Source organism: Hydra viridissima, unplaced genomic scaffold (assembly GCF_058129835.1).
Source record: "Hydra viridissima isolate aposymbiotic clone 2 unplaced genomic scaffold, HvirCarnegie_v1 scaffold_7, whole genome shotgun sequence".
Classification (NCBI taxonomy): domain Eukaryota; kingdom Metazoa; phylum Cnidaria; class Hydrozoa; order Anthoathecata; family Hydridae; genus Hydra; species Hydra viridissima.
The window spans coordinates 7,983,760-8,127,394 of NW_028324306.1; the positions used below are offsets into that span (position 1 = coordinate 7,983,760).

At 29.6% G+C, this 143,635-nt stretch overlaps 12 protein-coding genes, 1 long non-coding RNA gene and 6 pseudogenes across 34 annotated transcripts in view; 14 read left to right on the plus strand and 5 right to left on the minus strand.

Annotated features, from left to right (window-relative positions):
- The first annotated feature begins 4,771 nt into the window (after positions 1-4,771).
- Positions 4,772-9,835, plus strand: LOC145184218 (cerebellar degeneration-related protein 2-like). 3 transcript variants are annotated; one of them, XM_090092544.1, is made up of 4 exons: positions 4,772-5,515; positions 7,038-7,462; positions 8,254-8,389; positions 8,507-9,835. In XM_090092544.1, the coding sequence occupies exons 2-4, from the start codon at positions 7,289-7,291 to the stop codon at positions 9,478-9,480; spliced, it is 1,284 nt and encodes a 427-aa protein (XP_089948670.1). In that variant the 5' UTR covers positions 4,772-5,515; positions 7,038-7,288; the 3' UTR covers positions 9,481-9,835. The 3 variants fall into 3 exon arrangements, with proteins under 3 accessions (XP_089948670.1, XP_089948669.1, XP_089948671.1); XM_090092543.1 differs by having other exon boundaries at positions 4,778-5,515; positions 7,350-7,462; XM_090092545.1 differs by lacking the exons at positions 4,772-5,515; positions 7,038-7,462 and adding an exon at positions 7,796-8,089.
- A 1,284-nt stretch (positions 9,836-11,119) lies between these two features.
- Positions 11,120-17,394, plus strand: LOC149885967 (uncharacterized). The gene is made up of 3 exons (XM_090092553.1): positions 11,120-13,564; positions 16,381-16,596; positions 16,802-17,394. The coding sequence occupies exons 1-3, from the start codon at positions 13,411-13,413 to the stop codon at positions 16,825-16,827; spliced, it is 396 nt and encodes a 131-aa protein (XP_089948679.1). The 5' UTR covers positions 11,120-13,410; the 3' UTR covers positions 16,828-17,394.
- A 762-nt stretch (positions 17,395-18,156) lies between these two features.
- Positions 18,157-19,956, plus strand: LOC149885968 (uncharacterized). The gene is made up of 2 exons (XM_090092552.1): positions 18,157-18,987; positions 19,099-19,956. Exons 1-2 carry the CDS (start codon positions 18,375-18,377, stop codon positions 19,245-19,247), a joined length of 762 nt encoding a protein of 253 aa, XP_089948678.1. The 5' UTR covers positions 18,157-18,374; the 3' UTR covers positions 19,248-19,956.
- Positions 19,957-20,215: 259 nt separating this feature from the next.
- LOC145185787 (uncharacterized) lies at positions 20,216-23,038 on the plus strand. Of its 5 annotated transcripts, none has more exons than XM_090092547.1 (7): positions 20,216-21,208; positions 21,458-21,555; positions 21,719-21,890; positions 21,986-22,143; positions 22,305-22,369; positions 22,489-22,586; positions 22,814-23,038. In XM_090092547.1, exons 1-7 carry the CDS (start codon positions 20,995-20,997, stop codon positions 22,963-22,965), a joined length of 957 nt encoding a protein of 318 aa, XP_089948673.1. In that variant the 5' UTR covers positions 20,216-20,994; the 3' UTR covers positions 22,966-23,038. The 5 variants fall into 5 exon arrangements, with proteins under 5 accessions (XP_089948673.1, XP_089948677.1, XP_089948674.1 ...); XM_090092548.1 differs by having other exon boundaries at positions 20,831-21,208; positions 21,458-21,504; XM_090092549.1 differs by having other exon boundaries at positions 21,089-21,208; positions 21,462-21,555.
- Positions 23,039-23,589: 551 nt separating this feature from the next.
- LOC149885969 (uncharacterized) lies at positions 23,590-24,731 on the plus strand (annotated as a pseudogene).
- Positions 24,732-28,368: 3,637 nt separating this feature from the next.
- Positions 28,369-29,323, minus strand: LOC149885970 (uncharacterized; annotated as a pseudogene).
- A 7,851-nt stretch (positions 29,324-37,174) lies between these two features.
- LOC149885971 (uncharacterized) lies at positions 37,175-41,421 on the plus strand. Its single transcript, XM_090094301.1, has 5 exons — positions 37,175-37,753; positions 38,079-38,313; positions 38,560-38,688; positions 38,947-39,266; positions 40,621-41,421. The coding sequence occupies exons 1-5, from the start codon at positions 37,562-37,564 to the stop codon at positions 41,419-41,421; spliced, it is 1,677 nt and encodes a 558-aa protein (XP_089950427.1). The 5' UTR covers positions 37,175-37,561.
- A 2,781-nt stretch (positions 41,422-44,202) lies between these two features.
- Positions 44,203-63,624, plus strand: LOC145184219 (chromosome transmission fidelity protein 18 homolog). 4 transcript variants are annotated; one of them, XM_090092269.1, is made up of 19 exons: positions 44,203-44,850; positions 46,783-46,992; positions 47,185-47,504; positions 52,213-52,296; positions 56,085-56,131; positions 56,302-56,386; positions 56,520-56,815; positions 56,977-57,100; positions 57,369-57,414; positions 57,568-57,643; positions 60,257-60,350; positions 60,784-60,882; positions 61,006-61,240; positions 61,419-61,642; positions 61,856-62,005; positions 62,244-62,374; positions 62,642-62,788; positions 62,865-62,989; positions 63,286-63,624. In XM_090092269.1, the coding sequence occupies exons 1-19, from the start codon at positions 44,559-44,561 to the stop codon at positions 63,414-63,416; spliced, it is 2,916 nt and encodes a 971-aa protein (XP_089948395.1). In that variant the 5' UTR covers positions 44,203-44,558; the 3' UTR covers positions 63,417-63,624. The 4 variants fall into 4 exon arrangements, with proteins under 4 accessions (XP_089948395.1, XP_089948396.1, XP_089948398.1 ...); XM_090092270.1 differs by lacking the exon at positions 63,286-63,624 and adding an exon at positions 63,096-63,244; XM_090092271.1 differs by lacking the exons at positions 44,203-44,850; positions 46,783-46,992; positions 47,185-47,504; positions 52,213-52,296; positions 63,286-63,624 and adding an exon at positions 63,096-63,230 and having other exon boundaries at positions 56,302-56,414.
- LOC149885972 (uncharacterized) lies at positions 53,005-55,958 on the minus strand (annotated as a pseudogene). The gene is made up of 2 exons (XR_016453922.1): positions 53,573-55,958; positions 53,005-53,465 (listed from the first exon to the last, which is right to left on the minus strand). The product of XR_016453922.1 is annotated as an uncharacterized LOC149885972 (transcript).
- Positions 63,625-69,139: 5,515 nt separating the features above from the next.
- LOC145184294 (large ribosomal subunit protein bL12m-like) lies at positions 69,140-80,508 on the plus strand. Its single transcript, XM_090092465.1, has 5 exons — positions 69,140-69,272; positions 71,469-71,643; positions 78,076-78,147; positions 79,528-79,653; positions 80,106-80,508. The coding sequence occupies exons 1-5, from the start codon at positions 69,229-69,231 to the stop codon at positions 80,220-80,222; spliced, it is 534 nt and encodes a 177-aa protein (XP_089948591.1). The 5' UTR covers positions 69,140-69,228; the 3' UTR covers positions 80,223-80,508.
- A 130-nt stretch (positions 80,509-80,638) lies between these two features.
- On the plus strand, positions 80,639-81,606 carry LOC145184774 (uncharacterized). The gene has a single exon (XM_080060536.2). It carries the CDS (start codon positions 80,853-80,855, stop codon positions 81,348-81,350), a length of 498 nt encoding a protein of 165 aa, XP_079916662.2. The 5' UTR covers positions 80,639-80,852; the 3' UTR covers positions 81,351-81,606.
- A 362-nt stretch (positions 81,607-81,968) lies between these two features.
- Positions 81,969-86,535, plus strand: LOC145196257 (structure-specific endonuclease subunit EME1-like). 9 transcript variants are annotated; one of them, XM_090092462.1, is made up of 12 exons: positions 81,969-82,086; positions 82,332-82,856; positions 83,046-83,153; positions 83,228-83,275; positions 83,386-83,553; positions 83,685-83,771; positions 83,845-83,948; positions 84,127-84,363; positions 84,502-84,568; positions 84,687-84,812; positions 85,742-85,795; positions 86,307-86,535. In XM_090092462.1, exons 2-12 carry the CDS (start codon positions 82,422-82,424, stop codon positions 86,418-86,420), a joined length of 1,548 nt encoding a protein of 515 aa, XP_089948588.1. In that variant the 5' UTR covers positions 81,969-82,086; positions 82,332-82,421; the 3' UTR covers positions 86,421-86,535. The 9 variants fall into 9 exon arrangements, 5 of the variants coding, with proteins under 5 accessions (XP_089948588.1, XP_089948590.1, XP_089948587.1 ...); XM_090092464.1 differs by having other exon boundaries at positions 86,312-86,535; XR_016453964.1 differs by lacking the exon at positions 84,502-84,568.
- Positions 86,536-86,639: 104 nt separating this feature from the next.
- On the plus strand, positions 86,640-87,600 carry LOC149885973 (uncharacterized; annotated as a pseudogene).
- Positions 87,601-87,838: 238 nt separating this feature from the next.
- On the plus strand, positions 87,839-89,058 carry LOC149885974 (uncharacterized). The gene is made up of 3 exons (XR_016454212.1): positions 87,839-87,975; positions 88,180-88,259; positions 88,789-89,058. It is a non-coding gene; the product is annotated as an uncharacterized LOC149885974 (long non-coding RNA).
- Positions 89,059-91,298: 2,240 nt separating this feature from the next.
- Positions 91,299-94,381, minus strand: LOC145183941 (guanine nucleotide-binding protein subunit alpha-13-like). The gene is made up of 3 exons (XM_080059441.2): positions 93,868-94,381; positions 93,039-93,089; positions 91,299-92,708 (listed from the first exon to the last, which is right to left on the minus strand). The coding sequence occupies exons 1-3, from the start codon at positions 94,324-94,326 to the stop codon at positions 92,133-92,135; spliced, it is 1,086 nt and encodes a 361-aa protein (XP_079915567.2). The 5' UTR covers positions 94,327-94,381; the 3' UTR covers positions 91,299-92,132.
- Positions 94,382-94,667: 286 nt separating this feature from the next.
- Positions 94,668-117,172, plus strand: LOC145184060 (ADP-ribosylation factor-binding protein GGA1-like). Of its 4 annotated transcripts, none has more exons than XM_090092570.1 (17): positions 94,668-94,742; positions 96,393-96,477; positions 105,277-105,352; positions 108,193-108,291; positions 109,195-109,356; positions 111,677-111,736; positions 112,235-112,315; positions 113,165-113,299; positions 114,131-114,215; positions 114,339-114,452; positions 114,736-114,864; positions 114,963-114,997; positions 115,131-115,836; positions 116,171-116,235; positions 116,313-116,420; positions 116,654-116,764; positions 116,850-117,172. In XM_090092570.1, exons 1-17 carry the CDS (start codon positions 94,706-94,708, stop codon positions 116,940-116,942), a joined length of 2,181 nt encoding a protein of 726 aa, XP_089948696.1. In that variant the 5' UTR covers positions 94,668-94,705; the 3' UTR covers positions 116,943-117,172. The 4 variants fall into 4 exon arrangements, with proteins under 4 accessions (XP_089948696.1, XP_089948697.1, XP_089948698.1 ...); XM_090092571.1 differs by having other exon boundaries at positions 114,742-114,864; XM_090092572.1 differs by lacking the exons at positions 94,668-94,742; positions 96,393-96,477; positions 105,277-105,352 and adding an exon at positions 105,874-105,942.
- Positions 99,140-100,251, plus strand: LOC149885975 (uncharacterized; annotated as a pseudogene).
- A 1,075-nt stretch (positions 117,173-118,247) lies between the features above and the next one.
- On the minus strand, positions 118,248-119,973 carry LOC149885976 (uncharacterized; annotated as a pseudogene).
- A 23,369-nt stretch (positions 119,974-143,342) lies between these two features.
- Positions 143,343-143,635, minus strand: part of LOC149885977 (uncharacterized) — a 2,500-nt gene continuing 2,207 nt past the window's right edge. Inside the window, exon 1 of the mRNA XM_090093484.1 lies at positions 143,343-143,635. This exon is cut by the window's right edge and continues 2,207 nt beyond it. The gene's annotated coding sequence lies outside the window, so the exon portion shown is untranslated.

Genomic DNA, 143,635 nt, shown 5'->3' on the forward strand with positions numbered 1-143,635 from the left:
GGTTTCTCGAATGATACGAGTGAGATATCTTTCATTTGTGAACCGTTCTTTCAGTGTTCGAAGCATTAAAAATCGGTCTTCCATGACATTGGTAGCTCGTTGTCTATCTTGGTCAAGTCATCTAGCGTGATCATTGGTCTCTACAAACCTATGTAGAACCCTACCGACTGTATTATGAGGCACTCCAAATCTTCTACCAAGTTGGCGAATTGTTAATCCGTCATTGGACAAAGTGACAATTGCAACACATTCATCACAATTTAAATTTCGTCTAGAATGCTGCATTGCGAACAGATGTGTTGCTCAAATAACAGTTCTCTTTCCTACTGTTAAAACAATTTAAAACTACGGACATGTAAGAAATGGACGTGCAGCTTATTGTTTTACATCAAAGAGACCGCGGAAATCAGCGAGCCATGCGAGTTTCCGACTAACTCTAAATTTTCCCCCGCCAACAAAATATCTATTAAAATGGCTGCCGATAGATTTAAAACAGAAACTTTTATAGAATTTGTTTAACAAGACTGTTCAGGATAAAGTAAGTACTTTACGTGTTGACAAATTACTTCACAAATTACACCAAGGTAAGTGAAATTAGTTGTCGACAAGAACAGATTTTATCATTTTTCCGAGATAAACATTTGTAGATTTGGGAACTTTTTTCGTGTAAATAAAGTCTGTCAATGATAAAATAGACCTGTAAAGATAACTTTATAATGACTAAAAATGTATAGCAAAATATGAAAAAGCTGAAATAAAATTTTTTGTCAAGATCTAGTTTCATTCAATTCCTTGGTCACCAGCTTTAACTTCGTATTTTTTCCAATATGTCGCCATTTTTTGCCTCGACTACTCTATAAGCTCCATAATATATATTCCACTATGAATTGTTTTTTACTAGGTGTATTTTTTAATGGGCTTTATTACAGTAAAAAAAAAAATTTCTGGTCTTTATGGTTAGATTATAATTGATATTTTACATTTCAATATCGTACTAAACGTTTGTTCATAGGAGGTTTAGTATTTTACTTTTTAAAAACTACATTCCGGCAAATAGAAAGCTACTTTAAAAGTGCTTGTAATTGTAAGCAACAACCGCGTTTTTTAGCGCCTCTATATAGATTGGGCTGTGCTCTCCAACTTTTCTCATTAGCCAAAACTGATTGAAATCCGGATGAATGGATGCGAGAGCTTGTTCGGTCCAGTAACCTAAGCCTATAGAATACAAGAAGTACAAAAGAAATGCAAGTTTATTTAATAAATATTCATTGTAGTTTATGCAAATTTTACAATTCAAATGTTGAAAGAGAGCATTTAATTACTAATATTATAATTTATTTTTTATCAAAGACTCCACCTTTCATGTAGATGAATGTACCTTCAAAGGAATTGTAGCCCTTAAATTTCTATAGATCGTAAAGAACTTCTCTAAATGTTTTCCTAAACAACCATGGACTATACTTTCAAAATCTCTAAGTACTTTAATGTATTTGGCAGCGGAAACTCCAAGACTAGACTCCTGAAAAAACAGTTCAAAGTTGTATAAGTTTCTAAGCAACTTATTGCAAGCATAACCTTCCAAACGATGCTGGGCTTGGTAGGACACTCTGCAGATGTTTATCTTAGACAGATATTGGTTAAAAAACTGTAACTCACACTCCTTGTTTTCAAATAAATTTTTTTCAATCTCTTTTAAAATTTTGTCTACAACACCTGGCAGCATATGTGGACCAGGAATATTTACTAGTTTTACTATTTTTTTGTTTTTGTTGTCGTGTACTTTTTTGCTTTTTTTTTAAATTTCACTACCAGCTATCCATTGGTTGTACAATCTACAAAAAGATTCTAGAATATAGTGATCAGCTTTTTGAAAGTCAATGAGATGACGTCATCTAATTAGGACAAGGATGCTTTGATGTTGCAGTTTGTTTTCCAACCGTTTGAAGCAAAACCTTCCCAGTAAGCACACGACGTTGAAACAACGTTGAAATAACGTTGATCAACGTTGTTTAAACGTTGTTTCAAAGTCGTGTGCTTGCTGGGTTTAGATCTTCAGATACTGTGTAATCTAAGGATGAAATGTTCAACTTATCCAAAGTAAACTACAAATTATGGTACTTTTCGTTCAATGAAGGAAAATGGCCAATATAATAGTTTTGTAGACACTTGAATCTTTAAAATCCTTCACACTTGCTCAGTTTCTCTGGAATGTTATTATCTTTTAACTCTGGTTTTAGGGTGATTGACAGTGTAACTTTAGGAAATTCCTGTCCTCCATCTACACCTAATTTGATATTAACATCATTTGTTCCTTGACTTCTGTGATGGAGTACCATTGCTACAAACTCTTCAATGTCATCTCAATACACAATTGGAGTATCTTTTTTACCAACTATACATCCATAAAAGATCAAAATGATACGGATTGCAATCTAGTTATCAAAAATATTTTTTTGTTAATAGTTTACTAACCTCTTTGCTTTCATTTAACTCTAATAGCAATGAGAGTTTATCATCATCAAATAATTTTCCAATAATCTCGTTGTTCTCAATATTGAAACCAGATTCCACACTTTTCCGTCCTGGCTCACTTCTCAGGAATTGTGCATAGCAATTTTGACAAAGTAGTCTTTCTGCAGGTTTATTTGAAACATCTTCAGCGCCTTGATAAACAAGTTTTCCCGACACACATTCAACATAGAGGTCAATTTTTTTTCCATTTTTGATTTGCACCCATTTTCACAATTAAAGCATTCACATTTTCTCCCTCTGATAACTCTGGTATTCAGGTCTAAACTTTATAGCATATGTATTGCAACTATAATAACTAAAACAACAACGTTTTTTCTACATTTCGAGCAAAGCATGGTGGAAAGGTCAGGATTATCCGCTGAATAACCTTTCCAGAATATAGTTTTGATAAGATTTGAGTAGTCATTTTTCTTTTTATTTAGATTTAAATAACTTGTTTTAGCATTATTTATTGGTCTTAAATCCTTTCCTATCCTGAAGCAGCAAATGCAAAACTTTTTAACAAAATCACCAATGTTCTTTTGCATGTTTAGGCATTTTAAATGAATGCTTCAAATAAAAACTTCTGATATGAATTGATAATATTGGCATGATATATCGGTCATATCAATCAAATGTCAATATAATGGCCACAAACATGCTTTCAGTTCGTACATCGACGCGTGTGAGGAGTTATTATGCAACTGTTAACAATTAGCAACTGCTAGCTTTTACCAATTGTTAGTAATTAAAGGTTGCTTTACTTTGTTTTTATTTCAATAAAGATATAAAGAGAAAGTAATTAAAATTATATATCTGCCTGTAAATTTCAATTTTAAACAAACATTTTAAAATACTTTAAAAGAAAAATTGATAAACCTATCACAAACATTTCTGAAAATATAAATACAGGGGCATGGGTATGATTTTGTGGTATTCGAAACAATCTCCCGAATCCCCCCTAGGCAGTGGCGTACCTAGGGTAAATAGCGCCTGGGGCAAACATCGATCTCGCGCCCCTCTTCCCCCAGATAAAGTACTTAATTACAATTTTTTAATAAATGATGACACAAACTTTATTTTATATAATATATTCATTTTATATGATATATTATTTCTTAATTTATTTTATATAATTCTCGCTTTTTGTATCGCAACCAAGCCTCTTTTGCGCCCCTTTCAGGCTGGCGCCCATGGCACGTGCCCTGCCTGCCCTACCCTAGATACGCCACTGCCCCTAGGATATGGTTCCTAAAAAGCCCTTTCAATTTTTTGCTCGTTTTGTATTAAATTAGATCAAAATTCATCAACAGATTTCAAATTACATCAAAAAAAAATTTTCGTGTAAAAATTAAGACCATTTAAAGTTATTTCATGGGTAATTGGAGGTAATTTTAAGCTTTGCATGGTTATAAATCTTAAACGAAAAGAGATTTTTTGATGAAATTTGAAATCTGTCGATAAATTTAGATCTAGTTTATGATAGAACAAAAAAAAAAGTTATGATTAAAGGAGACGTTGTTCTAGGAAGGGGGCAGTTAGGGGTCGGGGTGGGGTTGGTTTAGCTCCAATTACCCTAATTTTTTGCAAGTCATCCTCATTCGGCATCAGTATCAGCATACTAGGCGTTTGAGTATGCCCCATGCCTCTTAGTTACCTATCTTGAACAGCCAAAATTCCTAGACACTCCCCTAAAATATATGATTTCTGCCCAGGCCTCCACTAAAAAAAGTTTTCGTTTACATTTTTTGAATGCGGAAATGTTTTCTGATGATAATCAAAAAAAAAGTTTCTGGGGATGTGTTACAAGGTCTTAAAGCATGTTCCTATGCACCATGAGCAAGTCTGTACTTTGTTGTTTTTTAGCTTACTGATTAGGCATAGTTTATCCTTTCATTGAAACTACTTTTGAAACTAATTTTTCAATCTTTCAATTTGAAAAAGAAAAAAATTACATTATTATACACAATCGATAAAATAACTTTAAAAAATTGCTCAAGATAATCTAAGTTTTGCTGTCCCACCTTGTAATATATACTGTAGATGTAATATATACTGAAAATAGTCTTTGAAAGAATTCATTCTGTGTTTTCTTCTTCCTGATGTCAAGTTCTGTTTTTTCATTCACTTTTTGTTTTTCAATGTGAGTATGTAAATATGCGAAAAGTATTCAAAAAAACACCTAATCCCAGGGTGCGGTGTTAAAAGTTTATACGAGAAGTTGTTTGTATTAACATCATTCATTTTAGCTGCTTTAAAAATGAATGTTCGAGAAGATGTCTAAGCGATTGCACTACAAACTTTACCATTTATCATAAGTGATTGCGCTACAAACTTCACCATCTATCATAGTTAAAGTTGATGGAACACCAAAAGTTGTCGCCCGTCTTCTATATCAACTGTTGAGGGTTGTATATAATCAGAAAGATAAGGGAAATTCGAAAATTATCTGCATCGTTCATAATACAAATCGCAACCATAGAAAAAAAGATGATGCTATCGTTGTACTTATTTGTCGGTTGGTCACAGTCATATGCCTGTTGTATTCACTATTTATAGTTCAGTTTGAATATCATGGTACTTTACTTTTTAGTAACAGAAAATTAAAGATTTTTCATGGGGTTCTGTGTTTCTCAGTAATTGTAATTTTGTTAGGGAAAAACCATTAAAAGTGTTTATTTCAGGCCATCGTTGGTCATTTTCTTGTTCTGTTGACTTAATTTCCTACTTTCGTACCTAAAAAGAAGGAAATATCACAAACTTGGTAAATAAACCAGCTGCATCACATTCGGTATTCCGATGACGTGATTAAAAAACAAAAGACTTTTTTCAAGGAGATTTTAATCGACTTCGAACGCAGCACGGTTATGTTTCAATATATTTTCAAATGGATATAAGTGGAATATAAACACTTACAACTGAAATCCTTTAGATTCGAACATGGGAACAATATTTAAAACTAATATTGATTTGAAAGAATCAGATGTATCGGCATCAGACCAAGGTATTTATGCTAATTAAATACTTCATTTTATTACTTTTATGAACTTAGTAATATTAATCTCAAAGTTTTGTAATTAGGTTAGGTTATAATTTTTAATCGTAGATGTAAGTTTTGGACAATACACTGTTATTGCACTGAAAAAACTAACTAACTCAATTTATTACTGAGATAAATTTTAAAAGAACTTAAGCGTTATGTATGTATGTATGTATGTATGTATGTATGTATGTATGTATGTATGTATGTATGTATGTATGTATGTATGTATGTATGTATGTATGTATGTATGTATGTATGTATGTATGTATGTATGTATGTATGTATGTTTGTATGTATGTATGTATGTATGTATGTATGTATGTATGTATGTATGTATGTATGTATGTATGTATGTATGTATGTATGTATGTATGTATGTATGTATGTATCCATACATTACATTACATTACATACATACATTTTTTATAGAAAATTATTTTTTTAACAACTGAATCTCTTTTAAACTTATAAAACCCTCTAAAATAAATTGCATTTAAATGAAGGATTATCAAAAAATCAAGTACAGACATAAAAGGTTTATTCTTTGAAATATTCAGTGATGAAGAGATAATTGTTTGCAATACCAAATCCAAAAAAAGAAGTTAAAAAACATGCTGCTGAAGTCAGAGAAATATTTGTATTGACTTTGATGGAAGCAAAAAATAATTTCACTTCAAGTATTTGGAATCAGTAGAAAAGAAGAGTACAGTGATTTCTTTCAGCATGTATTTTTCTGTGATTGGTTGTGGACCATCACCAGGTAAAACTAGTACTGCATTAAAGTTGGTTTGAAAAGCTTTAACTATTGTGAACTTGAAACATATTTCTCAAAAAGTTGTTGATATAAGTGATGGTGTGATGAAAGATTTAAGCAGCCATCAAATTAACGAGGCTAATCTGATTGGTGATTGTTTAAAAGTTCAACAGGGCAACACTGGTTTACACATATTGTTATTTGCCAATAAATTTTAATCTGTAGCTAAGAAAACTTAAACAAATTTCAAAACTTATGTCAAGATCATCCTCTTAAACCACTATTTAGATAGGTTCATTTTAAATGTGGTCTTTCTTGGCTCATCATAAAGTATCATACTTTGTATTTTGATGAAGTTAGAATTTTTTTCTTCATAAACTAATGCTATGAACTTGAATAGCATTACTTACTATTTAATGAACTAGTGTTCAAGCTAAAAACTATTGTAAAAACTCATCCAGAAAATATTTTGTTGCAGGAGTAATTGATAAAGGTCTATTGTCAGCTTTACTGTGAGAAAATAATCAATGCTCATACTTACTCAGTTCCAAAACACAATTGTGATTGATGAATCTACCATCAAGCTTGACTCTGCAACTGTGTTTTATATCAACAGATTGCTTGGTCCATTAAAGTTGTAGTACCAACAACATTACTGTCAAGTAATTTGAATGATGTTCCTGAATAATTAGAGGCTGATATTTTCAAGGAATTTTATATCATTTTTAGGCAGTTAAAGCTAAAGTTTTTGAACAGAGTTTACAACACGGTTTACAGTCCAAAAAGGCTGAATTAACTAAAGATAAGTATAAATTGGACAAACTGAAATATTAGTAGTTCTTTTATCTTAAGTATACTTTTTGTTTCCATATTGTAAAATCAATTTTGACAGCTAGATTCATTTATAGCAGAATTTGTTAAGTATTTCCATTATAGGCTTACAAACAAAATGTTAAGTTCAGAGTTGCAGATAAAGATATATGCTTTATTTCACGCTAAAAGAGCGTTTTGTATTAAAAAAATATATATATATTATTATAGACTTGCTTCTTGCTGCTGAGATCGGTCAAGCTTTGTTAGAAAAAAATAAGGAACTGGAGTTAGCATTGAAAAGCACTCAAGAATATGCAGAGGAACAAGCAGAGCAAGTTAAAGTAAAAATTGTGTTGTAGAGTAGTAGTCTCCAACTTTTTAAACCTATTGCCGAGAGCTAAGAATGAAAGTGACAGACAAGCCAAAATTAATATTTATAGTCAAAATTTGGTATAAATGTATAATACATGTATGCCTTAAATTATTTTAAAATTTATAAACTTTTCAAGTAAACAGTTATGAAAGATCAGTTTCTAAAAAGAAGAAATATTCATTTTCAATTTTGACTAACACAATTTTTTTTTCACCTTTCAAATATTTTTATATTTTTTATATTCAGATTGCAGCTTTAAGTGTTCCTTTTGTAGAGTCAAAAGTATTCCTTTTTTTGTTTCAAATGTAAAAAACAATTTTTGTAATAAAATTGCAAAAGTCAATTTGACAACAAATATTTTGTTTTAATGTAAAAATCAACTCTAAAAAGTTTAGATGCTAATTTTTTTTTATGTAAAAGTTGAATTAAAAATTGAGACTGAATTCTTTTGATGTAAAATATCCTTTAGTTTTTTTAAAAGCTGTACACTGGTATAATAATTTTCCTTAGGCAGATTTATGTAAAATATACACCAATGTGACAAAACATATCAAATAAAAAGCTTTGACTGGCAAGAATTTTGAAAGATACAGAGGTTTGGGACCTACTATTGTAAATTTTGGGCAAAAAGTTTTAGAAATATTTTTTGTCCAAAATCCTCATTTTTTAAAAAATCTGTTATTCATTGATATTTATCTATTCATTGTTTATTCATTTATATTTGTTAATTGATATTTATTGATATTTTCTATTATTTAGTTTTATTGTAACCAAGTTGAGATCCTAAGAGAAGAAAAGGAGCTTTGCAATCAATCTTATGATCAACTCGAAGCAGCAAATCAACAACTTACAGACAAATGTGAACAATACAAGATTGAGTGTAAATTGTTGATAGGTAACTATGTATATAAGGAAAAATTATTCCTCAACCAATTTCAATTACTTAAGGTCTTTTTTTTTTTTTTTTTTTTTTTTCTTCACTTTTTTAAAATTCATATCTTCGTCTCTTAAGGTAAGAATGCTCGTCTTTGGGAGCATATACATACACTAGAGAAAAAGCAAGAGGAGTTGAGTGTAGAATTGAATAATTTAAACATTGAAATTCATATAAATGACAATGTTGGAGAAGTAACTAAAGAGATCAATCATACAGCAGAACCTCAAACAGCTAAGATCAATAATATTCTGCAACAAGATGATGAAAAGTTATCAAATTTTGAAAAACAAATAGATCAGTTACACATGTATATTTCAGAGCTAAAGGTTCAGTTAAATATTGCAAAACTTCAAAAGGAGGAAGTTGAACTACATATGGAGGATATCTTGCATGAAAATGACATTCTTCAGAAAAAGATATCTTCACTACATCAAGAAATTTGTGAGTGGGAAATGTTTGCTCAGAGGGAAGAGAATTATAGGCGTCTTGCAAAAGCATTTTCCCTAAAGCATTCTATTGAGTTTGATGATTGCATTGGAGTTTGCAAAAAAAAAGGTTGTGTTATGGTTAAAGCAAAATCCTGTGAATTTCTTAACAATATTAATAAACAGTGCACTAATGTTTTAAGAGCTCCTAACTTAATTACCAATGTGTTATCTTCTGAAAATAGCAGTTCTTTTTTGAGTGAGCTTGATACAGATTATGCTGACTTAGTAAAGCGTTATGAGGAGTTGCTAGAAAAGTTTCAAAACAAAGAGAAGCTGAGTGAGAACCCAGAAAAAGTGAGGAAAGTTCAGCATGCAATACAGACGCTATCTTTTGATTTCACATCAAAAATTTCTCCTTTGTCACCGATAAAGAAAAATGGTTTGTTAAATACTCTTAATGAAACTCCAAATGTTGATCTATTTGTCAACAATGAAGAGATGAATCACCCAGAAACATTAAAAGGATCGGCGAATAATTTTAAAAATGTTGATTTGGATTATAAGAGGATGTTTTCTGATATCTTTAATAAAATAAAAGAATCAAAAGAATTTCATTTATAAAAATTTTATTTTATTTTATGGAGGTAATCTTGAAAACGAAAATATATTTTAGTCTTTTATAATTTCAATTGTAAAAATCTTAAAGGTTTTCTACTGGATTTTATTTATTTTAATACTTTTCTATTTCATACTTTTTATTTCAAAGTATTGATAAAATATGGAGTACTTTTTAAAATTTTAATTATTTTAGAAGTATATTTTTTGTATAATAGATTTTGAAAGAAGTATTTATTTGCTGCTGTTTGGTCATTTTTCACTTTTTATACTTTAAATTTAAAAAAGAAAATTTGTATTATTTTAGTGCTGTTGGAGTTTTTTTAAAGTCATAGAAAAGAAAGTTTTTGACAATCAGCTACACAAGAAGGATTGTACCCGTTTCCCCTGTGGAAATCCTTAACAAAAATCCTGATTAAAAGTGATCTTTAAGAGTAAATTGCAAAAACCCGTAATAAATTTGCTTTGGTAAGAAAAAGTATCCTTGCTTTTTGTACGCATTAAAGAGTTTTATTTCGTGTAATTGAATTTGTAACTTACTGCTCTGATATTACCTTTATTTAAGCAGCACAACTTCGTTCCCAGTTTTATAAGATGTTGCATAAGTAATGTACTGATTAATAAGCATCTGCGTCTCGTTATTTTTTTTATTCGAGACGAGATGAGACGATTACATCCGGGACACAATTTTTAAATTCCGAAAGAAAATTTATTGTCCCGGTTTATAACTTTATTCCAGGACAGTTTATTCGTCAATTTATTCCGGGACATTCCTCGTCTCGTTATGCTTGTTCCGGTTCATTTCGAGAAAACGATTTCGAGACGCAGACCCTTACTAATTAAAGGTCTGCGTATCGTTATTATTATGAAACGATAACGATATGAAACGATAACGAAATCAAATGATATGAGTTTGACTATGAAACGATAATATCGGTTTAGTTATCGTTTGAAACGATATATCGGCTTTTTTTTTATCGGTTTATCGGAATACATAAAAATAACGAGAATAACGATATTTATCGGTATAATAACGATATTTTTTACAATATACCAATTTTTTTTTTTTTTTTAATGCCAAATTTTAGTTCAAATATATTATAAATCTTCAAGTCGAGTCAAGATGTCATTTTGTCTATCTTTACCGGTTTTAAAAGTTAATCCTTCCCAATTGTATATATTATCTAGATGTGCTAAATATGATTACTTCCAAAAGTAAAACGCATAATTCTTGGCTTTTTTTCTTCCAAAGGTTTAATAAAGTCAGCCATTATGGTAGTAAAAATAACCCATTAATATATATATACATTAAAGTACCTTTAATATACTCTCTAGCCAGTGTGCGTGTGTATGAGTGTGTCATACACACGCACACTGGCAATTAAGCATATATTAATTAGATTTAATTTATTAAATTTAGAAAGGTACGCAGTACATTCCAACAAAGCATAAAAAGGGACACAAAAAACAAGAGGAATTCGACGCTTACAATGACACATGCAGACAAGTCATCTAATTTGTACAGATTAAAGAAAGATGAGTACAAAAAGCTGATAACTAACTCCATTACAACAAGTTATAAAAGGTTAATAATAATATTGAGAACAGAATAAATGCCGAAGGTAAGGAAATCATGGCAGGCACAACTGAATTAGATAAGATGCATATAAATGGTGAAACTAGCGCTTTTATAACACTTAAAGATCACAAAGAGAATTTTGTAAATAACCCTAGCGTACGGTTAATAAATCCTGCAAAAAACGAGTTGGGAAAAATAAGCAAATCTATTTTAGACGAAATAAGCAATAATATAAGGGGCACGTTGAATCTAAATCAATGGAAAAACACGCAGAACGTAATAGATTGGTTTAAAAGCATTCCGAATAAGAAGCTGTAGAAATTCGTCGTTTTTGATATTAACGATTTTTATCCAACAATCAGTGAAGAACTGTTGAGAATAGTGATTTCCTTTGCTTAGAAATTCGTTTCTATTACAGCTGAAGAAAAAAGAATAGTATACCACTCTAGAAAATCTCTTCTGTTTCATAGAAATGAGACATGGATGAAAAAAGGATGCGGTTTATTTGATGTAACAATGGGGGCGTTTGACGGGGCTAAAGTTTGCGAATTAGTGCGGCTATTTCTGTTAGATAAGCTATCATCCGTTTTATAATAAAAATTTTATAGGTATTTACAGAGACGATGGTTTGGCGGTTTTTGAAAATCTAAGTGGCCCAGAATTGGAAAAAGTCAAGAAAACAATCACAAAAATGCTTAAAGAATATGGATTAAACATTACAATTAAATGCAATCTTAAAATCGTTAACTACCTAGATATTACTTTGAACTTAAACGATTCTACTTACCAACCCTATAGCAAGCCAGGGAATCAAATAAACTATATTCATAAGGAATCAAACCATCCTCCGAATATTGTTTAGCAAATACCCATTTCATTGGAACGCAGATTATCAAGACTTTCATCCAGTGAGAAAATATTCGGCAAAGCGATTAAGTGTTATGAGGAGGCATTAAATAAAGCAGGATGTAGTCATAAATTAAAATATAACAATACTCCTAATAATACTAGAAAGAAGTATAATCGAAAGCGTAACATTATATGGTTCAACCCACCATTTAGCAAAAATGTGATCACAAAAGTTGGCAAATCATTTCTTGATTTGGTAGACAAACATTTTCCATCTAAGCATATTTTGAACAAAATATTCAATAGAAACACTTTGAAAATCAGCTACAGCTGCATGCCGAATTTAAAATCTATAATAAACTGGCATAACCAAAAAATCATCGAAGATATTGAAGATCAAAATAAGAAATCCTGCAATTGTATCAACAGGTTGCATTGTCCCCTAAATCAAATTTGCCTAACAGAAAACATACTTTACAAAGCTGTTATTTCTTCAGACCTTCCGAACTATTTAGATAAAATATATATTGGCATAAGTGAACCACCTTTTAAATTACGTTATGCAAACCACATTAAGTCGTTAAATACTATAAAATACAAAAACGACACCGAACTATCCAAGGAAGTGTGGCGCATAAAAGAAAAAAACGGAAAACCTTTTATTAAATGGAGTATAATCAGGAAATGCCAACCTTATCAACCAAGCACAAGAAGATGCGCTCTATGTTTAAATGAAAAAACTGAAATTGCCATCTGTAGAGGCGCAAATTTATTAAATAAAAAGCAAGAGCTGGTAAATAAGTGTAGGCATATGAATAAATACATGCTTGCGTCATTTGACAGTAAAGACTAATTTGAAGCCATTAATAAGAACAATTCTTTTTTAACTACATTTTTAACGGTTTTTTCGTTTTTCTTTAATGTTCTCTTTTTGTAACGTTTTTTTCATTATGTATTTTGGCTGATGATTACCGGCACGCCGGTACAGGTAGACGGGCCCCAAAAAACACATGATTTTTTCTTTTGTCTTATCTTTTGTACAAAACAAATAATTTAACTTTATTTTGCTTTCTTATATGCTTTTACATGGTAAAAGTTCTTCCCAGGGGTTTAGAAGTATTTTGGTATTTTTATCTTACTTTTTTTTTTCAGTAAAGTTTCGCTATATTTTAGAAGGGGACCTCAAAAACCGCATGGCTTAAATTGTTTATAACTTTTTTGAAATTACCCAGCCGGCAAAAAACGTTATCAAAACGTTGCGTATAGGTTGCGCGCGCTAACGTTACAATTCAACGTTTTAAAAACGTTGATACATCGTTAGTTAACTATTCATAGTTAGTTTTTATTTAAATTACAGCAGTTCAAGAGTAGGTACAAACGGCGGGGCGGGGCGGATCAGCGGAGCGGATCATTCAAGTGACACGGCACTTTTAATAGTTTAATATCTGCTAACGAATTCAACCTGAACAAACATACTGCTAAATTTTTTTATGATGACTTTTTAGTAAATGGCTGTGCCTGTTTTGATAGGTAGCATAAAGCACCTTAAAATAGAGGTTATTGCAAATCTTATCGCCAAGAGCAATAATGAAGATAGAACAACTACACTCAACAATCCTAAGGCAGGCGAAGTTTATGTCATACAAGTGAATCATGAAAAAGGTTAGGCAGCAATATTTCAGTGCACTTGTATAGTATTTGTATTTTTAAAATATATTTGTATACTAAAATAGTATAATGTAGTAAATAGCATAGTTTTTGGATTATACTAGTAAAAATCAATTACGATGCCTAAAGTAAAGTTAGACTTTAAAGAAGTTATACCTGTAATCTACAATGTAGACTGTAGCCTACATGTAGTCTACAAGACTGTATATAGCTTTGTTTCTTTTAATATGTTTAAAGTAAAATCTAACATTACTTAGGCATAGTTTATCCTTTACTTAAGGCTATGCTATAGTAAAGCAAGATATCTTATTAATAAATATGTAAGGACTTCTAAATGTCATTTAATATTATATTGAATATTTTCAAGATGTCATTTAATATGCAACATTTTTTTGAAGCTAAAAATTGTCTTTCCTATTATAATTTATTTGAAGATTTATTTATTATTGTAAAATGGCTCCATAACAAACTTACATGCTTGTGTCTATTTTATATTATGTCAGTGTAAGACATGCTATAGAAAATAATCTGTAGGTTTTTAAATGACCTTTTTTATACATGCTGTTTAAAAGTATCTGTGTTATGATTTTAAAATGTGAGCACCAATGTGCTTTCATTGTACTTGCCTGAAAACAATCATAAATTATAACAATATAGTAACTGCTATATTATTAAAAATATTATTATAATTTAGTAGTAGTATATAAAATGTGTATCATTATTATAATTATAATTTATTAGTAGTATATATAATTTAGTAGTAGTATATAAAATATGATTTAGTAGTAGTATATAAAGTGAGTTTCTAATTCACTCGCTGTTAACACATATCTATGTGTTAACAGCGAGTGAATTAGAAACTCACTTTGACAACTCACTTTTGATAATATAGGTATATATTAATAAAAAGAATAAAAAATTTAAACAAAAACTACTTAGAAGACTTAAGACCAAAAGTAATTTTTGTTTAAATTTTTTATACTTTTTTTTAGTATTAAAAATTTTTATTACTATTAAAACTCATTAAGTTAATTTTTTTAATGCTAAATATTTGTCTAATTTGTTCTTGAAACTGTTTACATTTGTTGGCAATGTTGGGGTGTTAGCCAGGAATATATTTTATGATAAACAGAAATATATCTATAATCCCGGTTCGAAGCCCTCATGTAACCCAAACTTCTAGCCCTAAAATGGGTGAGACATATTTTCAAAGTTATAACTTTTCAAAACTTTTTTATAAAATTAAACTTATAATTTTGCAATGAAAATGAAATTATAATATTTTTTCTTTTTTTGATAGAGAATTATCTCTAACTCAGATAAGACTAAATTTTTTTCTGGGAAACCTTATCGCAAAAATCTAGATCTTCCTATATTTATGAACAGTAATGTACTGAATGAGTCATCTACCCTTTGACTTCTAGGATCAAATCTTACTTCTGATCTTAACCATCTGCTAAGGTTGTATCTCTTTACCATGCTTGCTACTTTATTACTCCTGATTCTATTCTTTATCTCTGTAAATCTCTATTAGTTATAGTACCAAAAAAACATGGAACTTACATCAATGAGGACCTCAAAGGTATTATTAATTAGTATGATTAGTCAACAAAAAGTTCAATAACATTGTTGGTTTATCAATAAACGCAGATTAATTACTACCTAGGTAGCAATAAATTTATGTTTATTGCTGATAATAAAGTTAGATTAAGGTATTAGTTAACTTTATTATCAATCTTAATTAATATATTGTCAATATCATTATTCAATTTATTTTAGATATTATATATATGTTCAACATAAATATTATTTATTAATATGTTATCGTTCTAACTATATTATCAATATTATAAAAATTTATTACTATATCAATCTTAATCATTCCACTAATACATCAAACTTTGCCATGTTTAAATTGACTATTTGCTTGCTTAATCGTTTATCTTAAAATAAATAACTTTTATGACAAATGCCCTGATGTTACTATGTAGCTTAACATGAGTGCAGTTTTTGCCCTCATGCTATGCACATTTTGTGACATAAGGGCAGATTCGTAAGATGAGAACATTCTGTGTAACTTAATATTGTTACGCAGGCAAAATATTGTAACATGAGGGCAAAATTTGTAGCGCCAGAGCTAGGCAAATCGTAAAATGAGGCCAACTAAGATTACTACTACTACTATACTACTACTACTACCACTACCACTACCACTACCACTACCACTACTACTACTAAAAAAAAAAAAGAGGTATTGAATTTTGGAAACTTTAAACCCATTGGGAATTCTACAGTATACTCGGTGCCATTTGGCTAATGATTAGGCTAGCTAACACCCTGAATATGTTCCATAAATTTTCTGTTTTGTTTATAAGGAATTTGTACCTTGGTATAAACTTGGTTTGTTCTCAGCTGTATTTTTTATTATTACCTCTGCATGTTTTGAACTTTGTTTGTTTGCTTATATTTTTGCTCTTTTTACTCAACAATTTTGGTTGTCCTGATTACTGTCACTTAATTTATATGATGTGAAGTTGTTCTCCATGTATAAAGCAATTTAAATAATTCCAGCAATTTCCACCTTTTTGCCTGCCATATCTATTTTTATTTTATACTGTGGAACCTACTAACTATACAATTGATGAGTTGTTAAATCATGCTCTTTTTAGTTCACACAAAAGTTTAAATTCTCCTTATTTGTTACCAAGTGATGTTGCATGTAAATATTGTGGTTGTTTATTGTATATGCAATGTATATGTGTGTGTATATATAAATATATATTATTATTATTATTATTATTATTTTTTAGACGATTGGTGGGCAGATGGGTATAGGTGGAAGCAAAATGGTTCCAGTAAAATTCCTCGGGCTCTGCCACTTTACACAAAGATCCATTTTGCCACAGTTATACCAACAGGAATTTCAAATGATTTCCAGAAGTTTGTGTACTGTGACCTGAGTCGGAAAGATCTTGTTGTTATCCATTACATCGGTAACCACAACCTTGCAGTTTTAGTTCCTCATGGTAAATATATCTTGCATTTTGATAATGGTTTTTGTTTTTCTTTTAAAAGTTTTACGTAAGTTTACTACTAAATAAAACCTACTTTAAATAAAATCTTTTAATAATATATTTAATTAAAATTCATGTTGTGTAGCCCCCTCTCTTTTTCATTCCAAACTTTGCTTTGAGTTTTTTTTACACTGTCAAGTAACATTTTGTTTTTAAGCAATAAACATTCACTCTGGCCGATGACAACAGTAGGCGGATTACCTGATATAAATCGGCGGATCACGTTTTTTTTTTGTAGAACAGTCATTAAACTTTACAGAGTTTCACCAACTCTTCACATAAATAAGTGATAAAGCGTTAGAAGAAAAGTTAAATACAACTGAGAAAAGATGTAAACGCGAAGACTCGTAAATGATAAAGCGATAATAAGAAAAGTTAAAAACAACGATCAGAAAAGATACCCACAAGATGACTCGTCCACTCTTCACATCAATAAATGATAAAGCAAAAAGAATTAAGTTAAAAACAATAACCGAGAAAAGACGTAAACATGAAGACTCATCAACCTGCCATATAAATAAATGAAAAGATATCGCAACAGGAAAACAAGCAAAAACTATAAAAGCTCAAAAAAAAGAAAGAATCTAGGAAGTTGGAGTTTTTGTTAGAAGAAGAGATTTAAAGAGGATTTTAAGAGAAAAGAATTTTTAAGAGATTTAAAGAGGATTTTTAAAAAGAAAAAGAATTTTGTGATAAGAAGAGTATTTTGATGAATAAGCAGTTTAATAAGCAGTTGAAAAAAAGAATTTCAAGTAAGATTTTGTTTTTAAGCAATAAACATTCACTCTGGCCGATGACAACAATAGGCGGATCACCTGATATAAATCGGCAGATCACGTTTTTTTTTTGTAGAACAATCATTTAACTTTACAGAATTTCATTTAAACAATAAAAATATTAGGCGAATCACTTGATATAAATTGGCGGATCACCTTGTTTTTTTGTAAAACAATCATTAAAATTAAAGGAGTTTGATTCAAATAATCAAAATATTAGGCGGATCACTTGATATAAATTGGCGGATCACCTTGTTTTTTTGTAAAACAATCATTAAAATTAAAGGAGTTTGATTCAAATAATCAAAATATTAGGCGGATCACTTGATATAAGTTGGCGGATCACCTTGTTTTTTTGCAAAACAATCATTAAAATTAAAGGAGTTCGATTCAAACAATTATAATATTAGGCGGATCACTTGATACAAATTGAAGGATCACGTTGTTTTTTGAGTTCATAAAATTTATAAAATATTATAAACTTATATACTTTTTTTTGTCGTTTAATAAAATTGTAATATGCAAATTCCTTCTAAGTATTATATCGTTAGTGAATTTAAACTATATCTGAATCGTTTTTTTAAATGAAATATAACTCGCTTTAGTACCGTTTAAATGATCCGCCCCGCCGTTTGTACCGTTTAAATGATCCGCGCCGCCCCGCCGTTTGTACCTACTCCAGTTCAATTGAAAAAAAAATTGCATTTTTTATTTTTTAGCTTTTTACTTTTCTATATTATAAATATTATAAATTAGATTATAAGTTTATAAATGGGTTATGAAATTATAAATGGAAGTTTTTTTGCCATAAGTTTACATAAATGTAAACAAGTCTGTATACAAGTTTACGAAAATCAACTATTTGATACTATTTTTTTAATGTTGTTCTCAGAAGCCCCACTTATTGCAAGTACCCCCTGTTGGCGGTATATGTATATTATCTTTTTGCATTAGATGTCTCGACGAAATTATTTAAAGACTTATCGTAGAATAAGCAAACAAGTGAAAAGGCTTATAAATGAAACAGAAAGTGATCATGATCACAATAAAGTGTTAATTAAAGACCACTCACCTACATTAAGCCTCAGTGATGTAACTGATTTAAGTTCAGAGTTTGATATTGACACAGACATCAGTACAGAAAATGAGCTTGAGCTTGAAAACAATATTGATGCCCTAAAAAGAAATGAAAACCTGCAGACTGAGTTAGCTAGTTGGCTTGTAGATAGTCAATGTAGCAGAGAGCATGCAGATAGTTTGCTCAGTATTTTAAGAAAGCATGGTTTAAATTTGCCAAAAGATAGTCGCACTCTTCGTCAAGTGACTCCTTCAACTATACCATGTTTAAACAAATGTGGAGGAAGTTACTATTACTTTGGTCTAAAAAATACAATAGTGCAGTTTTTAAAGGAAAATCCAGCATTTGTTAATGACCAACATGTAGTTGAACTAAAGGTTAATGTTGATGGGTTACCATTAAAAAAATCATCAGCTGATAATTTCTGGCCAATTTTGTGCTGTGTTAAAAACTATAGGCCTTTTGTGGTATGTTTATTTTATGGAAAAGGTAAACCATATTCTGTTCAAGAATTTTTATCAGATTTTATTTCTGAATATAAAAAGTTGAAGTCTGATAACATTTGCTATATTAATAAGGTATTTTCTGTGTCCATACTAGCATTTATTTGTGATGCACCAGCTCGGTCTTATTTAAAATGTATAAAGAGCCATAGTGGTTACAATGCTTGTGAAAGATGTCAAATAAAAGGTAGACGTATTGACAATTGTATTGTCTATGATAATGATGAAGCTGTCTATAGAAAATGAACAGATGAAGAATTTATAAAATATGTTTATAAGGATATTCACCAGAATAATATTTCACCCTTAATTGAACTGTCATTCCCCTGTGTGACAGGTTTTATTTTAGACTACATGCATACTGTTTGCCTCGGTGTGCTAAAAAGAATGTTAAAGTTTTGGAAAGAGGGTCCTGCATGCTGCAAAGTTTCTAATATTCAGCTGAATCAGATATCTGAACTATTAATCAACATGAGATGCTATATACCATCAGAATTTGCACGAAAGCCAAGGTCTTTAGCAGAGGTTAACAGATGGAAAGCCACGGAACTAAGACAATTCCTTCTATATACTGGTCCAGTTATTTTAAAAGATGTAATTAATCCAAATATTTACCAACATTTTCTTGCATTGTCTATTTCAATGACTATATATTTAACTGATAACATAGAAAAGAAAGTGCCTCTTTTACAGTATGCAGAAGAACTTATGCATAGTTTTGTTAGAAAGTCAGGTCAGTTATACGGACAAAATTTCTGTGTGTATAATGTTCACAATCTGTTACACCTTGGTGATGATGTTAGACACTTTCAATGTAGTTTAAACCAATTGTCTTCTTTTCCATTTGAAAATTTCTTACAATCATTAAAATGTCTAGTTCGCAGTGGACCTAACCCGCTAGTACAGGTTGTAAAAAGACTAGAAGAAATAAAGTTAGTAGGAAGAAAAAAAGAAAGTAATCAAAATGAAATAAAAATAACAGCAAAATTGCATTTATCAAGTGATTCATGTATTTTACTTAAGCATGGTAACTTTGCTTTTGTACAAGAAGTTGTTGAAGATGGTTTTATTTGTGATATTTATGCAATAGGCCAAGGAAAAGAGTTTTATTCTAGGCCATGTAGCTCAACATTAAATGTTTTACATTTTAAAGCAGCAGATGCTATAATTGCTTTTTTCGTCCAAAAGTGTGATGTCAAATGTAAGGCTATTTGTTTGCCAATAGCTGATGGATATGTTATGATGCCTGTCAGAAATGGAATAGAAAGTTATCTTTAATCATTCAAGATTTTTTAAAAGTTCAACTACAATAATTTTTTTCATCAATATGTATATGTTGCTTCAAAGTTAAATATTCACTAAGTGTTGTTTTGGAACTGGGGTAACTTGTTTTTTTAATTAGTATGATAAGATCAGTTATAATGCTTTTTAATTATTACTTGTTTACACTATTCATAAATTTTGTTATACAGAGTTTTTATTTATTATTTCTAAAATTTAGGGTTGTTTAATCAATCTTGTTTTACTAATCAGATTATTGAGTTGTGCCAGAAAAAATTTTTTTAGTAAAGTTTACTCAAATTTTATTTTTTTAATTTCTTGATAGATTTCTACTTGATATGATAGTTGCGTTCTTTGCTTTGTGTTTTTTTTTAGTAGCATGCTTTTTTATCTCTCACTTAAAGTTTTTGTTTATCAAAACATTTTGTTGTCAAAGAATTATTTGAATAGCAATTTACAGATATAGTGTGAAACAAAATAAAATATGTAATATAAAATTATTCTCTTTCTCTAGTAGGTAAATTAACAATGTTGAGGCTTTTTACAAGTACCACATTATTTATTCCTTTATAAATATGCATGTAATAGATGCCTGCTTGATACAATAGTGGTATTTTTTCCCTTCCTAAAAATTATCCATTTTGCTTTTATGTATTTTTTAACTAATTTAGTTTTTATATCACAACAGAAAAATATATAATGTTTTTTTAGAATGAGTCAAAAATATGTTAATAAATATTTACGGTTAGTATGGTTAGAAAATGGTAAAGAATTAGATGGTACTGTACCTGTAAACTGGATTTCTGAAGACCACAAATATATGTTTTGGCCATCAAGAGGCAATATTCAACATCAAATAAAGAATGGTACTAAACCAAATGAACAGTGGAAGAAGTTTCAAATTAAGAAAATAATGTTATGGAATGGTTTGTTTTTCTTAAAGTATTTATTATACAGTTATCATAGTATTTATTATAATTATTATTTTATCATTTATATTATTTATATTTAGTGTTTATTATAGTATTTAAAAAATTTTCTTAAAAGTAAACTTATTTTTACTGATGTGGTTTTATCAACAAAAGATTTCTGTTTCTAGATTAGGAAAAGTATTTAAACATTTAAGATAAAAAAACTGCATGGGACTTTAGTCTACATGAAATTTTTTGTTTTAGACAGTTATAAGGCTTGCAATGAATATGAAGCCACAACCACCCCAGAGGTTAGTGATCATCTTGATTGGCCAACTCCACCACTAAGCAAAAAATTTAGGGTAAATGTTTATTAAAAATTTAACAAGGATGCATAAAAAATGTCATTATATAAACAAAATATAAAGCAATGATAATTTCAATATATATGGTCATGACTATATAAGTGTAAGCTCTTAGATTTTGTAAGTTTATAAAGTACAACTAGTTATTATAATTTATTAGAGTACTTCAGTTAGTCACAGCCAGAATGAACATCCAGAACCATCCACATTTATAATACAAGGTGGATATGATGAAGAGCCTGATGAAGACAGGGAAAGTGATTATGATGATGAAGTCTTTGCTTCTACATCTCAGGCAAACATAAATCAATCATTTTTATTGGCCCAAGAGAGTGAGTGTATTATTTTCTTTTTATGAATATGCATCAGACCTAGTGGTATGCTGAAAATTGTTGATTACTTAATTGAATGTTGTAAATTTATGTAGAATTTCAAAAGCGGGTTTTACACTTGCTGATGGAAATAAAAGAACTTCTAAAAAGATCCAATAATCCTGAGGAAGTAACTTTGGTGCAATCAACACAATTAGAGGAATTTTATGCCTTTGATAAGACCTTAAGTGAAAAGGCTGTTCAACTTAATGTGGTTAGTAATAATATTGAACATATAATTATTTTATTAGTTATTGATTGCAGCTTAAGTTCACTTTATGATGTTTCAATGGTACTTTTTATGCAGTACTAATTATAAAAATTACTTTTAATAAAGTGTTTTTATTTGTATAAAAATGTATTTGCATATAATAGTTACAGCAGCTTTCACGAGTTGGTGGTCATGATGCAGATGCAATGGTATTTGCAATGATGAAGCGGTATGGATATTAAATTCAGGAAGTTGTTACTATATTATTGTGTTTATTATTGTACAAAATGTTATTACATTAGCTACCATATCATTATTCTTTAAAGTTTGATAAATTATAATTTCTAGATTAATGAGTAATTGGGTAATGAGCCAGCTGTGTGTCAAAGGAAAAACAAAGAATAAAATCACTTTCCAAGAAATGGCAGTCTTTCCTGTTCTTATAGGTATAATAATGTTTTGTTTTCATATAAAGAAGTTTGTTATCACTTAAATTTCCAAAGTAACTATTATGTGTATTTTTTATTTTACACTGTTTTTGAATGTGACTATTTGCTCTGTGCACAATTTCAAAAAGTTTTCTTGTTTTATGTTTCAGTTACAGAGTTTACTCTTTTTTTTTAAATAATAGTTTATCTTTTGATGAGTATAAGTACTTCATATATGTTTTCAGCTGCTGTTCAAAACACTTTTAAAGAGACTAACGAAAATCAAATAAGAAATGCAATGGAGAGGTGTCTAAAATATGCTCCGTATAGACCAGGTGGTACTAAATGTCAAACTGTCCGAACAGCATCATCATCTGACTCTAACAAATCGATGTAGCAAACCAAATCATTTTGTGAAGATAACTTGTATTTTTCGTAGCATTAATTTTTCAAAATAAGTCTTTCTCTAATGTGCGAGTTTTAATTTTAATTGTTTAACGTGGCTAAATGCACCCTAGTTTATGCGTTCGTGTTTTAAAACAAGACAATTTAAGAGGGTAAGAGGCTTGAAAACTTTCTATATTTATATATGTATGTGTGTGTGTGTGTGTGTATATATATATATATATATATATATATATATATATATATATATATATATATATATATATATATATATATATATATATATATATATATATATATATATATATATATATACATACATACATGCATACATACATGCATACATATGTAAATCGTATTCATAAATATAAAAGTAAAAAATGTTTCCGAAAAAAAATGTTTATCTTGTCAAATAAAAAAAATCTATTTTGCTGCTTGATAAGGCTTGATCTATGAGTTACAGGTACTAATGTGAGCGTGTGGCTTTTGGGGTCCGTCTACCTGTATGAAACTTTAAGTACCAACAAAGTTGTCATCCTTTGCTGTATCTTTTATATATATATATATATAGACACACACACTTTGGTATACAGATTGATATTATATAATATACTTCAGGTAAAATAATGTATTCGATAGAAAGTAATGTATTTCAGGTAAGTAGGAGTACTATTAGGCGAATCTTTTCACTGATATGTATCCAGACAAATAATTAGCTAGGGTCAAATACTTGACCCTAGCTAATTGTGGCTGAAAAAATCTGTGGACTCAGCTATTTAAATCTTAGTATAGATTATTTATATTTATGATGTTATAATTTAAAAATAAGGTTTAAAATAAGATCAGTTAAAACATTTTTTCTCTTTATGTTATTTTATAGTTTGATTCAATAGATTTTTTACTTTTTTTACTTATTTCAAAAACTGTTATAAAACTCTTACTATTAATTTTAGAGGAGTTTCTCATGATTGTTGCAAAAGTAAAGCTGTAACCAATATCGTAGATATTAGTGAATCACTTGGAGATAAACATGCAGAACAACTAGCATCTGGATTGTTAAAGCATAAAATGGAGAGTGAAAGCATTGTAAGTATAGAGCTGTTCAAGATGTCTACTGGTGGAAACCTTCTCTCTGTTACAGTTGAAGTAAATGAAATTAAGTCAAAAAGAAAGAAAGTAACTCATATCTTGTTCCAAAATATTATGGAGCTATCAAATGCATTAGAACTCTCTAAAAATAAAGCCAAAATATCATGTTCTACTTTACACAGGAATCTAACAAGTGGTGTAGAATGCTGTAGAAATGTTAAAATGACTGAATTGCAGGAAACTCTGAATATCTTTAAATGGTGGTCAAAACTTCTTAAAAGTTATTATTAATGTTTTCGTTCCAAAAAGTCATTATTCTTCCTTTGAAATTTATGAAGATTCTGGTGTGAAGCGATGCTATATTCTTACCATTGTGGAGATGGTCTTAGAGGATAATGGCAATCTCCAAAAATTATTGGCACTTCTTCAACTTGAAGTAAACTTCAGTATGGCATTTGACCTAAAGTGTGCAAATAGTGTTTTTGAACTTTCAAGTCACTCTGGTAAATATGCCTGCCTGTATTGTGAAGGAGAATGCTCCCTTGAAGCAGGGAAACTAAGAATGTTGGCTCCATAGACTTATGTTATGATCAATATGTATACGGTGGAAAAAAAAGATTGAAAATGCAGGAATACAAAAATGTAAGAAATCCTCGTTTAATTTACTTTTGGAGAGGGATGTTACTTTAACTGCAACAATCCATATTTTACCAATAATGAATTGTTTGCGTAAGTTTTCATTAGTGAAATCAGCTGTTTGGTTTGGAAATGGGTACAGATATTTAAAAGATATATTTGGCTATGACTTGACAGTTTCATGGAAAATACATATTTTAGTGTGTCACATTCTCACCTTTGTAGGTTGCAATAATATTAGCTTAGGTAGCTATGCAGAATAATGTGGTGAATCAGTTCATTACAAATTTAAAAAACCTTGGATGAACTACAAAAGAAACATAGGACAAAAAAGTTATGGAGAAAAGCTAAAATCTGCTGTGGTAAATTTAATTTAAACAAGCATTAATTTTAACATCATTTGTGATACAAATATATTTATATAATGGTTTATTTGTAAATGAAATAAATAAATATTAATGGGTTATTTTGACTACCATAATGGCTGACTTTATTAAACCTTTAGAAGAAAAAAAGCCAAGAATTATGCGTTTTAATTTTGGAAGTATATATATTTAGCACTTAGTTAAGATTTTTTTGACAACATATATTGTGTTAACTAATGCATATGATTGATTAAATGTAAAAAAATCAGGAGTGGGTAGAGTTTCAACCTGGGGTTCATTTTGGAGAACAGTGTTGCTTCACTTTTTCTTTACAGAATTTTTGTGAAGTTAGACCAGAGTTGTTAGTGGGTTGGGTTAACCCATGGGTTGGGTTGGGTTGGGTTGGGTTGGGTTGAGGAAGTATAACCCACTGATAACCCACGCCTTAGCTGCATTTTCATTGTATTTTCGCCGTTTCACCGTTATGTTTATTTCATTATTTGCGCTTAAGATTTAACGGATTTGCTATCGAATGACGCAGTTTTATTAAAGCCAACCGTCGAAATTCGTGATGTGACTGACGGCATAAAAGATATATTTGAAGGTATGGAGGTTACTGAACCAACTATGCAACTAGTAGTTCCGTCTTACTACCTACTGATTAAGCGGCTTCAACCTGCACCAGGATTGACAACAGCAGCAGCAACATTTCGGCAAAAACTCATTAAATACTTAGATTAAAAGTTTTGGACATCTATTAAAGCAATGCATTGGCTATCTTGTTTCCTAGATCCCTCTTTCAGAAATTTTGCATTTATACCTAATGTGACGGCGGCTGACAAAAGATTTAAGCGTGACTTGCTCAATGACGTCGATCAGTGGCTTCTGGCTGAAATGCAGCCCGCTGCTACACAAATTGCCAGGAAAGCAGCAGCAGAAGAATTGATGGAACAAGGTGTCCAACTCCAATTGGAAGCGCCAGCAAAGAAGAGAAGAACGGACCCGTTTGATGAGCTGCGAACAATGCAGTCAACGCGAGATCGGCCACAGACGCAAGACGCGCAATTACATAATGAAGCAACAGTGCTACAGGAGACTTGCCAACATGAACTGTCCAGCTACAAGAGTCTTCGTGTTACTGCTGCGTGCAAGAATCCCGTAACCTTCTGGAAGGACAACGCAGCCGATTATCCCATTCTAGCAGCAACATCTCGCAGACTATACTGCATATCAGCAAGCTCTGCGCAGTCAGAAAGAGACTTTTCTTCTGTTGGGCACTCCATTACAGACACAAGGTCGCAACTATCACCGGCTAACGTAGAAGCTATCGAATTAGTACGCTGGGGAATGCGAAATGACATGTTTCACTAATATAGTGCTCATTTATGTTAAAGCTGTTCTTTGTTAGTTTGCTTACTAACACATATAGTGACAGTAACTGAGTAACAACATATTATTTGTATCTAATATGGTTGTATAGGCTAGAATGTATTAAAATGTCGCCAATTTAACGGTATAATTATACATGTTTGCATGCACTCCGTGGGTCAACCCATGGGTTGGGTTGGGTTCATGTGGCAGTGGGTTGGGTTGGGTTGGGTTCAATTTTCTTAACCCACTAACAACTCTAAGTTAGACATCTAGATAATATATACAATTGGGAAGGATTAACTTGTAAAACCGGTAAAGATAGGGAAAAGGACATCTTGACTCGACTTGAAGATTTATTATATATTTGAACTAAAATTTGGCATTTTAAAAAAAAAATTGGAATATAGTAAAAAATATCGTTATTATACCGATAAATATCGATATTCTCGTTATTTTTATGTATTCCGATAAACCGATAAAAAAAGCCAATAATATCGTTTCAACCGATAAGTTATCGTTTGGTGATCGGTTCAAACGATAACTAAACCGATATTATCGTTTCATAGGCAAACTCATATCGTTTGATATCGTTATCATTTTATATCGTTATTGGTTCAAAATATCGGTTCATACCAATATACCGATATCTGCGTATCGTTATCGGTATGAACCGATATTTTGAACCGATAACGGTATGAAATGATAACGATATCAAACGATATGAGTTTGTCTATGAAACGATAACTTATCGTTTGAAACGATAATATCGGCTTTTTTTTTTATCGGAATACATAAAAATAATTAGAATAACGGTATTATCGGTATAATAACGATATTTTTTACAATATTCCAATTTTTTTTTTAAATGCCAAATTTTAGTTCAAATATATAATAAATCTTCAAATCGAGTCAAGATGTCTTTTTCCCTATCTTTACCGGTTTTACAAGTTAATCCTTCCCAATTGTATATATTATCTAGATGTCTAACTTCACAAAAATTCTGTAAAGAAAAAGTGAAGCAACACTGTTCTCCAAAATGAACCCCAGGTTGAAACTCTACCCACTCCTGATTTTTTTACATTTAATCAATCATATGCATTAGTTAACACAATATATGTTGTCAAAAAAATCTTAACTAAGTGCTAAATATATATACTTCCAAAATTAAAACGCATAATTCTTGGCTTTTTTTCTTCTAAAGGTTTAATAAAGTCAGCCATTATGGTAGTCAAAATAACCCATTAATATTTATTTATTTCATTTACAAATAAACCATTATATAAATATATTTGTATCACAAATGATGTTAAAATTAATGCTTGTTTAAATTAAATTTACCACAGCAGATTTTAGCTTTTCTCCATAACTTTTTTGTCCTATGTTTCTTTTGTAGTTCATCCAAGGTTTTTTAAATTTGTAATGAACTGATTCACCACATTATTCTGCATAGCTACCTAAGCTAATATTATTGCAACCTACAAAGGTGAGAATGTGACACACTAAAATATGTATTTTCCATGAAACTGTCAAGTCATAGCCAAATATATCTTTTGTATATAGTTGAAGACTAGAAAATGAACTTTTGAAATCTTCAATTTTAACAGAAATATCTGTACCCATTTCCAAACCAAACAGCTGATTTCACTAATGAAAACTTACGCAAACAATTCATTATTGGTAAAATATTGATTGCTGAAGTGAAGGTAACATCCCTCTCCAAAAAATCTAACAGGGGCATAAATCAATTATCAGTGTTTCCATCTAAACCTACACCATGATACCCTCTCATTAGTATGTAATGTGTTTTCAACCAGCTTTGAAAAGCTGACCAAACATATTAAAGCAAAGTACAAAGTTTATCCACAACTCCCATCATGTGAAGCTTAGGTGGAGGAACAATTTGTTTAAGAAAATTTGTTTCTCGATCTTCTTTTAAGTAAATGAAATGAGGATTTCTTACATTTTTGTATTCCTGCATTTTCAATCTTTTTTTTCCACCGTATACATATTGATCATAACATAAGTCTATGGAGCCAACATTCTTAGTTTCCCTGCTTCAAGGGAGCATTCTCCTTCACAATACAGGCAGGCATATTTACCAGAGTGACTTGAAAGTTCAAAAACACTATTTGCACACTTTAGGTCAAATGCCATACTGAAGTTTACTTCAAGTTGAAGAAGTGCCAATAATTTTTGGAGATTGCCATTATCCTCTAAGACCATCTCCACAATGGTAAGAATATAGCATCGCTTCACACCAGAATCTTCATAAATTTCAAAGGAAGAATAATGACTTTTTGGAACGAAAACATTAATAATAACTTTTAAGAAGTTTTGACCACCATTTAAAGATATTCAGAGTTTCCTGCAATTCAGTCATTTTAACATTTCTACAGCATTCTACACCACTTGTTAGATTCCTGTGTAAAGTAGAACATGATATTTTGGCTTTATTTTTAGAGAGTTCTAATGCATTTGATAGCTCCATAATATTTTGGAACAAGATATGAGTTACTTTCTTTCTTTTTGACTTAATTTCATTTACTTCAACTGTAACAGAGAGAAGGTTTCCACCAGTAGACATCTTGAACAGCTCTATACTTACAATGCTTTCACTCTCCATTTTATGCTTTAACAATCCAGATGCTACTTGTTCTGCATGTTTATCTCCAAGTGATTCACTAATATCTACGATATTGGTTACAGCTTTACTTTTGCAACAATCATGAGAAACTCCTCTAAAATTAATAGTAAGAGTTTTATAACAGTTTTTGAAATAAGTAAAAAAAGTAAAAAATCTATTGAATCAAACTATAAAATAACATAAAGAGAAAAAATGTTTTAACTGATCTTATTTTAAACCTTATTTTTAAATTATAACATCATAAATATAAATAATCTATACTAAGATTTAAATAGCTGAGTCCACAGATTTTTTCAGCTACATTTAAAGTATTTGACCCTGGCTAAATATTTGTCTGGATACATATCAGAGGTTTGCCTAATAGTACTCCTATTTACCTGAAATACATTCTTTTTATCAAATACATTATTCTACCTGAAGTATATTATATAATACCAATATGTATGTGTTTGTGTTATATATATATATATATATATATATATATATATATATATATATATATATATATATATATATATATATATATATATATATATATATACACACATATACACACACATACGCACACACATACACACACACACATACACACACACACACACACACACACACACACACACACACTGGCTAGAGAGTATATCAAAGGTACTTTAATCTATATATATATTAATGGGTTATTTTGACTACCATAATGGCTTACTTTATTAAAACTTTGGAAGAAAAAAAGCCAAGAATTATGCGTTTTAATTTTGGAAGTATATATATTTAGCACTTAGTTAAGATTTTTTTGACAACATATATTGTGTTAACTAATGCATATGATTGATTAAATGTAAAAAAATCAGGAGTGGGTAGAGTTTTAATCTGGGGTTCATTTTGGAGAACAGTGTTGCTTCACTTTTTCTTTACAGAATTTTTGTGAAGTTAGACATCTAGATAATATATACAATTGGGAAGGATTAACTTGTAAAACCGGTAAAGATAGGGAAAAGGACATCTTGACTCGACTTGAAGATTTATTATATATTTGAACTAAAATTTGGCATTTTAAAAAAAAAATTGGAATATTGTAAAAAATATCGTTATTATACCGATAAATATCGATATTCTCGTTATTTTTATGTATTCCGATAAACCGATAAAAAAAGCCAATAATATCGTTTCAACCGATAAGTTATCGTTTGGTGATCGGTTCAAACGATAACTAAACCGATATTATCGTTTCATAGGCAAACTCATATCGTTTGATATCGTTATCGTTTCATACCGTTATCGGTTCAAAATAATAACGATACGCAGACCTTTAGTTGAGAGATCGAAAACGTCTCTTTAGAAGAGTTTACTTTTATTTCTGAGATATTATCAAACTTTCGTTTCAGTGCAACAATTTAAATTGAAAGTTTGATAACAGAAAAATTACTAACCTATTGTTCTAATTTGCGATAGTCTTTACGGAAAGCACGTGAAAATTACAGTTTATCAATAATTATTGATAATAATTGAAAATAATGATTATAATCATAGTATTTTTATTTGAAACATTTCTTTAAGAAAGAAAAACTGATGATAGATTATATCATACCAAGATCCTTCATATGCAGAATGAATTAACTGATAAAATCAATTTACAGCAGGATGCACCCAAAAACCAAACGGCCAGAAAGTATAATAGACGAAGTGAATGTGTCAAAATAGCTGTTTATTGGTTTAATTCAAATCTCAAGAGATTTGAAAAAATAGAAAATTTTCAAAACCGACACTTTGATTACTGTGAAAAATAAACACAGCTTAAGAAGGACAAAAACTTTGACTTTCAAAATTTTAATTTCTTGGAAATTTAATCCTAAATAAGAATGCTTATAGTAAATTAACACAAGTACTAAACGAAAATCATTAACATGTTGTATACTCTTAAAATTATTTTCTGGTATTCAAAAAGTAATTGTCTAGGTGTGTTTTTGGGGTACATTTTAAGAAAAATAAAAGAAAATTCGATAAATATGACCAGGAATGAACACTAAAAACATGAGTAAAAACGCTATAATGCATATGCATTAAATGATGTCGTTTTTCTTTGTGATCTTAACAATTTTAAATGTTCAACAACATCCTTAATTGGGAAACATTCAATGTTAAAATCGCTTTCTTCTATGGAAAACAGATATCGTGCAGCCATTAATGCAGGCAAGATCATCGTAGACTTTCTAAAGTAAACCTTACACGTAGATTTACTACATACAGATTTTATAACTTGAAGACAGGCAGGTTGTTGCTTGTATCCAACTGCATCACATTTCTGATTATTTTTGCAAACACACATTAGTTTACATAGAAGGATTCTTTGTTTTGTTTGGAATTCTTTTCTTTCTTTTGTATTTGTCTTATTTAGGTGGTTTTTCCCTTTTCTTCAATATATCATTTACAATATTTATCACATTTTTGGCTTTCACTGTACATGTATTTGGGTGAGTCTGACGTTTTCTTTTGGCAAGCTTTGGTTTGACTTTTTACACGTTCGTGAAATCAGGTATTTTAGTTAAAATGATGCTTTTTTTCATTGAGCTCATCTATAATTCTAATAGCTTGTTGCGAGAGTTTGTTGGAACTTGTGGCAGTACCTACTTCATTTTTTGATTTTGATGAATCAGGTACTGGTGCATCTGTTGGCTCTGACATGACAACGCTTCCTGTTTTATACACTGTTTTATACTCAGTTGGTTTGAACATGTCTTGTTGCATAAACTCTATCCTCAAAGTATCATTAGTTACCTACCTGCCTTGCTACATTAGTTAATCGATCTTTTGTTGTTCACCTTTCCCATATTCTGGCAAGTACCAGCATAAATGTTTACTGAGTTGAATTCTGTAAACATGGATGCTTTCTCCCTATCAAACTTTTTATCATTCTTGATTATTGATACCATTTTCTTATCTAAGCTTCGGTTTCTTGTTTCTTGGTCTTTTATTAATGGGAAATGTTTTCGACGTTGCTTGATGTTTTCCACGTTGCTTGATGACAAACAGAAACCATCCAGAAAACAACTCTATAAACTTTTTATTCATTTTTTAAGTTTAATTGAATATCTCTAAAAAACTTACGTGGTTTTTAGGGTTCACAAGACGTGATATTTGTGATACATTGAAGTCTTACACAAACTTTAAGGTAGCATTGAAACATCCTAAGAGAAGTATATTATAACTAAATTCTGTAAAAAATTACGTCTGATTTATAAATCGTTCAGAAATCAGATTTGATTTCTAAACCGTTCAGAAATTACGGACCATTTAGTTCACGTGGCTTTTGGGATGACAAATTTGGTCAACTTCAACAGTTTAGCAAAAGAACATACATATGCAAGAAGAACTCAATTGAGGAATATCTTTCAAAACCAGTAAAAAAATTATAGAGCCTCTTACTTTCGCGTGGTTTTGGGGGTGCAACCACTTGTACTAAAAGCTGTGAATCGACTCGTGAATATCAAGTATACATCATACTTGTTACAAAAATTTTTACAGAAAATAAGTGAAAAAGGTAAAAAATAATGTAAATTTAAAACCAAGAACATTTAGAATAATGGAGCAAAATAATTAATAAATTTTTTAGTTGTAAAATTTTCTTAAATCTGGAAGGGAAGTTCACTAAGAAGGTGTAAAAATCCATTGTAATTTCTCCATGCAGCTCCATCATGAAAAGCTACGGTAATAAAGGAAGGATGGAAATTTGTACCAACCAAACCCAACTCGTCCCCTCAATTCACCTCCCTAATATCAAAATGCGGCTCACTACCTATTTATTTATTTGCTAAAAATACTTACCTCTCAATATACTTAATACACTTTTATCAAACTAAAGTTATAATGTGTGTTTTCCATTTTTTTTTCCTCCCACAAACAAAACTTGCAGCTCACATTAAGTTTTAAGAACAGTAAAAATGAGGTTTGGTCCATTTTAAAACATTCTGGTCATACAACACGAGCTTTGGTCCATTTTAAAACATTCCGGTCATACAACAGTTTTAGCCATAAACCTAAATTAGTCCTAAAATATATTTCTGGTTGAGCGTTCTTGAATTTATTACATTTATTTTTTTTTTCCTCGCAAGCTTTCCATCGCAAGATGTTGTATCTTACGGAAGTACTCCATAAGAATTTAATAAGTAACCTTTAGAATTCCATTGAAAACTCATAGAAATCTATGGGACCCCTTGGTTTTTCATAGGTCATATTGCACACCATAGGTTTCATGGTTGCGCTATGAGTTACTCCATAGGTCTTGATTGTTCCCTCTTGTGCACCCAATTATTAGGCCATGGGTTTTAATTGTTTTTCCATGGGTCCCAATGGCTGTGCAATGGGTCCTAATAATTACACCATGGGGTTTAATTTTCATAATCATAGTAGCATATTCTTAACCATGCTATTTGTTATTTAATCAGGTACCTTGTATCTAATTTAAATGACAAGTAATGTACTAATAAGGATCTATACATGCATGCACGAAGCCTTGTCGCAAATGATTTTGCAGCTACAGTCTTAAAATATTGAAATCAATCACATGTATAATAAATGTATTTTTTTCTGCTATATAATGTACATGTATATGATATACACGTACATGTAAAATACTGTAAGAGAATTTATGTAAATATAATTTAGCTTAAACCTACAGCTTAAAACTTATAATTTAGCTTAAATCTATATGTGTCAAAATAGTTTTATTTGGTACCTCTAACCATTTTTTTAAAATTAGCTGCAATTAACTGACCAACATTTCAAGCAAATATTTTATATATCAATTTGCACTCACACTAATTTCTGTCAGAAATTCCTTCACTAAAGCAATTGAAAGTGAATACATCAAACAACTTTTAAAATGATTGACCTTTACTTTTAAATGAAGCAGATGCTCTTTTTTAAATAGTCATTTAACAGGGTCACACATAAATGAGATATGTCTCTTTTCTCAAACCAAAATTCTGCTAAGATTAATTGGTAGAACGCATGCTTTATCATAGATCTCTTGCACTTGATTAGTAACAATTTTTGCTCGATCATGTGTTTCAGACAACTACTCATCATCGTGTAAGTGAACCAAATAGCACTTTACAATGTTTAAACAGGTATGATTTTGATTTGTAAATTGATCATCTGGATAATAAAAATCTGCATGCTTAGTTTGGCTTCTAGTAGCACAAGATGTCTGAATAATACAAGTTTGTTAATCAATAGCTGAAACAAACAAATTCAATAAAATATCTAAAATACTACTAATCTCTATGATACTGATAGATAAAATACATCAACCACAGCGATATCAAAAAGTAGATATAAGTTTTATTATACTCTTTTAATTAAATTTTTTAATTTTCAAAAATGATCTAAACTTTTGCAAATCTCTGTTTACTACTAACATAATGCTATTAACAATAATGAACAAATTTAAATCTAAATACCTTTATCCTGCAATAATACAATTGTTGTAAAATAGCAAGATGATGACCTGCCATAGTAAATACCAGATAAAGCGCTAAATGTTTGGCTTGGGCTGGTAAGTTCCAGACAACTCTGATAAAAATCACATCTCGGGTAGACACTTTGAAATTATAACGGTTTTACAATAAATAATTAGCGCTCATTTAATATACGTTTTAACCCAAATATTGTTGTGTAGTAGAAACTTGAAAAGGAGCTGAAAATAAAAGTTTTAAGGATTCTGACTCTCCAAAAAATTTTTTACTTTATTTAGTAGTTCACAATCACACCGGATGGCTGTACTGGATTAGGTAATTCACAAGTATATACTAATACACTTTGGCTTTAACAAAAACTATAGCTGTGCACATCAAATACATTTTCAAAATGTTTATTGGGAACAAATCCAAATAACAATTTCACTGTCGCAGTTTATGCCAAATACTTCACGATTGTGACTGCTTTTATAACTGATAAAATTTATCACAGTAAAACCAGCGTCACAATCAGTCTCTCTCTTAAAAAAACATTAAAGGTATTTCTTATACATTTCAACATCAATGAACATTTTTGTAAGGCTTTTGTAACCAGATCAAACTTGAAAAAAGTTTTAGAATGATGGACCATCCTCTAAAATAAAAAACCGCTTCATGGTGAAATTTTTGGGGATGTTTGGGGGAGGGGGGGGGGCATTGTCAAAAATCTTTTAACTTTCCTACAATTGAGTGGAAATTTTTGGGATAAATAACCATTGTAGCCAGCTATGTGATATATTTTCATTGATAAAAAATTTTAAGGACATACGGCTTTACCATTTAAATCTGGAGAGTTAAAGATATAGTTATCATTAACAGAAGACACGTACCAGCAACTGACAACAATCGTTTATAAATGAGCGTAAGTATGCGATTGAATTGTTACTTTTTTATTTTTATTATTATTATTATTTTTTTAATAACTAGAACTGTTTTCAAAAATATTTATAAGCTCTTAAAACATCTAGTTCTGTTTAAATTACACTACTTTATAATTTTTGCAACATTCCCTCTAAAAAATAACGAAGAGAAATATTTAATTCAAGGAAGATAATTCCAACGTAAAGTATAAACAGGATAACTATTTAACCACCCAACAAACGAATATATGAGATACGAACGAACATCACTTGACAGGAGATTCCACTGCCTTAGTCTTGAACTTAAAACTTCTTCATTGTGCTTGGGAATCCAAATTTCCTGTTAATTCATTCAAAACTATTTGTGTTATGAAGTGCAGATCAGCAAGTTTGGACGGGAGATATTTCCAATCAAGACTGTTGTTTTATCACTAAAAGCTGAGATTCTACATCACTGGACTCAACAAAGAAAAATGAATGTACATTTGGAATTTGTCTGTCCCCAATAAGGTCCTATACGTAATATACGTAATACTGATGGAATTTTTGAGTATTGCAAAAAATACTTTCCTTCTTTTTTATGAGTTTTATTGATTTGAGATACAAAAAAAAAAAAAAACAAATCATGATAAATCTGTTAGTTCTTTTCAAATTTTTGGGATTGCGAAAGACTTAGAAGGATTTTCCCATTCAACTGTTGACAGTCTCGAACCATATGAATGTTGTGACCAACTTTTGTCCTGTTCTATTTTTCAACCGAAAAAGAAACTGTTCAAATTTTTAAAATTTTCATTGGCATTTTTACAATTTAATTGATTACCTGTAAAGGTTGCTCAAGAAGTAAGGCGCTAATCTTTGAACTACAAAATTGCCAATGAAATATTTGAAAATTTGCCGAAAAACTAATAAATAAGAGATTGAAGTATCAAAACTCTCAAACATATCTCACTAAAATTATTATTTGACGTGAATTGCTACCTATGGTCCTCAAATCATTAAACTAAGGCACAATGTTATAAAAACTCTACAGCTGTAAACTACAGCCGAAACCATTTCGCCGTATTTAGAGCCGTAAGCCGGAATCCGGCTTACGGCTCTAGGAAAAAAATATACATGTTATAAAACTTTTTTTTTACACTGGAACATTTTCGGCCGAAGCAATGGAAATTTTGAGCCATAGAAATCTACAAATTTAAAAATAGAAACTAGAGAGCGGACAACCGCGATTTTCGATTATCGATTAATGACTAACCAAATTAAAAAATTAATGATTAATTCGATTAAAGTTGTGTGACCGTTTTAGTCAGTTTCGAGTAAACTATTAATCATTTTAATCAAATTGTCTAACAATTAGTCATTTTATTCATTTTAAATCTAGTTAGATTTTTTAAATTTCTAATACTCCTTGTTCATAAAAAACTCGATAAAATATTTTTTTTTATTTTAAGAGAAATACATAAAATGAAAAACACAATGAAACACATTTTTGTTTTAACATTTATTGTACAAAAATCACGAACACATTAAAAGATGGCAAACAAAAAGTCTCTCAATTAGTTTAGCTATTTTTGTTGGTTTGTTTAAGAGGCAAGGCTTCAGATGATTTAGGAATTTTTCCTCTTTTTTGAAGGCTGTCGTGTTGGCTGCTCTGCCAAAGCATTATCTTCAAGTTCATTTAAATCTGAGCTTCTTCCGGGATTGGTTGAGTCAGAATTTGTGGCAGAAGAAGGTTCAGAGTCTAAAATATCATTCAAACTCTCAGCAGGGACATCCTCAAAAGTAAACTGAACAATAATTTAATCGAGTTATTGCAGCTACCTTAATTAAAAAAATCAAATCGATTAAAAATCAAATTTCATGAATATTAATCGTTTTAATCATTTAGACGCTCTATTGTCCCGCGATCGTTTATAGAAAACTCGCTCTAATTAACTTTTTAATCGTTTGGTTTTTTTTTGATCATTAATCGAAATAATCGATATTAACGAATAAAATGATCACATAGGACGGTTGGCCAGTCTCTAATAGAAACCATTGGTTCTTTATGTAAACAAAAGAAAAGTTTAAAAAGCTAAAATAAAAAAGGAAGTAAAAGTTTGAGTTCAAATTGATCAAAATGGTGCAGATTACACTAGAACAGAAGGAAGACATTGCTGAGCTGATTAAGCTTAAGAAGGACCAAATTTTGTTGCCTTTTGACAAGGAAAAAGGCATTACCAAGAAGTCAAAAGCCCTAGCATGGAAGGATATCTACAACCAGTGCTTGACAAAGGGAATCCCTCTTAAAAGTGAAGATCATCTGCGAACTGTAAGTATATTTTTGTGAAGAAATTGATTTTACCTTACATTAATTTTCATTTGCCATTTTGTGGCACTGTAATCACAGCAAGTACTTAACAAGCACAATTGAATAGATTTTAACAGATTAGAAGCCATAAATATGTAAACATGCAGGTACTGGGCAATGAAATGAAACCAAATTCTTATAGCGCATTTTAGGTATTTTTAGCCATATTAGCCATACTATTTGCCCATTTGGCTTAGATCTCACTCTTTGTTTAACACTCCAAAGAGTAATGCGTACTCTAAGGTTCAATTAAGGTACTGCATTAATGGTACTAATCTGATTATAGAGTGTCTGGGATGGAATGCGGCGAACTGCAATCAACAAGTTGACTGCTGCTAGGCAGACTGGAGCTTCTGCGTTGTCCCTAACTCCTGTTGATAATATGGTCCTTGACATCATTGGAAGAGATTCAGCAGTTGTCAAAGGACTAAACCAGCCCAATGACCTCCCAGTGATGCCAAGTGCAGAGAATGATCCACCTCAACTTCCTGACTTGGACACCAGTACATTGAGTATCACAGGTAAAAAAATATTTTATGGGCAATTAGTTCTATTGTTTTCTCAAAAGTAACTGAACAAAAGGAACTATTTGAAGATTTTTAAACAGTAGTGCATTCATTTGTAATATTAGTAAATGCCAATTATATGTTCATAGCAATGCAGACATGTTTTTGTCTTTAATATCAACAACTTTGTGTAAAACAAGAATTTATTCACAGAAGCTAAACCTAGGAAACTAAAATACCTTTCCTTTTTACAACTTTTAGATAGTGTTTTTCGTGCTCCTCTCTTGCCAGTTGGAAACCGAAATGTTAGGTCATCATCACCAGTGCCCAGTGTCTCAAGAGCTTTCTTTGATCCTCAGGAACAGCCTTTTGAAGTTAACAGGACAGCAGGTAAAAGAACTTTAAATAAATCCATGTGATTTAGTCTAAAATAGATCAAACCTTCCTCATGAGTATGAATTTTAATGCTTCCAAATCTGACATAAAATCTCAAAAGAATGTCTAACATTTCTATTGTGTAGAACAATTTGTTACATTCATGATTTGAAGACAAAAGGAGAAAGTCTATATTTTATTTTAATAAGTAAAAGATTACAGTTCATCAAACTATCACAGGATCGGTGCAACTCAAAACTTTCTTATTTTCAGTGGGTCAGGATGAAAACCAACCTCAACGGAAGAAACAAAAGTCAGCTGGAAGCACTCCTCTTTGGTTTGAGAATGGCTACAAAGAAGTCAAACTGAAGAAAGCACAATATGAGCTTGAAGAAGGACCTGCCAGGCTTAGACTGATGAGAGCTGAAGCTGAACTCTATGAGGCAAAGGTGGAGCTCATCAAGGCTCAAGTGAATGAGGCCAACATGAGGGCTGAAGAAGCTACAGCAAGAGCTGAATTTTTTCGAAGAGCCACCTTTTCCCTTTCTGGAGATGTTGTCCTTCATGTTCAAGACAGAGGCTCAGGAGAAACAGTGAGTTTTTTAGTACTAAAATGGTTTGCATTTTAGTACTAAAAACACTCACTGTTTCTCCTGAGTCGAAGCAAATGTAATTTAAATTTAAAACAATTACAGATCTTCCTTCTTCACAACAACAAATCATGATATATTTTAGTGTTCATAGTTTTCTTTGTTTTGTACTCAACTGATGACACACCAAAATCATTTTTTGTAAAAAAATACCATACTGCTACATGGTTTCTTGCAATGGCAAGGACCAGGGTCCTCACATGGACATGTGTTCAAGGTCTAGTGCCTCACATTGGCCCTTTTAAATTTAAGCAAACAGCTCTATCTGGACCTTCATCTTACTAACTATACTCATTCTTCTTTGTGTCATTTTTTTTTTAATTTTTCAGCGAACATTGTTCAAGCTTTGATTCCCTCTAAGTTCTTCAGTTCCAGTCAGCTTCATTTCAACTTTAGAAAGAGTCAAAGAAACTAATTCCTAAACGAAATGCAAATATGTATTGTCATAGAAGAGTGAAACCTGCAAGCCAAGACTCAAGAGTTACTTAATTTCTCCAAGCAACTTTATAAATTCTTTTTTTTTAATCTAGTGAAGATTCTCATAAAGTGATGCATTAAACTGAACTATTTCTGTCAATCTAATTTTGAAATTGAAAATTTGTCAAATTTGCTGTATGTTCTTATGAAAGTATGAAATAAAACCTAAAATATTACATTGAATTATCCATTAAATAGAGCACAGGTTCACAATCAGTGATCTACCATCCAAAGATGGGCTGCAGAGAGATTTTTGTTGGGCCCTATGAGATCAATGATTTACAATTTCAAATGTAAAAGCTTTCAAGTATTGACTTCCTAGGGGATTCATAATTTACCAATGAGAATTAATTGTTAAATTCTACTCCTAAATCAGAAAATAAAATTGTAAAATTTCTTTGCTAAACTTTATGTTGCAATAACTTTTACATGAGTCAAGATAGCATAAATGCTTTTTTATACTTTTTTTTCAGTCTTAAAAAGCTCTTTCTTCGATATTTTATGCATTTTTGCTCTAAAGTTACAAATAAAATTGCAAATTCGAATTTTATTTTATTTTTACATAAAATGGTACAACTTTTTGGATGTATCAGCTTTAAAGTGCTGATATTTTATTTTTAAAAATTTGTTTATAAATAGAACTGTCCAACTTATTGGTACAAAAATGTTTTTTTGTCTTTGAGCAAAAATAACCCAAACTTCCAGATAATAAATGCAGATTTTCCCAAAATTTTTATACATAAAATTTAATTATTGTCTAATAACAAATCCCCTAAGCTGTCAAAAACACTATTTCATTGTTGTTTCAATAATAATTTAGGATTTCTTGACTTCTTCCGAAGCATCTAACTTACGAAATGCCTTAGCCACCCATGTACTCCCATTTTGCCCTTCCAGATCAAGGGGAATTGAAGTTGAAGGGCAAAATTGCAGTTGCCAGGGCCCAGAGGGCCCAAATCGATCATTTTCTTACACAGTTGGCTGCACAAAAGACATGTATAGAGCTGGCGATATCTGTAAGAATGCTAGTAAACCCATGAATGACCGAGTTAGCCTTTTCCCACTTCTCACTGGTGGCAATCCATCTCTTTTGCTTCAAATTTCTGATAACCTTGCCGACCTCATTTCCCTCCATCTTCAAAAAGCTGTCCCATTTTGCTTTGATAAAATGACTGCTGTAAAACCTAACACCTGTCGTCTAGGGTGTGAAGCCCAAAATGTTTTCTCTGGCATGATTTTGGCTAGTGATTACACTGCACATGTGCATAAGGATAGACATGATGTTCATTATGGCTGTGTTGCCCTTGTAACTTTTCTAAAAGATCCTCTTACCACTCCCCAACTTCATGTACTACCCCAATACAGACTTAAGGGGTCTCATCATCAAGGAGTAGGGTTTTACTTGCCACATGGGAGCCTCCTAATTGAAAATTCAGGCCTAGAATACCACTCAAGTACACCTGTATTGTCCCCTAATGGTTTGGACCCCCAGAGACTTGCCCTCATTTTCTTCCTCCATAAATTCTTGCAAAATAACAATCATGGTAGAGAAATTTACCTAGCAAGGTTGAGTAAACGTAAGAAAAAAGCAAAGAAAAAAGTTAAAAGGTTGAAGAAATGACTAATTGACCTTTGCCATTTTCAAAGTTAACCTCAGTCATTAAAATATGTCAGTTTTTTTGGATATTTTAGATGTTTTTCAAAACTAAAACTTTGTGAATTTTCAAATTATCTAAACTAATTCTGTCTTTCCATCAAAGAAAAGTTTTTGAAATAAAAAGTCATATTTTTTAAAAGCAATGTCTCCTTTATTTTAAAATGTGCAAAATACATTGAAAATTTTCTCCAATTTAGTACAAAAATGGATTTTTAAGTACCTTAACAAAAACTATTTTACATTATCATTTTGCTTTGCATGTTTACAAAATTTTGAATTTATATTAAAATCCTTTGTCTTCTGCTTAGTCTTAATTTTTTACAATTGGTATTAATCTATATATAAATGCTTTCAATAACTTCCGAATCAATTTGCTTATGAGAAAAAAGGGTGTCAAATAAATAAATAAACAAATATTTCAAAACCTATTGTCAGTCTTCTGCTTTCTGTACTATCCAAATATAGACTTGGTAGTTCTAAGTGTCATTTTGTAGGTTTTAACATAGCAGCTTCTTTACTTAAAACTCTGCCTATATCATTTTAGCAATGCAGTATTGGCATCAAATAGGAAAAATTTTACATGCACCACAAAGTCTAACATATCCTTTAGCATCATTAAAATGGGCGAAACAGAAACATCTTCTATTCATTAAAGAAGGTCAAAAGTTGCTCTCTTTTTCTAATACCAAGAATAGTTTTTTGTCGGTGTATGTTTGGCTTTCATTCTCTTCTCTCAAGGTACCATCCAATGTTTGCTCTGCTGGAGGAATAACTGGGTGATTTCGCTTACGTTTCCGGTGCTTCCTGGGTCGACGTGACGATTGCTGTTGAGGAGACAGGTCATCATCAAATTCACAAGAGTCACCAAACTGAATGGCTAAGTTGTGTAGAATAAAGGCTGCTATAATGAACTTTGGCACATCCTCCATGTTGTGCAATCGAAATCCATTACCCAGAGAGTAAAACCTTTTCTTCACAACACCAAAGGCTCTCTCTATCACATTCCTGGTGACACTGTGTGAATCATTGTACTTTTCTTTCGCACCATCTGGAATTCCTGGGAAGGGGGTCATTAGCCATTCACGCAGTGGGTAGGCTGAATCTCCCAGGAGTACAGCACCTTTGAAGGGCTGTTGATCAAGAATGTCAAATGATCTCCAGAGAGAACTTTCACGGATAACTCTTGAATCATGACATCTGCCTGGGTGATTAGCATCGACATAATAGAAAGACAAATCTGGCCCACAGACTGCAAGTACATTAATGGAGTGTTCCCTGTAGCGATTCAGAAATGAGGCTTCATCAGCTCTGGGTGGTTCAACATTGATGTGGGTGCCATCCAGGGCACCAGCACAAAGAGGAAACTGGTTGAACTGGTAAAATTTCTCTGCTAGGTCACTGCAAACTTCAGGCCAACGAATGATTTCATTCTTCAGGGAGATGACAGCATCAGCAACTCGATGGACTGTAGCATGAATGGTCTTGGTATCAACACCTCGAGCATCTCTTAACAAATGGTAAAAGGCATCAGTGCCCAGGAATTGACAAAAAAGCAAAATCTGGAAAAAGAGTATCCCATTAAAATGTGGTTCTTAACAAATAGTTTTGTTTTGATGATAAAACTTTGCAAGAGAATTTTACAATTAAAATACAGAATCCAACTTATGCAATTTTTGGTTCATATGGAGCACTTTGTAAAAATATTTAATTTCTCTGCTTAATCAAACATTGTTGTTATCTAAAAGACTTTGTTGTTTTTGATTACCTGTTGCCTTGAACTCAGTGGATGATTTCTGTTTGTAGGATGCTTAAGTTGATCTTCAATTTTATCTTCCAAATAGTCGACAGCTGCTCTTGGGATCCGATTTTGTTGTCTATACACCACATCAGAGACTTCTTCAGTGAACCTTCGATCTTTGAACTAAATATTGTTTTTTTTTAATTAAAATATCCTTAAAATTATACAATGAGATACAGAGCCCACCAACTATTTTCAATCAAATTAACCTTACTTACTATACATAATCTACATAACCTAAGGTACCTTGCCTTGTGCTGTCTTTGGTGAACTATAGAGTAAAATACTAATCCTAACCCAAAATAGTCCCTCAAGATCTAACTGGAAAGATCATCGAAACCATATGTCCTACTGTTTTAAAGTTTGTCTGAGTCTGCAAAGTCTGAATTTTGTTCTGCTTGAAACTACTAATCCCCAGGATATTATTTGGTTTAGTATATTAGGGTAGCTTAGTTTTTACCTGAATCTTTTAATAATGTTAAATAGGTGGTTTTATCAATGGTGCATGCAAAGCTAGATTACTTTTGCATTTAAATAAATATTTTACAAAAACAAAAATCTTTCAAACTTGTAGTTATCTTACCACTCTGGGCTTTCTCTTTTTTCCAAAATGAGTTGACAGGAAGTAGAGCTCCATATCTGAGCTGGAGCAATCAAGATCCAAGTCCATAATAGCTCGATACAAGATGTATTTTATAATTTTAAAAAAAGCTCTGTCTGTTCCAAAAAAACTTTGAAAATGTTTGCTTTCTAATTTTCATCCAAAGGATTAACTGGTTTAGCCAATTTGCTTTTGAAATACGACTGTAAGTCAAAAATTCAGATGGTCCTACAGCCGGAGTTTCTACAGCTGTAATTCCTACAGCTGTAGAGGTTTTACAGCCGAAAAAGTTTTATAACACTGAATTTCGATTCCGGCTGTAAATTTTCTACAGACGTAGGCATTTACAGCCGTAAAAAGTTTTTTAACATTGTGCCTAAATGTGCTGAAAAAACTCCTTAGCCCACCTTAGCCCACTTTAGCCCACTTCATAATTGATTTTGTTTACATACGTTATTCCAATTGTAAACGTTTTTTTTCCGCCAAAATGATTTTTTTGTCAGGAAAACTCGACCCAGTAAATCCAATCGTGAATATAATGTAAAATTTGGATTTTGCGCTATAAACCTGTATTCCTCTTTTTAAAAATATTAAACTTTATAATTATATAGTGATTTAATATTCTATGATAACACCCCTTATTTACGTTATTCTTTACCTAAATATATCTATATCTATGTATTAACAAATGTATGCCTGTGTATGTATGTATGTATGTATGTATGTATGTATGTATGTATGTATGTATGTATGTATGTATGTATGTATGTATGTATGTATGTATGTATGTATGTATGTATGTATGTATGTATGTATGTATGTATGTATGTATGTATGTATGTATGTATGTATGTATGTATGTATGTATGTATGTATGCAGAAAAATTCAACATGGATAATTTCCCTGAGTCTGAAGATAATGCAGAAGAAGATTACAGTCAATTTGAAGATCAGTATGCAGATGATTTGAAAATGGTTGATGAATTAGAAGCAGGTATTTTAAAAAATAGTTTTTCTTATGAATACTACACTAATACTATACTATATTATACTATAATACAGTTTTAACATGATATGTCTCAAAAAATATTTTATTCAATTCAATTCAATATATTTCATGTTAAGAATGTTACAAAAAAAACACATGTCATTACAAATAGTAATTCACTGATAAAATGCAATGACCTAAATAATATAAAGAAAAGACAAGAAAAAATCATAAGAAATAAACTAGTCACATAGTAAAAGTAGAACTTTACAAAAATTTGTAAGTAACACTTATAAAACAGACTTTTAAAAGAGTTAAAGTGTAGGTCAAATAAATATTATAATGTATTCACATATACATAGATATATACACATATACAAAAATAAGAAATTATAAAATGTATATAAACATAAAGAAAAAAGTTATAGAGGTAAAGAATAAAGTTAAGCGTAACTTTTTAGGTAAAAATGATGGAGTGACCTTAAGAACAGATTCTTGGGTCTAAGGATAAAATCTGTTTTTATGGTGTATAGAAGGGTGTTCCACGAAAGGATACACTGATATGTAATGGAATTTATTCCATATTTAGTTGTCTGTTTTTGTAGGATGGTTAAGTTGTTAAAAGTGACTGATCTTAGGTTATGCCCACACGTCCTACTATTAAAGTAGTTAGGAAATATGGAAGGAAGGAGAGCGTGTTGTTGATCCCAGACAAATGAACAATTTAGAAGCTGGATTAAATCATAGAAACAAAGAACTTTGGATGTAAGATACAGGATGTCAGTAGGGAAGTTTCTTGGGCAGAAATTAATTATTTGTATTGCTCTATTTTGAAGCGAAACGATTTTAGAGAGACAGACGGTTTTAGATTGTCCCCCAACTTAGCATGCATATCCTAAAGTTCAAGTATTTTGGAAGATTCTTGTTAGTGTTTTTAGAAAAGTTAGTATATTGCGTCTTAAATATTACTATTTCTGCTTTTTTAGTATTCAATGAGATTTTATTTGCTCGGAGCCATTGAAAAAGACTGGCAATATCCTTATTAATATATTTATTTAGTTTTTTGAGGGAGTTTGTTGTTAATTGAAGATTTGTATCATCTACAAAATAATACGTATTTGAATATTTGATAGAAAGATTAAGATTTAAGTCTAAATGTTCAAAATAGGTACCAGTGTTTGGACATATGGCTGAACTTGGACAAGTTTGGGCAGAAAGAGAAATTCCAAGAGCTTTTAATTTAAAAAAAAAAAAAAGCTAGCAGCTTTTAACACTTTTTCTATCTTTAATCTCTAATCAGAATAGTGATTTGTAGTAGATATTTTTTTAAAAAAAGAAAAGCAACATCTGAAAATTTTGACAATATTCTAAAAATTTATCCATAATTCACTCATTAACCTAAAAAAGACCAGAAAGTTCCAAAAGTCTTTAAAGCATATTCAGGTTTTCAGCATTCTCTACATTGTCATCTCCACATCAAATTTCTTGCTTTTCCACATCACTTTTCAACTTTAAATCTAAGCTTCTGTGATCTCTTATTCTGTAAGTTTTTTTTATGCTTTTTTTTCTGCCTTTCATCTGATCATTACAGAACGTTAAATCTTTTTTCATTTCTTCTCTATTTCTGCTTTTATCTCCCACAATGCATGATATGAATCAAGCAAAGGATTATGGATGTAATTAACCTAATACACAGACATAGTACTACTATATAACTCATGAGTGAAATATATTTTTTTCTTACTCTAACATTTAAAATATAAATTGAAGTTTTGCAAATAAATAAATAAAAAAGAAAAATCTAAGCACACAGCAAATATTCAATATTTTAAAACTTGTGATTTTGATTATAATAATGATCATGATCATAATGACAGATGAGATATATGTTTACAAAAAAAAATATATTTATTTTTTACTTTATTAATTAAATTTTAGAACATGAAAAGGTCAATTTTGATGTTGCAAAAATGATGAAAATCAAACCAAGTTTATGTAAAAATTTAAACAGCCAGTTCTTTTGTAATAATACAACTGCAGCAAAAAATATTCATCATACAGCAGCAAAAAAGCGACATGCAAATACTGATGTTGATTCTGAAGAGGAGTATTTAAAGTATAGTAGTGATGATGAGATATCAAAAAAAGGTGAAAAGTGTATATTTATGTGTAGTTGCATAAATTATTAACAAATTTGTGGAAATAATTTGAAGTTTATGAAATTTTCTTGAGCGTAAACAAAAATCGATAAACTTTCAAATTAATTTTAGAAGTAAAATTTGAGTAACTTTTAAAATTCTTTTTTTTTAATTTAACATATAAATAAATTTTTGTTTAAAGAGATAAGTCCAAAATCTAAAAAGCTGAAGCTTACTGATGAAGAGCTACCAAACTCAAAAGTTGGTTTGCCAAAAGTTGGTTTGCCAAAAGTTGGTTATGTTACAAATAAACCAGGAGATATTTCTTACTTGTTAAATCAACTGAAATCAAAAAGTGATGGCGAATCTTTAGATGAAGTGCCTTTTAAAAATAAACAACAACAGCAGTATGTTTTTCACAGACCTTTATTTGGTGAAGATTCAATTAATGTGACCAGCCTGAATGGTCATCGTGTGTTCTTAAGATTAAACTCAGATGTTCTTGACCAATCAAATCAAAAGGTAATAGATATGTTTGTCAACCTGCAACTTAAAGTTTTTTATATATGTGTACAATAATAAAAATTTGATCTGCATGATCATTATTTTATCTAAATATACTGATTAATTTGTAAGTATTTAAATCTTTTTGTTGACAAATTGTGTTCCTATTCAGGACCATTGTTTATCTATTTTGTTTTATGTACTAAGTAGAGCCATATTAGGGATTTTGATGTGAAAATCTTAGTTTTATTATATTTATAGAGCTCAAAAAGTTAAAATGAATTGTTTAACAAAAATAAATTATTTAACAAAGTTGTGAAATGTTGTGAAATGTAAGAAGGAAGGCATGCCCGACAGTGAAACAAGAAAATTATTATTAAAACTTAACATTCTTTTTTAATTATTATTACAATATTTTTAATAAATCCTTTTAGAATAAAATATATGTTAGGTTTATAAAAATTAATGCTAAAAAAGTACTTGAAAAAAAAAAAGGGTAGAAAATCTCACTATTAGAAAAGATTATTTCAACAATATAACAATTTAATGAATATCTAATAATGCAAAGTTATTATTATACTAAATTGAATTTTTTTATCTTTCCTAAAGCAGTTGGCTTTGGCAAAATTGTTTTTCCCTGACTGCATGTGTAATAATATTCTTCTATCTTTTTACTTATATTAATTATGTATCATATATTGATTTTTTATTCTTTTCCACCATAAAACACACTAAGAGTCCTTAAACAGGACAAACTTACAGTTGAAAGTGTTGAAAGGGATAACAATTGTTGTTGTTTTTTTTTTTAATAGTTGAAATGTAACAATTTGTTCATTTTAGTCTAGAGACATTAAATTGATGCAATTTAATTTAAGAATGCAACTAAAATATTTGATATAAATTCATTGCATAATTATTTTAAAATATAATGTTTTTTTCATATATATGTAATATAAATATATATATATATTATATATTTATATATATATATATATATATATATATTATATATATATATATATATATATATATATATATATATATATATGTATGTATGTATGTATTTTATTTACTATGTATGTATGTACATACATAAAATTTAAACAACTTATAATAAAACGTTTTTGTAGCAATAATAAAAACCAGGCTATGTAGTTAAAAGAGAAACTATGAAGAAAACAATTGTAGTGTAAATGCAAATAAAAACTGATGACCACGCTGAAAAACACATTTTTTCAAAAAGGAATTACGCCTATAGATCTTTTTTTCATGTAAAAGGAGAAAAAGTCCGTGTTTGCAAAACATCTAACCTAACTACACTGTCAATTTTACAAAAGCTAGTTTACACAGCTCACAACACCAAAGATTTGAAACAAATACTCCTGCACAAGATCTACGAGGTAAAATCATGAAAGGCAAATGTACACTGCACAGTGCACCATCAGCTAGGGATCACATAAAATCTTTTCCAACAGTTGAATCACATTGTCGTGTAAGTACCAATAGAGAATACCTTGAGTCACACCTTGATATTTCAAAAATGTATAATCTTTACAAAGAGAAATGTATAAACGAAAATGTTGAGCTAGTAAAAAAATCTATTTACTACCATATTTTCTCCACCGAATTCAACTTTTTTTTCACATTCCCAAAAAGGATAGATGCAACCTTTGTGAGAAGTTTAAAGTTGCTGAAAACACTGATACTATGTCTGAAAAGTTGAGTGAAGACTTTGAAAGACATCAAGTTTTTAAAAAAGAAATGAGAGATATAAGTGCTACAGAAAAAAAATATAAAAATGTTCCGGTTTTACTTATTGACCTTCAAAATGTTATTTTGACTCCGCATGCAGAAATTAGTTCCCTTTTTTTATCTGAGAAAGCTAAGCGTGTATAATTTGACAGCTTATTTTTCAACAACCAAAAAGTGTACTGTGCATTATGGACTGAATCAATGGCGGGAAGAAGCGGCAATGATCTTGCCAGTGCCTTTTGCAAAATTTTGAGTGATGTGGCAGAGGAAAACGACGTAAGTGACTTAATTACTTGGTGTAACTCCTGCGATCCTCAAAGAATAGTATATTATCAAATGCTGTGTTAGATTTTTTAAGAGACAATCCTAACATTAACCCAATCACTATGAAATATTCCCTTAAGGTCATTCATGCGCCCAAGAGGTGGATCATGCCCATAGGGAAGTTGAAAAGCTCATGAGGAAAACTGATTTTTATAGTCCAATTGGATTGATAAGGATGTTGAAACAAGTTAACAGTAAAAATCTTTGTCGTATCATTCAAATGAAACCACATAATTTCAAGGATTTGAGTTAACACAAAAAGTCCTTGTCATATCATTCAAATGAAAACACATGACTTCAAGGAGTATTCAGTAACAGCAAAGCTGTTTATTTACAAGTCAGTTCCTTTTTCTAACATCGCTGTTCTAATATTTACTTATACATCTCACATTATACATTTTAAATCTAGCCATGATTCAAAATTGTACAAAGGAACTTGTAGACTTAAAAAAATATATATATAAAAGCTGTATTTCCGTTTATGCCTCTCAAGGACAGAGATTACTATCGAGTTGTTCTTCACCTATAAAAAACATGAAACATGAAGAGCTTTTAAGGGTTGTACTTAATGTAAGAAAAATGAGTAAACAAAATGTTGTAACCTTGTTTTGTGACTGAAACAATAATCTAATTTATAAAAATTAGCTTTTTATTATATTATTGTTTCAGTTACAAAATTTAAAGTAACTAACTGCTTCAGTCACAAAATTTCAAAGTAACTAACATACTTCTAACTACCGTTAAACAGCAGTTAGAACCTTGTCATAGTGAGAATATGATTATTTCACTATGACAAGGTTCTAACTGCATTTTGGGGGTATTCATTTTTCTATGAAGAGTGAAACATTTTTAAATAAAAAATAGTAATACTTATAGCAAATGGTTATATTATCATGAGTAAAAAATATTATCGATGAATTTTAATAATTTTTGATGGTAGGAACATAACAATTTTTAAAATTGATTTACTCAAAACTCTTTGCGGATCAGTCAGAACCTTGTCAAACTAACGCAACGAAATGTGCAAACTTTAGTATTTGTGAAATGAAATAGCTCTTTTGTGGAAATTTTTTCATTTTATTTAAAATTTTTTTATATATTTATACATATTATACTATTATATTTGTAAGATAAGATAAGATTTTATTATTCTATTAAGTAATTTTGTTTTACCCACTGACCGACTTAATATGTTGATTTTAGAAAAGGCTGCTTTAAAAAAAATTTCTCTTCATAAACATTTGTCAAAGAGCTATTTGGAAAAAATGCACAAATGAGTAATATAGCAGAAAGATTAATCAGACAATCAATAAGTCTATGCTAGCATTTTTCAGACAACAGAAATCTTTTAAATGCAATATTTGAATAATATTATGAAAGTTTACTATATTAGTTATCAAAATACATCATGTCTGTTTGTAATACTTTGATTTCCAAAACTCTGATTTTTTTAAACCAGTTAACTTTAACTGACAAGAACTCATTTTGAGGTCAAAATAGCAATTTTTATCATTCCAACTGGTCATTGACTGTTGACCACCAGTTGTTTTCCACTCTACTTATCTGACCATAAACACTTCTCCAAAAGAGTTCTGGCTTGTCAACATGCTCCTGTGCTAATTTCAACTGTTTTTTCTAATTATTCTTGTTGATTGATGGCTTCTTGAAAGTGTAAAACTACTTTACGTATTGCTTTTTAGTACTGTTACAATTGTAGAGATTCTTGCTGCACAATTTTCAATTTCTGTAAGGGCTTTTGATGTTCTTAATAAAAGATTTTATTTTATTTTTTCTCAAAAATCCATTCGCAACTTTGTCAATGGAGATGCTTTAATTTTCCTGTTTTCTTACACGATTTATGATCTGCATTGTGGCTTTAGGAAGTTAGTAGTTTTTTTGCTTTTTTTTTCCTATAAATAATTTCTTAATTTTTTTACCTTTCCAGTTTTGGGCAATCATTTGCCATCTAAAGAAGTTTTAACACTTAGAATTGCGTAGGGTACTTAATAGTTAAATAGACATTAGTTTTAAAAAATTTTAATCTTTCTGAATATTGCGTATCATCCCTATGTTTATGTAACTAATATTTTATAAAATATGTAGTAATTTGTAATATCTCACTTTTAGAAAAAAACCACTATCAAAAGGTCCCTAATCATTTAATGGCTCAAGGTCCCATCATGCTTAGCGGAGACCTTGGATGTAAGTGTTGCTAAAATTGAAATTTTATTACTGTCAAAAAGTACCTGTATCACTGTTGGGCATGACAAAAAATGAAAAAATCATATTTAAGATTTCAGTAGTAAATTTGGATGTAAAATTATTAGTTATTATTATAAATATTAACATAAAATAAAAAATAATAAAATAGTTTAACTAATCATAAAACTTGTTCAATTAAAATGTAGTTTAAAGTAAAAATTTGCAAAACCTTTTTACAAACATAATTTCATAGAATTGTAAGATTTTGAAATCAAGTATCTTCTGCTAGTAGAGTTTTTTTATACTTAGAATATAGAACAATAAAAAAAAAAAAGGTTCATCATTTAAGTATGATTAAACTTTAAGTATGATGTGATGTGGTATGATTGCAGATTTTATAAAACAATCTTAATGTTTTAATTTTAGATTTGAAATTTTTTTAAAATAGTTTTCCAGTTGCTGGTTTTCAATAAAGAATAAAAATTTGTTGGCAACTCCATTTGAGCAATTGAAACAGGAAGTGGAAGATAAGGTATGGGTACAAGTTTTAATGCTTCCCATTAATATTTAAAATGTATAAAGTTTTAAAAGCTATTTTCTAAATATGGAATGCTGGGATCAAATAACCACAGATGAATTTAAAAATCTTATGCTAAATTGAATTATTAAAGTAATAAAAAAATGGTGGATTAACTCACTATAAATTTAAAAAAAAAAGTCGGTCTTAAAAATTTGTCATTTAAAAGTAAAAAACTTTCAAAGAACATCATTTGTTTTTTTAACAACACTAAAAGTTTTTAGTATTTCTATTTTGTGTGTATTTTAGTTAAATTCTAACTACACTACTATTTTTGGTAAGTTGCTTTTATTAATAACTGAAACTGATGTGGTCTTATAGCTTTATCAGGGAGTCAACATATGTACATACATACATACATACATACATACATACATACATACATACATACATACATACATACATACATACATACATACATACATACATACATACATATACACACTACATATGAATATATATACATTAGGGTAGGTCAATTTTACCCTGGCCCATTGCATAATGTTGCAGTAGTTGGAGGTAGTTGAAATGAGATACCTCAAAAAATTTCAGCGATTTTCGATGAAAAATGGTTTAGGGATTTAATTTTAAAGATTATTGCGATTTTACAAAAAATGTTATAAAAAGCGCGATAAGCGGAAATTAAAATTTTCATTTGTGAGAATATGTTAAAAAGTTTTCTAAACACCCTTTTTATAATTTATGGTTCTAAATTTTTAAAAAGTTGTTTATCTAATTTAGTAACTTTTTGAATTTATTCAAAAATATCATCATATGAATGGGAATAATATCCTTTTGACATATATGCTTGACGCATCTTTCTGCTAAGCAATTTTGTCAAGATGCAGCTGTGTCGATTCTCAAACCGGTAAACGTAATGGGATGCTTCCGATACTAGTTTAACAGTTTGCTCTACACTCAGGGAGTGAGATGGGAAGTTCGGAAAATCTGGCTTAACAGAATTGTCTATGAAGTATTGAATTTCTTGAATTGTAGAATTTTGTGTAGTAGGAGGTTCCGTAACGTCTGGAGCAGTGAGGTCTATCAACTCATACCAGTGATTGGCATTAAAATTTATTACAGGAATTTTTTTCAATTTATTTTGAAAACTGGTCAAGTTCATTCTATAAAAATAAAATTGTGATCAATACTGCATTATGATTGTGCTTAAAAGGATAATAAGATAATTTTTTTTTAGTTGCGAAGTCAATTAAATAATTTAAAAAGATACCTTTGTCTAAGAGTCAGTATTGATTTGAAACCATGATTTCGGATCTTGTTGTCATCATCTTTAATCATGGCATAGAGAATATTTTCAGGTCTTAGGCAGAATGCGTTATTTTTAATGTTCTGCTTCACAATATGTATCACATCATTAAATGGGAGAATATTTAGTTGAACGATATCAGAAAAAAGAAGACGAGGAGAGTCATGCAGCTTGGATGATGTCCTTATTTCAAACTATGCTGGAGCATAAACTTGAACAATAAAGTAGACTAGTTTTTTTAAAGAATGGTTTGGTTGATTGTCTCTTGTATATAAACAGAGAATGCGAATAGCTAGAGTTAACCATCTTGCATGGTTAAGTGGACCAATTTTATAAGCAGCCCATTTATCAGCAACTTTACCTGACCCTACTCCTTTGCAATACTCAAATAAAAGTCTTTGATCACTACTAAGGTCTTTCAAAATTTCTTTTGGAATATACCCATCAACTATAGGATTTGTGACAGGTTCAAACAAAATTTGATGTGAATCCTGAATATTTTCAGCACATCTTTTGCCAAGAAGGCCACTAAAGCTTCCTGGTCCAGTTGTTGCACCATCTAGTTTTTTAAAAAGAGCTCTTAAAGGAAATTTTGATGTAGCGCGCACCCAATGAGGTGCAGTTCTCGTTTTAACAATTCTTCAAGTTTTACCACTAAACCACTTATTGGGCCAGTATTGGTAGCAGTGTTATCAAGAAGAACTGCCTGAATACTTTTAACACTGTTAAATTCTTGTAAAACACTGAACGTCTCTTTTCCAAGTACTAAACCAGTTGTGCCAATAATAGGAATTGTTCTATGATTCAAATAGGTTCCAGTAGATTTTCCATCTTCATAAGTAAATGTGAGGTGATGTTCAGGTTCAATAGATTTTTTGAGGAATTCCCCTTCAGGTGAGTTTATTATGCAAGTTCGAGTGGTCTGATCAAGTTTGCTATCCACACCAAGGCAAAGTAACTGTTTTTTTTTTTCTAGATTTTTACCTTCACTAACTATCTTTACTTGTGTTTTAGCCCTATCGAATTTGGACTTGTCTATCAAGATGTGATTGATATCAACATCTTTTCTCAAAATATGTTTAATGTCATGTAGTAAAGCATTTGCCAGAGCTGCACCTAAGTTTGACAAACACTCATTTCTGACTAATTCCATAGCAAACCTGGGAAGTTTAATTAAGTTGTAGTCTATAGGAAATTTCTTTATTGGTTGCCATTCAGCTTCTTCCTGAAAGAAATTGCAGCATACAAAATTTGCATGTACTTAAAATATATCAATAAAGTTACAATAAGTTTACCTCAGTTTTAGTTGAACAGCTAGCTTCTTCAGATGACATTGTTTGTTGTATGAGAGATTCTGCTTTATCAACTACCCTTTGAGATAGTTGTTATTTTTTATCAATCCTCTTTACTTTTGAAAGCTACTTTATTAACTGAAGAAAGTTGATAAGCTCCTTTTGTACCAGTTTTCTCCCTCTGATCTCAAAGATAAACTCTATCTTCAAAAGGTACTTTTGCGTTTTGAGGGCAAATACATATAATATGTTCTTCTGAGCAATTTGCTTTATTGCATGATACTTTTCTATCACAGCAAGGTAGCATATCCAATGAGCAAGAACAAGCAGAAATATTGAAAATATTGAAAAGCTTATCCAAATTTGCATCAAGATTTTGTTTGGTACTTGCTCTACCATGCTTTCGATTAATGTTTTTCACTAGAATGAGAAGATCCTTTACCTTTCTAGCAATAGATTTGTCAATTATTAGAGGTAGATTTGGATTCACTGCAGCCAAAATTGATTTTAAATTATTATTAATTTGCTCAGTAACTTCTATGATATCTGCAGTGGGGCTTTACATGAATAAGATAATATTAGTATTAAATAACCTGTCTGTAAGTACTTTTCTCTGTCATTAGCAATTCACATGGACCACCACCATACTTCTTTCCACTTTTTTTGTGTAATAAGTGTAACTATAATTTTCTGCATTTTTTTTTGTTGATCATATTTGTAATTCTTGTTGAAGTTTTTGTTTACTATTTTATACTTATCGGTTTATTCATTTAACAAACGCCAGATGCGCTGAATTTGATTGGCTGCTGTAACTTAGCAAACATTTTATTGGTTGCATTATATATTCAAAACATGATATTTTGAAACAAGATAACTTGTTTGGAATTTAAAATTTCAACGATTGCAATTTCAAATATTTTAAAAACTTACAAATTTAGTCCATAATTGAGGATTTTAAATCCGCAAGCCATTTTTAATACAGTATTCCTGAAATTTGGTGGAGTTGTTGTTATACCCTAGTTACAGTAACTGCAGCATTACTCAATTTGATATTAAAAAAAAAAGGTAAAATCAACCTACCCTAATATATATATATATATATATATATATATATATATATATATATATATATATATATATATATATATATATATATATATATATATATATATATATATATATAGAGGCGATTGAGACTAGAGGAAAAGTTGAGAGATAAAGATATTTCAAGGTAAACTAAAATGATTTGAAAAAATTTACTTTTGAATCTTCTACAATGTTTTTTTTATCTCATTTAGATTTATTGGGGATTTTGGGGATCTTGTTAGAACAATATGTAGTCTGTTTTAGACTCTTATTATCTTGTTTCTTTTATGATTACATTTAAATTTTATTTCAAAGGAACCACAGCCTTCTCCATTCAAATGTTGACTTGTGGGTAGAAAAGTATAGCCCAAAAAGATACACTGATTTGCTGAGTGATGATGTAAGTTAAGAGTTTGCTGAGTGATGATGTAAGTTATAGCAAAATTTGTAAATTGAGAAGAAAATGTCACTTGAAATATTTTTAATACATTCATGTGAGTTCTTTACTTTATATTTGTTTTTTTAAAATTTAGGGAATAAATCGTATTTTGTTAAGATGGCTCAAGTTGTGGGATAATGTTGTTTTTAACAAAAATTTCGAAAAGAAAAAAGTTACTTCTCCAAAGAAACAACAAGAACATTTTAAAAAATTAAAAGAAACATTGTTTCTAAAGAAATTTGATATTGAAGATGAACTTACACTAGATACTAAAGGAAGACCAAAATATAAAGTAGTATTATTATGTGGAAATCCAGGTTTGGGGAAAACAACATTGGCACATGTCATTTCTACTCATGCAGGCTACAATGTTGTTGAGATGAATGCTAGGTATGCAATTGTAGTTTGAATTTATTTTGTTGCTTTATGAATTATTTGAAAGTTTTGAAACTTTCAAAATTTAGAATTGTTTTAGTTTGGTATTGTTATACATTAAAAAATTTATAATAGTATTTTTAACAAATTACAATATTGATTATTCAATTCTATAGTGATGATCGATCTCCAGAAATATTTCTTGACAAAATTGAATCTGCAACTCAGATGAAGGCTGTTTTAGGAGAGAAAAAGAGGCCTAATTGTTTAGTTATAGATGAAATAGATGGTGCTCCTGAGGTAAGCTGGCATATTTAAAGCTTTGTAACATAAAAGATTTCATTCTTTAGGGATATGACCTCTGATGAAGTATTGTAAATGTTATTTTTTAGTTTCTGAATGGGAAAACAAATTGTGGTGTGTCACTAAAGTATTAAGTTCAAATATTAATTAGACAGTTCTTGCTTTTCCTTGAAATTTAAATAGTTTCTTATATTATAATTTATAGTATCATGTTGTGTTATGTGTTATGTTTGAATTGTTTTAATGTGGTGTATTTGTATTATAGCAAGCTATCAATACTCTTCTAAACATTGTTAAAGCTACAAATATCGGTAGGGATTTTTAAACAAGTATTTGTATTGCATCATTTATTATTGTAAATATAGAAGAACAATATTATGTTAACAAAAAATTGATGATGACAACATAAAAAGTTGAATTGTTTTGCAGCACATTTATTAAAGCTTACTTTGCTTGTATTTTAGGCATGAAGCTAAGAGGAAAAAAGAAGAAGAAGCAATTTTTATTGAATCGTCCAATAATATGCATATGTAATAATCAGTAAGTTAAAAAATGGTTTGAAACATTAAACAAAAAAAAATTTTCTGTTTTTTTTTTCTGACTTTTAAATGGCTCAGACAGTCATAACATGAAAGATCAATAAAAATTTAGCATTCTGGCTTTTAATTACTTCTCATGTTATGCAATTTTCTAGAACACTCTTTCTAGAGCACTTTGTTTAAGATAGCACTGCATTGCTAAGAAAAAGATTTTTTAATAATATATCTTGTCATTAAATTTTTTTGAGATCATTTTGAGAGATGTATTTAATTCATTAGCTGGGCCACTTACTAGCCCTAACATTGATGTTCACCAGATTTCACTGCTTCTATGTTTTGCAGCAGCAGTTATGTTGAATGAGCCAGCTATTTTGGTTGCAGTATGCTTAGAGAATGAGATTCAGCCTACCACTATACTATTTAGAGTAGCTTACCTGCTAACTTCTTGTGTTTTACACCAAGCCATGTGCATGGCTAAATCTACTATCTTAACATATTTATCTTTTAATTGCAGTTTGCCATGAACTTTCACAAAACAAAGTTTTTTTGATTTTATACATTAACATTACTATATATTGCCTTCCCTGATACCAGTACCAGCTCTCCATTTCTGCATCCAGCAGTCAGTAAAAACTGTGCAGAATTGCTAATTTGCTTTGCTTTTCTTACTAGATGGTGTCCAAATATCTGAAGCTGTTACCAAATCCTAAGAAGCCATTGGTCAAAAATAAGTTAAAGAACTGTACAAAAGTTTATGAACTATTTTTTATATTAAAAGTACTAAGCAGTTGATTGTTTTTGATGGTTTGTAATGAAACAGTTAAGTTGTTCTATAAAATAAACACTGACCATGTATTTTTTCATAAAATGAATTGGATCAAGTTGGTACCTCAAGTTTATTGAAGTTTAACAAATGTGTTTTAATAAGTATCAGTTAAAAATCTAACTGTTAGCTAAATGATTATATTCAACTAATAATATGGCAGATCTTTTGACTTAAGTGTGGTACCTCTAATTGATGGAATAATCCAAAGATCTTTACCACACATAAAATTTTGTAAAATAAAGAGATGATAAAACTAAAGTGTTTCATAAATATTTTCTGAATTTTTTTTTGAGAACCACTCTAATGCATATGTAATGATGAATCAATCTTTAATACATTTTGTTATATGAATTTTCTCTTGCTGTTAAAAGAGGTTAATTCTCTCTAATGTTCCACTGAGAGCAAGAAAAAGCTTTTTTTTTTCTTAAAACTCTTCTCTGCTCAATCAAGTTTCTAAGCTAGCCAAACATGACATATGAAACCAACCTCTTTTCTTAGTTATGGTATGCCCTGTTCGATATAAATTGAGCATTTTTTGCTGGGTATATTTTTAAGAACATGTTTCACAGCAAACTAAATCAGTCCCTTTATGAAAAAAACAAACACTTAAAAAACTTTGAGATAAAAAAATTATAAAAAGTTATTTTAATAGAGTTAATCCCAACTCCTAAAATATTACTTTTTCTTTAATTTTGTTTCAACACTAATTGAGTACTGCATTAAAGATGTAATTAAAATGAAAATAATTCCTTTATTTCCAGATAAACTGCCTGCATTTCAGTTTTCACATTACCGTAAGTACTAATAATGGCTGTCCAAACCACAGTAGTTTTTATCTCAAGTATGCACCATCAGTCCAACTTACCAAACATTTACAACTTTGTATGAGTACATCCTTCTGGAAACATTTACAACTTTGTATGAGTACATCCTTCTGGAAACATTTACAACTTTGTATGAGTACATCCTTCTGGAAACATTTACAACTTTGTATGATCCTTCTGGAAACTTTGTGCAGTTTGTTTTATCTCTGAGATTAAAATGTTTTTACAATCTACGCGATTGCATATAAGTTACAAGTTTGTTCTAAATCCTATAATTAAGGAGCTCAAATCTAGACTATTTGGTGGTCAATATTCTTTCAAAGTAAAATTAAAATTTTTGTCTGTGCAGAAATCATGACAGTTCCAAAAAACTCACTGTTATATTGAAATGCCAGTGGCAAAACACTTTTAGAAAGAGCTCAAACAAAAATTTGCAACTAGTAAAATCAATTCAGAAGCAATATATAGCTTGCAAAAAAAGCACATGGGAATTATTTTAAACACTAATTTTGCTATTTTTTCTTGTTCTTGGATTTTTTATTACTTTTTTTTAATTTTGTATTAAATAAAGGATTTATCTTAAAATATTAAGCTAATATCTTCATTCATTCTTATTTTATGGTACTTTACAAGAAGAAAAAAAAAAACTTAATGGGCCTTTTTTTTGGAAGCATTTTATACATATGCCTGTATGTGTAATGAGTGATGTCTAATTCATTGAAATTGCTATCCATTCTGAAAGTAAATTTGTTATAAGTAGTTTTATGTAATTTTAAAGTAAAATAACAAAAAGTAATATCCAGAGAGTTTGAATAATCTTAGAAAATCTTTTTTCTTTAATTTTTGCCAAGATAACTTATTTGAACTTTGAAATTTTTGTTTAAAAATCCTAGCAACTTTTTTACTTTGAAAGTTTTAAATTATTCACAAAAAATTGTTTGTTTTTAAAAATGTTATTTTTTAGATTTGTACCAGCTTTGCGTGAGTTGCGCAAGGTTGCTCTAACACTCACCTTTCCATTAACCATACCTGCAAGGTTGGCAAGCAGATTGTTGAAGGTATACTTTTTTTATTGTCTTTCACTTTTTAAGCTTAAAGGGAAATTTTCTGAAAACTTTCATGTCAAAGTTTTTTCATAAATAAAATATTGAAAAAAAATTAACATTCTTTTTCTGTTCAGTGTAAAAAGTAATTTTGATATATTTTTTATAAAAATAATTGATATAAAAAGATATTAAAATGTTTGTGTAATTTAACTTTAAATTAAAAGTTGTGGATAAGCTATTTTTTTAACATGAAATTAAAAACTGCTTATTAACTTGTTGGATGTTTGAATACAAACAAGTTTTTAGGCCAGAACTATATGTTCCATTGGTATATATTTTGATAATTAATATCATTGATTCTATTATTACTGGTTCTATTATGTTTTATTTGAGGATAGTAGATATTCCCATGCATAAGGTATTATTCATAAATACTTTCTTTAAGATAGCACATATGGAAAATCTTCACATTGATATGACATCTCTATTGCTGCTCTGTGAGAGAACTGAAAATGATATACGAGCCTGTTTGAATACACTTCAGGTATGTAGAGGGCATTTATTTAGCTTTGCTGGGTTTTGTTTTCGGATTAAAAATAAATAGTTCTCATGGAATCCAGGTCAAATTTAAATAGAAGTTTTACTGTAAAAAAATTTTTTTATACAGTTTTTTCAACAAAAATCAATAGAAGTTAAATCTGAAGATATTAAAAAAATGGCTATTGGTATAAAAGATATGTCAAAGGATGCAAGAACAATTGTCTCTGAAGTTTTTCAACTTCCACCCTTAAACAAAAAACAAAAAAACCAATCCAAAGATTCAAGTACAAACTCTTCCAGCAGATTTCATTATATGTTGCATTTAGCTTCAGGGGGCACTGACTTTGACAAAATTACTCAAGGTATGCTTTGATTTTTTGTATATTTATTGAACATCTACAATAATAAGTAGTAAGAATGTAGTTAAAGTTTTTCCTAAATATTCTTATTGTAGAGTTTTTATTAATAAATTTCCTTTCATAACAGTTAACTGTATTTATATAAAAGTTGAATTATAAAACTATAGCATGTGTCTTTTAGGTTTATTTGACCATTATTTAAATGCAAAGATTAAAGATCCCTATTTGGACTCCATCAACTGTGGCTGTAATTGGTTAGAATTTACAGACTTCTTAGAAAGTCAGATATCAAGTCAACAGGAATATACATTTCTTCGATACATGTCTTTTCTTCCAGTTGCATTTCATATGTATTATGCTCGAGCTGTTTCGCCTAAGCTTACTTATTCCAATGTAGCTTATGAGGTACGGTGATTTTATTTTTCATTCTATTATCATTCATTCATACTATCATTTTATTGAAATGCTGCATAAGTGAGATATATTGTGAGTAAATTTTTAGGTTTACTTAAAAATTTATTTATGTTCGATATGACACAAAAAGTTCTAAAATCTTTCTAAAAATTTGTTTACTTTTATGATTGTTATTAAGCTTTTTTAATTAGGACTTTCGTTTAGAATTATTTAAAGATAACCCACAACCAGCAAACATACCAGCTAATGGTCAGTGGAATGCCATTACAAATAAGAAGACATTGTTCTCTGAGTTCCAGCATTTTAGATCTTATTCCTTTCTTGTTCTTTATAGTGGTTCCGAACTTGCGGCCGGTATGTTTAATTACAAAAAGTGTAAATTGAATCTTCAAACAAACTTTTGTATTTTAAGAAAAACTTAGAAAAAAATTGTAAGTAAATTTATCTCAGGTATCTTAGGCCTCTCAAATTTTAAAGATATAAAATATTCTAAAGTTTAAATATTTTTCCTCGTTGATTTTTATATGTTTTGTTATTGTAGTATTAATTATTTTCAACTACTTTTTTTTATTTTCCTCTTATAAATCTTAAGGTTAACACACAGCTGTACAGTGAAAGTGAAAAACAGATGTTTCAGAATGCAATTGATGTAATGATATCTTATAACCTTACTTATCGCCAAGAGAGAAATTCCGAAGGACAGTACACATATCTATTAGAGCCGTACGCTTTTTGTCTTCATTTTTTTTTTTATCTTCTGGTTCAAATTTAACTAACTTTTCTTTAACTGAAAAAATGCCTTCATTAAATGTCAAATGCAATTTCAAATGTAAAAGACTTTGCAAAGACTTTTTGTAAAAAGTTCTTACTTTTTAAAAACGTTTTCCTTCTTGGTGTTTAAATTTTTCAGCTTAGCAAAAAGTTTCCTTTCTTGTAAGTTTAGAGAATTTCTTTTTTCCTTGTTAGTTTTTTAGCAACGTGTCTCTTTAGAAACATTGAGGAATTAACTACTTTTTCCAATTTGCCACAACATCGTCACCTTCCATACGCAACTAAACAGTTAATTGCCAGGGAAGTAGAGATGGAAAAAATGAGAAGAGCTGAGGGTCTCATGAAACCGCAAGCCTTGTTAAATGAGTATGTATATTTTGAGATTTCAAAATAAAAATTTCATGTTTGAGAAATTACTAGTTTTACTTCTAATATTTTACAGAAAGCCAACCATGGGTACCAACTTTAAATGCCCCGTAAATAAGTTCAACATCGTCAAAGAGCAACCATCGCGTACCCATTTGGACTTCTTTGGAAGGACGTTCGTAGCAAGCAGTAATAAAGAAGGTAAAAAATGCTCTTACTGCATTAAAATCTTAGATGACTTCAATTTTTTTCAAAAGAATTCATTAGTCTTTAGTCCTATTAATTACTTTTCTCTCTTTGAGTTAAGACGTTACATTGTCAACAGTTATTTTAAATTTGAAAGAAAGAAATTGTAAACACAACAAAACCATGGTTTTCTCAAAAGTCGCATGCAGCGCACGATAGTTTATAAGGTTCAAATATCTAATTGTTAATAAGTCACATGAATAAAAAACATCCTATCTTAAGTAGACAATATAACTAAACATTATTTTTAGAGGTAACTTTATCGAGCAATAGTGAGTCGAAACATAAGCCGACCTTGTTGAATAATAAAGTATTTTATCGTTTTAACGAAGGATTTACGAACGCAGTACGTCGAACAGTGAAAACTCATGAGCTTGTATAACTTTTGATAAAGCTCTTCTATATACAAGAAATTGACTTGAAACGCTTCCAGAGTACGACGCTTTTGCAAAGTTCATATAATGTGTCCCAGGCGAATGCTCTGTATATTTTCTTATTTGCAAAAAAAAGTGCATATAATGTGTCACAGGTAAATGCTCTATACTTTCTTATTTGTAAAGAAAAAAAAGTTTAATACATAACAAACAGCAGCTGTTCGCTTTTACTCTTTCATTTTCGCGCACAAGTGTGGGACCCTGTAACGTTATTTCCATGAGTGGAACCTTATAATATTTAGGCAGAACTGGTGATAGATTTGCAAAATTATTTGGTTGCTGTTAACAAAGATCTTTCCAGTATGGAAAGTTCTCTGGAAAGTTCTTTGTTAACAGCAACCAAAATATTTTCAACTTTCCTCGTTAGCTCAAGTATTTTCCTCAGCCCAAATACTTTGGCAACTGAATCTGGATTAAGTATTTAACATGAAAAACAAATTGCATTCCGCTTAATAAATAAATTGCATTCGTGCTTTCATGAGAATAATTTTTATTTTCAAGAAAAAAAAAAACGTCTGTTACTTTTATCATTTTATTCTTTTAAAAAAACGACGTCATCCCTCAAACGATCGTTCATCCCTCTGATTTAGGGACATCAATAGCAAGTCTAAGTTGATCTTACTTTTGGACTAAAGCTTTTTTTTATTAACTCGTTTTTCTTCTTGCCCCTCTTGTTTACAGATTTCATTTTCATACTTTCAAGTAGCCATAAAATGGAAGAGAGATTGTCGAAGGCTTTAAGTTTTCCAAAATCTTGCTTCTTTCTAAAACTTTGTCTTTTCATTTCCGTAACTGTGCAATACATCCATAAGAGTTACAGAGCAAAGTGGTATTTCAGTATCTACCTTCAAATACCCTACGAAATGTGTGATTTTAAAATGTTTCACAGCTTCTGCATTGTAATTATTTGCGATGTACGTTTTTATTTTAACCTAATAAGAAACTTCTTTCCACAGCACAAGTTCTAATGGTTTGGTATAGGGAATGTCCGGGTCCCGATTGGGACCGCATGAGTCCGGAGCTGAACGGGTATCGGAAACCGATAAAAAGCTAAAAATAATTTTATCGGACTCCGATTACCCAAACGGGTATTACCCGATAACGCCGATAAAATCGGGTAGTCGAATTTTTTCATACCCGACCCGACTCAATCTTTCGGGTAATTTAAATAATTGGTTCCCGAAAGTTATTGTTTCTATCGGTTCCCGAACCCTATTACCCGAACGGTTCTGTCGGGTATTTTATGAAAAAGGTCCATTTTGTTAAAAAATAATTGATATTTCTAAAATAGTTACCAAAGTGGAATATATAACCGTAATAATCGCAATAATTACATTTTCACTAGGCCTTATGGAAGTTAAACAAAGTTTAATATATTTCCTTATGCTATTCACGCTATCCGTTTGGCAAAATTACTTTATCTCACCCTTTATTTGAAATGCTCGACTCTGATTGGTTGTTACAAAAAATCAAAGGTAAACCAAAACGAGTAAAAGCGATTGTAAAGCATCATCGTGTGTCAGAATTGTTTCCTTTTCCATTTCTTGAAATGCTGTTAGAAAGATTGTAGTTTTAAAATTTTGAATTTAAAATCGGACGTGCGTAAAAGAGAAAAACATTTTGAAAATGTTTGCTAGCCAGTCAAATGCTCAGTCATCTTAAGGTCTAGGCGATGTTGAAACCGAAAACGAAGAAGGAAGTGATCGTGAAAAAGAAAATCCAACACTATCTTCAGATCCAGATGACCTGCCTCCCCATGAAAGCGAAGCCGAAAAACCAGGTAATACATAGCCAATTAGTTTAATTTCCTTGTTTAGTGCCTGTAAATTTTACACAGGTTGTTAATTGCTTTCAAGCATCGCTTAAAGTTAAAAGAAATCTAGGCAAGTTGTCTTTCTGGTTGCCAACTACTTGGATTCTTGTTACAAATGTGAGTGAAAAATCATTTAAAAATATTACTAGTCAAAAATTGCAATATAACTTGCCCATGAAAGTCTAATTTTTTAAATTCTCTTTTATTTTTTTCAGACCAAAATACGTCCATTTCTTAAAAACCAAGTTCAAAGAAGCTAAGTTCAGTCTCCAGATTTTGGCAAAGGATCCTGAAGAAGCTACTAAAGAGTTCTTCTCAAGTTTGTTCGGCAAAAGTGGGGAAGAAGACTCCGAGATTGAGCAATTTCTCATCAATGACAGCCTACCGCACTTAGAAGCGTCTCATTGAGCTTTATCCAGCCAAAGAAACAGTAGAAGAGCGCCACTGAATTGAAAGGAGAACTTTTTGTCTATGAAAATGATGCTGAGGTAGTTTCTGCATGGATGGAAAGCCAATACAGTTCTGGGTGACAAAACGGAACGTCAATCCAGTTCTTTCCGAGGATGCCTTCGCTATCCTGAGCATTCTGTAAGTTCAGCATTCTCAGAGCGCTTTTTCAGCGCTGCCAGCCTGACAGTAACGAAGGGAAAAAACTGCATGGATCCTCTGAAGGCTGAAAAACTGCTCTTCATAAAGAGCAAGTACTCTCAGTTTGAGAGAAAAATATTGCTCAAGTTCTGCTCAGAAACCATATAAGAGTCAGATGATGGCATCGAGGAAGCCCTGTTGTTGCACTTAATGTTATGGAAATGTATGGCATTGAAGAAGACAAAGAACTTGTCAAAAGTGATTTTTTATAACTTTGTTCAGATTTCTTTCAATTTATTTCTTTTTAAGAATCTAATGAAAACATTCTCCGAATCAGTACATCTCTAAACTTTAAATGTTTATTTGTAATCAGTGTTAGGTAAAAATTCAAAAGTGAAAATGCTATACTTGCCAGTGTTTTATTTCTATGATGACTAAGGCAACTAGTGTGTTTAGATAGTGTTCAGTTCCTTAGCTGTTGGTATTCGTTAATCCATTTGATCATTGTTTCGGGTTATCGGACTATCGGGTATTTAACGGGTCTATACCCGAACAGGTTCGGGACCTGAAAAATTTTTTGAAGTTACCCGTTCGGCAGCCGAACGGGACCCGACATTCTCTAGTTTGATACTAGGCTTTAGACAAACAAAGACGAGACCTAGGGAAACAATTACATTTTAAAAAATGGGGTTGAGTTGTTACATTTTAAAAAATGTAACAACCCAGCGACTGTAGGTATAAAACGGTTTTCATTATCTTCCTTTGATTTACACTTTCAGATAAGCATAAGATATTAAACATTTTGTCAAAAAATATTTTAACATGCTTGTTCCTTCTCATTAAGACTTGAATATTAATTGGAAAAAATAATAGGTTCACATAAATGGTAAAGCGCATATTTTTCAGATAAAAACATGAGAAATAAGATTCTGATAACTTTATTTTAAATCAATATTATTTTTTAATGTCAATAACTTTACTCAGCATAATGAAGTATTTTGTAAGAAAAAAAAAAATCAAAAACACAATCGTCCTACTTTAAGACAAAAAAAAAAAGTTACAGCAATTATGCCAATTTTAATATTTATTAATGACAAGTTAATACCAAAAAAATTTAAAATCTTTTCTAGATGGTTGACTTATTGTTAAAATTACCCAAAATATATTTTCTCCTAGAAATTTACTGTGAAATCAGCGCAAACTGCTCCTCGAACAATAAAAACCAAAAAAAAATTTTTTTGAATAAGATAAACAATAAAAAAGCACATATTAAAAAAAAATGTATTTGAAAATATAAAAAAAAAATGTATTTAAAAATATATTTAAAAAATGTATTTGAAAATATAAAAACAAAAAAAAAAGGTCACTTTTGGCAGAAATCTGTTAAAACCAATCAACATAAAATGAATGCGATAAGTTTTACATGCCAATCTAAAAAATATTTTTTACGTTGGATACAGAAATGAAAATAGATTTAAGTTTTTAATTTTTTAAAAGAAAACAAACTTAGTATCCGTTACAAATCTTTTCCGGCAAGCATGTTTCGTTGTAGAGCAAAGCGTTGCAACGTGGGTTTGTAACATCATGCGCCTGAATCTAGTTCTTTTCTACACTTTTTGTATTTAATAACTCTACTTCTTTTGGTTGCAGGTGGTATTAGCTGTTCCTCATCCTTAGCTTCTTCTTTTTCAACAGGGGTTTTTCGATGGAATTGAATGTCTGCGGTTGGGTTTATATTCATTCCTTCTAGATAGCTAAATAGCTGTTAGTTGATGCTGTTTTTTATTAAGTGAAAGTGACTCAGTATATTGAAAACTAGTGATAGTCTGAAAACGTGTATAAAATTGGCCACTCTCACCTGTTTGAGCGAAAAATTTTTAAAATTTTTGCATTTTGTGTCTTTATAATACTTGCTAAGATAATTAATTAATAAAATAATTAATTAATTGAACGAATGGTTTTATTAAAAAAGATTTGCATTTTTTCTAATTTTTTATTTAAATTTTTACCTTAAACTCGAAAAAAGTATACCATCGGAATTGAAATTAAATTTTCTACAAGATAGTGCTAAAGTTTATTTGTTATACGTTATCATATCAAAGGAAAAAACAAAAATTTACGATTCTCTTTTAAACTTTTATAAAAGAAATGACCAAATAATAAGTCTGAATGTGTATTTTCATTTAGGTGTGCTATTGTATACATTTCAAGACATTTTTTTTATGCATTCCACTACCGACCTTTCAAAAGGGATTATCTATTTGTTGATTTTAAAGAAGTAGTAGTACCTTAAAACCGATTGCAGTTAGAGCCACGGTCCTAAAGAATAAAATCTTGAAAATAATTTAAACTTTATAACAAAAAATATAAAATTTTTTTACACAATAAGGTACACGATAAAAAAGTATTTAAAAAATATTTTTTACGATTATACATTTACTATTTTGTAATTTATTTAATGTTTTTTTAAACAACACCAATATCAATAGAAATCGTAGTTTAACAAAATACATGGCTGAATAATTACAATAAGAACAGCATAAATCTTATTTAACTATCACCAAAACAAAAATCTTCTTCGATTTCATCAACATCTTTCATAAGTTCCTCTAACACATTGTCATTATTAATATCGTTTACTGAACGATACAGTGTACAGGCTCTTCAAATAATCTAAAACCTTTCAGGATGTCCAGATAATCCACAACCACTTTTTTCTGTCGTCTGTTCGCCATCAAAATTGAACAGATGAGTTGGTCTGATTCATTCATGGCACGAATGAAAACATCATGTTGTTTTCTCCCTAAACCTGACCTTGAGCCAAAATTTAACGAGGGAAAATGCAGGGAAAAAAAGTTGAGATTTCTATTAGCTTTTTTTTTTTTTTTCATGTTTCATAATTTTTTTTTTTAGCTGTTATTTAAATTTCTCAAAAATTTTTTTAAACGCCTAATTGCCCATTTGTGGTGGCGATTACTTTTTTTTCTGGATAAAATTAAAGCGTTATGGATGTCATAGTGATTAAACAGTAATTATATCTGTTCACTGTTTGAAGAATTTTAAAGAAAATACTTAGAACTTAATGAATAAATATGAATAAAATAAACTTTCGTGTCTTTTTAATTTAAGGAAGTAAGAAAAAAGCAAAAAATTTTCAATTTACTGAAAACTTTCATCGATTTTTTTTACAGAATTTAGGCCTTAGAGTAATTTTGTTATAATGGCATGAGTAGGCTTAATGTTAAAACACTCTGGCCAGGACTGTTGAAATATCTTTTTTCGATATCCGGTTAACTTTTTGCGTAAACTTCAAAAATCAAGCTCCCGTAAAAAAAATCTCGTGGTTAATTTATATCAATATGGCTGCCAAAGTCCTCTTGTGTAATACATGCACAAAGTTAAGGTAACAAATGATACTTTTTATTCTGCTTTAATTTTTTTTTTTCATAGAATTTCTGTGATAATCGACAGTCTGATGTATAAACTACTTTTCAGCATCCTTAGATGTTAACACATTTTGATGTCTGCCAACTTAACTTAGAGTCACCAGTGTGCTGAGTACAGTAATTGACTTTCATGCTTACTATTTTCAGCCTGGCATTAAGATAGACAAGAAAGAACCTCTTGTAAATGGATTATAATTTAAAGTAGTTAGATCAATTATCACTTGCAATAAATAGATTTGTTAATCTTTAGATGACAATATGAGAAAGTATTTGCCCAAAAATGTTAAACTAATTTTTAATCAACTATTCTGATACCAGTTTTCATTTGTTCATCTTCAATTTTGACTTCTTTTAATGTTCAGTACAAAGTTAGAAAATAATGTTTCTGATCAAATCTGGTGAAATACCCTCTTTTTTTGATTTGCATTAGAGCTTTTTGAAGTTTTAAGCCTGACTAACATAAATGGTAATAATGAAAAAAAAAAAAACAGATGTGGCAAAGACTCTTTAACTTATATGCTGTCAGTTTTAATTTTATTCTTGAAAAAAAAGAATTTATGATGGTATATATTTCCTTTACCATCCTCCTAGTATGATTGAAAGGGTTCCAAAGGGATGAAATGAATTGCATTGTCATTTTCAACTAGTGTTATTAATGTCAACCTGATGACTGGAGTTCATAATAAGCCTTTTGTAGTTGAATGTTTCCAGAGAGTTGTTTCCTAAGGAATTATGAAATATCTTTCTTCATCTAGTTTAGCCATACACATTCAGCAATTGTAATTTCATAATTGACTTAAGGAAACTCAATTAGACTGTATTGGGTAGTGTCAATAAATTTCCTCTATTCTCCAAATCAACTGATTATTTAAATCTATAAAAAGACAGGAAAAACTGCTGCCAAAATAACTTCATAGACATGATACCTGCAGGCTAAAATGAGTAGACATTTGTCAGATGGTTGTTGAAGTAATAGCACCAGAGTGAACATCAATGTTAGAAGTTTTTGCATCAAAACAAAAACCAGCTAGCCAATCTAGAACATATTTCGATTGTTTCAACACTTAAAAAGTCAAATTTTTCACAAGCTCACTAGTACTCTCAGTAATACTTCTCAAATTCCAAGTCTTCCTTATTACTGTCTTTCAGTTCTGTGAGACTTGTTTTTCCCAATTTTAACATAAGAGCTATACTTTTAATATTTTCCCACTTTTAACATAAGAGCTATACCAAAAAAAAAGCATTTAACAATAAATTTTTAAAACCTTATTAATTGTATTGGAACATTTAGCAATAAAACAAATTTGTAAAATCTTATTAATCTCATTTTTTCTTAACAGATTTCAAACAAAACTGACTGTGGACAAATAACTTGAGCAACTTAGTTAACCTGGAACTTGTAATGATTAGCTAAACAATAGTGTCACATCTTGTTTTAAAAATTTTCTCCTTTGATATTTTGGCTTTTTTCAGTTATCATTATATAATCAGTTATTATTATTATTATTATTATTATTATTATTATTATTATTATTTTTTCACTAAAAATACAAATTATTTACAATGTATGAATAAAAACACAAATGATAAACATTCAGTTACTGTTAATCAGTTATTGTTTATTGTTCTACTTTTTTCACTAAAAAAAAAATTATTTACAGTATATAAATGTAAATGCATAAAAATTCAATCACTATTGAACATATATATTGAAACTTAGATAAATTATAGTCTTTGTTTTTCCTGTAGGTAACTAAAATTCAGTTTAAAAATACATATATATATAAAAAAAAAAAAAAAAAAAAAAAAAGAAATTTTACAATTAAAAATTCCCGATTTTGAATAGAGTACAAGCACCATTAAGTTGTCTAGTATTAGAAGCAGTGATAATGAAAAACATTCAAAATACCACAGGATTACAGTTCCTATATTTAAAATGCTAATATAAATGAATGAAATAAAATGAATCAGCTGCTCCATGACCTAATCCTGATTCAGTGACTATGAAAGCCAAAATTATAGAGGCTTTAAGAATTATTTTGTTTAGTTTAAACACTACCATATGGATGGATTATTTTAATACATGCTGCATTACTTTTTATTTAGTTATAAACTTTGATGAACCATTTTTAACTGAGCTAATGTGATTTTAGAATTCTGTCTTGCCAAAATGTAAAGCTTCTGTGTCAACCAATGGTATGTAGTTATAGTGTACTTTCATCTCCATCAAGTGGTCCTAAAGAATATCCAGAGCACATAGTAAAGTTAGTTCAGTCAATATCAAAACTTAATTTGTTAGAAGTATCAAGTTTAAATGCACTCCTAAAGGTACTTTGCACTTTTTGTTTGTCATAACAAAAATGTAATCTATATATGTTACAACAAAAAATGTTCACACTTGTCCGAAAATGAGAATAATTACTCTGAAAAGCAACAGAAAAACCCTTTGGTGGGAACAATATACACACCTTCCTGAAATGATAAATCCAAAAATTGAAATCTTTTATGACTGTCCGAGAAAAAAAATTCACTTTGAAGTTTTCGGCATAGACAAAAAGGTTGAAAAATGCTGGAAATGTAACATTTTTTATCTTTGTAATAAAAAACATAAAAATAAGTCAGAAATTGTATGTTGAATGCTTTGAGAATCATAATAAAACAATTTTTGCTTTTCTGAACATTTTATTCTCAATAAATACAAGGTTATTTTTTCTTATGTAATCAAAACTTTCTTCGCAGCACTTTCCACATATTAAATTCAAAAAACAAACAGTGCGTTCCTTTAATTTTAATCAGAATTTTAAATTCAAAATAATGATTTTCTTGAAAAATTTCAACAGGTTTTCAAGAGAAGCTAATGCTTTTAACAAGTTCTTGCTGCTGAAATCAACAAGACAATTTTCTAGGTTTTGCAAATATTCTGGATGGTCTATTGGCCTCTTGTATCTTTCCCAATGTGTCCTGAAGTTGTGATGCAATGTCTCTGGCCTGCTCACTGTACTTGCCAAGAGATTCCTTCCAGTGATCAATGACATGAAAGAAAACAGCGTGGAAAAGAAAGGAAGGAATCTTTGAACTGTGTGATATTTTCAGCATAGTTACTCTGCAACTGATTTCCAAAACAAGAGGACACAACTGCATCAAACTTTCTGAGTGTATCAATCCATGGAAAAACTTGGAATGCTGAGTCTTCTTCAGCAAGTCTTTGAAGAAGATCAACATGTTTCAAAAGTTTTCGACACTCATTGCCAGCGAACTGGCCTCCATGAAATGGCTGAAGCTTGATGTGAAGTGCTTTTGGCCATTCATCAGCTTTATCCCAGGTTTCTTTCATGGTTTTAAACAAATGGTTCACCACATCAAGTGAAAGATGAAGTTCCATGGGTGGGATCTTGTCAAGAACAAAAGTAGAGTCATGCACATCTAAGAGTGGATCAAGAACAACATTTTGAAACTGCTTGGCCTTCTTGTGGTCCGGACCTTAATCTTGAAATGAAGCAAAGCACTTTCTTATTGAGCCAAAAGTGCGGAGTTTTCCACATTGTGACAAGTTATGGTGATCAGCATCACACCAAGTACATGGATGAGAGCTGGCATGGGATTGAAGCCTGCAAACAAGGTTTGCTAATTTCATGTCACAGGACAAAGAAAAATCTACTCCACTTAGACAAATTAAGACAAGATGCTTTTGAGGTTATCATAATTTTCAGGAACATCCTCAGCAACTGGAACGAGAAGTTGGCGCTTAACTCCACTGTCTCTGGGTGTTTGAAATAACACAGCCTTTTTGCCTGGTGGTGAAATGGATGGGAGTCTTGTTTTTTCTTCTTGAATGTCAAGACTGACTTTAAGGAAACCACCTCCACCATCGATGCCCAACTTCACCAAGTAGTCACCTTGAACATGATGTTGCAACAAGACATTCAGTTGCTCAGACAGATTTTTGCAGTGAACCACAAGTAGTTTTCTGGACTGCTGCTTGTCATTTGAAATGGATATGTATGTGTGTGAGAAGTGGTCTGCCAATTGCTTTCCAATGTCAAGAAACTTTTCTTTAAATCTTGGCTTGACAACTTTTGTATTTGTGGCTTGGTTTAATGTAGACGCAAGTTTTTTGATGTTGTTTGACAGTCCAGTGTTGTTTTGTATGCAGACAAAATCTTGAGCTCGTAGAAGTGGCACATTGCCAAACAGTCTCTTGGGGTTTGAAGGACCTTTAGGAAAGAAATTTGAAAAACACCAATTTGAGACACTTAAAAAGCAGTGGCCTTATTAAAATGCAAAACATTTTATGTAGTACTTTTATTGTTGAAGTATTAAACAAGATTCCCTTTACCTGGAGTAATTGGCATGGGATGGCCTCCACCTCTTTGCGCAATTCTGACAGTTCCATGAGGTGAGGACTGTTTTGCTGAGATAACAGTCGATGCAATTGACTGTTTAGTTCAGTTGATGATCACTTACTTTTGGATCCTTTGAAGCAAGTTCTTTAAGATTTTCTCTGAAGCTATTTTGATTGCACTAGTGTGACACTCCTCTTGCAACAAGTGTGAGACAGTCTGAACATTTTCTTTGATTTTGTGAAGCTCCTAAAGATCCTAAAGATTTGGCATTTTTGCTTTGAAGTTAAAAAAAAGTTGTCATGCAAAATTTAACACTTGACAAAAACTGCTTTTTCCTGGAATTACAAAAGCTTGTTTAGAATTTAATATTACTCACTAGGGCTTTGTAATAATAAAAAAATGTTTTTAATACAATTTCTGACTTATTTTTATGATTTTTATTCCAAAGATACATATTGTACCATTTTGCAAACTTTTTGGACAATGCCGAAAACTTCAAATTGATTTTTTCTTGGACATTCATAAAAGATTTCTATTTTTAGATTTTTCTTATCAGGAAGGTGTGTATATTGCTCCCACCAAAGGGTTTTTCTGGTGCTTTTCAGAGTAATTATTCTCATTTTCGGACAAGTGTGTGTTCTATACATATATCATAACAAAAATGAATTCTATATATTAGTCCTAAATAAGAAAAATAAACAACATCAATTAAAAACAATAATAATAATAATAATAATAATAAAAAGCAAAACAATGCATGAACAAATCTACATGTTTATATAGATATCATGTACATATGTACAATATGTACATAATATGTAAATTTGCATATCATGTACAGTTACATATTATGTGCATATAGATGGATGGTTTCAGGTGCTTGCTATATTTGAAACAATTTATTTAAATGTTATCAGTACTAATACTGTAAGTTCATTCTGAAAGCAACCATATTAATATTTTTTCATGTTAATTAATTAGGAGCACTTCCAAAGATTAAGCTCTTTTTTAGGACTATTTAGTAGAAATACAACTGTGTTAAATAACTTATGAAGAGGAAAGATACATGATTAAAATCTGCAAAAAGTCAATCCGACTTATTTTGTAGATTATAACAGTCTGATCATTAAATATTTTACAAATCATAATCTGAAAATTAATTCACAAACTATTAGTGAATTTTAGTTTTGCGGATTCTCTTTGATGTTTGGATTATTAATCCAAAAAATATTTACAAATCAATTTAACTTTAATTTAACTTAGCAAATAATATCTATTGCGTTCCGTTTATGTCACTATTAAACAGTGTGGTCCAAAATAATTACATTTTTATTATGGCATGTCATAGAAATAGTGGGTTTCTTTTTTATTTTCAATCAGTCCTATTTGGAAATCTTAACCTACAACAGTTAATTCAATAAATCCACAAGTCTACTATTCTTCACTTACAACTATTACGGTAAGCCATTATTATATTATTTTAATATAAAAGTTAAGAATTTTTCAAACTGAATTTTTGCAGATTTTTTTTTTTTTTTTTTTTTTTTTTGTGGATTGAATTTCTTTGTGAATTAATTTGCTTTGCAGATTGCTACAATTAGTGGATTGGTCCGATAAAATTTATATTGTTGTATTTCTTCTTTTTAAATAGAAATAAAAATAAAAATAGAAATAGATAAAAAATTAGTTTGAAAAATTGTTACTTTCATATCAATATTTAAGGCAAATAACCTTTAAATTTATTAGTTCTTTTATTGAAAACTTTATGCAGGCCTCTAAAATATCATTTTTTATTAAGACAAATATTAAGGTAAAATTTCAAATAACTTTTAAATAATTAGTTCTATTAAGGCAAATAATCAGGAAATATTAAGGCAAATATTTCAATAAAAAAGCCGATAAACCGAAAATGTAATTTGATCAGTGTTTTCAGATTTTTGATCAGAAAAATAATCCATGTTTATAATCTGATCCATTTTTGGGGATTTTAAATTTGATAAATAATCTGAAATATTAGTCTGATCCAATCTTGCAAACTTAATCCAAAAAATAGTCTGATTTGTTTCATTTTTATATTATTTCATTTTTTTTTTCTTTTCAGATGCCTAAGCTATCTAATACTTGGGAATTCTTCAACAAGGTGGAGGAAAACAAGGCAAAATGTAAGGCCTGTGGCAAAACATACTTAAGCAATGAAAGCACTGTAAGTTTTTTAAGGAACTATTTGAAAAGAATCCACTGGAATTTATATAAAAAATTAGAAAGAAGAGATGTCCACAAACACAGAAAAATACTGTGGACAATATTGCCAAGAAGCTTGGTGAATCTATCAACAAGCCTAAACATGATTTTGGAGTCAAAACCTGGATAATGGTCAACCGTGCAGCTAATGTCCAAGTAGGTGTTAGAAAATCAATTGGCATGCAAAGTGCAATTCAACCACCATCTAAATCTAGTTGTCACTATTGCTGTCAATGATAAAAGATGTCCAAAATGGTCAATTCTCAGCCACAAAATAACAAAATTAGTAGATCACTTCAACCAGTCCTTTCAAAATACTATGACTTTAGTTAATGCTGCTAAAGTCTTAAATAACTGAAGAACAAGGTTAGTGCAGAGATGAAGTCTGTGGTGGATCTTGTTCCAGTGATGCATTCTTTAAAGAATTTGAACCCCACTGTTACTGGAGGTTGTAAGTTGACAGACCTTTTACCAACAAATGATGAAGTAGAATCTATTCAATCTGTCCGGCTTCTGAAAGGCTTCTCAGAATTCTCCGAAAAATGCAGCAGCAAAAAAAAAAGTTAGCATCTGTTCCGTTATTATTTGTATATTCGACATTAGAGGAAGATTAGCAAGGGAAATGATCAAGCCAAAAACTGAGGTGTTATCAGAGCTTGCTCACTACATCAATGAAGATCTAAACAAAAGACTCAAAGGGGAACTGATGAATATTGAATTCTCTGCTGCTCTTTTTTTAGACCCTAACAGAAAGGGCATGTGCTTTGTGGATAAAGGGGCAAAATTTAAAGTAGTCAAAACTACAGAAGTTTTAGCTTGCCAAAGCACTCCTTCCCCTTTAATATTGGATGATGAGGATGATGACAACTTTGATTTCACTGAACAACTAAGGAAGAAAGTGTTTGGTGCAGATAACATTAATTCTGAAGGCAAAACAAGCACCAAGAAAGCCATTTCAGCTGAAATTGAGGGGTATTTGAATACAAAGCCAGTTCCAGTAAATACAAATGTACTGGAATTCTGGAAGCAAAACCAGTATATTTACCCAATGATGTCAAGGCTGGCCAGAAAAAAACCTCTGTATACCTGCTGCATCATCAACATCTGAAAGAGTTTTCTCAGCAGAAAGCATATAACTCTAGAAGAACCAATCTTTCAATCTCAAAGATTGAGATGTTGGTATATATGAAAGAAAATACTAAAAAACTCAGCAAAATTCAAGACATTGTTTGCCCAGGAAATGAATTTGGAAAATGATAGACTTTCAATCTGATTTTGACATCTTTTTTTATTTTCTTAACATGGAAATCATTTCGTTTCATTGTATATTTAAATATTAGAAATAAATAAAAATTAATCTTATTTCAAAAGCATCCCTTATTCTGAATCCACATAAATCCACAAAAATAATATCAGTTCAGATTCAAAAAAAAGTTTTCAGACTGCAATGCAATCTGAAAGTACTGTACCAAATTATAAGCTGAAAAAACTTTAACAAATTATTTTCTGACACATTTTTTTTGGATCAAATCAATCCGTAAATGATTTGAACCAATTAGCAAAGATAGTTTGGAAAATTTAATCAAGCAACAGAAAATTATTAAACAATAGGTCAATAAAAACAACCTTTCTAATATTCTAAGAGCCTCTTTAGTTATTTACTGAATGGTACATTTTGAATGATTAATTAATTAAACATAAATATTCACAAAATATCTGTAATATAAAAAATTTACATGCTTATGGGATAATCCCTCTAAAGCTGTTTTATTGGTAGTAATACTATTATTTATAGTTGGAAATAATTGTAATTCCAGTTCCAATGCTAGAATTGATATCGTTCAAAGGTCTTATGAATGAAAGTTTTTTATTTAATAAAATTGCACCTTTAACAAGAGGCTTTTCCAATGAGGACTTTTACTCACCAATTTACTTTCCAATGAAGACATTACCTACCAGGTTTATTCCAATGGGGATTTTACTCAATACTTATCAGTTTTATTCCAATTGGGGTTTCACTCATTACTTATCATTTTTATTACAAGCATCTACAATGACAATATTTGACAACCTACATTTTGCTAAAAAAAATTGAAATTAAATATCTTTTAAAATAAAATGGGTTGTTTGCTAAAAGCACTCCATATTACTTTATAAATAAATTTTTTTTTTTTAGAAAGAGTTAAATATACAAGATGCTCCAGTAGTGCCTATGATGGGAGTACCAAGTGCTGCTCCAGCTGTTGAGGTGTTTTATTTGTTTTAAGTTTTAAAACCTAAATAGTAATTTGTAATAATTTTTTTTGCTTTTTAATTAAAACATGCTTGCATAAAACTGAACTAATTGGTGAAGCCTGACATATTATCCTTACTATAATTATTTTGGGTAGGGCTAATAAAGTTGTAAACAATCACATTAAATAAAAATAGTATTAAAGATGCTTATTTCTGTTTTTTTTTTTTTAATGTTAAATTGTTTTACAAATATTAAGAATGTTACATATTTGATACCGCTTAATGTTTAATTATTTTACAAGAGAAGTTTTAAGAACTCTTTTTAAGAGTTCATGTATCAACCTTTATTTAGTCATAACTAAATAGAAGTTGGTACATGAACAGTTAAGAATCCTTGTTTTAAGTTTACTTGACAGCTTCTTGTTATAGCAATTTCTTTTTGGAGAGATAACCATTAAAGAATTCTATTTAATGAAAGAGTAATGAGTAACATTTAGACAAAGTTAGTTTATACATTGTCCTAACTATATACTTACATTTTTTTTTATGTATTAAAAAGCAGTTTTATAAATGCACTTTATATTATTAGACAAAAATTTTATTACAACATGAGCTTTTCAAAAATGTATAATACTTTATACTTATTCCTAGAACAATATTTACATATGCTAAAAATGAAGAGCAATCAAACTTAAAACTGTCGGTGCATTTTTCTTTTGTTTTATAAATGCACTTTATATTCTGATATCCAAATGAAATCTTTGGTGGGCCAATTAAATTGTCTTTGGCCACACACATAAAAAAAAAACAAGCAAAACATTTGATAAATTTGTTTTTACATATGCTAAAAATGAAGAGCAATCAACTTCTTAAATCAAATAACTTAAAATCAAATAACTTAAATTCAAACTAAAACAACCATATTTGTTTTTGAAATACTTTTTCAATAATTATTTATGTGGTACCTTTTTCAAAATATATTTTCTGATGCACTTTTTAAATTGACTGACATCACAATTGATTGGATAAGTTTTATTCTGTTATGACAATTATAAAAGTATAAAAACTAATTATTCTGTGACACATGTTCTGTGACACAGTTTCACTTGATAAGACTGAAATTGAAATGTTTGTGTTTTTTTTATTTTATGAACAACAAAATCAGAATATGTAAGAAGTTGTAAGAAGTTGTTAACTTCATATAACCTGTAGGTCATGTATAGCTTTCAGAACTTTAAAAATTCTTACTATAACAATTGGATTTCTTGAGAAAAAATAGTTAAAGTAAAAATTGGTTAAAGTTTCAAACATCTTGAATTTAAATATTAAAAATATTTTTTTGTCATCAAAAGTTTTTTATACTATTCTAAATGCACATTTTTTGAATTTATAGGAAAGTGAACCTCCAAAGGAAGAGCAAACTGAGTTTTCAGTAAAGCTTTTGAAATTTGATGAAGCATCTAAAGTAAAACTTATTAAAGAAATTAAAAATATTCTGCCAGAGATGAATCTTGTTATGGTATATCATATCTTATACTTAAATGTTTATTGATATTCTTTATAAAATATTACCAAGTCAAAATTTGTAAAAATGTAGATAAAAAAAATGTAGATAGTGTGGATTATGCAAAAAAAATTTTCTGAATTAAAAACAAGGACAATAAGCAAACAATGTTTTTTCAAACTGCATTTGCAGAAACGTTGTGTATCATACAAATTTAATTATTACCATTTGATTGGTGTAAATATAATTGAAATTCTTTTTGTCACTACAAAAGTAAGTTTAACTTTTAACTGTATGATTGCTTTATTTTTCATTGTGCAGTTCAAGGACAATAAGCAAACAATTTTTTTTTCAAACTGCATTTAACCACTGTAACCAAAATATTTTGGTGGCAATCTTTGTATTGAGATTTTAAATTTTTTTTTAATTAAATTTATGCATTTTTAATTGAATTTCTACATTTTTAGGCAAAGAAATATGTAGAAGGAGCTCCACAAATTGTGAAAGAAAAATTATCAAAAGTAGATGCAGAAAAAATTAAAGCTCAGTTAGAAGCTGCTGGAGCCATCATTGAAATAGATTAATCTTTTTTTATGTTAACATCTTTTTTTCTTGAGGAAAACTGTAGCACTAAGTCATTATCTATGCAATTACCTTCTATATTGCACTAAGTTTTAAAAGTATTTTAATACCAAAGTTTCAAAATAAGGTTTCTAATACAGTAATCAGTGTTTTGAGAGGAGCTTTACTTTTTGTTAAAAAATTCTGTGCCAAGATAAACTTTATTATACTGACTTGTCATATGGTTGTGATAACTGACTTGTTATTATAGTTGTTTACAGAATTTTTGTAACTGTTTGATATATCAGACCTTTGTGAGTTTTTTTGTGTGTTTGTGTGATAAAAAAATTATCAGAAATTTTACATTTCTGATAATTTTTTTACTTTAACCAGAAGTAAAAAAATTATCAGAAATGTATAATTTAAGTTATGATTAACAAACTTTGTTTAATTTTTAGATTTTAATTCAGAATTTATAACTTTGAAGAAATATTACTTATTAAATTTTTTGAATAAAATTTCAGTAACATTTTAATAAATTGGTTAATGTGAAACAAAAAAAATAAGTACATTAAACTTTTTACCTACATAGATTTTTGTGTAAATTTTTTGATTTATCTTCTTTGGTCTCTTAGATACCAGTAATTATAGCTATGTGGACACCCGAATTAGAGGTGAATTTGTTTCATGCTTTAAGAGGTCATAAACCAACAGGAATCAATAGATTTTTTCATATGGCTTGTATACATCATAAGCTTGTATTAAATCCTGATGCAAAAGATATCACTTCAAAAGATGTTTGGGATCATTTACATGAGTTGTATAATCTGGAAACTCTCAATGAGCTTGACGAACTACCTTTCAATAATGCTAGTCGTGATTTTATGCTACCTGAAGAAATAACAAATCCAGAGTTAATGATGTCTGCTCCATCATCTCCTGCTTTGTCTTCTGCATCTGTTGATGATTCTTCAACTCCTTCACGTCCTACAAATTTAAATTTAGCTAACATTAAAAATAATCCGTTACTTTCTACTCCTGAGAGTTTGCAGTCTCCTAAAAGAAAACGAAATGCAAGACAAGCACAGTTATCTGGGAATTCCCAACCTTCATCTCCTGTTACTCCAAATACATCAAAAAGAAGAAGATAGCATTTGCATTGAGTTACTAAAGTTTTTTTAAAGTAGAGATTTCAAATGTCATAATAAGATTTCAGAGACAACCATAAATTATGTAATCTTGAAGCCTAGAAGAGCCTCCCAGAAGTAGCTTTATAAATTTTGCTTATTAAAAATTGTCAGTAAAAAAAGTAAAGATAAAAAAAATATTTTTTTAAATAAAAATTTAAAATTAAAAAAATTATCTCATGTTTAATATGCACAGAAGTAATAATTTAGCTTTTGATAAAGTTGTAGCAGTTTTAGTTTTACATTATATTTCTGCTTTTACTGAGAATAATATTTTTTTGAGAAAGAAGGCTCAAAAACATTTTGATAAATTTTTTATCATATATTATTAATGCAGTAGAAGCTTTAGAAACTATATTTCTTGAGGGTTTTGATTTAATCATTTAACTAGCTTGCTTAGAATTACAGCTTCTTGATTTTTGCATCTTCATTCAGGAGTTACAGATAACTTTATTATCAAATGTTACAGTTAACTTTTTGAGGGACAAATTTATACCATGTAAATACTAAATATATTGTATTATAACTATATAAAGATATATTTAGTATTTACATAGTTAAACCATGTAAATACTAAATATATCTTTATATAGTTATAAAGCTCTATGATTATTACTGCAAGGAGTTAACATTAGAGATTTTGTACTTTTCCACTAGCATGAGCTAGGCTTCTCCCCAAGACACTGCTTTTACAAACTATGTAATTTTTTGGTTTGTTGTTTTCAGTTTCAATTTTCTTTATTGATTTTTGCTACTCATGCAAAAGGTTCTATCTTTTTTTTAAATAAATAGGTTCTATCTTTTTTAAAAAATAGATTCTTTTTTAAAAATAAATAGGTTCTACCTTGTTTTAAAGTAAATATTCTATCTTTTTTTTTTAAGTAAATAGGTTCTACTTAGTTTCAAAGGACTATTTTTTTACACTTTTTTGTTTATAATTTTTAGAAACTAAAGTTGTATCAAAACTGATTAAAAACAGCTCGATAGATGAAAATTTCCAAATAATAAATATGATAATTATATCAAAAACATAATATGGATGAGGCAACATCTTCATTTGAGCAACAACAAAATCATAGCAATCAAGTATTGAAGCAACCTATATTAATCATTGATGACAGCGAGAGTGACACTGATGACACAAAAATAAGCTCTAATTTTTTTAGTACTGATCTTTTTACAAAAGTTCAACCAAAAAAATTTAACAATTTAAAAGAAGTGTTGCCCAGAGTTAATAATGGTAAAATTGAATCTGTTGATAATGGCTCAGTTGAGTTTTGTCATGTAAGTTTAAAAAAATCAAATAATTTCAGCGAACATCAAGAGGAGATTTGTATAGTAACAAAACTAGCTGATAACATTCTGAAAACCAGTAATGAAAGTAGAGTTGTTGACTGTAGTGTTAATTCTTTACTTGCTTTTGAAAGCAAAATTTTAAAAAGAAAAAGACTCACTGCTGAAGAACGCCAGGTAATAAATATACTCTGTGTCAATATGAACAAACTTCAATTTCAATTGTTGAATAAAAGATAAATGTTATTTTGCAGTTTTTTTAGAAATGTGGGAAAATAGTAATAAGAGTCTTAGATTTCCTACTTGAAAATATCGAAACTGAATTTCATGAATAAATATGTCTGATTTTAAAGTCTGACTTTAAAGGCAACAAAAGAGTTGAAAGCAAAAGAAAAAATAGAAAATCTAAAAAAGAAAGAAGAGCTGAAAATTCAGAAAGAGTTAGAGAAAGAAAGGCTAAGAGCATCTAAAAAGGTTTTTTTTTTTTTTTATTTTATTCCTTGCTAAATGAATTTTTGCATGAGTCTATTGATTGTGTTTATTTGCAGGTCAACTCACTAAATAACAGATGTGAAAGAAAAGAGGAAGCTGTTCAAGTGAGAGGAATAAGTTCATTTAAAGCCTGTTACCAAGATGACATATTGTAATGGTTGCAATAAAGGTTGTTCAAATTTGATTTTTTTTTTCTTTTTTTTATTCACATTAGCGCATGCTAGTAGTTATTGGATCTCAAATTCTTCAAGAACCCAATGGTGCAGAAGTACTAAAGTCATTGCAAGCTGTTGGTGCTAGATATGAAATCAAAGAGTTACCCCTACCCTCTATAGCTTGGTTAAGAGAAAGTTTTAACTATGGTATTACTGACATTACTGAAGTAAGATATTTCTTGCAGTTTTCTCTCTTTTTAAAGTCTTTCTTTTTTAATTTCTATGTTTAACATTGCTATATTACATCTCTAAGTACTTAAATTTCTATATTTGATATTTTAGTCTTTCCATTTTGTAGATTACTAAAACATGCTCATATAAAGAAGAAGAACATGTTATATTTAAAATGTCTGCTAAGCAACTAGCTGATAGTATTAAAGCAAAAGTAAGAAAACATTTTTATCTAAAAATAAAAAATCATTGGTTTATTATGAAAACCTATTTCATTTGTCTTACAGGACTGTGACAAAGAAAATCTTAAAAATACAATTAACTGTGTTAAAGACATTTTCCCTGGTAAGAAAATATGTGCTGTAATCATTGGTATGAATGCATATTACCAGTAAGTTTGGGTGTGGGATTCATTATGTCAGAACAGATGTGTTCTGGGAATTAAAGAGATCAGTTTCTGATTTAATGAAAAAGTCTTATTTAATAAATTTTTTATTTGAATGTTTTTACTGTTGCAAAGATATACAATAAAATTTCTTCTTTTTTTTTTTTTATGATTATATTTTAAGACTAGCTAAGACAAAAGAAAATAAATTAAGCAAGAATAAACAAGTTAATGAGGGACCTGTTAAAAAGCGGCAAAAGAATGTGGCTACTACATCATTTGTAAGTAAAGATCTGGTTGAAACAGCTTTGGTAAAGCAACAACTTATTTCAGATGTCAACTTTAGATTCACAGAACATATGTCAGATTTTTCAGAATTTGTCTCTTCATATACAAAAGCTCTTGCAAATGCTCCATATAAGTAATCTTTTTTTTCTCTTTCATTTTCACTTTTAAATATTCTATTTCAATTGTTTTATGTGGCAGCCTTAAATCATTTACAAAAGATTTTTTTTTTAATTGTTTTTTTTCCAATCAAATGAAAGCTTTTGTCTTGCAGAAACAATTTAAGAAATGCTGATTCGTTTCTCCGTTTTTCAAATAATTCTGATAAAACCTGTGTTAAGGTCGGTTTTTTAGGTTTCTATTAGGTTTTCATCTTTTTTTTAGGCAAATTTATAATTTGTTTCTAAATCTCTAAACAGTTTTCATATTTAAATAGCATCTAAGACTTATTCTTCTTAGGTATCCAACAATGGTCAAGGAGTGCTTCAATTATGGAATCAGCAGCTGCAGCAATTTTATGGTGTTCGTCATGACACTTCTGTTGCAATAACACAAGCTTTTCCAACGCCCTGGTTACTTATGACGGTATGTTAGCCTTGATTGCAATGTTTTATGTTATGCTTCTGAGTACTTGATTTATGATCTTCTTAGTATTTATGCCCCTGATGTTCTTAATGTTTAATTGTTTTAATTCATTTGTTTCACTGGATTCAATAGGTTTGCAGGTAAAAAAGAAAAGTAATTTTAATCAAATCAGTTAAAACATATTAAAAGCACTTCAAGTGCTTTAAAAGCAGTTTTTTTTTTTTTTTTTTTTTCTTTTTTAAATATCTATGGTGCGTTAGTTATGGGTATCGATTTTTTCAAAAAAGGTTTTAAGAGTTATCTAATAGAACTTTGTCCGAACTTTCTAGTGATATAGAACAATTGAAGACCACACTGGAAAAACGATCAAGCTACATTTTTATTGTTTTGAGTAAATTAGATTTTAAACTTTAAATCACCATAGCTCATACCATAGCTCACTTATTTGTTATAAAAATATCTGTGTAATTTGATCGTTTTTCTAGTTATATAGTCAATTATTATATTGTTAAACTGCAGCCGAATATAACAGGAGCAAAAACCCAAAAAAAGCAAAAATGTAGCTTGATCGTTTTTCCAGTGTGGTCTTCAATTATTTCTAAATAGGAATGGAGATTTTTCCACTTTTAAATCGAACCCCAGAAGTTGTGAATTATTTACATTTACCAGCTCTGCTGTAATGGTGTCCTTTACCTTCGGGAAGTAGATGTTTATAAAAATTCTATTTAAGCATTATCTTCATCATATTGTTCTTTATCTTCTTTGCGAAGAATTGTGAAGTTCTTAGTATGGGATTCAGTATAAGGGTAATAGCAGATTTCTTGATCAAATCAAATGATTGGGACACGTCAGTGCTCAAATAACAAATTTGTGCTATTGCAAGTGTTTCAAAACAAACCAACCATTTCTATTATCTTTCTTTGTTTTAGGCATACAAAAAATTATCACCTGAGGTTGGTATGAAACTGCTTGCTGACGTAGAGGTAAGCTTTTTTTTTTAACAAACTTTATGCATTCTAGATATTCATTATTTTCGAATTATTATTTGGGAATAGTAAACATGTTATAAATTATAACGTTAAAATATTAAGCTTAACTATTATTACTTAGTTTAGCTGGATTGCTTACTTAGCTCGTCACTTTTTTTCATTTTATTATTATTTTTTTTCTTTAATTTTTATTTCATTTTCAGTCTTTTTCTTTAAGAGTATTTTTTAAATAGTTTAAAAAGAAAATTAACATATTCTGTATAACTTAACATAAACTTTAATTAGGACTTTAATAAAAGCAGTGCTTGTGTGTTTTTTTATTTTTTAAACGTTGATTCAGTTTTTTAGTGTATTTCTAAAATTACGTGGCTGATATTTTTTGTTTTTTATATACGATATTTTGTTTTTTGTTATTTTTGTTTTTTATATACGCATATATATATTCTTTTAAAGGTTAGACGAGGCACGAGTGTACTTCTTATATAAGCATATATATTTTTTAAAGGTTAGACGAGGCACGGGTGTTCTTCAGACTAGTAGAAAAATAGGACCAGAACTTTCCAAGAAACTTCATCGACTTTTTACTTCTGTAGACGGAGACGAGCCGCTTTCCAAATGAGTCTCCTAATGCTTATCTGAACTTGTTTACTATGGTATTCTCCTAGTTGTAAATATTTTAGAAGGTATTTTTAAAAAAAAAAATGTTCTAAATATTCTTTTAGTACTTTCAAAAAGCATTTTTAGTTTTAACAACAAATTAACTCTTTCGTGCCGAAGGCGCACATATGTGCGCCTTGGATATACCAATCAAAACACCTCTCTAAAAGTTACAGTTCAACCCTATTTAGTCATATATAATAACCTTTTGTGCTTGTAGACATATAAATTGAGCTTAGGAAATTTGGAACTTTTAATTCACGGATAGTTTTCATGTTTAAAACACAAAAGATAATTGACAAAAATATATGTAATTGTTACACGTTTTCAGCGCCGATGGCTTTGAGAAATAGAATTATAAATGATCCAAATGAAGCTCTTTGAATCCTTGATGAAATGGACGATGTTTGTGATTTGTCTTCTGAGTCTTAAGAGTCTGATGACAACGAATTCCAAGAGAATAAAACTGATATTTGCTCAACAACAGCTCCATTGACAATGGCATTGTCAGCAAGTCGGCCATAATCATCAGAAATAATTTCATCTTCATTATCTGAAGAATATGTTTGTTCCAAAGCTGATTCAACAGAAAAATTAAATGTGGAGTTTTCTATTATTAATTCAGGAACTAATAATAATAAAGGACTCTATACAATAGCATTTGCTGATAACAATGGTACTGTAAATAATAAAAGAAAAATCCATAAACAACAAACAAGTAAATAACTTCATACCATTAACACTGAGAAGCCTAATATTAGTAAAGATAATAGAGAATGGAAAAAAAAATTTAAATTGATTCAGTCTCTAATTATTGGAATATGTGGCATTCATAGTTTTATTTTTAAAATTATATATATATATATATATATTTACTTGTGTTGACTAAATATAACAAATAAAATAGCTTGAAAAATCTTGTCTTTGCTTAAAACAAAGTGTGAGCTTATTCTTTTCTACTTATCTAAATAAGGAAAGTATCCCATCAAATTAGTTTCTTTTCCTTATAGGTTTTTTAACATTTTTATTGAATAACAAAATTAGGTGAAAAAAAAATAAAATTAATGTCACCAGAGAAAAATGTTATTTATTTTCTAATTATCTATATTAGAAAAGTAACCCATCAATTGAAAGCTGAATAAATTTTTCACTGTTTTACAAGCCTTTAATCACTTCTAAAACAATATAGCTAGCTATTTAAAAGGCTTAATTAGCAAATATTTAAAATTCACAATGCTTCTTTATCAATATGAAATAATGTAGACGTCATCAGTTTAATTTCTTTGCCTGCTTTCCAATCATATATACTTTGTTTAACTTATTTTGTAAGGAAACCCATCTATTTAAGTGTTTACGTGGCATAGTACTGCGCTTTTTAAATCGCTTAAATAAATTCCGGCACGAAAGGGTTAAGAAAAAAATAAGGTTTAACTGGTTTGGTGGAGAAAATGATACGAGTTTAAAATAGTACTGTAATAAAAAATAAATAGTATAGTATAATAATACAGAATAAAACGGTATGTGTAAAAACAAAGACAAGTAACTGTTTATTAGAAAGTTTTGGAAGATCTAGAAAAAAAGTTAATACAACGTATAAACTTTTTTTAGATCTCCAAAACTTTTGTTAGTCATTTTTCTTAATGTATAAAATACATTAAGAAAAATGAATAATAGTCAAGCGATGAAGAATAAAATATTTTATTCTTTTGTCTTAAATGCAGAACATCTAATCTGCTATTAGAAGTACAGTATCGGCGCTTGGTCTTTCAATTAACGAATAAGCTTCGAACTTTTCCATCAGGTAAATCAATTTTCTGAAGTTTATTTAAATAGAACTCTCTGGTTTATATTCATACACATGAAATGCGTTATTTAAAAGTTACAAAAATAAGTTTAAGGCTTTCAATAACAATTCTGCGCGTGCGTCTTGAAGGGTTGAAACAAAATAACAAGGTATGCGAAGGATTGCAATCTTTTTCTGGAATCTTGAACTTTGTCTTATTATATAAATTATTTTTAAATTCGATTTATTTCAAATGACTGATATAGAGGTTTGTAGCTTAATTCTTACAGCAAGTTTTAACGCAATTGCGGTGCATAGCGCACATGAATGTCTCATGAAAGTGACTTAATTTTACGAAACTTGATGCGCAGATAATTTGAATTTCTTAAAATAAAATAAAACTGCAAACAGTTCCTAACTTTAGATCATGGCTACTTTCATCAGTATTACAACACATAATTTTTTTCCAACAGCCACTAAACGTTTTTTGAAATTCTTCGCTATATATTTAGCAATAAAAACACCTACTTCCCTATATTTTTCTTAGAAAGTTAGCAATAAGCTTCGGAGTACACTGAATCAATATTAAAAAGGTCGATTCTGAAGTTGTTTTATCGAAAATTGCAGGCGCAGTTCTTTGATTTTTGGTTTACTGTAGCCAGGATTCATCATTATGGTATCTAGCACAAACCAACATCAAGGTCCTTTTTACAAAGTGGAAAGTAATCCATCTAACTGTAATATTTTTTCTTTTAACCTATCTAAACTGATTATTTCAAAAGTAATGATCTATTTATATATGGTATATATGTGTGATTATATATGGTATATATGTGTGTAATTAAATCTCGTTTTTGTTTCAACCTAACAACAAAAAATTAACTCCTTCATGCGATTTCCCCGTCTCATGATTGCTAATCATCTCCCTACCAAAATACTAAGCATATTCCATCAAAAACCAACCAAACTTCTTTTTATTTTTTATTCTTTTCCCCCTTCTAATCTTTATATATATCTAAAGAAGAGCCTTTGAGTTTTGTCGAGCACTTGTCAACTTTTAAACCATCTTATTCTTTAACCTGGATCAACAGTTCTGACTTAAAAAAGCACAGATTATTAACTCAAAAAAGCTTAATATAAAGTAAGAGAAGCTTTTTAAGTCAAACATGAAATTATTGTTTACATAAAACATTTACAACAACGTGTTGCCTTAAAAGTGTTAACCTGTTAAAGTGAGTTTAAAATTCGTATCAAAAATTTACATAATTATTATTAGTTTTAAATCAGCTAAATATTGTTAAATATAGTTGGCTAATAAACCAAAAAACACATTTTTTCACAAAAATCGCTATTTTTTTTACCTGATAAACCACCTTAAACCAGCTAAATATTGATAAACCTTCTAAATGTATTTTACCAGTAACATGTTTTCCATAAATAATCTGAAAACAGGAATTATACCAATTTAGAAGCTTTAGTTATACCACCTTAGCAATATTAAAAACCTCAAAGCTTTTAAGTTTTCAGTAACAAAATTCGAAGACGTCATTTTAAAAGTTGCTTAAAATTTAACACAAAATGTTTAACGTTTCAGATTTTTCCAACCAAAGTTTATAAATTATTCACTTTTTCTAAAAAATTTCTTTTGGTCTATTTTCCAGTTTAGTTATGTTTGCACAAATTAGCATAAATTTATTGCTGGTTTATTTTTAACTTGTTTTTAGATTTTTTTATGTAATTAAAGCTACTCAAACGTAAGTCGTATCGAGTGAAAGAAAGTCTTTAATGCATCCAAAATCGGATTTTTTCATCCGAATCTAAAATTTAATCTCGGAACAAAGAATTAAAAATGATACTTTGATATTTATTTCTTCAGAAATCTGTATATATATATATAAAAAGGTTATAATAACCAACGAAAAACACCTGTTTAAAAAAAACTTTAAAACGAGTAGATTGAAATAAACATTTACCATTCATAAATGCAAAGAGCTTATAAACTGACATTTCAATTACTTTTTGAAATACACTATGCCGTCTATCTCTGCTCCGTTTAAAATATTTACATGTTTTATGAAAATTTAAAAGAACATCCTGTAAGTTGCAACTTAAAACAGTTTCGTCGGTTATTCTATGTAAATATATTATTTTAATTTATAAATCCCATGCCAACCTTAGCAGTGATTAGAAAAACTTAAAATAGGCAATCATTTTCTTTCACACATCAATGTGGAATCTATGTGCAATTTGATCCGCTGGTTTTATAAAGCAATTACTGAATTAAAATATAAAAGATTTATCAACGAAAAGGAATTGTGTATTGAAGAGTGTAAATTATAATAATTTAATCTAAAGTTAAACTCGATGTTAGTCTAAAAAACGCGCAGAAAAAATTGAAAAAATAAAAAACGGTTTGACGCTCGTGAGACTCTTTTTGCAATAAAAAGTACACATTTCCCACAAAATTTTTTATTATACACCAGCTAGACATTAGAAAAAAGCATTCTCAATTAAAAATGGCATGAGGAACACATCAACAGTTAAATCAAATAGTAAAGCGATATCGTAACTTGCATACATTGTTTTTTCTTTAAGTTAATGGTAGAACTGATCTTTCCCTTTCATGTCAGAAAACGACGAATGTAACTATAATATTATTCTATATATTTGCTTAACGCAAGCTTATAATTTTCTTTTATTTTAAGAAAATTCATACAAATAACTAATTAATCTACAAAGCTGAAAATACAAGTTCATCAAAAGAGAAAACTCGCAGAACTAAGACATCATTTTAAGCAACACGAATAAAAGAAAATAAATGAAAAATATATTTTCTCTTTTTAAGTCTATACTACTTTCAGCGTCTAATTACTGCATCTATAGCGAAAAAAATATTTTTATAAAAATAAAAGCGCAAACCTTAATGCAAACGGATTTGGTCCTAACAACAAAGATAAATATGTAAACATTCTAACGCCGCAAATTTTTTTCAATGTAGTACTTAGAAAGTTGAAAAATTAATGAGGAAAGCAGGAAACAAAAAAACACACACACACACAAAATACAACTGTGCTATTCGATAAAAACGCCATGAAGTTAATTATTTTCAATAACATATGTTCAGGCTAAAAAAGGAATTGAAAAATTGTTATAACGAAAAAATATACACATAATAACAATAATAATCCAGATTTATAACAACTTCAGAATAAAACAAAATGATATGTATATATAAAAATTACAACTACTTCTTTACTTAAAAATTGCTTTCACTCATTAGAAGTAATACTTATTAGAAGTAATAAGATATTTCAAATAATTTTGCCATATTTTTTAAAAAAGATAAAATACTGTGGAAGCAATAGTAGCTGAGAATTATCAAAAATTATTATCTCAAAATAATATCTTTAATGAAGATAATTTCCCCCTTACATTCCTCAATGAATAAAACTTACAACAGACAAAACTTAAATTAAAAGAATATAGAAAAGAAAATAATCAGCAAGATCAAACAATAAATTGATCGAGGAACTTAATCTAATTTAGCTAAGAGTAGTAAAATACTTTTATAAACTCAACCATAATTGGTTCTTCACCAGTTAACACTCTCATTCCTTGGAGAGCACCTTAGAGTTCATTCACTGAGTGTCAGTAGATATCTGTGATATCGCTTTATTTATATACATGTTGTTACTTTAAACCGTACATGATTTTAAGCACAATGAGAAATGCATATACATCAGGGAAGTACAAATGTTTTAGATTCTTTGTACATAATCCTCAGGTTATTTGTTTATGCAAATAGCATATAACAAAAAAATAAAATCAGTTCTAAGAGCAGGTGTCGATGATAAGAGCCAGTAATGGATAATTTAAAGAAGTCTCCTATACTTATTGTAACATTAAAGATTTTAAGTTGTCCTGCAGTATAGTGTCTTTTACAGCATGGAAAACAAATTTAATGTTTTCTGTATCAATAGCAGTTGTAAAATGATGAAAGAGAGCCTTGGAGCGCTCACGCCTACGACTGTCAAACATTTGTAGAATAAAGTTCTGGACATCATTTATATTGTATGGATCACCTTGGAACTGCAAAAAGAAATCTTTAATACTGTTATGTCTATTTCTAATCTTTTGCTCAAGCAGGTCGGTTTTGTTCAGAAACAAGATAATGGAAACTTTTGTGAAGCATTTATTATTCACTATTGTTTCAAAGATCATGCATGACTCAATTAGACAATTTGTACGACGATCTTCCATTATTACTTGATCATAAGCACTAGATGAAACCATAAATAGAATTGAAGTGACATTATCAAAGCACTGAAACCATTTTGTACGTTGTGATCTTTGACCTCCCACATCAACCATAACAAATGGAACACCTTTTATCTCAAAAGGATATTCCTGGATACCTTTAGTTGCTTTCCTTGAGTGAAGCATATCTTGCTTACTGGGCATAAAGTCCTTTTTTAAAAAAAAAAAACAATAAATGATTGAGCCTCAGTAAAAACAGATATTTTAATAGTAACCATCATGAAAAGTAATCAATATAACTAAAGTTACAGCTGAGACAATTAGTACAGTTTGTAAATTTTATAACTTGTTAATCATTTGAAGTTGCTGTATAAATAGCATCTTTTATACGTAGACACAAAGACTTTCATATAAAGAAAAAAAATTTTTTTTTTCTTCAAGAGTTAGTTTTTTGGAAAGGTCAAAATGACTACAGAAAATCAATCTTTGAAATAATGTATTACATACCCTAATTTATTCTGTTTTATACAAATAACTTACTTTTCGTCCTACTCTATCCAAATTATCCAAGAAATATGAAGTGGAATCCCCCTGGAATCAAAAGTGAATTTATTTATTGAAAAAAAATTAGTAAAAAAAATAATGAATAGCTTTTCATAATAAAAATAATATAAATAGTGAAAAATCTTAATATATAATAAACATGATATCTTTTAATAAAAATGAATCTTAACATGAATGTGCTTGAATAAACAAATAAGAATAAACAATTTATTTAAGCTAAGCTTTGGTTTTTGCATCAAAAAAAATTTTTTTCCATGTACTTATATATAATATATTAGGTTTAACTGAACAATATAGAAAAAGTTCTTTCATATTTTTTTTCCAATAAAACTTAATTTAGGGATTAGTTTTTATTAGAATTATTTTATTTATTCAAAAAAAGATTTCAAGAGAATAACATCTTATAACCAAATTCCAATAGCAATTCACATGTAATTAAAATTACCAGTATTAATGAAAACAATTTTCCTTATGTAAAACTGGTAATTTAATTTGTTATTTATGATAAAATTGACCAATATACAAATAGGAACATTTTTACTAAAAACTTTTTTAATACAAGTTTTACCTTGTCTTAAAAGGATACTTTACAAATTTTACATTAAAAGTAAATAAGTAAGAAAATTATCACATTTGGAATTGTTTTATAAGAAATTTAAATTGGCAAGTATTAACTAAATTTTAGTACAAAAAAAAAAAAAAAAAAAAAAACCCAACAAAAAAAAAACATTAGTATGTATAACCAACAAGTCAACCAACATTTAATATTTCATCAAACACAAACATTTACACTGAGTTTACATACCAACTGAAATTCATTTCTCCTCTTGAAAGCAGTTTGTATACCACTATCATTCCATAAGTGTTTAATAGCATCAACATGTTCCAAGAAAAATGCTGTATCAAATGTAGTAGTTTGATGATCAATATTCAAAATATACTCGCCATATAACTCTGAATTCGGATCACCCCATGGTATTTCTAATTTTCTTCTTGCATCTGCAAGGACTTTCATTCCTTTTAGAACATTGGAGTAGATAATAGGTTTAAATTCTAATAAGTCTTGTTCACTATAATCTTTGCCATGAATAATTCTCATTTGTTTTAAAAATGTTGTTTTCCCACTTTCTCCAGCACCCAAAAGCAAAATTTTTACTTTTCTCCTGTAATTAACTTTTTCCTTCGCAAGATAGCTTTCAATTTTTTGGGATTTTTGCTTTTGTTCATATTCTTCTTGACTCATGCAACAGGGTGCGAACGCCATGATGTTGATTTTGCTGGACCACTCTCGCACTGAAAACTTGGAAGGGGATTTGTTGTGAACAATTTACAGGCCGTGTGTATGTCCTGTATTTACAACTGACTTGTCACATTAATTTACTCAATAGTACTGTTAGAACAAAAGTATTTTAAAATAAACTGTTCAGTATTTAATCATATATACAATAAATATAAATTTTAAGTTCTTAATTAAAATTTTCAATATAAAATACATCTTAATTTTTACTTTCAATCAAAATTTAAAATGTTGTAGGAAAAGGTTTTTGAACAAGTCTGCAAAATGTAAGTAGGCGTCGAAACAGTTAATTAAAATAATAACACTGGAGTACGCATGCGTTAGAAATACATACATCATTTTCAAAATGGCAGGCGTACCGTTAACGCTGACGGAGTTGATAGGTACCTGTACCTACCTATTTAACTGGCGTAAATAAATAACCATAGTATAGGTTTATTTACAATTTTCTCAAACCTAATTTATATTTTTATTCACGTATAGCTTTATTTATAGTTGGTTTAAGCCAGATGCTAGAGTCGTGCAGCTGCAGATCATTTCTAGCATAGCTTACTATTGCCGTGCGTATTGCTATTATTGTTATTATTATTATTATTATTATTATTATTATTATTATTATTATTATTATTACTATTATTATTATTATTATTATTATTATTATTATTATTATTATTATTTTTATCATAATTACTGTATTTATTATTATTACTATTTTCATTATGATTATTATTAATGTTTTTAAAATATAAAAATATTTATCATTGTTATTGTTAAAGTATTATGCTATTTCTATTATTTTTACTGATATTTAATGTATTCTTTTTATTATTATTTCATCGTAATTTATATGATTGTTTAAACTTTTTCTATTGTTATTATTATTGTTGCTTTTACTTTTAAAGGTATTTAAATAGTATCATTGTTATTTTTATCGCTTTTTAATAGTTATGAAACTTATTAATATTTGTTTATTTTATGGTTATTGCTGTTTTCTTTATTAAAGTTAATACTGGGACACACCAGAAATTGGTGATTCTTTATGATTAGTAATAATTAAAATAAAAGTTATTTAAATAAATTTAATTTTTGGGAGTTTATTAAAATAAAACTCTATGCGTTTAAAACAGCCAGGTTTTCAGTGTGACATGTTTCAATCATATGTAAAATTGTTAGTTAAAATATATTTTGATTAAATTAAATTGGTTTTAATCAAATAGAAACTCTGCACAATGTCTTAAAACAAAATAACATAAACTTTGAAAGGTATTGCAATTTTTTTCTGAAATCCTATAAATTTGTACGTTTAAATCTAAAAATTATTTTAAATTAAAGTTATTTTAAACAACTTATACAAAAATTTTTTTTTTTAATCATAAAAAATCAAAAAACCTAAGTCGGTTGTTGTTGTTATTATTATTATCATTATTACTATTATTATTATTATTATTATTATTATTATTATTATTATTATTATTATTATTATTATTATTATTATTATTATTATTATTATTATTATTACTATTATTATTATTATTATTATTATTATTATTATTATTATTATTATTATTATTATTATTATTATTATTATTATTATTATTATTGTTATTATTATTTTAAAACCAAGTGAGGGGAGTAATGTATATGCAAGAAAGGTAAAAGTTATACCTGATTAATTAAGAGTTGGTATGCTTTTAAAAGTAGAGAGTAAATATGTGAATTTTTCAAAGGTCAAACTCATTTAGTTATATTTTCCACTTATCTAATTCAAAGGATTCCTGTAAGGTATTTGGCTCTCATAATTCGTGTTTTAAAAAACACAGCACTTTGATCAAAATTCAAAATCTATGAATTGCTTAGCTTTTCTGTCACATGACCAAAATAAGATTTCCTGACTATGGTTTAATCTGTTAGTGAATCAAATTGCTGCATTATTTTTAATTATTGATCTATTGAGCTATGTATTTTTATTAGTGGTAATTATGTAGTTTTATTTACATTATTATTATTAGTTCAATTAATTTACATATTTGTAGACTCTGCTACAAGCATTCACAATAGAGAGAACAATGATGTTTATGCTGGCTATGTTTCAAAGCAAGTTAACAAAGAGATTAATGGGTATGTTTTACCCTCAATTTATCCAACAAAAACATGACTTTCTATAAATTATATGTATTCAAAAATGGAGTGTTGTACATGCTAGTTTTAGAGAAACTGTTTTTGCTGATCTTCTTTCAAACAAATGGAGCTCCAACTCCACTTAACATGTAATTAGAGTATATGAATACAAATAAAAAAAGAAACATATAAGAAAGTTAAAAATAAATTTATAAAAAAAGACAAGAAAGTATAACTAGCCTACATTTGTGTGCAATTTAATATTTTTCAATGTGTCTGCTCTTCACATCCTTAAAGATAATAAAATATTGTAATTTGGCATTATTTTTTTTACCAGTAAAAACTTTACATTACTCAGCAAAATGTCTAAATTTTTTTTTTTATTATTATTATTAATTACTCTAGTCATCTTTTTTAGAAAAACATCTTGATTTTTATCTTTCATTTTATTAGTTAGTATGCTAATTATTCCTTATTTATTCTATAACTTTTGCATAATTTAAAGTAAATGTTTTTATCCAATAGTATTTTGTTATTTTGACTTAGCTGTTTAAGATGCTGATTACCATATTAATAAAATTATAGTTTATTTGATGTTGATATAAACAAGGAAGTTTTGTTTTAAATATAGATTCAAATTCAAAGTTGATTGCAAATAAAGTTATTTTTTACTAGTTTAACTATTTTTAATTAATCGCTACAGAATTTAAACCAATACAAATTATTTATGGAGAGCTTTTAATTTATTTAATTCCAGTAATAAAAAACTTTATACAGATAAACTGAAGTTTATTGTAAAATTTTCAAAGTTTATGAAAAAATTATTGGCAGAAGTTTTTTTACATCAATTAGAAATAATATACAAACAAGTTACATAAAAAGTCAGTTTAAGAAACTAAATTATTTAACATGTTTATCTTAAAGATTTTTAATAATAAAAGTGTACTTTTATTAAGCTAGGAGTAAGACCACTAGTGGGGTGTCCAAATAAAAATTTTCAAAATTGAGTCTCACCCCCAAAAAAATTTCCTTTGGTTAAATTGTGAACATATGGAAAAAGTTTTTCTATTTGATATGATTTGGGGATGGCCCAGGACCTTCTTAGTTAATAAGCTGAGAAACAAAATCTCATCAAAAGTGAATAAGATGGCATATTTCAACAGTAATTTAATTTACAGTAAAACTTTTAGTTTGCTTTTATAACATGTAAATGCTTAGTATTTAGGTTCATATTCAACTAAAAATTTTAATTCACATGGCTTTGATAAGTTTATTCAGATGCATCATAATTTGCAAAAGATACTATTTTTGTATCTCATCAGTAGTAGTTAAATTGAAGTCTTGGATAAGTTTTAGGCTATGCTCAGTGTCATCATTGATACACATCTGCTTGTTGACTGTGGCCATAGTGTCAATAAATGATGATGTTGGTGGCCAATCAACCAGTGGAATCTTTATAAAACCATTATCTATTTAAGTGACTAAAAAAAATGTTTATGATAATTTAAAATCTGAAATGCTCATTAAAAGTTCTGTTAGCAAATGTGAGCCACAATCTGGAATAATATTTTTTATTTATTGGACTTTCATCATTTGTTAGCTGTATTGAAAATAGAGCCAGTGTAGTAAATTCAAGGCTAAGGTACCATGAATGTTGTATTTTATTCAGACCAGCCTTTTTAATTGCTTCATTGTTGTATATGTGAAGCCTGTTTATTAGTCTCATATCATTTACTGATACATCCATGCAGTGTTGAGTATTTTAAAAAGTATTTTAAATGAAAGTATTTAAAATACTATTTAAAATACTTTTGTATTATTTTTATTTTTATTTGAAATGCTTTTATTCATTAGTATTTTCAATTTTATTTCAAATACTTTTCAAGGCTATTTTTTATTTTGTTTAAAACACAAAATACAAAATACTTTTCCACCAACAGCAAATTAATTAAAAACTTGGTTTCCATAAGTGTAATATTAAGACGACTACATTCTATATATGTTATGTATTTCATCCTGACGTTCATTCGCTTTTACAATTTAAATATCATTTCTTAATTCATTGTGCGCAATGAATTATGCACAAAGAGCCATATATAGTCATTGAACTACATATTCATTGTGCACAATGAATTACACAATGACGCAACTACAAAAAGTTCTTTGGCTGGATTGAGCTGCCTCGGACCACCCTTGGTAATGGTAATTTGTTATTTAATTACTATATTAGAGGGAACCAATCTACCAAAAATTCAAAATGGACTGAAATTGTAGAAAACGACTGAAATTGTAGAAAATGAAAATGCTGAGAGTGAACAAGCCGTCCCTGCCATACTTGATGGAAAATTTTTCAAAATTATATCTAAAAGTAAAACTACAGGGGATGTTAAAATTATTGCACAGTGTATGTTATGTGTTGGCAAAAAAACCTACAGTGGTTCACTGAAAGCAACTTCTAATTTTACTCAACATCTTCAGGTATGTATATAACTACAAAAACACTATATTATATTGCGCACTAAACAGTAAAAACGATAAACACATAAAGCAACACAGACAAACGCTAATGCTATAACATAACACAAATAAATGCAATAATCTCGGTTGATTGACTGTTGTTGTTGTTGTTGCAAAATGCTCATTGCAAAAAGCGAATCGAGGAATACAAGCAGCACAAGGTTTCAGTTGCAAAACAGCGTAAGTGCTCGGTAGCTGAGATGGAATCTGGAGTTGGAGATGGACCTTCTGTTGAATCTGGTCCTGCTTCTAAGAAGTTGAAACAAATGCTATTATGCCTCGAAACCAAACATCCATTTCACAGGATGAAGTTGACAAGCTTATTGCTGACTACGTTGTGCAGGAAATGCGCCCCTTGATCACAGTGGAAAAGCCAGCGTTCAAAAATTTGAATCACGGACTCAATCGCAATGTCAGTATACCTTGTCGCAAAACATTAGGCAAGCGATTAAACGCCCGTTTGCAAAAAATGCGTGATGATAAAAGAACAGTCTTCAGTAAAGTACCATTTGTTTGTACAACAGCTGACATTTGGTCAGTGAACCAAAAGAGCTACTTAGGAACAACAGCTCACTATATTGATATTAGTACTGAATGCTCAGTATCACGCATATCTGTTGCTCTTTCCTGTCAACGTTTTGTTGGAAGTCATACTTACGACTCAGTGGCTGCAATGATCTCAAAAATTCATAATGATTATGGGTTACACGTGGAAAAAATTACAGCAACAGTAACAGATAATGCCTCTAACTTCAGCAAAGCCTTCCGAGAATATTTTGTAAATACTAGCAGTACTGCATCTGGTTCAGGGATCTCTGCAACTGCTGAAGAACAAATTCAGGAAACAGGAACTGGTGATGATGATGAAGCAGAAAATTCCGACAATGATGTTGAAATAGCGGACGTGACTGCAGTCCTAAATTTACCAGTTAGCAAAGACACGGATAATGATACTGAAGTTGTTCTGCCTCACCATGAAGCTTGCAATAGTCACTCTCTCAGCCTCACATCAACTACTGATGCAGATAAAGCATGTGATTCTGATGCTAATTTCAAATGTCTTTATCGAGCTGCATTGGCCAAGTGTACCAGCATTTGGAATTTGCTTCATAGAAGTTCCAAGGCATCGGATGCTGTGAAAAAAATCATCGCAAGGGCAATACTGATACCAGTCCCTACACGATAGAACTCCCGGTATGATGCATTGAAATGCATTCTCCAGTTGCAAGATAAGCTTGGAGAAATATGCGACGTTTTGAAGTTGCCAAAGTTCAAAAAGAAGGAGTTAGAATGTCTAGAAGAGTATGTAATGATAATGGCTCCTATTGCTGTTGCCATTGACAGGTTATAAGGTGACAATGTGTACTTTGGCAATGTATTTCCGACGCTACACACCGTATAGCAGAAGTTGCAGGACCTGCAGCAGAAATCACTGAAGCATGCTAAGAAATTTTCAGAATCTATGCTTACAAGCTTGAAAACAAGATTTGAGGTTCATCTATCATTTTCTGAACATAATGCCAGCAGGATAGTTGCAGCAGTATCGCATCCCTACTTCAAAATGAGATGGGTTCCGGGTGATAAAAAAGATTTCTGTCGTGATCTCTTCGTTCGTGCAGCTAAGTCTCAGCAACAACAGTTGTTGGACAGAGCTAATACTATTTCTGACCCTGACCCATTTCCAGGTACTCAATCAGCTGGTGGCAGTGGCATGAGTGATGATTTTTTCTCGTTTAGCGAAATTAACATTGCAGAACAAACAACAGTCAACAACGAATGTTTATCGTACTTAAGCGACTCTGGTACGGATTTTAAAATCTTGGCAAAATATGAAGTTATAAAACACATATTTGTGAGGTACAATATGACCTTACCTTCATCCGCACCTGTTGAGCGGTTATTTAGCACCGCTGGACAAATTCAGACGCCACGAAGGAACTGTCTTAGTGATGCAACATTTGAAAAACTGTTACTTTTAAAGGCCAATAAATGTTGATTTAAAGGTTAAGTTATGTCAATAAAGTTGTGATGTACGATTCGAGTCGTTACAATTCCAGTATTTTGTATTTTGTATTTAAAATAGTTTTATAATGTATTTTTATTTGAAATACTTTCCTTGTATTTTATTTTTATTTTCATTTCAAATACTTTTTAGGTAGACTATTTTATTTTTATTTCAAATACTTTTAAAAAGTATTTTGCCCAGCACTGCATCCATGGCACAGGTGCTTATAAACAACAACTAAATATATACAAGCACAATAAAATTGTTTCAATCATTGCAGTCAGTGCTGTTTACAAGCACTCATCTTGAAAACAGTTTCACTGCATCCAACCATCAATTCCAACTTGAGAATAAAAAATGGCCTATGCTATCCAGCAGATCTGATGAAATGATATCCAGCAGACTTGATAAATTGCTCTCATTTTTCTAATGTTGCATTTGATATTCATATTTATATACAAGCGAGCAAGGTTAAGGAGCTCCTTATAGTCCTTACATGCATGCTTTGCTTAACTGGTTGTGGATAAATGACATAAGTTCATAAGATGCTGTTACCAATAGAGTTACTTGAAGTTTTGGTTCATAGTGATTAAATTTGCTTCACTTCTAAATCTTTTAAATGCAAAAATCTTTGGACCTGATGATGCCCCATAACAGGCTGTAAATACATCAGAATGGATGATATCAAGTTTAATGCCTTCTGCTATCTCAATATGATTCAGCTGACTCTAGGGATGTATTGTGCTTTTTGATTGTAATAAAACAGATTCCTGAGTCATTCAGCACACTTGGCATAATTATAGCAGATTTATGAATTATTGTTTGCACAATCCAGTATTGACAATGCTTTTGCAGAGAGTATTGTCCTTGGATACTTACTGCAGTTGTGAAAGTGATTGCTATTGCTGATGCTGTACACTGTTTCTCTCATATTTTGTCAACTGCATCAAATACTTGTACTCCTGGTACAGATCTTCTCTTTTTGTTGCAATATGATGTTTTAGACATACTGATAGTTGGGCCTTTGACCAAAATATCAACTGGCCATAAACTGCAGTGGCACTGTCATGTAGTAGAAGAGTTTTTGAATAATTGGTAATAAATAAAATTACATATCACATAAAATTACATATCATCTTGGTCTGATGGTAGTTAAGCACCAGTTAACTAATCATGCAGGAAACAAATTAATCAGATGAGATCACTGCTTCTGGTTGTATGACAACTAGTGTCAGTAGTTATAGTAGTACAGGCCATTCTCCTACAGATCCTTAAAAGTAAAAAGTGGAGTTATTGTTTGCACCACCTGTATTTGAATTTAAAAATAAATTGTCTTTTAGATTGTAGAACAGTAGGAATGTACATTGTGCAAGTTACATGATGTGTGGTGACATCAATGTAATACATAATAGAAACTGTAAGATTAAAGAGTTAAATAAACATGCTTAAAAAGGTAATGGTGTTTAAACAATTTGAAACGTTTGAATACTTATTGCAATTGGATTTTTGAGGTCAGTTATAACAGGAGTGGCCACAACTTTTTTAATAAGGGTCAAAGTTAGCTTTTTAACTGTTAAATGGGGCCGGAGATTTTTAATAATATAGTTTTTTAAAAATGTTTTATTTAAAAATATTGATTTGCAAAGGAATAACACTCAAACACACATATTTACTAGCTAACAACATATGCTGGTCACAAGGCTATTAGGTATAATACAAATTATAGTTTATTGGTAATCACGAACCTGCCTTTTTTTCACAATATTTTTAATGTCAATAGGCAACTGACTGGTTGCGATTCTTAATGTATTCTGCAAGTTAGTATCTGTCAGTACAGATCTCGTTTTGGATTTTGCAAATTTCATACGAGAAAAAACACTTTCACACAAATATGTGCTACCAACCAAGACACCCATCATTTTTGCATTGTTGACTAAGTTGGTGTACTTATTTTGGTCAAGATTTTTGTAAAATAACAATAAATTTTGTTTATTATATGCTTCTCTCAAAGCATCCCTGCATTGAAGATCAATTAACTCCATTTGGAATTTATCTGGTACAGTTTCAATAAGAATGGCACTGTGAACAATTGGATTTTGTTCTACATGATTCTTAACATCTGCAAACTTTTTTGAAAATCTTGTTTTCAGTTCAGCAATACAGGTAACAAATTTTGCTGTGTTTCCAGTATTCAGCTCACCCAAAGTTGGAAAATGACTGAAATTTCCAGTTCTTAACTGCTGCTCCCACAAAGTTAATTTCAACTGAAAAGCTAGAATAAGGTTATACATTTTTCCAATTAATTGATCTTTTCCTTAGAGTTCTTTGTTAAGTATATTGTAATGTTGGGTCAAGTCTACTAGAAATGCAAATTTTTCAATAAACTCTTTTTCTTCTAGCTCTGGTGGATAATCTTTGTTGATAATTTTGAAAAAATCCAACATATTTTGTCTCAAATCATAAGTTCTTTTCAGCATATTACCTCTAGAAAGCCATCTCACCTCAGTATAATAAAGCAGACCACCATATTCAGAGTCATTTTCAGCAAGAAAAGCCTCAAATTGCCTACTTCGTAATGCACTGGACTTAATGCTGTTTATTGCTTTAACTACTACAGACATTACATTTTCCACATCCATAGTCTTTGCTGTTAAATTTTGCTGGTGAATAATACAATCCAGCTTAATTAATGACAAGTTGTTTTCTGCCATTTCATTTTCCAGTCTGGAAACACCACCCTTTTTTTTTCCAATCATTGAGCTGCCACCATCTGATGTAATTGAAATTAATCTGTTGTAAGTCAAGTTGAACTTTTTAAATACTTTCTTCATGGCAAGAAAAATGTCTTCTCCTGTTGTTTTGCCTTGCATAGGATAGATGTCAAGTAGCTCTTCAGTAACAAGAAAATCATTATCAATACCACAAATAAAAATAGCTAATTGAGCAGTTTGTGATGTATCAGTTGATTCATCAATAGCTATTGAATAAAACTGAAATGCTTTTATTTTTTCAGTCAATGACACACTCAGATCATCAGCAATATCACATGTTCTTCATGTAATTGTTTGTCTTGAGAGGGAGATATTATTTAAAATTTTCAATTTTTCAGGACAAATGTTTTTGAACACAATTTCAAGAGACTCCTTAATAATTTCCCCATCACTGAATGGTTTACAATTTTTAGCTAAAAGAAGACTCACTTCATAACTTGCAATAGCAGCATTTTCTGTTTCAGTGTTGCCCCTTTTTAACAAATCTTGTTGTTCAAATAACTTATTTTTCAATTTAATTGATTTTTCTTTCCGCACCTCGTTGACAAACTGATTATAAGTTTTTGAATGTTTTGTATTATAGTGCCTCCTTAAATTATATTCTTTGCACACTGCAACCGATTCATTACATATTAAGCATACTAGCACTGAATTACATTCAACAAAAAAGTATTTAGTTTGCCATTCATCATTCAATAAACGACATTCCTTGTCGATTTTTTCGTTGTTTTGATTTTGAAGATGCCATTTACAATTAAAAAACGCAAATTGTAATTGCCGGCAGTGCAGGAAATTAATCCTGCGATTAATTGCGGGCAGGATTTTTTTAATATATTTTTAATTATTTAAGGCGATTGTTTTTTTACAAAAAATATTTAAAATTTATTAATTTATAAATTTAAATATTATATAATTTATTAATATTATATATGTTTATAGTTTTTTTTTTATTATCTTTACAATTAACTGACGGGGCGGATAAAAGGTTGCTGAGGGCCGGAGTTGGCTCGCAGGCCTTATTGTGGCCACCCCTGAGTTATAATAATCAAATCCAATACAACAGGTCATGGGCTATCCCAAATCAACTTAGGTTGAAAAAATTTTAGCATCATTTTTATGAATAAAAATGATGCTAAAATATTTTAAATGAAAAGTAAAATCATTTCATCAATTTCTGAGAACATTTTTTTCCAAATTTAGGAAAACAAAAATTTTCAACTTAACTAGATTACAGGCCTGAATAGAAGATTTTAACAACTAATTTATTCGTCTTGGATAAAACTTTTTTATTTAAATGAGGTTTTTCTTGAAGTAAAACAAATTTTTATGAATTTAATGTCAGTTGTGTTTTAACTACTAATAAAGTTTTATTAGTTAACTGTCACATCAGATTTTAATAGTTTCTTTTAATTGTTTTGTTTTTTTTTAAACTAAGTGTCTATATTTAAAAAAAAAAATTTCTTAAATAAAAAAATATAAATTTTGTGTGTTTCTATTTTGGTTTAGGCCTCAAACTGCAGCTAAGTTACTCATTGAAAAATTACAGCTTCACCAAGAGATGATTACACTTCAAACTTTAAATGTAAGATAAAATCATAAATTTTTGTAAATGCAGATCTTATGTAGTAAAATTCTGTGTTTGTTTTGTTTTATGTATGCCACCATACCATATTTCCTATAAACATTTTTAAAGGCACAAGCAGGTTTCTTCTTGTCCAGTATTATTTTGTTATAATCTTATTTCAAATTGATCTTTACCTGTATACATACATACCCAAGTTTTAGAGCGTAACTTGAAGATAAAAAATAAATAACAAGTATTTTTGAAAGTCTTATCCTCCTAATTTATTCTTTATAATATAGAAATGCTATGTTAAAAGTTTGAACTATAAATTCTTGTGTTAAAAGGTAGCCCAAGCGCTTCAAATTTATGAAAACTACATAAATTTTCAAATTACTTTTAACAATTCAGTATTTTTTTTCCAAATAATTTCATTGCAATCTCAGTTCAGATTTGGATAGAGTTCATGGTTTCATTTCAACAATTTTCAAAGTTTTGTGTTTATATTGTGCTCCAAACATAGTTTGTTCCTTGCTGTTAAGGTATATTTGACAATGATCCTCAACCACTTGCAGGAGGAATTGTAACTGCGATTCATCACAAGTTAACAAGTAAATGTATTTCTGAATTAATTTAACTCTATGTTCAGTGTAATCATTTACTACTTTTAGTGACTTGATTATTTCTTTAGCTTTTCTGAAATCTTCTTAGTCCTCCTACAAAAATTCAGATCAGTTGCAGGGAATCCATACAGAAGTTTCATCATTTTGAGCAGGGTCATTGACTTAGCTTTGACAAAATCTTCCAAGTTCTTGTCCTTAAACGAATTTAGAGCTATTGTAATTTTCTTGAATTGATCCTTATTTTTCTCTTCATCACTATATATTGCACTCTCCATCACTATATATTGCACTCTCTATCAGTCTCTTGGTTAGCTAACTAACCTTATCTTAGGCCAAGCTAACAAGTTCTGCTGACAGATACTACTTTGGAAAATTTCTGTGATGTTTGCTTTAAGATTGCTGAATTGATAGGAGAGTATTCAAACAGAGACTTTAGTGGCAGAAAGTTTTTGGTTCATATTTGGCTGTTTCTATTATTGCTCAATATTCATGGAAGCACTTGAAGAATTAAACCATGAGGGAGGAAGTGACTTCCATACAAACATGGAACACTGTACTGATAATCAAGTCAGTGACAAAAACTTTTTAGGTTTCTGCTCATAGAGGACATAGGCACCAGCTATCTGACCAGTGTTCAAGCTGATTGTGTCAAAACACATAGTTTGTATACTGTTGGCTATGCTCCAGTCTTCAATGGCTCATGAAAAAGCAGCAGCATCATCAATCTCACCTGTTCTGGATGGGAGTTTGCCAACTGTGTGCAGTTGAAAAACTCCTTTTTCTGAAACCAACACAGGCAGATGATAGACCTTCTGTTTTCAATTAGATCAGTGATAAATTTACTGTCCCAGTGAACAACAAAGGGAATTTTGCCCTGAAACTCAGTCTTTATGTTTGCTAATCTCTTGCGCTCTCTGTTAACAAATCAAATCTCTGTTTAGAGCAAGTTCATCAATGTTATGCCTTAATTTTTTTTGGTCTCTGCTATAACTAAAATAACCTTGCAGTCTAAAATTTTTGTTTGATCCAGTGCTGTAATGAGTTAAGAAGTGACAACTGTTTTTTGCCCCCCTTTCTTGGCAGTAATTTAAATGTTACACTTCCAACAGTTTTCTCACATGCAATATTCTCAGTTTCCATCTTTCCAGCTCTGTATCTACTGTTGAACAGTTTTCTAAAAGAGATGAAACTAATTCCAGAATCTGCAAGCTGTTCATTTGCTGTTGATTGGCAAGCATTTTCTAATCACTTTCAGATACCATCCTCTTCTTCCTCTTTCTTACCCTGCTAGTAAGAAAGCTTTATCTTCTTGCAAAACTGGTGAGCAACATCAAAAAGATTAGTGAGTCCAGAAACAAGAGCTGACTCTTGCAACTAGAGTTAGTGAAACTTGTATTTTGTTCATTTTGAGAAATGCTATTCCTCGAATATCTTCTCTAGCTTGGTTTGACAGTCTTGATGTTCTCTTATCAAGATTCTAGCTCTCAGCCAAAGCTTTCATATTTCAGTGATGATAACAGCCAATTATTGTCTTATGGTTTCCTTCAGTCAAGATTATGATGTAGGAAGAACCTAAGATCATACACAATGACAGCAACTTGCTGCCTGTCAATACAATCATAGTGTCTCCATAAAAATACAACTGGTTTTGAGTAAGTTAGTAAGCAAACTTATATACATCATGAACAAAAGTTAGTTAATTCTATTAGAGAATAAAAAACACGATGTTGATAAAAAATATTATGATGTTAATGATAATTATGTGATTTAAGTTTAGTTTATTTTTGTTTGAATGAACAATTGAAGCTATTATTGTTATGATGGAAAGGCTTAAAAATGATTTAAGTCCTTAACCATTAACTACACATTTTGTTGCAAATTTTACATTGAAAGAATAAAGTTATAGAACTGTTGAGTCTGATGACCAGAATGCTGAAAACTTCACCATCATTGGGTTGCTTCTAAATATTAATAAATTATGCTCATATGTTATCCAACTCATAGTTTCATGAATGGGAACAAAATTTGAGGGTAAGAAGAGCATATTTCAAAAGTTTAAAATTAAGCTCCACCCTATGTTTAGGTCACTTGATTATACAAACAAATTCTTGTATAAACTGTTTTAGAAAATTACTATTTTTGAAAATATTGAAATGTTTATGAAAATTTTAATTTCCCGTGCTTAGTGTTTTGAGCTTTTAATTTTTCTATTCTTATATTAAAAATTTTATATAAAAGGTCATAGAGCGGTGTGCCAAAGACTGCGGAGTGAAGTTTCATCAGGAAATTGGCAAATACAAATTTATCAATGAACTAATCAAATTACTTTCACCAAAGGTATGAAAATAGATTTTTATCTAATAGTTTCTGATATAAAACTCCCATGTTTTGTTAGGAAAATTGAGGGCTCTAATTATTGTTATTTTCTTTTTGCTGATTATGTGGTATAATATATACTTCAGAAATACTGTAGTGCCTTGTAATGAAATTTAATGTCTACTATAATGAAATATAATTCATACTGTAATGAAATATAATGCCACATTCTGCATGGCTCATACTTCAAAGACTTCATATCTGATGCAACATTATAGCAATTTGAATATTTTTGACATTTGACTTTAATGCCATCTTAACAAGTATTCATGTTTTGTTTTAAGTTTTGATGTGGCATTAAATGTCAAGAAATTAAATTTTAAATATCAATTAATTTAACATTTATTCTGCTAATATATTTCTAAATAAAAAAAAATAATAATAAAGTTTTTAAAAATCTTTTCATAGAACAAAAACTCAAGAGCTTGAGTTTGAGCTCTATTTTTGCTTTTAATAAAAAGATTTGTTAAGAAAGTGACATTAAACAGACCAAACCAATTTAATCTTAACCTGATTGCTGGATTTAAATTCAATTGAATCTATTTGGACCTTAGTGAATAAAAAAAATATTCAAGGTCTGCATAGTTTCAATACAAAGCCTGAAGTAAAACTTCATTGCTTCTAGCCCTTTTAGTAAACTAAAAAATGTAAAAATTCTAATGCATTTGTTTTTTTAAATTATGTAAATGCTTGTATATTTATGTAATTTATTTATAAGAAATTCAAATAAGTAAATTTTGAAGTAATCAAGTTTATGTTACCTAGACTCTATAACAAATTCCATTAAATACTTTTTTAGAATCTCTTTAGAAATAATTAAGTACTCCTTGGTCCCAAAAATTACTAAACTATTATTAAATTTAGTATGATGGTGGTATCACTCCCCAATCTGTAAAAGATAGAATCATTGAGCTTTTATTTTCTTGGTATATTGGATTACCTCAAGAAAAAAAAATAGGAGAAGCTTACAAAATGCTGAAGCAGCAAGGAATTATAAAAAGAGATCCTATTGATTTAAATAAGCCTGTAAGTGAAATTTATTAGCTTATTTTGTTGCTTTTTTTTTTTTTTTTTTTTTCAATGCACTATTTACCTGTCTCATTAACTGGTAATTTGCTAAATGTCACCAACATGTTTCCCTAATTAAAAAGAAACGTATAAATGGTTGTATTAACTACTTATAATATTTCTTATTATTAACTACTTTAGAATATTAATTTTAGAATCCTTTAATTATTTCAGAATAATAAACTTGATCTTTTCTTGATAGCTTTGGATGGTAAGGCTGATTTTAAACAAGTGTTAATATATATTTTTAGTAAGAGTTTTTGAAAACATTCTCTAATGCAATCAAAAATACTCTTAACAATACTGATTTTCGACTTTTTTTCTCTTTTAAAAAATGGTTATAATTGAAAACCACCCTGGAAAAATGATTGAACTTGAATTTCTGAATTTTTTTGTAGTTACTGCCAATATTGGGTACTCAGATTATTTAAGGCTAGTTACCTATTATAAAGTGTATGTTCTTATTAAACTTCAGTTTCCAAAATATTCCATGCTTTTTGAGAATACTGCTCAGAAAATCCTTCATTGTTTCACCAAACTCTTCATAAGAAAAAAATCGGACAATTCACTAGATTTTCTGTAAAAGTATCTTTTTTCAATATAAATGTGAAGAAACTGGAGCCAAAAAATCTTCATCCCTGTTCTTTTTTTGAAAATGATGGATTTTTTTTAAGGCCTCCTAAAATTCCAGCTTTCATATATAAACATTCAAACAGTTTAGCTATGTTCTTCGGTTCAAATTTAAATTTTCGAAACCTCTTTGATTTTGTTTACTTTTTTTTTTTTTTGCGAAATTGAACTTTGCGCATTAGAAATAGGAAAAGTAGAATAGATTATCCTAATTTGAGCCTAAATAAGTCTTCTTACTTCTAAGGGGCATTAGTCACTCGTTTACAATGCAAAAATGGCTGAAGGTCGACCCTGGTGTATATTTATCCTGATATTTTTATTTTTTCACTTTTCATTACTCCAAGCATAGGTAACATCCTGAACTTTGACTCTAACAAATCAGGAGATAATAACTTACTTGAGCTTAGAAAATAAAAATTTACAGATTAACATGAGGTAGTGTAAAAAGAATTGATAAATCATTTACTCCATAAAGGCGAATCCATGTCAGTTGCAGAGAGATCCTGTGAGAAATGTACTTAAATCTGAAGGATATAAAGCATATCATAAAAAGAAAACTCTAAAGCAACTTATTGATGGAGAAATTAAAGGAATTTGATGTTCAAAAAAGTTATATAAACTTTTAAGTCAATTAGTGTATACTTGAAGACAATGAAACCTATTGCAAAAGTGACTTCATAATTGCCAAGCTAGCAATATTTTTATCAGTTAAAGGTAGATATATTCCCAACAAATTCAAGTATATTAAAACTGAAAAATTTGCTCCTAAGTTCCTTGTATTACAAGCAATCTATTCCTGTGATTTGAGAACTGCAGTGAAAGTAGTGTTTGAGTAATAATAGATTAAAGGGTGCTGAATTTAATTGTGTTCATTTTTTAAGTTTATCCACTTAAAGAATTATCAGACTTTTAGCAGTAATGGTTATTAATACGATTTTAATGAGGCAATCTTAAATGAGTTAAAAGTTATTAGTTATAACAAAAAATGGCAACAGGCTTTAAAAAAAACCTTTTACAAATATTCTTAAATCTAAAACACTAATTATTCATCTAAGCACTTCATATCAGGCTTTGCATATAAGTTAAGGAAGATAAATGCTTACAAGAAATAAAAATCTTCTTTAATGTTTATGATGATAAATCAGAAAAAGTCTCTTCATTCAAAAAACAAAGAAGATAATTTTGATTGTTGCTTCTGTTGTTAATAGTTTTTAACTAAAAAGTAAAAACAAAAGAAAAAGAAAAATTTACTTAAAGTGAGCAATACAGGATCTAATTGTTTTTCCATTGTGCTTTTCAATTGCTTCTATTAAGTAATAACCTTTTTATTGAAAAAGCAACCATTTAATTTTGATATACTTAGATAATATTTAGCATTACTAATAAATGCCAGTTGCCATCATCCTTAAGCAGAACCTCATCAAAAAGTAATAATATATAAAAAAAAAAAATCAATCGTTACCGATCAATAATCTTTTAAAAAGTTGGGATCATCATTATGAATTTTACATCTTGTTACTTATTTTAACATGAACTTTCATCTTCATTTTTCCTAACAATGCTTTATTAGATTTTCTTATGTTTGGGTTAATTTTAAAGTTTAAACAGTTTCTATCAAATGTTAATTCTTTTCCATATTAACTATCAGGGTGAGTGTCTGCCTAAATATAATGAAAAGACAGTATTTAGTGATGAAGGTAACTCAGAGGTAATTATTCTTTTTATAATTATGTGTAATTATTTTTTAAGATAGTTACGTGCTTAATTCATTTTGTTAATAAGCTATATTGGTTGTATTGAAAAGTCTGTTAAAGAAATATGTTTAACTAAAAACATTTTTAAACTTTTTTGGAGCTGAAAACAATATTTTTCATAAAGTTTATATTTGTGTGTTCTTTTGTTTTAAGTTCACAGCATATGGATGTGCTAAATAGTTATAACTATTGCAAAATGTAGAATATCTTATATTCTACATTTTGCAATAGTTTACTTTTTTTAAAAAAAAGTGAAACTGTTCTGAAAGTTTCTGATATAAAACTCCCAAAAAAAGATTTTAAATATTGAACAGACACTAAAAGTTATTTATTTTTTAATAAATTCTAGGAATACAGTTTTGTGATTAAACTGTTAAATTTGGGTTCAATAAGACTACTAATTTATATTCACTCATCCAATATTTAAACCTTGTTGTTTGATTTAAATTTAGCTGCTGAAGACTTTGTTATCAAGCAAAAATCCTGATGATTTACAATCAGCCAACAAGTTAATCAAGTCATTGGTAAAAGAAGTAAGTAAACTCTTTTTTTGTAACTTCTAACTGGATTTGCTTACATCAGAGTAAGTTTGTTTTAGTTAAATTGTTTGTGACTTGTCAGCAGTCTTTCCTAAAATATATTGGGAAGATATAACGATGAATAATTATGCCTGGTATTTTTATCCTTGCTTTGATGTGATGAATGATGTTAAGTTGTCACTAGAAGTTGACATTTTTATACACAACACAGGGTATGAACACATTTTTAATATCTATATTCATATATTTGAAGCATTTTTATATAGTTAAAAGAAAAACACAAAGAGCAACATCTATAAAAAATATATCAAAAAATATTATTCATTATAAGTATTATAACAAAAGTAATCTGTGTATTTTGTTAGCTCTTTGTAAAGTAAAAACTACATTTTTTTAGGTACTGAAACCTGCATCTCTCTTTTTTTACTTACAGTTCTGTCACAATATGACTTTAACCCTTTAAGGACCAGTAATGCTTTAAAGCGTTATTGAAGTTTTACATGATTTGAAGCAAGTGAATATGAATTTTTTTCTTAAAGCTCAGATTGTGATGTTCCACTGTCTAATCCAGACAATATAACACTTTGAAAGCTTTCTGATGTTCACTTTTTAACAAATCTTAAAAGGATAATTATGTAATATGTTATTTTAATAGGTTAGATTAATAGTTATAATTTTTTGTCATTGGAGTTTATTAAATCTCTGCAACAATATAAGTACAGTGGTAATAAAGTATTGGTGGCAAATTGGTCTAAAATCCTGCTCCACCTTTAAATATGTCGATGGTATTGTTAAACTTAAGTGGGTTTTCTTTAATGTTATCATTGAGTTTACTTGTTTTAGGAAGAAGCACGTCTTGAACGAGTTTCTAAAAGAATTCAAGATTTGGAACTTGTTTCTAACAATGTCAGATTACTTGATGATATGCTTTCCCATTATAATCTTGCTACTCCACAACCAGAGCTTGATCTTCTTAAGGTAAGTTTGCATTTTTATTAATCGATTTTTTATTTTATGAAGTGCAAAATCTAAAAAATAATTGTGTTTATGCTTGTGGTTGGTAAATTTCAATGTGTTCAAACTGATTGAAAAAATTGATGGATTGTATATTGTTAAAAACCTTTAAAAGGAAGATTCATCAGTTGTATTTTTAAAGAAATATTTGTTGATTAGAGTTAATGATTTTTTTTTATGACAGCTAAAATAAAATAGCAACATGTTAACATTAAAAGGCGTAAATGTATAATTACAGCGTTTTTGATGGTTAACGCACAATTTCATTTGTCTGTTACTAATTAGCTAATGAGAATATTTCTAAAATGTTCTTTTTTTAAACATATATAAGGAAAGAATATTATGTTATAGATTGTTATTTTTGAGAATACAGTCATGAACAATATTTCTATGGAAGGCAGAATTTTCATCAAATGCTATTATGGAAGTGGGGAACAGCAGCACTACAAAAGTTCAAACAAAAATGTGGTTAACAAAAGACCCATTCACCACACAAAAAATCAAAAGATTAGTTGATAAATTTGAAGAAACAGGCAGTGTTCTTGACCAGCAGAAATTATCATTCATCTTTAGAAGAAGAAAGAACACATTTCAAACAATTCTGGCCTCCTTGTTCCCCAGATCTTAATCCATGTGATTACTGACTATGGGAAGATTTGCAAGCAACAATATATCATAACAATCGGCCCAAATCTAAAGAAGACAATTAACTTTAGCAAATCAATAATTAACTTTAAAATGTGTGTAATTTGTTGATATAAACTTTTTATTTTATTTAATTTTTATTTTTTTAAGGAGTTGTATGAAAGTTGTTTGCAAATGCGTCCTGAATTGTTTAGACTGGCAAGTAACAGTGCACAAGATAAAGATGATTCTATGGGTACAATTAATTACTTATCATATTTTAAAAATTGTGTTTGCAGCATTTGTATACTCTTGCTGTGTAGACTGAATCATTAAAAAAAGTTCCATTGTATTATAATCATGATTTCTGTAATTTTAGCTGAAATTCTTTGTGCCAGTGATGAATTGACTAGAGTAATCGATTTATATAAAGAAAAAGTACTGCTTCAAAAAATTGAGAGTAACCTTACAAAACCATACAATATTCAAACCGGTAATTGTTTAAATATAAGTAAAAGAATTTGATTTTTGATATACAAAAGATTATTTTAAAAAAGAATTTGATCTATGATATACACAAGATTATTTAAGAAAGAATTTGATCTATAACATAAACAAAATTATTTAAAGAAATAATTTCGTTTATAAATAATACTCACTATCATAGTGAAAATTTTAAATTATTTTCTTTGATGTTTGTAAATTGTCTGTTATTTATCTCTAATCCTGCTTATTGATTGTTTCTTTCATATTAACATTTTTTTTTTTTTTTTAAGCAACAGGTGAAGAAAAACCAGTGTCAGAATCTCTCTTAGATCTCGGGTTTGGTTCACCAAATACATCTCAACCACCACCATATGACTTCTCTGGTGAATCTCTTCTCGAAGAACAGTTTAAAGAACTAGGTGTAGTTTTCAATTGTTTGCTTTTATTGTTCTACCAGTTTTTAAGTGGGCTGTTCATTTGTATACATATTAAATATAATTTTTGCATTCTCTCAAAGGTCTGAATATGACTGATGCTACTTCAAATCAAAAAGTTGGTATTTGTTTCTTTGTATAAGTTAAATAATTGATATGCTTTTTGTGTTTTAGTAGTTAATTGTAGATAGAAGAAATTTTTGCACAATGATGTATGATGTATAAATTAGTAGAAATATATTTTTCTCTAGCTGTCTTCTGCAACTATTCCTCCATATTACCAAACTATAGCAACACAAGGCAACAATGGTGTTCAACAGTTTTCACAGCACCAATTACTGCAGCAGCAATGTTTTCATCAGCAATCTCTTCAGAATTCCTTTAGAAATCAACCACCATACTATTTTCCTGCCTCAGCTTCTGCAGTTTCCAGTTATAATATGTCTGCTATTGGAGTTATTCGTCCACCAGTAGTTATGATGCCTCCAACAAAGGCACAAGAGTCATCTACTGAGTTAAAAAACAAAGTCCTTCTTACTCATCAAAATGATTTACTTGATTTTGATGTATTCAGTGAGTTTCGAGAACCAAAGTTACCTAAACCAAAAACAAGCGTACAACACAATCTTGATTTTTCAGAAGATAAGTTAGATGGTGCTAATCAGTCAGCTATTGACTTCCTGCTTGATATACAAGTACCTCAAGATCAATCTGATACTACAGTTACAAACATTTTAAGTGATTCATATTCTAAAAGAAATGAGTCAACTTTTTTATATACTCCTACACCAACAATTTTACAAAATAGTTTAGCTGCTTCACAAAGTATTCATCAACCCCAAACGACTGCTTCTTTAGAAACTGTCAGCAACATTTTAAATCATAACCCTAGCATAGATTCATCCCCAAACAATATGCAAGTAAATTATTTGGTACCATTGGAGGCACTAAAATCAGGTAATTATTCAAATTATTGTCACTAAATGGAATTAAAAAAGTCAGTATGATAATAAAAACCTGCCAATTCAAGATTTTGTGCCTAAATAGATATTATACTATACTGCTCATGACATAGTTTGTAAGTAATATAGTATGTAATGAGCAGTAGAGTTTTCTTGGAGCGATATAAAGTGTCCATAAATAAATTTTGCTATGAACAATAAAAATAGCAAAAATAAAAAAACTGTTGTTGTTATTGTTATTATTGTTGTTGTTGTTGTTGTTGTTGTTGTTGTTGTTGTTGTTGTTATTGTTCTTAGTATTACCATTGCAATATTTTTTTCGATTACAGCGGGCCATGCCCCAATCGTCATTCTTGATAAAGACAGTTTGAAGACCTTTTTGAATATTGTTTTGGTAAGAGTTTAGTAAACAATATTCATTTTTCTGAAAACATCCTCCAGCTTTAGTTTAATACAATTTATTACTTTTAGGACACTCGAGAAGGAGCAAATCCTAATGTCCTAGTCTTTGTACTCTCAACAGTTTCAACGTCTACACGTCCCACTAGTAATTTTTCTGTTCAAGTTGCTGTACCCAAGGTAAATTTTTTCTTTAGGATAAATTATAGTAAATCCATAAAATTCATAAGAATGCTATCTTTCTCCCATTAGTATATTTGTGAAGTAGTATTTCGCCTTACTATAATAAATTATGAAGTATTTAAAAGCCTTAAGAAGATGCTTTTGATAAAATATCTTACTAAAAATCTAATTGTCTGATATATTCGTTGCGAATGCTTCTGTGATATTTTTTTAATATTCGATTGTTTTAGACAATGCGAGTTAAACTACAGCCAGCTACTTCGACCGATCTACCAGCATTCAATCCAATATTTCCTCCCCCAACCATAACTCAAATTATGCTTATTGCCAATCCAGCTAAAGTACTTATTCTTTAAGTTTTTGTTTCGAGAGTTTTAATTGCATATAATGATAACGGCCTTATGTATTTTCCTTTTTTTTTTTTAGGAAAAGGTTCGCTTGCGTCTAAAGATCCTATACTCTATTGATGGGATTTCGTATGTAGAAAATTTTAATATTGATGAATTACCTGTCAAATAAAAAGGCTTATTTGTTTAAATTATTAAATTATTTGTTTTACATTTGACCAAAATTTTGCAATCATTTTGTGTGTGCTGGGTTCTCTAAATGTGGCAATTATCAAAATTTTTAATTTTAAAAAATAATTGCGCGTTAACATTTTTAATATGGTCTTAATGTGATCAAAATTTTAATCTCTTCTTCGTAAACTAATGTAAACATCTTTTTGATAATAAAATACGCGTTATTTTTGTTTTGTTTTGTTTTTTGTGTACGTTTTCATGGAAAGAAGTCTTAAATTTTTTTTTTCTTTGTGTGTGTATGAATAAAAGTTTTCAATTTTTGTAAAAAAAACAAAATGCATTTCAACTCAAGTTTCATCTCTAAAATAAAAATTCATTATGGCTACTTTAAAGCTGAAAAAAAAAACTCTTACCGATGAACTCTTGGATGGAGTAAATATGTTTGAAACATGACGGGGGGTTGGATAATATATATAAAACAAATAGCAATGGTAATTAACTTTACTATTTTCTTCTATGCAGCGTAAAAGCACATCAACTTTATAATAGAAATACCCTTTAGCATATTTCTTCCCACACCGTATTTAATGGTTTTTATCATATAGCTAGTGTCATATTGATTGACTTTGGGTCGTCAATAGTACTGAATTGAGTAATTGATACAAAGAAATCAATTTTGGTTTCATATCAAAAATATTTCCAAATTTTCTCTTCCTTGAATGCCATTTTTGTGATAGTAATGGAGCTTCTTATTATTTTAAACTACATCCAATCGTCTTTGAATTGTGCACTAATTTCCACATCTCTGATGTTTTTTTTTTGTTTAACAAAGCGTATAATTCGTACTTGTGTTTTTATAACATTAAAACACTTCATAGTTTTTTTTTTTTTTTTTTTTTTTTTTTTTTTTTCCAGAAAATTTTTCCAACAATTCCAGAATATTTTTCCAACAATTGTAGATAGAGCACGGCGATCTATACTGCAGGCCTTGCCATCGCGCAAACGGCGTATCTGACTGGGGGCCTATTTTATAAACAGCAAAAACTAAAAAAATCGGTTTAGTAATTTTATTTCAACTCAATAAACTTTTTTCTCTCAAAAAAATTTACTTTATAATTAAAAGCTGAAATTAAAATAAAACATTATATATATATATATATATATATATATATATATATATATATATATATATATATATATATATATATATATATATATATATATATAATCGCCAAAAGAACTTTAAAAAATCGGTAAACTTTAATAAAAGAATATATATATATATTTAATATTGTCAAAGAATTCAGGATAATTTCAATATTTTTTGAGCTGGTTCTTTATTTGAACGTGGAGTCAGAAGTTTACATAAATTGTTCAAAAAGATATTTGAAAGAATATTTCCATGGTGTCGCTGCATCTCAAAATTGTAAAACTCTGAAATCATCATTAGAATATTGCTTAATGACACTCTGCATACTCTATTCTTAATTGCATTGAAAACTATAAAAGAAAATATTACCCATTGACAGGTATTATCTGTGGGAATATTAAGCCCACCACGGTCAATTGAGTCTATGTATTGTCCATACTTTTGGTGGTAAAAAGTGGTTTTATCTAGCAATTCATTTTCTGATGGTTCTTTATCTTTACGAGTTAAATATCCTGATATATATATATAAGAGCCATATTTGTATCGAGAGAAATAAAAGATTTGAGATCTGGTAGATTGTCAAATATCTCAGCAGAGGGCTCATCCAATAGAAAGCCACAATTTGCACAAGAATGGTTTGTATCAAGACTTATCTCAACAGCTGGGTTATCAAGTGACAGCAAAAGCTTAGCTCTTGAAATATTTATAACTTTCCAATCACTTGTTGTACTGTTATGAAATATGTACCTCCTGAACCTTGGCGCAATTTGCTAAATTCTTTTTCCAATGGATCATCAGAAAACTCACTAAGAATGACATATTGATGTGAGCTATCCAATAATGATTTACATAGTTCAACAATACCATTGCATGTGTGGTAAATTGACTGTGCAGTATCACAAGTAAGTTGTTTCTCCCTTTTACCTTGCTTTCCAGCCATCTTTAAAGCCATATTTCCAAAATTCAAAATATCTTCTAATCTATTATCATTAGGATCTCTAATTACTGCTTGAAGTTCATCATTGAATCTAATATCAGCACCTGTTCCCTTAACATTGAGAACTTTCCACCATGACACAACAATGTTAATAAAATCTGCTGTATCTTGTCTTTCTTTTATATGCTGCAGTCCTGGATGTTTAATTAAAGCATGGTAAATTTTGTCACAAAATACCCTTAAACAGGTAGAAACTGACTGTCTCTCAATTGGCTTTGGAAATATTGAAACTTCATTTAAGTTGGATAGTTTAACTAAATTTTTAGATTCAAGTTCATAAAGTTTTTTAAGATGATCCCATTGTGCTACTTTACATACTCCTTTATCATAAAAAATAAGTTGACCAGTTTTTTCAGTAAGCCAATTATTTCTAATGTTTTTAAGCAAATGGACATAATCAAAGATTAAGAAAATACCATCATTAGTCAACCAGGGTTTTTCTGGAGCTGATCTTTCAAAGATTTTAAAAAATGCCTGATTATTTCTGTTTCCATCGCATATTATAGCTTTAACTTGACCCGAAGACTCCTTTATTGATTGTATAGTAACATTAATTTGCTCAAAAAGAAATTGAGAGTTTAATTTACTTAAAGGTATCATTTTGGAAATGAACGATGGTCCAACAAATAAGCAATTAACCATTAAACCCAATATAGTTTTTGCAAGAGAAGTTGAATCATCTATTGCTTTTCCGAATAATGTACCACCATGGTATAACAACATTTTTTTAACATAAACCTCATCATGCAATAAATAACAAAGTTTCTGTTTTTCTTCAACAGATTGAAAAATATTAGTCAAAAAATGTTTCTCATTTAATTTAGAAACTTTTGAAGTTATTCTTGTCAAAGTTCTTACAGAAGGCAATTGGTAATCTGTTCGCAATTGATTAAAAAAAACATCTGGATGTAGCAAAATACTGAAAAGATCTAATAATAACCTCCTTAGAATAAATCATACTACCAACACACTGTGTACCCATAGAAGCTAAATGTTCCTGGATTACAATTTCTTTTCTGCCTGGAATTAAATTTTTCAAATAACGCAAAACTTCTTCTAATATAGACCATGTGTTGATTTTTGAAATTCTGTTTTTAGAAATTGTAGGAACTTTATTTTCGGCACCATAATAATAAGTTTCAAAATGCAAATCCTCACTAATCTTAATTAAAAAATATGGAACTCCATTTGAATAAACTTGTGATTGTAAATGAATAGTGTTATTAATCATAAAGCATACTAATGGAACACCTAAATCTCTTTCATCATTTAAAAGAATTTTTTTCATTTCAGCAAAAGTTACTCTATCTTTTTCTAAAAAAGTGGATAGTTCATCTTGAGCGAAATTTCGAAAACACGAAGAAGTTGTTGAACGAGTTGTTGCACGTAATGGAGGAAGATGGCTAGGAATTTGACAAGACGGTATACCAGGCCAAATAGATGGTGGAAATTTAGGACGATATTTTCCTCGAACTATTTGTTTTTCAAAATTTATCGGCCAATGCAACTCACAAACTACAGTGTTATTAGTTACTTTTAAGTTTGCATTTGGAATTACTTTAATCCACATTTGTTTTTCTTCTTCATTTTTAGGAAATCGATATACTGAAAGCTTTAAATTATCAGACTTCTTTTTTGCAGATAAATAATTTGTAGTGCAGCCATAAATACAACATTTTTTGCCCATATTTTATTATCACTAAAATGGTGACTAAAGTTAAGCGAAATTTAAAATAGGCCCCCAGTCAGATACGCCGTTTGCGCGATGGCAAGGCCTGCAGATCGCCGTGAGATAGAGCAATTCGGAAAATAACTTGTGATAATTAATGACATTTTCTATATTGTTAATATGCATCTATTTTTTCAAAATCGTCTTACTGAGCATATTTAGATCTTGTATAAAAAAAATCATAAACAATTTTTTTAGTCAAGAATGCAAAGCATTCCACTTTCCTATGCTCTTAATTTCCAAAAAATGCTTTTTAACTTTAAGATAATAACAAATTACTCTTCAAAACCAATATTGAAAGAAAAAGATTTACTTTCACGAATTCTTGTAGTCACAGCATGATAGAAATCAATTTTTTAGAGTAATAAGTTCGAGTTTCTTTTGCTTGGCCATGTACTTAAGTTGTACTTACCATGTACTTGCAGTCTTCAGTGACTTAACATACTTTTTCACTGTTGCTCGCTTGAGATTGTCGAAATCTATTCTTTTTAATGTTTTGTGATCAATCACAACTGCACCAAGGGCCAACAACTCTATGTGGAGGTTCTTCCATACTTCATCACATTTTTTTTGCAATCGATGCCAGGCTTGAGCTTTCCAAACATTACTTTTATTGGCATATACAAGTTCAGCTAGTTTAAGTTTCTGATTATATGTCAACATTTTTATGTCTGGAAAAATGAAATAAAGACTATGGCTTAATTTCATAATGAGATGTTTGACATTTACATAATTCAAGGTTACAAAAAAAGTTTTTTTTTAATGCATTTTTTTAATTTTAAAATTCAAATATACAGTTTTAACTTTATAATGTTTTTCATCTGTTTTTACTGCTTAAAAAGCCTTTTAGAACTTTCATAGAACTTTTTGAATGTTTTTCATCTGTTTTTAATATGGCTTAAAAAGTCTTTTAGGACTTTCTAGAACTTTTTTCAGCTAAATAATTGGAGTTTTGCTTGGAAAAATTTAGAGTTGGGAAAATTGGTATTTTCAAATTTTTATGATTTCTATTAGTCCAATTGTGATTTCTTCATCACAAATGATAAATTTACAAATTGAAATGAACCTGCAATATTTTTACAAATGATAAATTTAAGAGCTGGAATGTACCTGTTATATTTTTACAAATTCGAATGTTACAATTACTATCTTTACAATTATTAAATTTTCAGTATTGATTTTTGATACTATATTTTATGAAAGGTTAGGTTAGGTTAGTAATAATATGAGTAACTAATTCGTAAAAAATATAAAAGGTAAATTTTAATTTGTAAATTTATCAATCCTAAAGATAAGACACCTCAAATTTGTTTTGTACTATAAGTATTCGTAAAAATAGAAATCATAATTTTATCGTTGATCCAAAAAATTCCTGCACTCAGTGGTAGATAATGTTTAATTTTTTTATCGATTAGAACTAAGCATTTCATTTGCTTAATTTATTTCCATTTGTTCTTGTTCTTAAGTTAACGACTGAGATAAACAAGATTAAAAGAAGGAACAAAATAAATATTCAATGACGTTTGTTTAAACTTGAATGAGATCACAATTGAACAAAATTAACTTGAACAAAATTACATTCAACCTTATAGTATAAAAATTCTCAAAATTACATTCAACCTGATAGTGTAAAAATTCTCAAAATTACATTCAACCTTATAGTGTAAAAATTCTCAAAATTACATTCAACCTTATAGTGTAAAAATTCTCAAAATGAAGAAAACCGTAAGCATACTGCCCCATCCCCCTCCTGGAGGCAAAAATTTATAAATGATCAAGATTGTTAAGAAACCTTAAGCGATTAAGAATGTTTGTTTAGGATTTTAACATAAGGTGCGTTCATATAAACAAAATGGTCAGAAAAGGTTAATTCCACTTCTGTTCAAAAGTAAAATTTTACTATTATTCATTACGATAAAAAAAAGCTAATGAGCAAATTAGTCATCGATCGAAATTTGTTTGTCATCTTCATAAATAAAATTTAGTTTTAATCAATAAAAATTGAACATTATAATATAGGGATGCGTGAATTTCAATTTTAAGTTAGACGAAATTTGCTTAAAAAAAGTGTTTCCGAATACTTCATGAAGCGTCAAGGTCATCCTCTGCCTTAATGATATTACTAAACTTGTTGATGGTTTAAGAATCGGTATAGTTGTTTTTTATAATCTTCATACTTCAATTAATAATTTCAGTATAAAATACATTTAAGTATTTACAAATAAATGACATTTAAGACAAGCTGAAAAAGTTGATCAAAAAGGAAAACAAAGTTATCATCGAAGTAATAGTTTGTTCTCGACAATTTTTAAAACGTCAACAAGAAAAAGTATTTTTCTTTTAATTCTGAAAATTTTAGAAACTTTTATTGATTGAAATATATGCTAAAATCGCTGGCAATTTTGGTAGAAGATTCACTTTTTCTGAAAAAAATTAAGGCAGTAAATATGCCGTAAAAAGTTTTGATTCTGATGTTACGTGACAATCGAACTAGTTTTCAATTGGACTTTTTTAAATCTGTATTGGTTTCGCAAAGTAAATATTATTTATAATTAATATATTTTATAGTATTGCTGTTCATATGAATTCAAAAAAAAGTTTTCCTGTTACATTTTCTAAAACTGGGCTTGCAAGGCAGTATTTAATAGACAATTTTACATTTTCCCCAGATAATAATGAAAACAAATGCAAATGAAAGATAATAATGAAAACAAATGCTACAATGGACATGTTTTGTTATTGTATATGCAACAATCCAAGTCGACTTCAAAAACTGCCAAAAGCATTAATAAAAATTTTGATTTTTATCCAACTCATAGCCAGATATATAATTTGGTCAAGAAATACAAAAAACCTTAAGTCATCTAACAAAAGAAAACTTGAAGAGCAAAATCGTTTTTAAAAGTAATCGACAGTGGCAAAAAGTAGTTTATGTGAATCATCTAATTTACTTTCAGCACCTAATCAAACAAAATCGTTTTTAAAAGTAATGAGCCATCAACAGTGGCAAAAAGTAGTTTATGTGAATCATCTAATTTACTTTCAGCACCTAATCAAACAAAATCGTTTTTAAAAGTAATGAGCCATCAACAGTGGCAAAAAGTAGTTTATGTGAATCATCTAATTTACTTTTAGCACCTAATCAAACAAAACTGCATGAACCTTCTACTTCTGTTGTGTATCAAAAACCAATTAAAGAACTGGATTATAACATTACTTCTACAGCTATTCATGAATGTTTAAACGATTGCAGAATTTTCAAATCTAATCTTTGGTTTTTCTTGAATAAAAATCTAACGGAAATAGATATAAAAATAATTATTTTTCCAATTTGGTAAATTGGTTATTTGTTAATAGAAAAAAAAAAAGTAGGTTTTGACTCATTACCGTTTACTCAGAAATTTCATTAAAAGGTAGGTGATACAAATTAAGAGGTTTCACAAAAGTTTAAACGATTTTATTTAGGATCAATTATTTGCTAACTAATTGATAAATCCGCTGCGAAAAAAAATTTCGCAGCGGATTTATCAATTAGTTAGCAAATAATTGATCCTAAATAAAATTTATCAATTAATTAGCAAATAATTGAGTAGTTTTTCAATCAAAAAATTCATCACAACATCATCAGGCAGCTTTTAATTCATTAAAAATCAAATTAGTTTCAATTGCGTGCAAATGGGTCGAAAATCAGTTTCTAGTGACATCAAATGGCAAGTTATTGGTGTGGCACGGACAAAAAATCACACAAACGTTCAAATAGGCAAAATACTTAACATTTCTGGATATTGCGTTAGAAAAACCATCAAAACCTGGGAACATACCAAGGACGTCTCCGACATGCCGCGTACTGGGAGACCATCCAAACTCAGCAACCGTGACAAAAATGGTATATTCAGAATGAGCAGAGAAAACCCCAGACTCAGCTACAAAAAGCTAGCACAAATCTTCAATGAGTCAAAAAGTAATCCAAAAGTTAGCAGAGAGCTCGTGAGACGAACATTGTCGGACAAAGGTATTGGAACGTACATAGTTGCTAAAAAACCTATTCTTTCGATCACGGATAAACGTAAATGACGAGTGTGGTCCAAAGAAAGGCTGGACTGGTCTGTAGAACAGTGGGCAAATGTTATTTGGAGTGATGAAGCTAACTTTCAAGTTGTAAACCGCAAGGGAAGAATCTATGTCAAAAGATTTGCAACTGAGAAATATTCAGACAGGTTTTTGCAACATCGTCGACAAGGCGGTGGAGGTTCGGTTGGCATCTGGGGATGTTTTTCTCACAAAGGTATAGGCTTCTGTGAGCTGTATGAAGGCCGAATTAATCAATACACCTACAAGAACACATTGGAAACGTGTTTAGTTCCATCAATCAGACACTTGTATGGCAGAAGCAAGCAATTCATCTTTCAACAAGACGGGGCTTCAGCTCATACAGCACACTCAATCAAAGAATATTTTTTGAAAAAAAAGTTCAATGTGATGCCCTGGTGCCCTAGATCACCAGATCTCAACCCAATCTAAAATATTTGGTCTTGGATCGACAATCAACTGACATACCATGAAATTCAATCAACTCAGCATTTAAAGCAACTTTTGAATGAGTACTGGCTGAAGGTACCTCGCGTGATGTGCATGAAATTAGTTGAATCAATGCATAAACGAGTTTGTCTTTGCTATAAAAACAAAGGAGGACACTTCAAATATTAATTTCGCTTTTTTTTTCATTTTTTGTTCGAATGTTGCAATTCGTTTAAACTTTTGTGCTTCTTATTTTTCCTATAAGATTTTTTGTAATAGCTTTTTTCTAACTAAATATTAAAATTTTTATAACATGTTCATATTCATTTTAAAGCTAATTACTTTTTCTTTAATAAATAAAAAAAATTAAGTCGATATCATTTTACAGTTTTTCTTTATTAAACAAAAACCAAACATACTTGATAAAAATTCTGCAATCGTTTAAACTTTCGTGAATAGCTGTACTATTGAATATGTGAACTTTAGACAAAATAAATTAACACTGTTAATGATGCTTGTCAGTAAAAACAAGAAACAATGGAAAACGAGTATAGATATAGTAAAATCTTGAAAATATTAGAAAAACTTTGCCTTTCAAATTAATATTTATTTGATAGCTAATGGAAGTGCTAAATCAGTTTGTAGAATCAGTTTGTTAATCAATAAGTAAAAACAATCAATTTATTACTGAATTAAATGAATGAAATAAACTTGAAATATATTTTAATATTATAGGGTAATGAGATATTGTTTTTAGCGCCACTAATTGTTAAATGATGTAAACTGTATTCCACTACAGAAATTAATATTCTTCTTACATAATTTTAAGCTTTGAATTTCTGCAGCTGAAATGACTATTATGTTTTAATAACTAAATGTTTCTAAACCTAACTTTTTTTAGGCAGCTGAAGCTGATCTAACGAAAGAACGATTCAAAATGGTAACCATACGGTAATTAATTATTGAAATTTAGCAAAATAGTTGTGAAGATCTTTACAGTTTTTTATCTTTCTTATAAACTGTTACTTTAATTTGTTTTTAGGTAGTTTATTGTAGTTTTGATTAGAAAAATTTCATTGATCATCCTATTTGAAAACAGACTTTGGCCATTATATGCAGCTGTACCTGCAAGAAAACTTTTAAATTACTTTTGAATAATAAACACGTCTTTTTTTTTTTTTTTTTTTTTTTTGTGAAAAAATGTTCAGCAAATTTAATTTTGTGAATTATATATACAGCCATGGTATCATCGTGGGATGAATAGCAAGGGCCCTGATTGTGAACAAGTTGGTAAGTTGATTCCCTCTGCATTTAAACTAAACTGTTTTTTACAACTAAGTTTACAGTGGTTGAAGTATTAAGTCTTTTAGACCTAGCTTTTCTGCAAAATCTTATTTTGTGGATCGTAACTTTGTCTTTTTCATTATCGCTGTAATAATAAAAATTAATATATGTATAAGGATTCTCATCTAATTCTAATTTTCTTTTTGATCAATGTACAGTAGCGTGCAAAAGTTTATAAAGAGCTAAATTTTTCAAGTTTTCATAACTTTTTGACTTTTCAGTGAAAATAAAGGAACTTTTCAACAATTGATCCTATAATGTGATTACATACTATATTATTATTATTATAAATATAATGTAGTAAATAATGAAAGGAACATTAATGTCCCTTTATTATGATAATTTATTTTCTTTATTAAAATATAAGTTGTACGTTGAAAATGATTATCTTAAACGAACAAGTTATTCTAATAAATTAAAATGATTTTAACACTTTCGCTGCCAACTACGAGTATACTCGTAGTAAGTTGGCGTCATTTATTTGCCAACTACGAGTATACTCGTAGCTAGCGGGACTTAGATATTTGCCAACTATGAGAATACTCGTAGTAAGCCGGCGTCAAGAGCTTGCCAACTACGAGTAAATTCGTATTTATACTAACTTATTTCACATAATATTTGTGCATGACTGGCTTTGTCTGTTTGTTTGTTTTTTTTTTTCTTAGCTTCTCATTTGGTTTCAGAAAATATTACATTCAAGTTTTTATTTTGAAATTCCAGGGAACCTAATTTAAATGCGGATAAAGACAGAAATAGCTTAAAACAGATAAAAAAAAAACATTGATTTAACTTTATTTCATGAAAATTTAAGTGTAAAACTATTCTGTTGAATGATACATTCTGAAACATTTGCCTATACTTAACGGAGGTCTATTTTCACAAACAGCACATTCATATCGTGTTTCTTTACGCTTTATTTTAGAGCAGACTCGACATGGTTTGGTTTCAAATTTTTTCTTTTCATTCGGTGGTATTGAAGACAAGTAGTGGAAGGTATTATTGGTGATTCGAGGCACAATTTCATTCAAACGTTCACCCAATAAATCCGTAACAACTAATTCTCTAGACTCAAGCAAGGAAATTGTTTGATCTACCCCATATTTGCTGTTTAGACAGTAAGCATTAAACAAAAAAGTATCAAAGAGATGAAGTGCTACTTTTTTATAACATCTGATTGTCTTTCTTAGGCAATCATAATATGATACCATTTGTTCCGCCCTATCTACTCCTGGCATATATTGATTGTAATCTTTAATAATGTTGTGTTTCATTTTCTTCTCTCCTCTTCTGTTTGTCACTTCAATCATTTGCAACGAATGCAAGTTGCTAATCGTTAGCACGTCTCTTTTGTCTTTCCATTTAGCAACCACTTCACCCTCTCTGCTTCTGCTTATAACGTTTCCCTGTTTCAGTTTTGCTTTTGTACATTCTTTTGGATTTGACTTTCGGTCAGTTCTTAAAGTACCACAAATATATGTTTTTTGATTTATCATGTGCTTTATTTATTCAAAGGAATTTTATAGCTATCGGTGTACAGGTGACAACCTTTTCCCAGAAATTTTTCCATTAAATCTAAAACAATAGCTCCAGTTTGACCCAACAAATGTTTATCGAGAGTTGTCTCGTCAGAGTAGATTTTTACTTTTAGTACAATACCATCTGATTCGCAAAGCTCATAGAAATTGATACCATATTTATGTCTTTTATTTTTCACATACTGCCTGAATACAAGACGTCCCTTCCAAAGCATTAGACTCATCGATTGATATATTTTTATTAGGACAGTAGATGTTATCCATTGCATTATTTAAGTGATCGAGAAGTCCAATAATTTTACACAAGCGTCCAGTATCCGAATCTTCATTGTTGATAAAATGCCAAAACCGTAATATTAGTTGGAATTTATTTCGTGACATTATTCTAGAAAATAAGGGAAAGCTATAGAGACTGTTCTTAGACCAATAGTGCTCTAAATATGGCATTTTGACACACCCCATATGAAGGAACTCCAAGGAACTGCCGCATATCTTCTGAATTCATTAGTTTCCAATATTTAAAACGTGAGCTTCTTCTGAGGGGACGCTGCTTATTTATTTTTTGCGTTGCGTAGCGATTAGTTTCAACTGGGTCATTCCACGCCAAGTGGTCCAGAGGTCCCCGCACTACCATCTCCGATTTTTTTAAAATTTTGACAGTATGTTGTTAAACAAGTTTCATGAACATTGCCAAAATTTCAGATCAAAATAATTATTATTTCGGATTTTGTGGTACTTTTTGTAAAGCTTACCCAAACTTCATTATCTGTCAGTAGCTAAAATTCGTATATTTGGGGTCCTATATTTTTGCAATGAAAGGGTAATATATCTTAAAAACGTGGTTTCTTAGTAAACCGAAGGTGCAGATCACAAATAATTTATTACAAGTTTCATATTATGTCTATATTTTAGTCTATGGTTCGCCAAATATCGTCACAAACGCAACACTGTAAATATTTTTTATTTATTTGTAGGGTCATATCTCTAAAACTAAAAGTTTTTGAATATTGCTATTTTGTCAAAAGGTTCTACATACTGTCATAATGATATGGATTAAAAATTTGCTATTTTAAAAATTTCTCTGCTGAGTTATTCTGAGTGCAATATGGCGAAAAAAGTGAAAAACCCTAAAATAACGTGTGTTTGAACCCCTAAAACATGATGACGAAAAAAATCTAGTTTTTATAAGCTAAGTTAGGTCTGCAAAGTCTTTGATGTTTTAAAAACGATATTAAGGTCCGTATATTAACTATTGCCATGTAGAGGTAATTTTAGTAAGTATATTATTGTTCTACGGACAATTCTCTCTAAATTAATTTCAAATATTTAAGTTTATCACTAACATCTAATATTCGAAGACGAAAATTAGAATAGATGTTATAATAAGAGTTATTTTAAATTTATCCTGACATGTCTGTTGAACAAAACTTAACTACTTGTTGTATTGGAAAATTTGATGGAAGTTTATGTCATTTAAGTACTTATTCTCGAAAAAAGGGTTTTATTGACTTTTGCTCAGAACTTTCGAACGAGGAACAGAGTTTGATTGTAAGGCGAACTTATAATTTAATCAAAAGTATTACTTTAGTTTGTTTCCACCACAAATCACTGCTGTTGGTTAAATACACGCATTTACAGCGCCATTGTTTAAACCCTTTTGGTATGGCCAATCGTTGCTCAGTTAAAGGCTTGAGATGTATTGACTGCAGACTGTCTTTCGAATTTAAAAAATAAAGTTATTTGTCCAGGTCAAAAATTGTGTCCAAATTGCCGCAAAGCTTATTCAACCACAAGCTCTTCAAGTGAAAAAATTGACGATTTTGATGACATAGATGATATATTTTGTTCAACTGACACTATTAATACTAGCCTTTCTGAGCTTGGAATTTCACCTTTAAGAAAACGTTTTAGTAAGAGAGATCATGCTAGTTATGTAAAAAGCAAAATTTTGAAAGTGCAAATTGCAGTTGCAGAAAAAATAGTTGTTGTTAGTGGTTTATCGCCAGATAATAGTGTCCTACCACTAAGCAGTGCAAGTGTAGAGTGTGAGAATTGCATTGACTGGTCAGATTTGATATTAGAATTGAAAGATAAAATATCTACAATCAGTAATCCCCGTGAAAAAGTTCAAGTTTTAACTCTTATACCAAACAGTTGGTCAAGAATAAAAATATGTAGTGAGTTTAAAGTATCAGACAGAATGGCTAAAGCAGCAAAAAAGTTAAAAGCAAAAAGTGGAATCTTAGCACTTCCAGAAAGAAATGGAGCAAAGAAATTGCCAGAACATGTTAAAGAAAAAATTTTGAAATTTTATGAACACAAAGCTTTTACCAGAACATGCCCAGGGAAAAAGGATTTTGTATCTGTAGGCATTGGTGCAAAAAAAGTGCAAATGCAAAAAAAATTACTGTTAGTTAATTTAAAGGAACTTTTTTTGGAGTATAAAAAAGAAAATGGAGCTGAAGTCGGATTTTCTAAATTCTGCAAGCTACGTCCTAAATGAAATTTGTGAAATTTCACCAATAATACCTTCCACTACTTGTCTTCAATACCACCGAATGAAAAGAAAAAATTTGAAACCAAACCATGTCGAGTCTGCTCTAAAATAAAGCGTAAAGAAACACGATATGAATGTGCTGTTTGTGAAAATAGACCTCCGTTAAGTATAGGCAAATGTTTCAGAATGTATCATTCAACAGAATAGTTTTACACTTAAATTTTCATGAAATAAAGTTAAATCAATGTTTTTTTTTTATCTGTTTTAAGCTATTTCTGTCTTTATCCGCATTTAAATTAGGTTCCCTGGAATTTCAAAATAAAAACTTGAATGTAATATTTTCTGAAACCAAATGAGAAGCTAAGAAAAAAAAAAACAAACAAACAGACAAAGCCAGTCATGCACAAATATTATGTGAAATAAGTTAGTATAAATACGAATTTACTCGTAGTTGGCAAGCTCTTGACGCCGGCTTACTACGAGTATTCTCATAGTTGGCAAATATCTAAGTCCCGCTAGCTACGAGTATACTCGTAGTTGGCAAATAAATGACGCCAACTTACTACGAGTATACTCGTAGTTGGCAGCGAAAGTGTTAAAATCATTTTAATTTATTAGAATAACTTGTTCGTTTAAGATAATCATTTTCAACGTACAACTTATATTTTAATAAAGAAAATAAATTATCATAATAAAGGGACATTAATGTTCCTTTCATTATTTACTACATTATATTTATAATAATAATAATATAGTATGTAATCACATTATAGGATCAATTGTTGAAAAGTTCCTTTATTTTCACTGAAAAGTCAAAAAGTTATGAAAACTTGAAAAATTTAGCTCTTTATAAACTTTTGCACGCTACTGTACATTGATCAAAAAGAAAATTAGAATTAGATGAGAATCCTTATACATATATTAATTTTTATTATTACAGCGATAATGAAAAAGACAAAGTTACGATCCACAAAATAAGATTTTGCAGAAAAGCTAGGTCTAAAAGACTTAATACTTCAACCACTGTAAACTTAGTTGTAAAAAACAGTTTAGTTTAAATGCAGAGGGAATCAACTTACCAACTTGTTCACAATCAGGGCCCTTGCTATTCATCCCACGATGATACCATGGCTGTATATATAATTCACAAAATTAAATTTGCTGAACATTTTTTCACAAAAAAAAAAAAAAAAAAAAAAAAGACGTGTTTATTATTCAAAAGTAATTTAAAAGTTTTCTTGCAGGTACAGCTGCATATAATGGCCAAAGTCTGTTTTCAAATAGGATGATCAATGAAATTTTTCTAATCAAAACTACAATAAACTACCTAAAAACAAATTAAAGTAACAGTTTATAAGAAAGATAAAAAACTGTAAAGATCTTCACAACTATTTTGCTAAATTTCAATAATTAATTACCGTATGGTTACCATTTTGAATCGTTCTTTCGTTAGATCAGCTTCAGCTGCCTAAAAAAAGTTAGGTTTAGAAACATTTAGTTATTAAAACATAATAGTCATTTCAGCTGCAGAAATTCAAAGCTTAAAATTATGTAAGAAGAATATTAATTTCTGTAGTGGAATACAGTTTACATCATTTAACAATTAGTGGCGCTAAAAACAATATCTCATTACCCTATAATATTAAAATATATTTCAAGTTTATTTCATTCATTTAATTCAGTAATAAATTGATTGTTTTTACTTATTGATTAACAAACTGATTCTACAAACTGATTTAGCACTTCCATTAGCTATCAAATAAATATTAATTTGAAAGGCAAAGTTTTTCTAATATTTTCAAGATTTTACTATATCTATACTCGTTTTCCATTGTTTCTTGTTTTTACTGACAAGCATCATTAACAGTGTTAATTTATTTTGTCTAAAGTTCACATATTCAATAGTACAGCTATTCACGAAAGTTTAAACGATTGCAGAATTTTTATCAAGTATGTTTGGTTTTTGTTTAATAAAGAAAAACTGTAAAATGATATCGACTTAATTTTTTTTATTTATTAAAGAAAAAGTAATTAGCTTTAAAATGAATATGAACATGTTATAAAAATTTTAATATTTAGTTAGAAAAAAGCTATTACAAAAAATCTTATAGGAAAAATAAGAAGCACAAAAGTTTAAACGAATTGCAACATTCGAACAAAAAATGAAAAAAAAAGCGAAATTAATATTTGAAGTGTCCTCCTTTGTTTTTATAGCAAAGACAAACTCGTTTATGCATTGATTCAACTAATTTCATGCACATCACGCGAGGTACCTTCAGCCAGTACTCATTCAAAAGTTGCTTTAAATGCTGAGTTGATTGAATTTCATGGTATGTCAGTTGATTGTCGATCCAAGACCAAATATTTTAGATTGGGTTGAGATCTGGTGATCTAGGGCACCAGGGCATCACATTGAACTTTTTTTTCAAAAAATATTCTTTGATTGAGTGTGCTGTATGAGCTGAAGCCCCGTCTTGTTGAAAGATGAATTGCTTGCTTCTGCCATACAAGTGTCTGATTGATGGAACTAAACACGTTTCCAATGTGTTCTTGTAGGTGTATTGATTAATTCGGCCTTCATACAGCTCACAGAAGCCTATACCTTTGTGAGAAAAACATCCCCAGATGCCAACCGAACCTCCACCGCCTTGTCGACGATGTTGCAAAAACCTGTCTGAATATTTCTCAGTTGCAAATCTTTTGACATAGATTCTTCCCTTGCGGTTTACAACTTGAAAGTTAGCTTCATCACTCCAAATAACATTTGCCCACTGTTCTACAGACCAGTCCAGCCTTTCTTTGGACCACACTCGTCATTTACGTTTATCCGTGATCGAAAGAATAGGTTTTTTAGCAACTATGTACGTTCCAATACCTTTGTCCGACAATGTTCGTCTCACGAGCTCTCTGCTAACTTTTGGATTACTTTTTGACTCATTGAAGATTTGTGCTAGCTTTTTGTAGCTGAGTCTGGGGTTTTCTCTGCTCATTCTGAATATACCATTTTTGTCACGGTTGCTGAGTTTGGATGGTCTCCCAGTACGCGGCATGTCGGAGACGTCCTTGGTATGTTCCCAGGTTTTGATGGTTTTTCTAACGCAATATCCAGAAATGTTAAGTATTTTGCCTATTTGAACGTTTGTGTGATTTTTTGTCCGTGCCACACCAATAACTTGCCATTTGATGTCACTAGAAACTGATTTTCGACCCATTTGCACGCAATTGAAACTAATTTGATTTTTAATGAATTAAAAGCTGCCTGATGATGTTGTGATGAATTTTTTGATTGAAAAACTACTCAATTATTTGCTAATTAATTGATAAATTTTATTTAGGATCAATTATTTGCTAACTAATTGATAAATCCGCTGCGAAATTTTTTTTCGCAGCGGATTTATCAATTAGTTAGCAAATAATTGATCCTAAATAAAATCGTTTAAACTTTTGTGAAACCTCTTAATTTGTATCACCTACCTTTTAATGAAATTTCTGAGTAAACGGTAATGAGTCAAAACCTACTTTTTTTTTTTCTATTAACAAATAACCAATTTACCAAATTGGAAAAATAATTATTTTTATATCTATTTCCGTTAGATTTTTATTCAAGAAAAACCAAAGATTAGATTTGAAAATTCTGCAATCGTTTAAACATTCATGAATAGCTGTTTTATCCTAGTAATAATGCAGCCATAAAACAGAAAAAGGCATCCAGATTCTGTACCAAAATTACTGCCTTCTGGGTAAAGATTACTTGCAAAGGAGTATACACAACATTAATATCAAATTTGACACAATATTTCATAATGTATACTGAAAAAGATAAAGTACATTTAAGTTATTTTATAAATGTTATCTAAAATTGTTTACAACTTTCACATGACAAAGTTAACTTTACATAATTCTACAGATTCAGAAGAAAAAAAAAAGTTATATTGATTAAGGAAAAAAAAAAAAAAAAGTTACAGTATTTTATGACACACTTAAAAAACACTTTTATGTGTGACATAAAATTTTAGATCTATCTGATCACAAGTTTACAAGAACCACTAAGTAAAAAAGGATGGTTTAAAAGCAGCTATTTGAATACAATAAGTAAACAAGTTCATAAAAATGAAAAAAAGGAACTCTGCACAAAACAAACAATCATTGGGTAAACATTGGTTGACATTCTGTTTGTGACTTTCTGTTTCACTGTGTGACTTTCTAAATTCCTTTCTAATTAGGTTTTCACCTAATATATACTGACAAGTACCGAAATTGGCGACAAATGCACAGAAATGCTTAGAATTTGCTTTTAATGTCAATTCTGTGATTATTTCGTCAAATTGGAGCCTTTCACCGAGATTTCTTGGAGCCTTTGGACATTTTTTGTTGTATCCTATCAGGCTGAGCACAAAAATTACAAAGACAATCAACAGAGAGGCTGGCAAGTACCGGATTTGGCGACAAAACCCCGTTTTTGGCTCAATTTCCATACAAAACGTCGAAATTTGGGCCAAATGTGGCCAAATTCGAGGCTTTCACCGACTCCTCTTGCATATTTTGGTGTTATTCAGGTACTTAGCGAGCTGCTCCGTTTGTTATTGTTTTCTCCAACTATTTTTTAGTCTATTTACGAATTAATTTATCTTTACTTATTATTACTTAAGTATTATGTAAATATTGTAATCTTTAATTACTAAGATATGAATACAACTCAGAACATTACAAACACATCAATTTTGCAAATGTTTAGAAACAACATTTCCATTTTGGTTAGTAATCTTATGAATTGTAGACTTATCGCGAGGTTAGAACTATTTTGTTCTATTTCTCATTTTAAACGTTGGGAGAAAATTTTTCTTTTTTTTCTAAAAGTAATAATTGCTTAAAATTTTAGCTCAGTTTTTAAAGAAATAATAAATTATGCTTTAAATAATTTTGATTTAAACAAATTATTTAGAAAAAACTTTAAAAAATAAAATATATTTTAAAAGTACCTCATAATTACTTAAATTACTAACTTATTTTCTTCCAACGCTTAAAATAAGAGATAGAACAAATTAATTCTTAACTCGTGGTATCTTATTCATTAGGTTATGAATTATGTTATGTATTTTAGAGATGTGCGAATTGCAAAACTTTCACTTTTTCAAGCATCTATTTAGCTTGGTTAGAGTAAGAACAGTTGGTTTGATTCGGTTAGTTCTCAACAGTTTTAAAGTTCGGGTTCGGTTTGGTTTGGTAACAACTAAAGTTCGGGTTCGGTTCGGTTCTGTCGTAGATAAGGTTCTAGTTTGGTTCGTTCCACGGCGATACTTATTTCAGGCCTTCCCGTCGCGAATCCGTATTTTTAACTGGGGGCGGACAATGTTACGGAAAATTTAAAAAATTAGCTGAAAAAATAAGCGAGCTACATTATTTTCAGTTAATTTATTGAATTTAAAAGGAACTGTTCCAATGCACAAAATGTCTAATGCAGTTTTATTAAACATCGTTAAATTTTAATAAACAAAAAAAAAATAATGAAAAACAATATTTTTTAGAATAATGAATGAATTTTATTTAAAAACGAAATCACAAAAGAAAAATAAACAACCTTTTAAATAATGCAAAAAAAAACTGTTAAAATAATCATCAAATATTAGAAATTGTTATAAAAAATGTACATAGCAATATTTTTTAATGCTTTAGAGATAATTTTAAAACCTTTAATGCAGGTCCCTTAGAGGACTTAGGTGAAATAAACAAATAATAATTTTTAAGAAATATGTTTGACAATATAACACCATGTTTCTTTAGCATTTTCAAGTTATAAATATCTGATATCATCATAAATACATTGCACAACGACTTTTTTTTCTCAACTTCAAAAATAATGTAACAAAAAAAAAAACCCACTGAACACAGCAATCCAGAGGTACCCTCAATCCACCTCTATCCAGGCCGCCGAGAGCCTTCAAGCCGCCCGGAACAAAACCTTTTTTGGCGCCCTTATAGATTTCGCTTCATATCGCGAGGTTAGAATTATTTTGTTCTATCTCCAATTTTAAAAGTTAGGAGAAAATGAGTTATTAATTTTAGCTAATAATAATAACTTTTAAAATACGCATTATTTTTTGATTTTTTTTCTAAATAAATTGCTTAAACATAAATTATATAAAGATAAGTTATAATTTCTTAAAAAAAAAAGCTAAAACTTTAAACAATTTTTACTTTTAGAAAAAATCAAAAACTTTCTCCCAACATTTAAACTTGGAGATAGAACAAAATAATTCTAACCTCGCGATATATATACTTAGCATAGAAGCAAAAAAGTACATTATGCCTTCATAGCTACTTTAACTTTATTTCATTTTTTGCTTACTAACCGCAGCATAAACAATTCCTAACTTAAATAAAATTTTTGAGCTTTTTTCGAGGCAAAATTATAAATTACTTCATCATATGACAATGATTTCGCGAGATCATTTTCAATAGACAAGATCATAAGATTTGAAAGTCGCTCTTGTCCCATGGTGGCTCTGAAATGGTTTTTTATAATCTTAAGTCTACTAAAAGATCTTTCACCCTCTGCAACGGATATTGACATTGTGTGAAAAATGATTAATTTTGAAAATATTCGTAAATTGCTTCGAAAAAAACATATATATATATATATATATATATATATATATATATATATATATATATATATATATATATATATATATATATATATATATATATATATATATATATTAGGGCCCTGCGAATCGGCATTTTTAGTTTCGAATCGAACCTCGAATCGAAGCAGGTCTTGATTCGCGAATCGAATCGAATCACGAATCGAATCACTAGTTAAAAGAAATTTAAGTTTTTTATCTTTATTTCTATGTATACTGTACAAAAGATTACAAAACTTGAATGTTATTTGAACAAACTCTTTTAGTTACTTTTAGCCCAAATTAACCGTTCTGCATTTCGCTCGGAAAGACTGTTGCGTTTAATGTCGATCACTCCTCCTCCCACAGAGTTTACTCTTTCAGACGAACAATTTGTAGCTTGAACAGCAAGAAAATCATTTGCAACTTTTGATAATAAAGGGAAAGTGTTACGTTTGTTTTTCCAGTACAGAATAGAACAATCTGAACGTCCCAATGTTTTCTCTTCGATGTATGCAGTAGTTTCAAAATGTAATTGCTGATCTAAAGTTCTTTTCTCTGGTAGAGTACGATTTTTAGTGATATGTTCAAACATTTTATCAAAAATTCCATTTGCTTCAGATGACAAATTCGCTACTTCGAGTTGAATTTCAGCGGGTATCATAGTAATATTTAAACCGTGTTTTTTTTCAGATGTCAGATAAGATTTTACGATATGTTTCTCTGCCAAAAGTAAACATTTCTGATTTAAATCGAGGGTCTAAGAAAGTAGCGGTAAGAAAAACGTCTTCACTTAAATCAAACCTCATTTCCAACTGCGTAATAAGATCGTCAACAAATTTACCCATCCCTCTTTTATCCATCAAGCGAAGATAAATTTTTAAAGTTGTAATGCACGGATAAACTAAACTAATGCTTACGCTTTTTTCCGCACTTAGTATAGTAGTGGCTTCAGATACTGCATTAAAAATAGGAGCGACTGTTGTTAATAATTGCACTTGTGTTTCAGTTCGACAAGTCAATGGCACTTTCATACAGTTTTTTTTTGTGTGAACACTCAACTAGAGCAATCTCTATAGAACCATTATTTTTTTAAATCCATTCCAATAAGTTAGAAGTGCTGTTAAAGCGCGTTTCCACAGCCATTGGAGGCTTTGACTCATGTTTTCCTTGAGAAATCTGATACTTTTTGAGAGCTGCCTGTCCAACTGAGGATGAGTGAAAAAATCCTACTATTTTATGAGCCTTGCTAATTAATGTAACAAGAATTGGTTGGTTGTGTATAGCTGATTTCACACAAAGTTGGAGTTTATGAGCACAACAGCCTAGCCAATCAATCCCAAAATTTTAAGTGTGCATGGCATACTAGGAGTAGTATCGGTTGTAGCTCGGAAAATATTATCTGAAGTCAAGTCAAATTTTGACAGCACGTTTCTTAATTTTTCTTCAGTGGAAGTAGCTTTGTGACAAGCATTTATTACTTCCAGATTTACAACTGATAAACAGCATGATTCTAAAACCCAAGAGGATGAAATAAAGTGGCAAGTAGAAGCAAGAAAGTTATCGCCATTGTCGGCTTTAAAGTGATCAAAAGTGATGCTAGGTTTGGAGATTAACTGGCTTTTTATACTTTGTTGGAAGTTAATATATAAATCATCGACCATGTCACCTAAATTTCGAGATAAAGTGGTCGGGTGTGGTAGATGATATTGCCCTTGAGTAAGCACCGAGCACAGATTAATAAAGCCAGATCCAGAAGTTGTCTCAAATGATCTTCCATCTTCAATTACAAATCGAGGCACTGCACGGTCGTAGTATTTTTTAATAACTGTATCTATTGGAGGTCGAATAAAATACGAATTTAACAAGGAACTTGATGATTGCTCGATTGTGTTATCGGAATTCTTTTTTCTTTTAGTAGCAGATGTGCGCTTTTTTGTTGCTTCTACGTGTAGTTTTTTATGGTCACGTTTTAAATGGTTCCATAGATGAGATAAAGTTCCAGTTTTCTGAACAGAATACTTTTTGTTGCAATTTTCTTGTTTGCATTGCCAGAATACTCATTTTATTTCAAAGAATTCTTTAACTGCCAATTTTTTAGAAGTCACTTTTTAGCTTGATGTGAAAATAGCTTGATGTAGCACAAATAAAAAGTATCGAATTTAAAATTACTTTAGTGAAAGCGAAGTCAAACATTAACGATGCAAAAAATAAAACCTAACTTTTGCGTTACTAATTTGCGTTCCGCTCTGTTTAAATCCCTAATCGACAATTAATTTTAATGATAAGTATGTTTACGTTCCAAAATTACTCTACCGCAGAATTTTCTCATAACATAAATGTTGATATTTTGAAAACTTTTTAACGCCGCACAGTGTATCGCTTCATACAAGCTAGGTGGACAAAAATATTTTGTTTAGTAATTTCATTCCTAAGAATGTAGTTAACAATATTTTGGTGTTTTATTGATTAGTTATGCAGTAGGGTAGCCTGGGGGAGGCAGGGGGGCAATTACCCCGCGCGTTTAAGCTTTAGGGGGCGCCTAAAAGTCAATTTTACTATAAAAAGTTTTTTTTTTTTTTAATTTTATTGTAAAAAAGGAGATATTTTAATTACTTTTAAGATTTTAAAAGTTTTTATCTTGAAAAAGTTATAAAAATAACTTTAAAAAAGTAATAAAAATAAATACTAAATTTCAACACATGTAATAAAATTTTGCCTAAAATAAAAATATACTCACTACAAATATACAAAATATAATAATAAACTCACTACACTACGTAAAATAAAAAAATATTTTATTAATAATTAATCATTATCGGATGAATCATTGTTATCTTCAGTAGCCGATGAATCGGACTCTAAATAATCTTCATCGTCACACATAATTCTATTTTCAACAAGCTGTGGTGGTATAATAGGTGGGATAATTAAATTCAAAACTTCTAACGGTAGTTTGCCAGTTTTCTTACTTGACACTTCTCTGTGTGAGTTGATGACAGGATCTGATGTTACCAAAAGCATATTGAGCAAATCTATATTTGTGCAAATACGTGAATTTTTTCTTGTATGGTGTTCGCGGAATCGACGAAAATCTTTATTGCGGGCTTCTTGAGACTCTTCCGACAGTTGTCCTATTGGAAGAAGGCATGTTTTTATAACTTCCGTGCTATGTACAAGTATTTTGTGCACAGTAACAGGCATATAGTACCACGGATACAGATTAATATAAAGAGTTTTGGTTTCAGAACAAAACTTTTCAAATTCATAATAGTTAATATCATAGCCAGAGGAAAGTGTTCTTAATAAAATACTAAAATTTTTAATGAGATTGATGTCTAAACCCGTAATCTCGCCGCTTAACTCTGGCTTCATAAAAAACCTGCGAGCAGTGTTCCCATCATTTGTATTCCCAAAGCCAGGTTTTGGTTTATCTACAATAAGACCCATATGCTTTTTAAATTTTTGTTTGATATCTTCTGAACGTTTTTGGACACTAGATTTATCTTCATCGCTTCTAACTTGCCACTTTTTTATATCTAAACGATAGCTAATGTGTAGCATGCACTCAAAAAAACGAATCCACGCATGCAAAGTAGACAGACCAAAACCATAATGTTCTTTTTTAACAACTAAGTCTTTTAGTTCACCGTTCATCATTTTAAGAGTCGCACCACATATGTAACATTTTTGTTGGGAACTTGTGTCAGTCAAGGCATTGCAAACTTTTCCATCTACCATTGATAGTATTAGGTCGTGTTTAACAGTAATTTGAGATTCGTTGAGTCTTATAGATGTTGGAACAAGTTGAGAAACTTCTGTTAAAACTTGGTTAGTTTCTGTTGTAGTTAAAAGATTTGTTTCTTTTGAAAAAATAAATTTAATTGGTCGGCAATAAAGCGTGGATGAAGGTCGTGGATTTTGCCAAATAATATTTTGACCGTCACTCAGTCTCAAAGGAACAAATGAAAATACAAACAGAAACTCATCAGTAGCATCAGAGTTTTTAAATTTCTGTTTGTATGTGCTGTGACCGGAGCTCCCATCACATCCCCATTTGCTAATTAGTGTGAATGGCGTAGTAAAAGTAATACTTTTAAGAACTTCGCATTGGGCTTCAATTAAGCGTTCAGTAGTTTTATCAAGTATAGCTTGTAGGCTAATTTCGGCACGTGTTTCTGTAACAGAAATATGTTCATCTAATGGATAACATAACTTTTTCGACTTGCATAGACTATAATAAGATGGAAATAATATATGCCCTGCCTTTAAAGACCACTTTCTCGTCTGTTTATAAGAATGACTTGTACATTTAGAGTCAATATAGTAAGCTAATGCCTCGTCACGATTTAACTGCCTGCCCCCACAAATAAAGTCTTTTGATTTAATTTTTTCTGATGATTCCAGACTTTTTCTGATTAAAGTAGCTTGGTTTCTGTGCCCCAACGCACGGCATGCTACTTCAGCAGCTGTGGTCAACTCAGTTGCACTTTGCAATTTTACTAAGTTTTCAACTCTTCGTTTTTTGGTTTTAAAGGACGAGTCTTCAAAGTTCTTTTTTGGTCGTCCTTGAATTTCTCCAGATGATGAAAAAGTACATTGCTAGTATATACTTATTTTAAATTCTACATTTGCCCCCTCTAACCAAATTTTATTTTTGTTTAAAAAACGGTCCATCATCATATGTGCTGCAGACCATTTTTTTGCGAATTTTGAAGCCATACATGAAATTTTTAACTGCAAAGACCTCTCAGAATCTTTAGTCACATCAGTTACATCAGTAACACAAAATCTTTGCAAAATAAATAACATTAAACGAGAATTTCTTTCTTCTTGATTATGTCTTCGCCATTCTTCAAAAAAAACTCCATTTTTTAAACAACTCCATTTTTGAAAAAAAGCGCACATGATCTAAATGAAATTTAATAACAAAAAATTGTGGATTTATGTGGTGAAAATTTTTTCTTTGTTGTACACCTTAGGACTTTAGCTATACACTGTTAATAAATTAGCTTGGATACATGTGGATACAAAAAGTTGTATAAGTTTAAAAATTAAAAACCAAAAAATATTTTACAATTTTAACCTAGTTTTTTAAACCATACTTTAACACATATTGCTTAACTTTTAAATAAAATATTTAATGTAAGTAAATAGTACTTACCCTCAAAAGTAAAATCCATCGCTGCATTAAAATGATTGCTTTCTTTAATTCTTGCTAAATGTTAATGCAACGATTGTAAATTTTTATTTAATTTTTTTCAAAAATGAAATTACATTTTAACGCCTCTTTAATTGCTTATGACTCATTGCTCTGTAATGTTTTTCATAATTAACATCGTAAGTTATTACTAATATAGGACTGTTATTGTGAAAATATTATCAATTAGTTGATTTCTTGATATGACTTTTGTCCACCTAGCTTGAATGAAGCGATACACTGTGCGCCGTTTGCATAAAAACATAAAGTAATTTAAATAAAGAAATGATTCGAAAAACTCGAATCATTTTTTTCGAATCGAATCTCGAATCGAAGCGACATTTGATTCGCGAATCGAATCGAATCGAAGCGATTCGCAGGGCCCTAATATATATATATATATATATATATATATATATATATATATATATATATATATATATATATATATATATATATATATATATATATATATATATAGACCTATATATATATAGACCTATATATTTCTACTAAATCACCTTCAAACTAACGTAATTCTCGGAGCATTTGTTTATTTTTTTCACATTCTTTTACCCTTTTGGAAGCCAATGCCCTATTTTGGGCACCAGAAAGTTTTTTACGATTCATTATTAACAGTTACTGTAAATAACCGTACGCATCAATAAAATAATATCATTGTCAACTACGCAAACTCATCAAAAAATTAAAAACTCAATCTCCAAAAGCTAATGTCATAAATCAATATTTCAATAGTTAAATATAAATCTTAAACATGAATTACCATAGATAAGTTGATCGTAAAGAGTTGAAAAATATTTACTATTACTTTCTAAATTCTGAATAGAATTATTTCTAAATTGTATTCACAGTTTGTTATTTTTTCGAGGAATTAAAAATAATGATATAACGCGAGTAATATATACATTTCAATTATGGCATTTTAAGATTAAAAAAACTATTTTTATTTTACTTTGGCATCTGGCGCCCCATCGACATCTGCCGCCCGGGACAAACTGTCCCTTTGGCCCCCCCCCCCTCTCGGCGGCCCTGCCTCTGTCCATAGTTTTTGTGTAGTCTCCATACAATTGAAAATAA

Coding starts and splice junctions, on each gene's coding strand:
- LOC145184218 (XM_090092543.1), top strand. CDS start 5,452: ATGGGAACAATATTTAAAACTAATATTGATTTGAAAGAATCAGATGTA. Junction 5,516..7,349: donor TGTATCGGCATCAGACCAAG/GTATTTATGCTA, acceptor ATATTATTATAG/ACTTGCTTCTTGCTGCTGAG. Junction 7,463..8,253: donor AACAAGCAGAGCAAGTTAAA/GTAAAAATTGTG, acceptor TCTATTATTTAG/TTTTATTGTAACCAAGTTGA.
- LOC149885967 (XM_090092553.1), top strand. CDS start 13,411: ATGGCTGTGCCTGTTTTGATAGGTAGCATAAAGCACCTTAAAATAGAG. Junction 13,565..16,380: donor ACAAGTGAATCATGAAAAAG/GTTAGGCAGCAA, acceptor ATTATTTTTTAG/ACGATTGGTGGGCAGATGGG. Junction 16,597..16,801: donor TGCAGTTTTAGTTCCTCATG/GTAAATATATCT, acceptor TTTGTTTTTAAG/CAATAAACATTCACTCTGGC.
- LOC149885968 (XM_090092552.1), top strand. CDS start 18,375: ATGTCTCGACGAAATTATTTAAAGACTTATCGTAGAATAAGCAAACAA. Junction 18,988..19,098: donor ATGTTTATTTTATGGAAAAG/GTAAACCATATT, acceptor TGTCCATACTAG/CATTTATTTGTGATGCACCA.
- LOC145185787 (XM_090092547.1), top strand. CDS start 20,995: ATGAGTCAAAAATATGTTAATAAATATTTACGGTTAGTATGGTTAGAA. Junction 21,209..21,457: donor GAAAATAATGTTATGGAATG/GTTTGTTTTTCT, acceptor TTTTTGTTTTAG/ACAGTTATAAGGCTTGCAAT. Junction 22,144..22,304: donor AGGCTGTTCAACTTAATGTG/GTTAGTAATAAT, acceptor TGCATATAATAG/TTACAGCAGCTTTCACGAGT.
- LOC149885971 (XM_090094301.1), top strand. CDS start 37,562: ATGGTGCAGATTACACTAGAACAGAAGGAAGACATTGCTGAGCTGATT. Junction 38,314..38,559: donor CAGTACATTGAGTATCACAG/GTAAAAAAATAT, acceptor TACAACTTTTAG/ATAGTGTTTTTCGTGCTCCT. Junction 38,689..38,946: donor TGAAGTTAACAGGACAGCAG/GTAAAAGAACTT, acceptor TCTTATTTTCAG/TGGGTCAGGATGAAAACCAA.
- LOC145184219 (XM_090092269.1), top strand. CDS start 44,559: ATGTATGTATGTATGTATGTATGTATGTATGTATGTATGTATGTATGT. Junction 46,993..47,184: donor TGATGAGATATCAAAAAAAG/GTGAAAAGTGTA, acceptor TTTTGTTTAAAG/AGATAAGTCCAAAATCTAAA. Junction 61,643..61,855: donor ATTCCAATGTAGCTTATGAG/GTACGGTGATTT, acceptor ACTTTCGTTTAG/AATTATTTAAAGATAACCCA.
- LOC145184294 (XM_090092465.1), top strand. CDS start 69,229: ATGGCTGCCAAAGTCCTCTTGTGTAATACATGCACAAAGTTAAG. Junction 69,273..71,468: donor AATACATGCACAAAGTTAAG/GTAACAAATGAT, acceptor ATGTGATTTTAG/AATTCTGTCTTGCCAAAATG. Junction 79,654..80,105: donor CAGAGATGAATCTTGTTATG/GTATATCATATC, acceptor CTACATTTTTAG/GCAAAGAAATATGTAGAAGG.
- LOC145184774 (XM_080060536.2), top strand. CDS start 80,853: ATGTGGACACCCGAATTAGAGGTGAATTTGTTTCATGCTTTAAGAGGT.
- LOC145196257 (XM_090092462.1), top strand. CDS start 82,422: ATGGATGAGGCAACATCTTCATTTGAGCAACAACAAAATCATAGCAAT. Junction 82,857..83,045: donor TCACTGCTGAAGAACGCCAG/GTAATAAATATA, acceptor CTGACTTTAAAG/GCAACAAAAGAGTTGAAAGC. Junction 83,154..83,227: donor GGCTAAGAGCATCTAAAAAG/GTTTTTTTTTTT, acceptor GTTTATTTGCAG/GTCAACTCACTAAATAACAG.
- LOC145183941 (XM_080059441.2), bottom strand. CDS start 94,326: ATGGCGTTCGCACCCTGTTGCATGAGTCAAGAAGAATATGAACAAAAG. Junction 93,090..93,867: donor GGAGAAATGAATTTCAGTTG/GTATGTAAACTC, acceptor TTTTGATTCCAG/GGGGATTCCACTTCATATTT. Junction 92,709..93,038: donor TGGATAGAGTAGGACGAAAA/GTAAGTTATTTG, acceptor TTTTTAAAAAAG/GACTTTATGCCCAGTAAGCA.
- LOC145184060 (XM_090092570.1), top strand. CDS start 94,706: ATGGCAGGCGTACCGTTAACGCTGACGGAGTTGATAG. Junction 108,292..109,194: donor TCAAATTACTTTCACCAAAG/GTATGAAAATAG, acceptor TATTAAATTTAG/TATGATGGTGGTATCACTCC. Junction 113,300..114,130: donor CAGAGCTTGATCTTCTTAAG/GTAAGTTTGCAT, acceptor TATTTTTTTAAG/GAGTTGTATGAAAGTTGTTT.